The 121896-nt window shown below is 40.0% G+C and overlaps 2 protein-coding genes across 7 annotated transcripts; one reads left to right on the top strand and one right to left on the bottom strand.

The window, feature by feature from the left end:
• Positions 1 to 4634: 4634 nt before the first annotated feature.
• Positions 4635 to 40988, bottom strand: LOC136864256 (ribitol-5-phosphate xylosyltransferase 1). Of its 5 annotated transcripts, none has more exons than XM_067141006.2 (4): positions 40865 to 40986; positions 33795 to 34368; positions 33524 to 33694; positions 4635 to 5879 (listed from the first exon to the last, which is right to left on the bottom strand). In XM_067141006.2, the coding sequence occupies exons 2-4, from the start codon at positions 34307 to 34309 to the stop codon at positions 5480 to 5482; spliced, it is 1086 nt and encodes a 361-aa protein (XP_066997107.2). In that variant the 5' UTR covers positions 34310 to 34368; positions 40865 to 40986; the 3' UTR covers positions 4635 to 5479. The 5 variants fall into 5 exon arrangements, with proteins under 5 accessions (XP_066997107.2, XP_066997105.2, XP_066997101.2 ...); XM_067141004.2 differs by lacking the exon at positions 40865 to 40986 and adding an exon at positions 40705 to 40735; XM_067141000.2 differs by lacking the exon at positions 40865 to 40986 and adding an exon at positions 40485 to 40662.
• Positions 40989 to 41355: 367 nt separating this feature from the next.
• On the top strand, positions 41356 to 116422 carry LOC136862953 (intraflagellar transport protein 25 homolog). 2 transcript variants are annotated; one of them, XM_067139246.2, is made up of 4 exons: positions 41356 to 41500; positions 70203 to 70309; positions 78906 to 78974; positions 114801 to 116422. In XM_067139246.2, the coding sequence occupies exons 1-4, from the start codon at positions 41403 to 41405 to the stop codon at positions 115229 to 115231; spliced, it is 705 nt and encodes a 234-aa protein (XP_066995347.1). In that variant the 5' UTR covers positions 41356 to 41402; the 3' UTR covers positions 115232 to 116422. The 2 variants fall into 2 exon arrangements, with proteins under 2 accessions (XP_066995347.1, XP_066995348.1); XM_067139247.2 differs by lacking the exon at positions 70203 to 70309 and having other exon boundaries at positions 41368 to 41500.
• Positions 116423 to 121896: the final 5474 nt, after the last annotated feature.

Raw genomic sequence — 121896 nt, 5'->3', positions numbered from 1 at the left:
ACTGTAAAATTAGGCCATGTGTAATTAGGCTCCACCATGTGGTTAGGTGTGCTCGCTTATGCGAATTCCCATTGCCCTACTACTCAAGATGGTGTCGGCAAAATCCGCGAATCCCCATTGCCCTACTACACAAGATGGCGTCGGGAAGGGCATCTATCTATAAAAGTGAGTTAGGCCCATCCATGAGGTTAGGCTTGCTCTCTTATGCGAATCCACATTGCCCTACTACTCAAGATGGTGTCGGGAAGAGCATCTAGTCATAAGAGTGAGGTAGGGCTCCTCCATGAGACAACACAAGGCTCAGACACAACACACACTCTTGGATACTATTAACTATAGTTGCATCCATGTTACTACGTACTTCTAACGAAGTTGGGTAATGCTCAAAATAAAAGTTTGAGATTTTTATTTTTAAAAGTTAAAGACATATACTGTCATATGCACACAGAAGAATTCATGAAGCCTAGTATACCCAGATGTGAATATTTGAATCAAATCACCAAATTATAAACCGCTAAATATGCATGTCATTTGAATCTCTGCACTTAATGACCTGTCAGATCACTGATACTCTTTCCATATTGTGAGCATATAAATATTAAAAATAATGTTGATGGTTTTTACGTCACAATAACTACTCTTATGGTTTTAGGAGACAAAGGTGACAGAAGTTGGTACTGCAGGGGTTCTTTTACATGCTGGTTATTCTTCCAACATGAGGCTGATGTATTTCTGTAGCTTCAAATACTACCGTCCTGAGCCAGAATCGAATTACCAACTTGGGTTAGAGAGGCATCACCATCTGAGCCTCTCAGCCTAGCTACATTTTTTAAATTAAAACACTAGATGCATATTAAGATTTGATAGGAGTGAGATCAGTAGGGGGGGTAAACTGCATTAAATATTTTCCTAAAATGCACGACTTTGCCCAGCAATATAGATAGGGTTTCTATTCATCCCTCTTAATTTTTACAGGGACGGATAAAGCTTCACCTACTCTAATTCTCTGAGTTCTATTTTCTAGAAACAGAACCACCCGTTCAGTCACTCTTTTGTCAAGTCCAATTGCACATATTTTTGCCAGTAGTCTCCCATGATCCACCCTATCAAATCCTTTAGACAAGTCAATCGCAATACAGTCCAACTGACCTCCTGAATCCAGGATATCTGCTACATCTTGCTGGAATCCTACAAGTTGGGCTTCAGTGGAATAACCTTTCCTAAACCCAAACTGCCTTCTGTCAAACCAATTATTAATTTTGTAAACATGCCTTATATAATCAGAAAGAATGCTTTCCCAAAGCTTACATACAATGCATGTCAAACTGACTGGCCTGTAATTTTCAGCTTTATCTCTATCACCCTTTCCATTATACACAGGGGCTACTATAGCACTTCTCCATTCATTTGGTATAGCTCCTTCAACCAAACAATAATCAAATAAGTATTTCAGATATGGTACTATATCCTAACCCACTGCCTTTAGTGTATCCCCAGAAATCTTATCAATTCCAGCTGCTTTTCTAGTTTTCAAATTTTGTATCTTACTGTAAATGTCATTGTTATCATAGGTAAATTTTAATACTTCTTTAGTATTACTCACATCCCCTATCTGGACATTATCCTTGTAACAAAAAATCTCTACATACTGCTGACTGAATAATTCTGCCTTTTGAAGATCCTCGCATACACACTCCCCTTGTTCATTAATGATTCCTGGAATGCCCTTCTTTGAACCTGTTTCTGCCTTAAAATACCTATACATACTCTTCCATTTTTCACTAAAATTTGTATGACCACCAATTATGCTTGCCATCATGTTATCCTTAGCTCACTTCTTTGCTAGATTCAATTTCCTAGTAATAATAATAATAATAATATTATTTGTTTTACGTCCCACTAACTGCTCTTTTACGGTTTTCGGAGACGCCGAGGTGCCGGAATTTAGTCCCGCGGGAGTTCTTTTACGTGCCAGTAAATATACCGACACGAGGCTGACGTATTTGAGCACCTTCAAATACCACCGGACTGAGCCAGGATCGAACCTGCCAAGTTGGGGTCAGAAGGGCAGCGCCTTAACCGTCTGAGCCACTCAGCCCGGCAATTTCCTAGTAAGTTCCTTCAATTTCTCCTTACTTCCACAACCATTTCTAACTCTATTTCTTCTTAGTCTCTTTACTTCTCTGTTATAATATAGTGGATCCTTACCACCTTTAAAGGAACAAACCTATTTTCACATTCCTCAACAATTGCTTTAAACCAAATACAGTAGAGACAATACACGACACTTACGGATTTCGCCTTGCTAACATGGGAGACAATTCGACGGTGGCGCTCCTAGTGACTTGACCTGAACAAATCGCGCTAAATTCAAATATCAATGGAAGTGTATATACGGAAATGGATAAATAAATTACGTCTAGAAAGAAAGTGGTATTGAGATATTAACTTTGAAGTTGCTATAGCAATTCTGGATAAATTAATGAAGAATTATTTAAAAGGTTATTATTTAAAGACTGAAATTAGACATATAAACAAGGTGTGAAATGGACTGTTGTGAAATGGCTTGATCTTTCCTTTATGCATTACTTTTTTTAGCTTTATCATATCTGCCTGAAATCTTACGGTTGGATTTGTCTTTTTCCTCATTTAAAAACATTGTATCATCACTTTAAGACATTTGTCAATAAAAATATCGGCACATTCCTTACACATATTATGCAATGAATTAACATTTAATAGCTGGACAATTTTCCTCTTAACATGAAGCCTACTAACAGAAAGAAAATCTATAAAATCCCGACTTTAATCTGAGAAGAGGGATAAAAGAAAGAAAAGTTTGAAAATGTTGTCGATAGTGATGCTTTGAGGAATATTAACGTGCAATTAGAGTAAAAATATAACATATAGCTGTATAGTCGAGGATTTTTAAAGTCGCGGGCCTGGAAATGATCTGAACAGATCTTATAATTTTTATATAAACGTAACGTCCCTTCTTTCTTGTACACTTTATCCAAATCGCTTCTGTGACATTTCAAAACCCACAGATCACACCTACAACAACACATCGGTATTGAAGGTTAACTGCTGCACTATACAATAAAATATGCATATTATATTTTAAGCCCGTTAAAACATGGGTCGAGCAGGTCAGAAGATTATGAAGTACTATAAAAATCTCTGTCACTGGAAGAATATATATGCAAACACAATATTACTTACATGTTCTTGTCACGAGGGAACCTGAAGAACGACCGCGCATTTTTCTCTACTTCGTAATTACTGTAGCCAAACACAGCACATACCTTTCCCCTCATGTTGAGAGGAGATATGAAGGAATGATACACGCTACTATTTAATTATGTCAATTCACTGAGAACGCATAAATAACACCGAAAACTTCACACAAAAATGCACGTGCTCTTATGACAGAATCAGTACCGTACAGGTCTATCCGCTAGAGTGAGCTCCAATAGCTATCCCTCGATATCTCGCTCAGTGTCGTGTATTGTCTCTACTGTATTTGTTTAAACCCATCCCAGAGTCTGTTTACATTTTTATTTACCATTTTCCAGCGATCATAGTTACTTTTTAAAAACTGCCTCATGCCTGTTTTATCAGGCATATGGTACTGCCTAATAGTCCTAATTTTAATACCTTCCTTTCTTTCACACTTATTTTTAACTACGACAAAAGCAGCTTCGTGATCACTAATACCATCTATTACTTCGGTTTCTCTACAGAGCTCATCTGCTTTTATCAGCACCACATCCAAAATATTTTTCCCACTTGTTGGCTCCATCACTTTCTGAATCAGGTGCCCTTCCCATATTAACTTATTTGCCGTTTGTTGGTCATGCTTTGCATTATCTTCCTAATTGACATTTGGTGAATTGAGATCACCTGCTACTATCACATTCCTTTCCATATAATTTCCAACATAGCTGATTATCTTATCAAATAATTCTGAATCAGCGTCAGCGCTACCCTCTCCCGATCTGTACACTCCAAAGGCATCAAGTTGCCTATTATCTTTAGAGAAGAGCCTTACACCCAGAATTTCATGTTTTTTATCCTTAACTTTTTCGTAGCTTACAAATTATTCTTTCACCAGAATTAATACTCCCCCCTCCTACCATTCATATCCTATCTCTACAATACACACTCCAGTTCCGTGAGAATATCTCTGCATCCATTATATCATTTCTCAGCCATGATTCAACTCCTATTACAATATCTGGTAAGTATATATCTATTAAATTACTTAATTAGATTCCTTTGTTTACAATGCTTCTATAGTTGAGCACTAACATTTTTATGTCGTCCCTACTTGATTTCCACTTCCCTGTTCGCTTAACACAGCTCCCTAGGCCACCCCATTTCCCTGAATGTACCTGCCTATAAACCTTCTAAACAAGTTTCCTAACTTATATGTACCACTGCGATTTAAGTGAAGGCCATCTGGGCGCAGATCCCTGTCTCCTACCCTGCATTAAATATTTTCAAAATTTCATTATTATTATTATTATTATTATTATTATTATTTGGTAAAACTTTAAAGACTGAGGAAGAAAGTAATTAAATCTATAGAATACTGGATACACATTAGTTTCATTTACACATGTTTTTCTTTTAATTTTTTGTTTTACATGTCCCAGATTTTGACCATTTTAATAACACTAAATATATATGTAATACATGAGTTTAGAAATAAGAAAATGCATAAGCATCATCTAGAGATTTCCTTGAATATGCAAGAAAAAAGAAATTTCCCATCATTTATGATGGTTACAGAAAGGTGCCCCAGTTAATTTTTATGAGTAGGCTTATAGAGATGGCATAACAACATAGATTTAAGGTTGTTGCTTTGTGGATGTTGTAGTACAATGAGGTAAGATTATCCCAGAATTATAAGATAACGGGCAAAAGAACTTGCTAGAACAGATAAGGAGATGTACCCAGTATAAAAGAAGATGGGATATTAACTTATGGTTGTGGCCTGAATGTACCATATGCATGTTCAAGGATAGATTTCTCTAACATTCCCTGCCAAGAGATTGGAAATATAGTAGAACACAATGAATCCTTCTCCAAACTTGAATTCCAACAGAAATGAGAGAAAGGCTTCTTGTACAACAGCTTTAAGATTTATTTCAAGACTGCTGATTATTCTGATTATTATTTATTATGATTATGATTATGACTATTATTATTATTATTATTATTATTATTATTATTATTATTATTATTATTATAATATTTAAGTGAGATGTCACCTCTTTCCAACAGACAACTTATCTATGCATTTTCTCATGTTATTCATGAAGGATTTACAATCATGTCAGAACATAGCTCTATCAAAAGCAATACAATATACTTTTGGAATATGACGACATATAGTGAATTTAGATTGATTAGATGATAATCTTCAAGGAAATTAAATACATTAGGCCACACCACCATATGAATATTAAATTATTTATTTATTAAAAAATGTCTTCTGAATTACATTTAAAAATGTGCTGCGTAAATCTCTTTTAAACTTGCTATACCACTCGATCACAGCAATTCTTCTCTTCACTTTCTCTTCCCGTGTAAGGCGAGCCTCGCGTAGAAGTATCTGAGGTAAGTCATGCCAATCCTTTACATAAATCAATGGTGCATTATAATACTTTAATAGTCGCAGAGGAGATGTTGAAGACGCATCACAGTTTCCAGGAGTGATAACATCCTCAACCACTGGTACACTTCCCAATGACATGGCTTCATAGATTCTGTAGCACTCACTATTTTTTCCAACAGGACTCAAAGTAAGATCAGAATTCAATAACGACTTCATGTAAGTATTCAGAGATTCTGTAGTTTCTGCTGGAGGCCATCTACAACAAGAAATTGCAGATATAACCTGATTAAAACTAAAACTGCAGGCAGGACAATAACAAATTAGTATGCTGCATATACATATAATAAACATGTGTGTGAAAAAATGGTTAACAACTGGAAACCAAATGAAAACAGGCTGTGATGTGAAAAGAAATGTATAAGACAATATATGCCCAAATATTATCAACATAAAGTGTAAAGCACAAAAATGACTGTGCACAGGAAACAGTCAAATTAAGGGAATGTACAGTGTCTTATCTTCCCCAAGGTTAAATTTGTTTTTACAACTGGCTTTACGTCACACCGACACACATAGGTCTTTTGGCGACAATGGACAGGAAAGTGCCTGGTGTGAAAGTGGGAAACCCCAGAAAACATACTTAAGGGCTACCGACAATGGAATATGAGCCCACTATCTCTTGAATTCAAGCTCACAACTGTATGCCCCTAACCGCAGGGCCAACTCGCTCATAGCATATTACATAAGTGTGTCAATCACGCAATCAAACACCAATGACCTACAATTAGGGCAGTCACTTAGGTGGCAGATTTCCTATCTGTTGTTTACCTAGTCATTTCTTAAATAATTGCAAAGAATTTGGAAATTTATTGAACCCCTTGGTAAATTATTCCATCCCTAACTCCCCTCCTTATAAACAAATATTTGCCCCAATTTGACTTCTTGAATTCCCAACTTTATCTTCACATTGTAATCTTTCCTACTTTTAAAAACACAACTCAAACCTGTTCATCTATTGATGTAATTCCATGCCATCTCACCACTGACAGTTCAGGACACACCACTTAGACGGGTGGCTCGTTTCCTTTCTCCGAAGTCTTCCCTGCCCAAACTTTGCATCATTTTCGTAACGCTACTATTTTGTTGCAAATCACCCAATCCTGATCAGGGCCCCATACACTAGTTGGAGTCTTACCAGAGAATTATACAACCTGGGACAATAAAGTTCGGTGAATGAAGCCAGAACGTTCGATCCGGCAACAATGGTGAGAGACAATGCTGCATCTGCGTAGCAGCAGGTTTTAACCACCTGCTCCCAACGTTGTTCAATTGAGCATCGTGTGTGTGTGTGTGTGTGTGCGTGCGTGCGTGGAAGACCTGTTTGACACAATGCGTGTTTAGTGCGTTGGTTCTGAATTGCGAACTGGAACATAAACGAACAAAAGATCAATGTACAGTTTTGTTTTAAGCTTGGCAAGACACCGAAAGAAACATATGCGATGTTGGTACGCGTTTATGAAGACCAAGCACTGTCCTTGAAGTGTGTGTACGAGTGGTTCGCTCATTTTCGAGGAGGCCAGGAAAGCGTTTCTGACAACCCCCGTAGTGGAAGACCGGCAACCGCTGTCAGCGACGAAAACATTGAGAAGTTGAGGACATTAATCACGAACAACTGGCGATTAACTGTGTGCATGATCGTGGATGAACTGCAGATTAACCGTGAATCCGTGCAACAAATCGTTACCCAGAAGTTAGGGAAGAGGAAAACGTGTTCTCGTCTTGTGCCACATCACTTGACGGACGATCAGAAGCAGGCACGTTTAGAGGCTTCACAGGATTTCGTTGAAACGGAGGATGCGACACCAAATTTCTTGAACTGTACTGTCACTGAGGATGAAACCTGGTGTCTCAGGTACGACCCTGAAACGAAACGGCAAAGCATGGAATGGCGTTCTCAGGGATCCCCTCATCGGAAAAAGGTCAGAGCCGAAAAGTCACGCATCAAAACGATGCTCATCACCTTTGAAAGGAAAGAGATTTGACGATATTCCTGACATCCAACGAAACGTGACGAGGCTTTTGAACACCATCCCAACGGAAGCCTTCTTGCAAAATTTCCAGTACATGTATTGCCGATCTCAGCAGTGCATAGTTATGGGAGGGGACTATTTCAAAGGACAGTAAGGTAACTGTCGTGCATTGTTCATCTGTGTTGATAGTACAGGACTATTCACCAAACTTTATTGTCACAGGTTGTATATGCCCTCACCTTTATATCATTACAACAATGCCTAAATACCTCATTACCATGTGCAGAGATCTGTACCCTTTATTTACAATCCCATTTATGTGATTACCCCAATGAAGATCTTTCCTTATATTAACACCTAGGGACTTACAGTGATCTCCATTAGAAATGTTCTCCCATCAATGCAGTAATTATAACTTGGAGGACTTTTCCTATTAGTGAAACTCACAACCTGACTTTTAAACCCGTTTATCATCATACAATTTCATGCTGCCCATCTCACAACATTGTCAAGGTCTTTTTGCAGTTGCTCACAATCTTGTAACATATTTATTACTCTATCTATATATCAGGTTGATTCACCAGTTCCTTGTAGTTTAGTTTTATGCATCCTGTCATGTTTACTACAATTCTGAATTATATCAGTCCCTCTCCCCAAAACATTGGTAATATAACAAGATGTGTGGTTACGGGCTTAAAGCCAGAAGGAATCATGAGTGCCACAATTAACTCGTTGTGAGTAAACCAAATGAACATGTAAAGCGAGCACAGATGCGAAGAATACGTACCTTATAACAGGAGATGCACACACAGATCACGAACAGGTATAGTATATGCTGGAAACTGCGCACTACATGTCAAGCCTCGTAGTAGCTCACAAGGCAGAGACGCGGTGGGAGATGTGGTAGGGGACGGTGATCGAAGGTTTGAATCCCACACAAATTTTTTAAAATTATTTATTTTGCTGCCAATTGCCTGGGATGTGGTAAAGTTGCATACGTGATAACTTCCACAGACTGATTAGTATATTTATTATTTACTTAATCTGTTTACCTACAAGGGGTGGTTTTTCCCTTGGACTCGGTGACGGATTCCACCTCCTCCACCGCAAGGGCAGTGTCCTTGAGCGTGAGAAATTTGGTCGGGGATACAACTGGGGAGAAGGACCAGTATCTTGCCCAGGGTGCCTCATCTGCTACAGTAAGCACAGGCCTTGTAGGGGATGGGAAGTTTGGAAGGAACAGGCAAGAAAGTCTGAGGGAAGCAACATGACTATATCCCAGGCAATTGGGGGGAAAATAAAAAATACTTGCGTGTGATTTGAATCTTCAACCACCGTCCACTACCACAACTCCCATCGTGCTTCTGCCAAGTGAGCTATTGCAAGGGTTGACATGAAACACGCAGTTTTCAGCATATACAATATCTGTTCCTGGCCTGTGTGCCCACTTCCTGTTGTAATGATACATTTTTTTTTTTTTTTTTTTTTGCTATTTGCTTTACATCGCACCGACACAAATAGGTCTTATGGCGACAATGGGACAGGAAAGGCCTAGGAATGGGAAGGAAGCGGCCATGGCCTTAATTAAGGTACAGCCCCAGCATTTACTTGGTGTGAAAATAGGAAACCACGGAAAACCGATATGAGTATAGACGATATATCTTGCACCTTACATGCCCACTGTGCCAGCTCATGACACATGGTGTACTTCATAGCTGCAGACGTCAAATGTAGAATGTGGTCATAACAATGCAAGTTGACTGTGTAGATACAGAAGCGACAGAGATATGAATAATTTTTTGGGTATGTAAGGTGAACTCATTGTACACCAAGAATTTATGAAAGGAATATTTAGTAAACATGATGAATGTAAAAAAAGACAGGGTATTAGAATTCAGTGAGTTGGGAACAAAGATAGAACTGGAATCACAATAATCAAGCAATTGGACAGAACAGCAGATTCAATCTGGCTAGTAATTGTTAAACATAGCACCAGAGTAAAAGGTAAACCCTGAATGAAAATTAAAAGAAGCTGAAATCACAGCAAAATTCAAGTAAGGGTATAGGAAGGCTTTTTAAAACCATCAAGGATTACTACTTTGATTTGTATATGAATGTGTCTGGAGGCATCAGGGAGAGGAGACTGCAATCTCTGGTAGACAATAAAATTTAAAACAAGACATGTAATTTAAGATTTAAGACCACAAATGGGTAGCTAGGCTCAGATTTTCAATATGAACAAAACAATTAAGAAATGCTTCAAGAGGAGCAGACAGCTGTGTTTATATTTTATAGACCTAGAGAAGTCATATGAAAAGACTACCACTTGAGAAGATTTCTGCATAGAGGGATTATGATTTAAAAGCAGGTTAATACAGGCGATTAAAAAAAAAATCATACTGATAATCAGATTACAGAAAGATTCAATGGTAGAATGAGTTTTAGGTTCAGAGTATTAACAGGAGTAAGACAAGGCTATAAACATTCACCCATTTTGTTCATGCCTAGATAAATCACTGCTGGCCCCGTGGTGTAAGGGTAGTGTGCCTGCCTCTTACCCAGAGGCCCCGGGTTTGATTCCTGGCCAGGTCAGGGATTTTTACCTGGATCTGAGGGCTGGTTCGAGGTCCACTCAGCCCGCATGATTAGAACTGAGGAGCTATCTGATGGTGAAATAGCGACCCCAATCTAGAAAGCCACGAATAATGGATGAGTGGATTTATTTTACCAACCACACAACTGTAGGCCTTCGGGCTAAACAGCGGACGCTTGGTAGACCATGGCCCTTCAGGGCTGTTACGCCATGGGGTTTGGTTTGTTTCGTTTTGTTCAGATAAATCACTGAAAATCATAAAATGGTGGAGTGAGATTCAATTAGGATGAAATCTTGCTTCCAGTTTTGCTTCTACAGATGTAACAGCATACCTGTTGAAAACTTACTCTAATATAAAGAGAAGTCAACATGGAATGAAAATCCTCATTTTCAAGGGTGAAGTGATTATGTTAAGGAAGAGATTCAAACAGAATAAATGTCACACAGGAATCAAAGTTGGAGCAGGTGGACCAGAAAATGTTCCCATAAATAGTGAGAGAAATCAAATCAAGGAGTAGGAAAGCTATAATGTTACTGGTTTTACATCCCAATAACTACTTTAACAGTTTTTGGAGACACCAATGTGGCAGAATTTTGTCTCGCATGGGTTCTTTTTTGTGTATAAATCTACTGATATTCTTCAAATATCAGAATACTGAGCCAGGATTGAGCCTGCATACATAAGCTCAGAAAGAAAATACTGTACTGTCTGAGCTACTCAGCCTGGTGGGAAAGCTAATAGAGTTAAGTTCACAATTGCAATCAACGGTGCAAGTTTTGTGAGAAGGAAGAGAGTTCTTACATCAAATTATATGTACACAGTGTGAAATTCAAACTGGCCTTACTTAAAGGGACCAGGGGAATCATATATTATTCATAAGTAGGATATAACAGTGATGAAGGTAGCAACACCAGTTCCAATTGTAAATGGGGCCGATGACCTTAGACCCCTTTAAACAACAAGCATCATCATCATCATCATCTAATTGTATACTGTTGGGAGAAATAGCAAGAAGGTATTCACAATGAGAAGACAAAGGCTGAGAAGGGAATTTTAGGATGAAAGTGGTGTATACATGGTCTGACAGAAACAGATTTTAAAGTGAAAATATTTAATTACGAATATATAATTGAAGACTACAGTTCCTGGAATGTTTTAAATGCACTGTTGTATTTGGCTATGAAAGTTAGTCATTACTTGTCCTAATACCTTGCGCTGTATCATATCCATTTCCTCACTGATGTGTTTACTTCTATATTGCTGATTTGTCAGCTCTGGTTGTAAACGTTACTGTTCAGATAGCCCCAATGGCAAAAGACAGGGGCTGTAAGGTCTCATGAGAGTGGTGGCTCTGGAATATCTCTGACATGGCAGTCACTCAGGAATCTAATTCAGCAAAATTATCCTGCTAATTTTTGCCACTTTGTTGAATTCAGAGATTTTTATGTTCCTCAGTATCACACACATTTGACAAGAGAAATGTTACAAACATGTACCTGCAGCACTCAGAATTCATAGTAACAAATATTATTTTTTTGCTAGAGGCTTTACGTCGCACCAACACAGATAGGTCTTATGGCGACGATGGGATAGGAAAGGCCTAGGAGTTGGAAGGAAGCGGCCGTGGCCTTAATTAAGGTACGGCCCCAGCATTTGCCTGGTGTGAAAATGCCATCTTCAGGGCGGCCAATAGTGGGATTCGAACCTACTATCTCCCGGATGCAAGCTCACAGCCGCGCGCCTCTACGCGCACGGCCAACTTGCCCGGTAACAAATATTCTAGATTCATTCTCAAAGAGATACAGTCTGATTACTTTGATACCCAATACAACATACCCAGTGTTACTTGGGGATAATAAGGATGCTGATAAAGTTTGCAGAGATTCACAGCAGCCCAATAACTGAAATTCTACTGAAATGGAAGTGAGCTTTTTTTTTTATTTTTTTTATTTTTTACGTCGCACCGAGACAGATAGGTCTTATGGTGACGATGGGACAGGAAAAGCCTAGGAATGGGAAGAAAGCGGCCATGGACTTAATTAATGTACAGCCCCAGCATTTGCCTGGTGTGAAAATGGGAAACCACAGGAAACCATTTTCAGGGCTGCCGACAGTGGGGTTCAAACCCACTATCTCCCAAATGCGAGCTCACAGCTGCGCGCTCCTAACCTCACGGCCAACTAGCCCGGTGAAGTGAGCTTCATCACATATCAAAAGATTCTTCATCAGGCCTGATGGTCATTAATTAATTGCATTACCTGGTAACAGAATTTCAAGCATATTAACTTATCTTCACTGGTGGGAGATGTGTTGCATAAAGAGTGTTTTATGGGATAAAATTCAAGATATTCACGTATAATACTCAATACACTTCTGCCTAATATTTGCCATACAATACACATTTATTTGCCAATTATATGAACTCCACTGTACAAATCCCGCACCTGCAGTACATTTTCATGCATCAGGTCTACACTGAACATGGTCAGCCTGTGTTACAATACAATACTTTTCTCCCTTAAAACCAGGGTTGCAGTGGTAACAGAAATAGGTTTCAGACTCACTCGTGAAATGATAAAGATGAATGAGTGTGTAACAGCTTACTTAGGACGTAAAGCCCCCCCCCCCCCCCCCCAAATCCTCTTTCTTACTGTAACAAAATAAAGTCATAAAAACCCACCCACGAGGCACAATCCCCCCTCCTTCATTTTTCACATCCTTTTACTCATAAGTTTATAATTCCCAATTACGGACCATTTATATTGGAATTATAAATTTGCTCATTCATGACAAATATTTCAGGTTCACTATAGGCCGGTCAAAATCGACAAATTAACAAAATATGATGTATCTCTGATTTTTTTAGTATGTTGTTTGGACCCATTAGGGCTATGTACATCCAAGTTTGCAACTCTCAAAAAGTTGTGGAAAACATTTTACACACGAAAAACCGCAAAATTTTTGGACTTGTTTCAGATTCTGTTGTATATCTCCCAATCCACGCATTTTTCATTGAAGCTACTCCATATGTTTTTACGAGCATTAAATTTGTGACAAATTAAGCCCAACCGGAGCTCTGTAGGTCAATTGGTTACCGAATTACGGCACTTTGAAAATAGGCCAGTTTTTCAAAAAATTGAAAATTTTAGTTTTAGACCTTCTTTAGACCAAAATTGCGTCGAAACCATTGATCCTACGAGGAGAACTTGTAGAATATAATTTGTAGGCAATTTAATTAGCTTTAAATTAAGTGCAGAGCGGGGTCTGTAGGCCTCATAGTTCTCTCAAAATCTCAAAAAACCCATATAAGGTAAAATCGCATTTTCCTAGAAATGTTCCATAACCTTTTCTATCTTTTGTTTTTTGGTTTGGTAATGAAAAAGAAGGCATGTAATCATTTACAAAAACGGTGAAATGTATTTAATATAAACATAAGTAATCAAAAGTACAGTAAATCAATCAATCAATCAATCAATCAATCAATCAATCAATCAATCAATCAATCAATCAATCAATCGAATTAGACACATAGTCAAACTCGTTGCCTTGTTTTTGATGGCCCCGAGCCATCACTTTCGTTGCTCTCTTCAACAGGTAGGTCTTCGACCCCTATAGGTAGGTACTCCAGTATTGATGGATCGTCAGGGTTGTCTTGAGGCTCGTCATCGTCATCCTCTTCAGTGATATGGGCAGCATTCTGGCACGTTTCCCCAGAGCAGATAGCACACATCACAGAACATCTGAGCCCTGCTTTCAGGCAAGTGCAGCCACCTCTGCACCCCTTCTTGCATTTGCAAGAGAGGAGTTTTAGAGCTCTGAGGGGGCAGGAGCTTGCCGACTGGTAATGGGGATGAATCCAGCCGAGGTCAATTCCCAACCCCAGTCGGTGGCCTCTTTCTCCACTCCCAACCACTTTTGCACCTGGTGGTATGTGTGGTAGTGGTGATACGATGCAGCCACTATGGTTGGGGGCAAATGGGCCAGATTTGCTTTGGCGTTGGCTGCTGTCTTCACAAAAGTACGGAAGCATACATCGTTGAGGGTGTCTGTCCTTTCGTCTCCTCTATATGGGGCAATTACGCACTTGTCACTGGCTGCTATGACTTGTTGATGTATGGCATCTGTCTGGAGGAAAACTCTTGCTTGGTCCACTAAGGGCTTGATTTTGTCTGAAGTGGCCCCATATTTTCATCTTCCCCTGCCAGAAGAGGGCAGAGGTGGTGTCGCACCCAGTAAATGCGTGAATGAAAAGTTCAAATCCAGGTGGTAGCTCCACTTCCTCTTGGTTGAATCAGCTGGTGGAGAATTGGACGCAACCCGCCTCACCTCTGCCACTCCTCTGGAAGTATACGTTTGTTTTAGTGGATCATAGACTGCAGTGGAGCATGAGCAAATCAACATCCTCTCCAAAGATCATGACGTGGTCATTGGAGGTACTTTTTTGCAGAGCAGTCACGACGATATCGCGGTCTGAGTCTTCTTTTGATATTTTTGTCTCAATCCCCTCGAGAACAAAAGCAGAACAGAGATGCTTAATGAGACAAACCTTGTTTTTGTCATTCAAGAGCATGTTCTCTTGGGGGACTGTGATGATGGTCGATGCGTCAAACACAATTTCCGCTGATGCTGCAGAATACCGTCGTGATCGCTCTGCAAATTTGGTGCTCTTTTGGGCGCCATCCTCAGGATGGCCGTCAAAGGCTACACACATTTCTCCCAAAGTGGTTAAATATGTAGCTTGCTGTGATGGCCGTACCAAATCATTCCGATGCCCCACGACTGTATTGCCGAGGTATCCTCCATCGACGACAGCAAATGTTTTTGTCTGCACACTGATGTTCTCTGTGGCTTGGGGGAAGGCAGCGTCGAAAGCTGATTTTATGCCTTTATGCATCCCTTCGTTGGAAAATAGGGCCATTGGATATGGAGCGAGCTCGTATGTGAAGTGGGCCTTCAACTGTAGGTCTGACTGTTTCATGATAAACACACGCTGGGAGAGGTGGTAGGCGTTCCCAAAGAGAGGACTTTTTCTTTCCTAGAGAAGCTGACATTCCTAAAAGTTTTTCCAATAATTCGGTTCACCACTTTTAGTCCTTCTTCTCAGGCAGTGTGGCAATTTATGTGGGGGCTACCTACAGTGCCACTGCTGATGGATACGAGTTTATCTATTGATGGGAATGATGGATGCTTATTGGACCAGGCTTTCAGTTTTTTCACGTCAGAGGTATCTCGTGCAATTTGCGTAGGTCACATATCGACATAATGTTCACTTGTTGTGGAGGAAATATCCCAATACCCTTCTACCTCTTCACATATATTCAGCATATATACCATCCCGCCCGTCCAACAAGAGAGCACACTTGTAGAGATACCTCTGCCATGGCTTTGGCCACCCTGGCTCTTCACTGAAAGCATCAATACCTGTTCAATTGTCAAGTCAGTCCAAGGACCTGACCAAAATTTGTCGGATCTGTGGATGGTGAAGAATCCTTTCGTGAACAATTGATATTCTGTTGGGTCCATCCAGACTTGCAGAGTGCTCATATCTTGTAAATATAAACAAGCACCAAGGAACACCTGCCTACGCACAACAAAGAACCGCTACAATCCTCAAGGGCAAGGGCTCTTGTCACTCTACCATTTTTTGCACACATTAGCTTGTTGACTAATAATATTAGTACCTACCTACAATTTATGCTATCCCTACTACACGGGGCCGGCTACCAGTATGGTAGTAAAGCAAGTGAAATTGAATCAAGATGTTGAAAACTTAGTGAAATCAGTGGTGTTCTGTAAGAAGGAAGTGAACTCTCAGATGAGAATATCTTAACATTGGTCTGTTTTGAGACTGACTTTGCTGTGTGGGAGTGAAAGCTAGATGGACTCAGGATATCATATACTTAAGTTGGAAGTAGTAGGCAAGAAAGTACTGGGAATGATTACTGGTACAAACATGTGGGAAAAATGGCACGATGATACTTGGAATGAGGAGATAAAGCCCGAGTTATGAATGAACTCAACCGGATGAGGCTATGTGTATAAACCAGCTTCCGTGGTGGAGTCATGCGAGGCAAATAGTGGAGGATAGGTTATCTACGAAAATAACGGACTCAGCCAAGGAGGGTAAGAGAAGCAGAGGAAGACTAAGGCAATGAAATGATGGCTTTTAGTGCCAGGAGTGTCCGAGGACATGTTTGGCTCGCCAGGTGCAGGTCTTTTGATTTGACTCCCGTAGGCGACCTGTGCGTCATGATGAGGATGAAATGATGATGAAGACGACACAAACACCCAGCCCCCGTTCCAGAGAAATTAATCAATGATGGTTAAAATTCCTTACTCTGCTGGGAATCTAACCCGGGGCCCCTGTGACCAAAGGCTAACACGCTAACCATTTAGCCATGGAGCAGGACACTAAGGCAATGATGGCTAGACTCAGGTTTTAATGACCTAAGGATGGAACTAAAGGAGGTCTCAGAGCTAGCTGTAAATAAAATATTACAGAGGCATTTGGTTAATTCACAGAGGCTTTCAGACTGAAAGCTGAAAGACATAATAGTCTATAATGAAGATGTATGTAAATACTGCATTTGTCCTTAAACATTTTTATTTAAATTAGTTTTTGTAATTCTGGCTCTGGATAGGGATGATGCCATGTATGAAATGAGAAAGTTAGTGGATCCTTATAGACAATGGTGATTAGCGGTCAATATAGATAAAATATTATATCTTGTTATGGAAGGTGAGCAAGGAGAGGATTTGAATTTTAAGTTCGGCCAGGTGAAAAATGTGGATGTGTTTAAATACTTGAGTTCACTAATGGACATGACTGGCCAATGTGATGTGGATATATCTCACAGGTTGAGTCAAGCAAGGGTAGCCATTAGATCTTTAAATGGGATCTTTTGGAATCGGCACATTTACAGATGAACAAAGAAAGTGGTGCTGCGTGTTGTGGTTGAAATCGTCCTGAATATGGCTTGGAGTGTTGGACACTCAATGAGAGATAAAGTGGGAAGATTGAGGCTGTGGAAATGGATGTGTTTCGGTGGAGCATGAAAGTTACCCATATGGATCGGCTGAGAAATGAATATGTAAGAATAGCGATGGATAAGGAAGAACCAGTTATGGATAGGATTGATGCTAGAGCACTGAGATGGTATGGACATGTCCGACGGATGGAGGAACAACGATGGCACAGTGTTTGCTCAACTGTCTCCACCCGGAGATGATGTCAAGGGTGACCAACGGCAACTGGAGGGGAACAATAGGTAAAGTTATGGAAAGAGAGATCTCTCCGAAGGAGACTGGGAGGATAGGAATATGTGGCATCCGAGAACAGGCAACTGCTTTTAAAGTGGAAATGTTTGTAAAAAATAAATGTAAGTAATTTTTGTTTCTTTTCCTTCAGCATTTGTCCTGCACAGTGGCGGGTTCCTCTAAATAGATTTGATGTCTCCATTTAGTTCTGCCCTGGGCCATGTCTGTGTGGAGACTGGCATGCTTCAGATCTTTGTGAGAAGTACAGGCCAATTGTTGTTTAGGTCATCCCTTTAGTCCCCTGCTGATCACTTCTGAAGTACAACCCATCTTCCCAATACTATCTGCTCTTGTCCTTAGTGTTATGCCCTAACCACTGAAGACGGCTCTCAACATTTTATTCTGAATCAGTGCAGCACCAAATCTTTCCGTGATTATTTTACTGGAGATGTGATCCAGTCTAGTAATGCCTCTGCATTTGAGTCTCCATGATGTCTAGTTGACATTCTGCTGCAGTTGTAGTTGGCCAACATTCACAACCATACAGTGCAACAGTTTGGATAATAAATTTTGATTTGAGATGATCTTTCATCCTCTGGTTGTTGTTCGCCATTTCATCTAGACTGTGTTTCTCCTTGCTTTGACCTCTCCAACAAGTTGGCCATTGTCAGTGACAGTCAAAATAAAAAATCTAGAGACTGTTACATATAGGGGCCAGATTTTTGAAAATACATATTTCTTGGCTTTCTTGGATTTATTACATATTCTAAAGATAACATCATATTTCAGCATTTACATATGAAATGAAGTATAATTTAAAACATCCCAAACAAAATTGGTTTCGCCTGTGTGTTGGACATCCTTTGTACGCAACTTTCTGAGTAACAGGTAACAATATTTCATGCAAGCAGGCTGCCTGGCTATTTCAAGAAAGGGATGGGATGGGACATTCCTTCCACCATCTGGGCAGAGTGTAGCCAGGGGTTAGTTTTGTGAGGAGTTTCTTAAGTTAATGTGTTACTTTATACTTAGTATGCATATCCTTTACTCAAAATGCCCCAAGAGAAGAGCAGCATAAAGTAATAATTAAATCCGTGGGTGACAGGTAATAGTGATTATTCAACTCATGGTGTTGTCTTCTATTGTCAAGTATGCCCGAAGGAAATGAAATGTGAAAAGAAATTTCAACTTGTACGACATGCAAAAATGACTGCACATATTACAGCAAAGGAGGGAAAGAAGAACAATACACAACTACTACTTACGCATGTAGAAATGAAGCCTCCACTTAATACATTTTCAGCTCATATTTATAAGGCTTTAGTATACAGCAATATTCCTTAGAATAAATTAAACAATCCAGTTCTACAATCATTCCTGAAGAAATAACGTGTAAACCAAAATATCCGAGGACTAAAGCAGATTCAAATTATTAGTCAGTACCTGAGTGGAATCAAGGTGTCTTTGATAGATGAACGTTTAGAACCGTCGGTGCCAGTGTATAAATTTTGTCCCAGCACTGCAGTTGCTGTAGAAAGGTCATTCACAGCCTATAAACTTACCTTGACACACTATAGACATAATTTGTCCCCAGAAAAAATTGAGAAACCTGCACTTATCTATTGTAATGCATCTTTCTGCAGTGAATGATACAGGTATAAAGTGAATGAATAAAACTGGCCTACACTTAAGTGCATATTTTTCAATTTTTAATGCCAATTTTCTACATTTGTAGTGCATAACTGTACACATATTTTAATAGTTTTCAATGCATAAAGATCTTGTCCCTAATTCTCACACTAAGATTTTGTGAATCATGGTCTATTATGAAAATATGACCACCTGCTCGAATTAACTTCAATCAATCAATACTGATCTGCATTTAGGGCAGTCCCCAGGTGGCAGATTCCCTATCTGTTGCTTTCCTAGCCTTTTCCTAAATGATTTCAAAGAAATTGGAAATTTATTGAACATCTCCCTTGGTAAGTTATTCCAATCCCTAACTCCCCTTCCTATAAATGAATATTTGCCCCAGTTTGTCCTCTTGAATTCCAACTTTATCTTCATATTGTGATCTTTCCTACTTTTATAAACGCCATTTAAACTTATTCGTCTACTAATGTCATTCCACGCCATCTCTCCGCTGACAGCTCGGAACATACCACTTACATGTAATAAATATCATTTTTGGTCCGTATTGATGATATTTGATTGAAATAATAACAATAAGTTATTTATTAGACCACCTAATCAATACAAAATAACTTATTGTTATTATTTCAATCACATACCACTTAGTCGAGCAGCTCTTCTTCTTTCTCTCAGTTCTTCCCAACCCAAACATTGCAACATTTTTGTAACGCTACTTTTTTGTCGGAAATCACTCAGAACAAATCGAGCTGCTTTTCTTTGGATTTTTTCCAGTTCTTGAATCAGGTAATCCTGGTGAGGGTCCCATACACTGGAACCATACTCTAGTTGGGGTCTTACCAGAGACTTATATGCACTCTCCTTTACATCCTTACTACAACCCCTAAACACCCTCATAACCATGTGCAGAGATCGGTACCCTTTATTTACAATCCCACTTATGTGATTACCCCAATGAAGATCTTTCCTTATATTAACACCTAGATACTTACAATGATCCCCAAAAGGAACTTTCACCCCATTAACGCAGTAATTAAAACTGAGAGGACTTTTCCTATTTGTGAAACTCACAACAAGACTTTTAACCCCATTTATCAGAATGCCACTGTAGGCCTGTGTTATCAAAGTTGTAGTGACAAAGGCTCTATCATTCACTGACTGTGAAGTGGAGTCAGCGAGTACAGTAAGGGATGGTTGCTAAGTAGAGCTAGTGCCTAGAAGATCCAATTTTACATCAGTAATTGTAATTCACAGAGTGCACATAAGAACCAGTGGGTATTTCAGCCTATCCAAATAATTTTGGAAGGCTCTTATATCGTACAGGCAAGTAAGATATTTTAATTTTACTTTTTCATTTTTTTCTGTAGGAGGTTACTGTAGTCATAACCCAGTTCGTGAACCATGGGCAATGGCTGAGTGGCCTAGTAAGTGGTCCTGAGAGTTGGGATACCAGTTGCTATGGAATGGGAGTGGGCTTCTTGGACATATTCTGAGTCATGGCCCTCCTTGTGCTCAGGCGGCTAGGACTATAAAATCCACCGTGGTCCCTAACCTGTTGGAGGAGAGATCCTCACTTAGACTATGTGTAAGTAGGATAGCATCCTGCTTCATCAATTTACTGGGCTGAGAACATGTTAGCAAGCCTCGGACCTAAGGGAATAAAGGAGTCCCAATCTCATTTCACAGGCAAGGGACTCCTTGGAAACAAGTTGGCGAACGAAATAGAATTCAATGGGGAGTTATGAATATTAATGAGGCTTATGGAAGAAAGAAAGTAGAACTGGCTAAGTCAGCAAAGAGAATGCATCTGGATGTACTAGCAGTAAGTGATATTCGGGTAAGGGGGGATAACGAGGAAGAGAGAGGAGATTATAAAGTGTACTTGATGGGTGTTAAAAAGGGAAGGGCAGAGTATGGGGCAGGACTGTTTATCAGGAATACTATTGCACGCACCATAGTTTCTGTTAGGCACGTAAATGAGTGAATGCTGTGGGTAGATTTGGCAGTGGGAAGAATTAGGACGAGAATTGTCTCAGTGTATTCACCATGTGAGGGTGCAGATGAGGATGAAGTTGACAAGTTTTATGAAGCATTGAGCGACATTGTAGTCAGGGTCAACAGCAAGGATAGGATAAAGTTAATGGGCGATTTCAATGTGAGAGTTGGAAATAGAACTGATGGATACGAAAGGGTGATTGGTAAATGTGGGGATGATATAGAAGCTAATGGGAATGGGAAGCGTTTGTTGGACTTCTATGCTAGTATGGGTTTAGCAGTTACGAATACATTCTTCAAGCATAAGGCTATTCACCGCTACACATGGGATGCTAGGGGTACCAGATCCATAATACGCTACATCTTAACCAACTTCGAATTCAGGAAGTCTTAAGAATGTACAGGTTTTTTCTGGGGATTTTTCGATATCTGATCTGTAGTAAATTAAGTGTCTCTAGGTCTAAGATAAGGAAAGTGAAATATGTCCGCAAACGAATAAGGGTAGAAAATCTCCAGGACGAGGAAATTCGACAGAAGTACATGGATATGATTAGTGAGAAGTTTTGAAACAGTGGACAATAAGCAGGTTCAGGGTACAGAAAGAGAATGGGTGGCATACAGGGATGCTGTAGTAGGAACAGCAAGGAAATGCCTAGGAATGACTGTAGGTAAAGATGGGATAAAGCGAACATCTTGGTGGAATGATGAAGTGAGAGCAGCTTGTAACCATAAAAAGAAGGCTTATCAGAAATGGCTCAAAACAGGGGCCTATCCAGACAGGGTATTGGACGGAGATGAAAGAAACAGAGCGAAACAAATAGTTGTTGAATCCAAAAAGCTATTTTTTGCTATTTGTTTTACATCGCACCGACACAGATAGGTCTTATAGCAACGATGGGATAGGAAAGGCCTAGGAATAGGAAGGAAGCATCCGGGCCCTTAATTAAGGTACAGCCCCAGCATTTGCCTCGTGAGAAAATGGGGAAACCACGGAAAAGACCATCTTCAGGGCTGCCGACAGTGGGGTTCGAATCCACTATCCCCCGAATACTGGATACTGGCTGTACTTAAGCGACTGCAGCTAGCGAGCTCGGTTTGAATCCAAAAAGAAGTCGTAGGAAGATTTTGGTAATAACCTGGAAAGGCTAGGTCAAGCAGTAGGGAAACCCTTCTGGACAGTAATAAAAAAAATCTTGGAAGGGGGGGGTAAAAGGAAATGAACACTGTTTTGGGTAATTCAGGTGAACTCATAATAGATCCCAGGGAATCACTGTACAGGTGGAGGGAATATTTTGAAAATCTTTCCAATGTAAAAGGAAATGTCCTGGTGGTGTTGCAAACAACCAAGCTCATGGGGAAGAAGAAGACAATGTTTGTGAAATTACTCTTGAGAAAGTGCAAAGGATGGTAAATAAACTCCACTGTCATAAAGCTGCTAGAATAGATGAAATTAGACCTGAAATGGTGAAGTATATTGGGAAGCCGGAGGATGAAATGTCTTCCTAGAGTAGTAAGATTAGCATGGAGTGTTGGTAAGGTACCTTCAGATTGGACAATAGCAGTGATTGCACCTATCTATAAGCAAGGGAACAGGAAGGATTACATCAACTATCGAGGTATCTCATTGATTAGTATACCAGGCAAAGTATTCACTGGCATCTTGGGAGGGAGGGTGTGATCAGTGGTTGAGAGGAAATTGGATGAAAACCAATGTGGTTTCAGACCACAGAGGGGCTGTCACGATCAGATTTTCAGTATGCGCCAGGTAATTGAAAAATGTTACGAGAGGAATAGACAGTTGTGTTTATGGTTCGTAGATCTAGAGAAAGCATATGACAGGGTACTGAGGGAAAAGATGTTCTGTGCCGGGCTGAGTGGTTCAGACGGTTGAGGCGCTGGCCTTCTGACCCCACTTTGGGAGGTTTGATCCTGGCTCAGTCTGGTGGTATTTGAAGATGCTCAAATATGTCAGCCTCACATTGGTAATTTACTGGCACGTAAAAGAACTCCTGCGGGACTAAATTCTGGCACCTCGGAGTCTCCAAAAACCATAAGAGTAGTTAGTGGGACGTAAAGTAAATAACATTATTATTATTAAAGATGTTTGCCATACTGGGGGACTATGGAATTAAGGGTAGATTATTAAAATCAATCAAAGGCATTTATGTTGACAATTGGACTGCAGTGAGAATTGATGGTAGAATGAGTTCTTGGTTCAGGATACTTACAGGGGTTAGACAAAGCTGTAATGTTTCACCTTTTCTGTTCTTAGTTTCCATGGATCATCTTCTGAAAGGTATAAAGTGGCAGGCAGGGATTCAGTTAGGTGGAAATGTAGTAAGCAGTCTGGCCTATGCTGACGACTGTCTTAATGGCAGATTGCGCCAAAAGCCTGCAGTCTAATATCTTGGAACTTGAAAATAGGTGCAATGAGTACCTATGGTATGAAAATTAGCCTCTCGAAGACTTGAAGTATCCACAATGATGCACACAAAATGCTGTCAACTTGCATCCACGGATTTATATACAATTATTTTCAAATTAAATACACATAACCTACATCAATGCCTTTGCTGGCGAGATGTAGTGTTACAGTGCACTATGTCTTCTAGTATGGGCTATATCAAATTTGTTACTTTCATTGACCTGTCTCAGTCTCATCCTTGGCTTTGACAATATGAAAGTGACTGAGGTATGAGTGATGCTAGTGATGCTATTCAGCCAGTCCCTGCTATGAATGGTGTGAAAATATCGCTCATAGGGTTGGTTGGTGCATGCATTTCAGTGGGCTTGGCAGACTGATATGTAATAGCAAGGCTGGCTTGGTCAGGAAAGCAACGGGAGACTACCTCACTCCTCATTTCCTTAGTACGCCTCTTCAGTGACGCCTAGGCTATTTATGACAGCTGTTGGCGGAGCTTCAGATGATCAAACCAGCCTTCGGGCTGACTACCCAACATACACAACCTACATCACTGCCATCACAACAAAAGACTTCAATCCGAAAACATCAACAATCCACCATTTCGAACAAGGCCTATCACCAAGTAAATGGAGACTGCAACCACTGCATGTCAACTACCACCTTTAATAAACCAATTCACATACTTTAAACACTCGTTAGCATGAGACACGTTGATCAGAACAACTCCTGTTAAACCATGACTTTTACTAAACAATAACTCTCTCCACCATCAAGACCACCTCCTTATATATGTGCCTGGTCAGGCTTCTAGAAAGATATGTTATAAAATGCGTTCTCATAAATTCTGCTTAATACATAGATATAATGTACAGAACATTCTACCATCATCTAGTGTCAAATATACGTTATTCTGGATGTTACAGTGTGTTTAAAAATACTGTAGTGGATTACACATCATATGTACAGGCAATAATAAATTATATACATGTTCTTACATTAACTGAACTCATATAAATGTCTATATACAGTACGTTTCATGACATAACCTCACAAACAATGCAATCATCCGACTACGTAAATAATAATACTAAATGGATGTAAACACTTCATAGCCATACATTACAAGTCAATAATAATAATAATAATAATAATAATAAAATTTCGAGCTCGATACTTGCATTATTTACCCATGGGTGAGAGAATATTGTTTTCAAGTTATATCAGTCTATTACACCTGCGTCAATATCTCCCCTAAAACTTGAAACAATTCCCACAGTCTACCACAACCATCGACTTTGTCTTGGTCACAGATTGTATCTTCTTTCTTCCCCGACGTTGCTGGATATGGTCTCATCCTCTTGACCGGATTGTGCCGTGTCGGGGTTGCCTCGCTGTCAGCCTCTTCCTCGATAACAGTCGATGCGTTCGCCTCATGACCAGACTAAGCTGTGTCATCAGCAGCCTCCCCTCCAGGTGGATCCAAGGTAGTACAAGGCTTACTCTGTATGCGCAGCGGTTGGGTGACTCGCCGCAACTCCGATGCATGGACCTTGACAGGAGGGTTGGTCTTTGGTAAGTAGACCCCATGGCCCAGCTGCTTATCCACCTCGACAGGACCAAACCACTTAGGTGCGAGACCTATGTGAAACCCTCCAATCTTATTACTGACTGAGTGGTTACGTCACAGTACTTGTTGGCCTGGTAGGAAGATCTGGGTCTCTTCGACATCTTGAGCCTTGGCCTGGGTAAGGGATTTCTTCTCGACCAAAGCTTGCTTCTCCTTGATGTCCTGCTGCTGCTGCCACTCTGCCAGGAAAACAGCTGCATCATCATGACCAGAAGTGGGTGGTGGACGAATCTCCCAATACCCACTATCATATAGCTGTCGACCAAAGAACAGCTCCGCTGGGGAATAACCGGTGATATGGTTGATGTGTCGTCGCAGGGCAAAGAGTGACTGTGGTATCCGACGGTCCCACAGTCGATGTTCTTTGTCTATTAGGTGGACCCGTCGCATTATTTTCAGCTCCTGGTTCCAACGTTCCGCTGGATTGGCCCTTCGGTTGTAGATAGGGGTGGTCCAGTGCTCCAAATCCCATTTTGTCATGAATACCACATCTTGTAGAAGGCTGGTGATGCGTCCCGTCATGGCTTCTGGTATCAGAAAGGCCTCAATCCATCTTGTGAAGAGGTCGGTGATTACTAGGAGTCCTGTTTTACCCTGTGGTGTTCTGGGGTAAGGACCCATCAAGTCCAGGGCTATGACCTCCCAAGGGCATTGCGGCCGTCTTACTCGCTGACTGGAATCTGCCTTCCTGTCGCTCGCCTTGGTGCAGGCACAGATGTAGCACCTCTTCACATAGTCCAGGATGTCTTTCCGCATCTTGACCCAGAAGAAACTTCGTCGAATAGACTGTATGTCTCTTCGCCTCCTGGATGCCCGGCTTCAGTGCTGTCATGGAACTTCTCGAGGATGTCCGTCGTGTGCTGTTTTGGTATCACCACTACTGCAGGCATGTCAGAGAGGTGAGATCTGTACATTAAGAGTCCTCTGTCAACTCGGAAGTTCTTGTAGCACATTTTGAATTCCCTCGGGACGAGTCGACTATCAGTGTTCTGTCTCCTAATCCAATGTGTCATGGTCCTACAGGGCTTGTCTTGTTCCTGCCACTGTTTGATTACTCCCAGATCAAGCTCCTTCTTGATGTTCATAAGGAGAGGTTCCTTAGGCTCATTCTGATGTTTTCGTGGGAACTCCCCCTCGACAATGGTGCTCCTAGCTTCAGGTTCCATCGCTGGGTGCCTAGATAAGCTGCTTGGTCCTATGTTCGTCGGTCCTGGGACATAACACACATTGAAATCAAATTCTGTGATTAACAGCGCCCAACGCATCAGTTTAGATTTTGAGCCAGAGACCGAGTTCAACCATTTGAGAATGGTGTTATTGGTGTAGAGCTGGAATTTCCTTCCCTCCAAGTAGCCTCTGAATTTGCCCATGGCCCACACCACGGCTAAGGCTTCCTTCGCAGCAGTGCAGTAGCGTTGTTCACTGGGAGATAGCATTCTGCTGGCATACTCGGTGATGTCCCGTCCGTCGTTACTCCTCTTTTGGAATAACACTACTCCTAAGCCGGAGTCACTGGCGTCCGTATGCACGCATATTTTCCGTTGAGGGTCGGGATGGGCTAGACCCGGAACACTGCATAACGCAGCCTTAATGTCTTGGAATGCTGCTTCTTCCTTGCTGGTCCACTGAAATGGGCGGTTGTAATGGAGTAGATCAGTGAGTGGTATTGCCTTCTCTTCAAAGTATGGCATGAAGCTGCTGTACCATCCACAAAAGCCAAGGAACTGACATACTTGTCACTTGGTCCGTGGGTGTTTAGCTTCTTTGATAGCTTGATTCTTCTCCGGTTGCCTTTCTAAGCCTTCAGATGTTAGGACATGGCCAAGATATTCTATGCAGGACTGGGCGAAGTGGCACTTCTCAAGTTGGTAAGTCAGTCCATGAATCTTCAGTCATTCCAGTACTTTCCTCAGATGGACAAGGTGTTCTTGAAAATTCCTGCTGTGAATTAAAATGTCGAGATACACTTGACAAAAATCTCCAACATATCCTGATAATACCTTATCCATGAGTCGCACGAAGGTGGCAGGAGCATTCTTCAATCCAAAAGGCATTACTGTAAACTGGTACAATCCTTTTGGTGTAATAAAGGAGGTCAGTGGTCTAGAACTTTCCTCGACCTCCACTTGCCAGTATCCACGGTTGAGATCCAGTGTGCTGAAAATCCTAGACCCACTTACTTGTTTCAGTGAGTCTATCAGGTCAGGCACGGGGTAGCCATCACTAACAGTCTTCTCTTTCAACCTGCGGAAGTCCACACACAGTCGATACTCCCCATTCTTCTTTTTCGGTAGGACGATAGGTGAAGCCCAACAGGATATAGCGGGTTCGAGGAGACCTCACCCTTCCATCTCTTGAATCTTCTGAATGACGATGTTGCACTTATCCGGTTTGATTGGATATGGACATTGCTTGATGGCTGAGGAAGCGCTGCATTCAATGGTGTGCATTACCCTGGTAGTTCATCCTATTTTTTTTGTGAAGACTTTCGGAAAGTCCTTTCAGGTGCCTCTCAGCTCCTCTTCTTCACTGGGTCGAACATGCGTTACCAGACGTCTGTCTTTTCCCAAAAAGACTTCATGAGCTGCATAGTCTAGGATCACCTTGTATTCTACCAGAAAGTCATGACCTAATATGATGTCAGGTATCAGGTTCTGAATCACTGCAACATCAATTAAAACAGGCGGGTTCATGCATTTAACGGTTAGGTTAGTCTGTTCTCTAATGGAATAGGTTACCCCATCTGCTACTCCCACTACCCTTCCGAGATGGTGAGACTTCATAGGCGGTAGTAATCTGGTGTCAGTCCCGTTGAAAAACAAATGGCTTGCTTGGTTGTCGAGTATGGCTGAAAAATTCTCGTTGCCTATCTTTAAGATGATAGCCTGGCGGGGTTGGTCTGTTCTACTCGCAATCTGATCTATCCCTCTCCTACTTGACCAGGGTCACTTGTCTATCGTGTTTTGAGGCGCATTCCTGTTCCCGGTCCCATCCCCCCCTCAATCCAGAATGGGCCGCACCTAGTTTTCCGACGTCAAGGCTGGGCACTTGTTCTTTAGGTGTCCCGCTCTTCCACACTGGTTGCACTTCCTAACTGCACTGGTCTCTTCCGTAGCTTTGCTCTTGTGTTCGTCCTCCATCTGGGTGATGATTCTGCGTAGATCATCAAAGGATCTCTGTTGTGATACTTTCACTAGGGGTGGAATCTTATCGTGGAGTAGCTCTGTGATGTCTGGCAGGAGCCGATGACCTTCGATGTTAGGCCCCTTTAAACAACAAGCATCATCATCATCATCATCATCATCATCATCATCATCATCATGTGATGTCTGGTAAGATCTCATTTTCGCTTCCATCTGGGTGCAGACGTTTGAAGAGTTGGTACTTCTGTAGGACGAATGCGCTAGCTCTTGTGCCTCAGTCAATAGCTTCCTTTTCATGGAACTCTTCACCCCTTTGGAATTAAACATAGCGAGGAATTCCCTCTTGAAGTCCGTCCAGGTTAAATTCAAACCCTTCAAGTTATTCCACCAAGTAGCGGCTTGCCCCTTTAATCGCGGTGTGATGATTTGCACGAAGATGTCCTCTGGTAGATTAGTCCTTCCCAACAGACTGACCGATCCCTCGATGAAGCTAGTCGGGTTCTCTTCCAGTCGCCCGTGGAATTCCGGAAGGCTCTCTATAATCACCTTCGGGTCTAGGTGTGCTGTATTGCTGGTTAGGTTTGAGGGGGTTAGAGGTGTGGTGATGCGTCAATCTATCTTCTACTGCATGAAGGATACTCTCCCTTATACTCTGCACGTCTCCCTTGATGGTCGAAAACCGGTTTTCTAACCTTCCTTCAACAGCAGAAATATAGCTGCGAAAATTTCCCTCCACAGCACAGACACGGCTTTCAAAATTTCCCTCAATGGTAGAAATCCCCTCCTGAACCTGTTGCTTTATGCTGGAAACCTGGATTTCCACCTCCTCCTTGAGGTTCGAGATATCCCCGTCCAGCTGGCTTACTCTACTATCGACCTGGTCAACCTGTCCCAGTTCTGACCTGGTGTCCGATATCTGCTGCGTTAATCGATAGGTGACATCGCTAATTTGTGATGAAATTTTGTCATTTACGGTTGAATTTTCGATTCTAGGCCTTGTTCAACTTTGTAAACCTGCGTGTACACTTGTGATATTTGTCCGGTTAAAACAGAGTTAGCTTGAGCAATTTTGTCATTTACTTTCAAAATTTAGTCTGCAATCTGTTCTGTTAGGGCAGAATTAACGTCTGAAATTTTGTCTGAAAGTTTGTCATTTACTTTCAGAATGCTGTCTTAAGGTGGAATTGAGTGTCTGTATCATGTTCGTTAACTTAGAAGACATTTTTATTATATTTATCTCTTCTTCTGTCTCCGAGTACGATGAAAAACTTTTCGGGATCTTCTCCTTTTTTGACGAGATCTTCCCATAACCGTGTCTGCAGCAATTTCTTCTTCCCGTTCGTCAGGAGATTTCTCTTGGTAAGTTCATCTTTGAGTTGTTTCACCGACATATTTTCTAGTAACACTTGCATTTTGATCTATTTTGCACTACACTCTTATTCGCTCATAAATTCTTACGGCCTTATCACGGTCGCCAGTTGAAGTATCCACAATGACACATACAAAATGCTGTTGACTTGCATACATGGATTTATTCACAATTATTTACAAGTTAAATACACATAACCTAAATCACTGCCGTCACTGCAAAACACTCCACTCCGAAAACATCAACAAACCACCATTTCTAACAACAGCCTATCACAAAGTACATGGAGACTGCAACCACTGCATGTCAACTACCAACTTTACTAAACCAATTCACATACTTTAAACACTCGTCACCATGACGCAAGTCTGATCAGAACAACTCCTGTTAAACCATGACTCTTACTAAATAACTTTCTGCACCATCAAGACCACCTCCTTATGTATGTGCCTGGCCAGGATTCTAGAAATATATGCTACAAAATGCCTTCTCATAAATTCTAGAGTGCTTAATACATAGATATAGGCCTAATGTACAGAATATTCTACCATCATCTAGTGTCAAAGATACGTCATTCAGGATGTTACAGTGTGATTCACAATACTGTAGTGGACTACACATTATATATACAGGTAATAATAAATTATATACAGGTTCTTACATTAACTGAACTCATATAAATGTCTATATACAGTACATGTTTCTTGACATAACCTCACAAACAATGCGATCATCCGACTACGTATATACGAATACTAAATGGATGTAAACACTTCATAGCCATACATTACAAGTAGTAGTAGTAATAATAATAATAATAATAATAATAATAATAATAATAATAATAATAATAATAATAATAATTTGAGCTTGATACTTGCATTATTTACCCATGGGTCAGAGAATATTTTTTTTCAAGTTATATCAGTCTATTACACCTGCGCCAGAGTCCGCCTCCGTAGCGTAATGGTTAGTGTTATTAGCTGCCGTCCTCGGGGACCCGGGTTCGATTCCCGGTACTGCCAGGAATTTAAGAATGGCAGGAGGGCTGGTATGTGGTTGAAATGGTACATGCAGCTCACCTCCAATGGGGCTGTGCCTGAAAAGAGCTGCACCACCTCAGGATGAGGACACGAGTTTACTTTTACCTGCGCCGGACTAAATTGATGTCACATAGGTAAGAAATTCAACAGAACTGAATGTCAGATTGGTGATACAAAGCTGGAACAGGTAGATAATTTTAAGTATTTAGGTTGTGTGTTCTCCGAGGATGGTACCATAGTGAGATTGAATCAAGGTGTAGTAAAGCTAATTCAGTGAGCTTGCATTTGCCATCAACAGTGTTCTGTAAGAAGGAAGTCAGCTCCCAGACGAAACTATCTTTACATCGGTCTGTTTTCAGACCAACTTTGCTTACAGGAGCGAAAGCTGGGTGGACTCAGGATATCTTATTTATGTGTTAGAAGTAACAGACATGAAAGTAGTGACAATGACTGCTGGTACAAACAGGTTGGAACAATGGCAGGAGGGTACTCAGAATGAGGAGATTAGGGATAATTTAGGAATTAATTCGATGTATGAAGCTGTTTGCATAAACCGTCTTTGGTGGTGAGGGACATGTGAAGCAAATAGAGGAGTATAGGTCATCTAGGAGAATAATGAACTCTATTATTGATGGTAAGAGGAGTAGAAGTAGATGAAGACAATGATGGTTAGACTCAGTTTCTAATGATTTAAAGATAAGAGGTATAGAACTAAATGAAGCCACAGCACTAGTTGCAAACAGAGGATTGTGGCAACGTTCAGTAAATTCACAGAGGCTTGCAGACTGAACGCTGAAAGGCATAACAGTCTATAATGAAAATGGGATAGGGAAGGGCTAGATGTGGGATGGAAGCAACCGTGACTTTAAATAAGGTACAGCAGCAGGTAAGTCAAGGGAGAACCGTCAAAATGGGACAGAAGCAATATCAGACCCCACTATATCTCTTTCAGGCATTCAAAAGCAGTACTGGCAGCAACATCTTGTTTCGTTCTGCACCATTTGTAAGCTATCACAAGGGAAGCTGCAATCTCTCTCCTCCTATGTTGATTCTCATTAAAAGCATGTCATTAGTAGCTTTGTATGTAGTGGCTAAAAAGCTAGAATGCATCCACAATAGACCTAATATATTTAAGGACTAGCTCAACAGATCTCTAATCACAGATAAAAGTTGTGTACATATATGAGGCCTGCTGAGAAGATAACCAAACTTTAAAAATGTATATGGCACTGTATAGTGGTATCTTCTGTAAATACTGGAATTAGCCATTTGCCATGCATTTCTGAAACAATTAGTTATTGCTCAGCATCTTTTAGTTTGTGAATATGAGGAGTTTGTGTTGTGGCTGTCGAAATATCTGAATATTACGAGCTAAGTATCAACATTTGCTTCCACTTCAAACATTTATAGAGACACACAGTGGTGTAGAAATAATTTGCCAAGGGCGATGAAAACACAACAGGTCAGAATGAATGTGAAAGTGTTGATGATTGTCTTTTTTAACATCAATGATGTTGCACAACGAGAATTCCTACCTAGGGTCAAATGCTGAATTGCTCACATTATCTCCTAGTTTTGAGAAATTTGAGAGAAAATGTCAGAAGAAAAAGACAAGACTTATGGAGAAACAGCTCTTGGAGTCTCTAACATGACAATGTGCCACCTCGTGCATCGCTGCTGATTCATGAACTTTTGACAACCACAACGACAATTGTGCTTACCCTCCATTCTACTAATCTGACCTAGCCCTGGCAGATTTTTTCTATTCCCCAAACTGAAATTCACTCTGAAAGGGCAATGATTTCAGGCATATAAAGAGATCAAACTTTAAATTGCAGGCAGAAGAGGAAATTACTTCAAGGGAAACAACTAGGCTAGGCTGTAGGTAAACTCCTAAAGATATCTTTCTGAAGTTTGGCTAATTTTTTTTTTTTTTTTTTACAGGACTCATACAGTAGTGATCCTCAGTTCAGGAGCTTTCCACATTTTTGAAAGACAATGGATTCACTATTACAGTGTGGAGTACTATCTTTTTGACTTGTCACCACTGGTGGAACTATAGAGATAAATTACAACACACAAGTGCCTTACTGACAGCTTATGCTTTCCAGGAAGTGGCTCCCAAGGGCCATGGCTATAAGATAATGTGCTGTTCCTTTGTCACCAACTGAAAACATCTAGGTTTAGCTATAATGTCAGCTGTTAACCTGCAGAATTAGAGCACCATTTACAGTAGCTGTGGGGAGATCTGCAACAAGAGTAGTTATGACATCTATATGATCCATGTACTTAGCCTACTTACACTCTATCATTTAATTTTTGAAATCCATTTCATCTCCTTCTGTATACTTAACACATTGTTAAAGTTTTACAAGAACAACTAGTCATCTAATATTGTACATTATTGCAAGCATGCTAGAAATAGAGAAATTCTCTCGAACAGTTCACTTATTTCATCTTGCAGTTACCGGGCGAGTTGGCCGTGTGGTTAGATTTGTGCAGCTATGAGCTTGCAGCCGGAAGATAGTGGGTTTGATTCCCACTGTCGGCAGCCCTGAAGATGGTTTTCCATGGTTTCCTATTTTCACACCAAGCAAATGCTGGAGCTGTACCTTACTTAAGGCCACGGCCGCTTCCTTCCCACTCCTAGGCTTTCCCTATCCCATCGTCGCCATAAGACCTATCTGTGACAGTGCGACATAAAGCAAAAAAAAAAAAAGCACCTTGGAGTTAACACAATGACCACAAAGGTGTAATAAATACTTACACTTTGCGTCCGTTAATAATACATTTATCATGGTATGCTGAAGCCTTAACAATGTCTAGAAGTGTCAGTCGAGATGAGTTTACGTATATCGTTCCTAGAAAGTTGCACAGATATGAACGAGCTGATGTTACATCTACATGTTGTGGATTAATGACTGGAAATCCACGATATCTGAAAGAAAAAGAAAAGAGACAGAACTACTTGAAAACATATCCAGAGCAGCTGCAATGATCCTTATATATCAAATATGCAAAGTGTAACACAAACTTACACGGCAACTCCAAGAGGCCACTGAAAAAATTCTACATTGTCAACCAAGCGTGAGTCATAAACAACAAATACAACATCAATTCTTCCACCACGTGATTTCATATAAGTCAGGATCCAATCGTTATTACATTCTTCATTTCCAAGAAGAACTACAGCCAGTTTCTGCAGATATTTGTACGTAGGCAAATAATTTAACCACAGTGTTGCTGCATCTATCTTTTCTTGGGAACGTCCATTAAGCACTAAAACTAAATGCTTAACATCATTGGGAACAGTGGATGGGATAATCCCAGGTCCTGTTCGAAATGTGAACACAATGTTGTCAATAGTCAAATTACCATGCTGCACTAGTCCTCCTTGAACTTTTTCAAGTCTACCATTAATAATATGTGACCATAAGTACAATCCAATAGCAGCCTTTCCCCATATTTCAACTTGATGATAGGCACTGAAATATTTCATTCGTCCTCCACTCTCTTCATTAAGAGTTTCAGTTTGTAAAGAAGGTCCTTTCATTTTGTCTTTATTTGAAACTTCTGAATAACTGGAGGAGTGTATCTCCTTCTGAAAACAGGCTGCAAGGAGTTTGAGAAAAATAAAAATGTACATCAGAAAACAGATGGAAGTAAAATAAAGTAAATTAAATTAAACTAAACAGCTTGATGTGATTAAAAAATGAAACAAATTAACAATATGAGATATTGCAGACAGATAAATAGATAGACTATAAAGAAAATAATATAATGGTATACTGTTAATTCCTAGTATTTTGACTAGCCTACAAAGGTTATCTACAATCTCTATATCTGGTTATTTCTCTCTTAACTCTACCAGTCGTGGACTTCTTTCTATACAATAAAATTAAGCAAATGGACCTGCAATGGGGCTATGGAGTACTAAAATATGAAATGAGGAGGGGGAACGAATCATGGACCAGGAGCAATCATGATGCCATGTAGTACTATTCTTTCAATAATAATAAACTAATACTTTTAGCATTGGTAGCACGTAGGGACCCTCTTCAGAGGCAGCCCTACCCAGGGAGAGGCGCCCCTGCCTATGCGAGTCCCAGAGCACACTGATCCGGTGTGTAACATCTGGTAAGGGTCCCAGCTCAGGGTTATGAGTGAAGACCTCAACAGTATCTGCGGCGGAGAAGGTGGACTTCAGTACGGTGGAGATGGCGGAAGAGGCATCCCTGGACTCAGGGATAAATAAGAGTACAACCTAAAGAGGCCAATGGCTTTGGGCAGATGAGGCTCTTTAGGAGGCGCGATGGTCCCTCAGTATAGGAAATGCTACTGAAACACCATTACTCAACGGTTTACTCGGCGGAGAAGATGGGCTTCAGTACGGCGAGTGAAGCGGAAAATGCCAAGCGGACTGGCTATGAGGTGCCACTCGTTTTTTTTCGAGTCAGCGGCAGTCTGTTGCAGTTTCGGCGTTCGACACCACGTCTCATGCATACGTGCCATGGTGAACGATTCCGAAATCATAGTTTATGAGTCACTTCCTGGTAAGCTGTGATCCACCTGAAACAAATCCACGCCAGTGCGCCTTTCTTCAGCTGTCACTTTTCACTCCAAGTCCAACGGCAATGGGATAAGGACGGTGGAGGTAGGTTCTCGGGTGAAGCTGGAAGCCTTCAGTTTGGACCTGCACGTTGGCAGCAGGTGTGTGATGGTCGTCTTTCTAAGATTTTTTTTTTTTTGCTAGTGGCTTTACGTCGCACCAACACAGGTAGGTCTTATGGCGACGATTTTCTAAGAATTGTGACTACCTGGGAATTTGGTCCTGCACTTGTGTTTGGGCAGGCCTATTTAGGATCATCGCTGGGGGAAGGCCCTAGAAAATGTGGGCCAAACATCGGAAGTCACACTTTTGTAAGGCTGGGTGACTGCACCCAGTGGGTCACCCCATATGCGGTCGAAACAATCAAGGAAATCCATTTATAATTGCAACATGGAATGTCTGAACTCTGGTTGACACGAAAGAGAGTGACAGACCTGAAAGGAGAACAGCTCCTGTTGCCCACAAGCTTTCTACATTGAATATTGATGTAGCTGCCTTGACTGAAACAAGATTATCCAGTGAAGGCAAAGTTACTGAATCCCATTTAGGATATACCATCCTCTGGAAGGGCAAGGAGAATGGACAGCGTCGTATTCATGATGTTGGATTTGCCGTGAAGACAAATATAGTTGCTAATCACCAACTTGTCCCAACTGCAGTTAGTGAAAGACTTATTACTCTCCGTATACCACTCTCCGGAGACAGTTTTACATGACTCTCATCTCTGCTTATGCTCCAACATAGGATGCTGATGAAGATGCTAAACACCAGTTCTATAACTTGCTTTCCACAACCATCTCAAACATACCAACTAGAGATAAGCTCTTCCTACTAGGTGACTTCAATGCTTGAGTTGGGAAGGATAATCTGCTATGGGAAAATGTAATGGACAAACAATGACTTGGTAGTTTCAATGACAATGGATTGCTGCTTCTCAGTCTATGTACCGAACATGAACTTTATGTAACTAATATGCAGATTCGCCTACCCAATCGCTTCAAGACCACATGGATGCACCCTCGCTCTAAGCATTGGCACATCCTTGATTACATCATCACTCGACAGTGTGATAGGAAGGATGTCCTTATCACCAGGACAGCTAGAAATGTTGAAGATTGCTGGACGGATCATAAGTTGCTATTCTCTTGTGTTAGAATTCGTCTTCACCATAAACCAGGCAGAAGTTTGATACTTCTGAACTTTGAGATGGACCCACTGCCATGAATTTCCACAACATAATCGCCAACATGCTGGCAAGTGCTCCAGTCAACACAAAGAATGTTGAGCAGGAATGAGCTACACTGCAGAAAGTAATCACATAATCAGCTCAGAAAACCACTGGTTTTAAGAAAACTGTAAGACAAGTATGGTTTGATGACAACAACAAGGAGATTTTGTGTGTCAGCACTGCTATACGAGAAGCCCATCTATCCCTTCTTCAAGATCCATCTTCAGACACAAAGAAAGCGCACTTTCTTGAACTCAAGTAAATGTCAGGGGCAAATAACAGAGATAAAGAAGAACTAGTCACAGCAGAAAGCTCAGGAACTGCAAAGGTTGTCTGATGCCCGAGACCTGCATAACTTCTATGCAGGAATAAAGGAGTTATATGGCCCAACTCGCTCCACCTCCGGGACACTGAAAGCTGCTGATAATGCTACCACTATTACTGATAGTCAATAAATCCTAGAACTTTGGAACGAACATTTCTCCACTCTTCTCAATCGCAGCTCAAATGCTGCTGAAGACTTTCTTGATGATGTGCCTCTACATCCCCAACAACCATGGATGGCTCTTTCACCAACATTCAAGGAATTCAATGCTGCTCTCAGTAAACTGAAACCTGGCAAGGCTCCTGGCCTAGAAAACATTCCTCTGGAACTGATTCAAAGTGGAGATTACCTATTCGTAATCTTATCCTCGTAATATAGGAAATCTGCAAAGTACCTAGTGACGTTAAAAATGCCACTATCGTTACTCTTTTCAATAAAGGTGATCGTAGTTTTTGTGGCAACTATTGTGGTAGGCCTATACCATTGCTATCTATAGCAGATAAAATTCTTGCTGGAATTTTGCTCAATCACCTGCAGATTATTTCGGAGAGGATCCTACACGAGTCACAGTGTGGTTTTTGAACATCCAGAGGCACAACAGATATGATCTTCTGTGCAAGGCATCTCCAGGAAAATGCAGAGAGAAACAAACTCCTTTATACCTAGTGATCAATGATCTTGAAAAGGCTTTCGACTCAGTCCCGAGACCAGCCATGTGGACAGTACTGAAACACTTTGGCTGTCCACAGCATTTTGTTGATCTACTCAAGGCTCTTTATGATAACACGTCTGGGCAAGTCGTTCATGAAAATATTATCTCTGATCCATTTCCAATCACTCATGGATTGAAATAAGGATGTGAGCTTGCTCCAACACTCTTCGCTCTTTACCTAGCTGCCATACTAAATGGAACATCTACAGACACCCAAGGTGTAAAGGTCAGATATCGCTTCGATGGGGAACTGTTCATACTGACTAGCTTTCGCTCCCAAAAGCTTACTAAGATTTCCTCCATTATGGAATTGCAGTATGCAGATGATGCTGCCGCATCTGCTCTCACACCTGAGGAGCTGCAACAGTCTGTCAGTTGTTTCAAGAGGGCTTGCAATTGTTTTCGTCTCTCCATTAATATTCAGAGAATCAAAGTATTCTCACAGCTTGCAATATCTCCACTGTGGATACTCCACTGGAGCAGGTCGACCACTTTTTATATCTAGGAAGTATCCTCTCAACAAATGCTAACTGCTCACAAGATGTTGATAGGAGAATTGGTGCTGCCCACTCAGCATTTGGATGTTTACTCCGTCATGTCTTTATGAATAAGGACCTTACAATGTATACGGTACCAAGATCATGGTTTACCATGCTGTTGTCATATCAACACTGCTTTATGGTTGTGAAACGTGAACCCTCTACCGTCAGGATATCGAAAATCTAGAGCGCTTCCATCCGCAAAAACATGGATTCAACTTGAACATCAAGTCAAGGGTCAACAACCTTGAGAAAGCACATGCTATAAGCACTGAGGCTACCATCATTGGCCATCGTCTCAGATGGATAGGGCACGTTTATCGCACGAGTGAAACCATGCTTCCAGCACAAGACCTCACTGAGCCCCTTTGAGGCATTTCAAGGATCAGCTAAAGCATACTATGAAGAGGGCTGGAATTAACACTCAATCCTGGTATACACCTGCTAAGAATCGTACACTTTGGCGCCACACTGTTTCTACGTCCGTTTCGGTGTATGAAGAGGAACGACGGTGACGTGAAGAGGATAAATGACAAGCACGGAAGCTACGTCAAGTTCAGTTCCGCCCTCCCCCAACCATTTCATGTGATCTGTGTGGACATATGTTTCATGCCAAGATTGTGCTACTAAGTCATATGAAACATGTTCACAAAGCTTTGCGAGTGTGAAAATGTAAACTGCTGAAGAATATGTTTACTCGGATACTAGTAGCAGCCGCCGAATACTTTTAGTATCATTGCAAGGCAAGTAAAGTAAGCAAAGAGATGACAAATACATAGGGTGAGTGTACTAGTGAATGATCAGAACCAGTGAATGACCAGATATAACATTACACATTTTTAATAAATGCCACAAGGCTTCTATCTAACCACAGAGCATATGTGCAGTTAACTCATGTTTCATTTTCTTCTAGCTTAAAAATTGATGTATGGTAACTTAAAATATATGGTACTGATATTGCCAACTTATAAAATGTAATTTATACCTATGCTAGTACTGTCCCTCATATACATTCCAAATCCTGTAAAATATTTTTAAAATATGCAATTAAAAAATGAAGTCCTCATAACTTGATTTTACTACTGACCATTTACTGTTGCAATAGTAGTCTACAAATAGAAGGAAGTGGTTGTTTATTAATGTTCAAACAAACAGGAAGTGTGCTACTATATTTCTTGTATCTGCTATTGTATTTTGGGGTAAGTTACTAAACCAAGCAATTTAAGACCCCATTCTTCAGACATAAAATGAGGAAAATTTTGTATTCTTAGATCATTAAATTCAATGATTAATTGTAAACGTGAAATTTTAAGGTCATAAACAATCATTTAACCAGAGCACTTACCCTAAGTTGAAGAGGAATGAAGTGAGGGAAAGTTTCAAGGAATATGCTGCGCAAGGACTAACAAAACAGGGAGGAAGAATGTTAAAAGATAAACAGTGGATAGTCCTCAGACCACTAAGATTAATAACGAAAACTTACAGGGTTAAGGTAATATCACGTAGAAATCTATGGATAACTTAAAAGGTGTTCAACCTGACTGATGATCAGAGAAGTGCATGAAAGCAAAAAGTGAAGAAGGCATAAAGTACAGTCGACTAAAGAGCAAAGTAGACAAAAGGTGCAAGGCAGTAAAAGAATGGCTGAAAGAGAAAAGATGTTGAAGGAAAGATAGAAGCTACATAAAAGAAAATCAAAGATACTTCTAGAGAAAGGATATTATGCAGGTGAATGAATAGGTAAGATCCCAAATGGAAAACCACAAACAAGATAACGTAAAAGAAAGCAAAGTTGCTGTTTGATATGACTAGTCTATTGATACTGTGATCCTAGACATAAGACCTCAAGTTTTATGTTAAATCCAAACCTCGGGGACATAACACTCTTTTTAAAACCAAAACGTATAGGCCAGGATTCAAAAAGAAGTCACCCGTGCAAGAACCCAGTAACAATGTCACTCAGCTATAAATGTACCTCAAAATAATGTAGATGGCATATCACAAATAGAGTTACTGAACCAAGTTTGCAACATTTGAGAAGAAGAGGAGATTGACGGACAGAACAGAACTTGAGACATTCACTTGGTTATAGAGAAAAACTTGGCAAGTAAGTTAAGAATGGTAGGGGTTAGCTAAACCATAAATACGATAAATAGGTGTAGAGATGAAGAGCTCTGCATGGACAACTGCATCAAATCAGCCTGTAAACGAAGGAATAAAGTTAGAATATTATTATTATTATTATTATTATTATTATAAATGTAAATTCTTGAAACAAGCGTTCAACACCAAGAAAAAATTGTAATGTTGTGTACCCTGTTCGGAACAAATCGAACTTGGCGCGGCTCGGACGATGTCACAGATATCAGTCGGGCAACACAGTGAGGCATTTACGTTATAATAACACGAAGGGTATGATAGGCACGACAATAACATTAAAATGAACAACTGAGCGCAGAAGTGGCTGAGAATTTAAATATTAGGGCTTGACGACTAAAATCATTATTAATCAATATATTGAACATCACTACGCACAAACACATACACTCATATATGCACTCTTTTTCCCTTGAGGCGTAAAATCATACCATTTCCTTCATGACAATAGAGGTTATAAACCGCCAAAACTGTAAGACACACGTACACTACGCAGAAAGAGCAAAGTAACGTTTTACAAGACACTTTCATTTCATACCGAAGAAAGCTATTTACAGTCAGTTTACTACTCTATCTGATTAACACCCTCCGTAAATCCTTAATTTGGACTACATATTACCCCACACCGCCTGACACTGAACGTCATATACAATACACTTGTTTATATCGTGTCAGGAAGAAAAAAAAAAAAAAGTAAACAACATCGAGATTGCGATAAACTTAAACGAGAGAAAATATATAGGACAAAGAAGTCATACAAACGACCTCATTGAGTTGATGGTTACTGTCACATAATAAACCAAGACGATAATATTATGATCATGAGACTGTGGGTATTGGTACCCAAACATAACGTCAAATACTTGCTGAAACGTCTTTCTTTTGAAGCATAGGATTACTTGCGTCTGAACGATGGCTTTTTCTACGTTCATGTTGGTAATCTGTAATGCTGTTTTGTTAATAAAAAAAACTATTGCGTTTCCATGGAAACCAGAGGAAACAAACATGATTTACTGTGTGTGACAAGAAGATCGTGAACGTTATAAGGAAACGTTCTGTAATTTATTAATGCGAAAATGTCAAACGGGGAGACTGCTCTTTCGAAAAGCACAACTGTGGCGTTTAGCACATCCTCCTACTCTGGTTTCGATGAAGCAGACTATATTACTGATGGGTATGTTTTATGAAGCAATATTTTACTCAGAACTATCCAGATCAGTTCTTGTTATATCATCCTTACCTCTGTTACAACACGTACTTAGTAATTTTTTCATTTCCTGCATTTGTCAGAATTGAGCAAGCGTTTCCAAGATCTATCTAACAGGGGAAAGAAATATTCGCATGTATGCAGGGTAACCAGATGATGAAATCCCTTTAAAAGATACAATGATGGAAAAAGGAGGGCACTTCACAAAACTGTAAGATACACGTCCACGTGTCACATTATTGTTTGCTCGAAAATTTTGCTTTAAAAAGCCTTTTTCGATGCGGTTTATCTGACAAAATAAGTTCATATTAATTATACTCAGTATAAACACTACTAATGTACTCATTATGAGAATTGTATATGAAAAATTCATAGAATTATCTCAGTACTTGTATGTTAGTAAAAAAAAAAAAGCTTAGAATCATTAGAGGAATTTACCATGTCGTTGTCTGACTTTCAAACTGTAGGACAATGATTGTTCTTGTGTTTCAATTAATCATACATTTTGATTGATGACATTTGTTTACAGTTGTTATGTATCACATTTGTTCTAGCACACACCGAGCGGTTAGGGGCGCGCAGCTGTGAGCTTGCATTCGGGAGATAGTGGGTTCTAACTCCACTGTCGGCAGCTCTGAAGATGGTTTTCCGTGGTTTCCCATTTTCACACCATTTAAATGCTGGGGTTGCACTTCTCACTCCTAGCCCTTTCCTATCCCATCGTCACCATAAGACTTATGTCTCGCTATGACGTAAAGCCGATTATTGTAAAAATGTTCTAGCACAAGACACTATTTCTGCGATACCAGAATCATTGTTGTTGAGGTTAAAAGCACGATCACTTGATCGATGGATTTGATGATGGATCTAGGGCAGGGAGTACAAAATACCCGGGAGATGCCTTGGAGCTCTAAGATTGAAGCCCAATACATAGGGGACGTGGTCATATATAGCCGCCAGAATGCGTATTGTATTTTGACAGTTAAATCCATCACAACTCAGTGAAGTGAATGCGGTGAACGCAGATTGTACTTATGTGAATTTTCAGACGTGAATACTGTACGACACTAAAACATAAAATACATATTATTATTACGTTGGTGCTGTAGCTATTGCAATGTCGTCGTGCTTGCGTACCGTTGCACGAATCGGAAAACCAAAAATATTCCTGGAATAACATTTCACAGGAAAGATTTAAGCTATGTCATATAATAAAGTACCGTACAGTATATTACCTCCATTGTTATTGTGCTAGTATTTTGGGAGTCCCAAAAGCACCGTCCACATTTCGTAAGAATTTTTAAGTTAGACTTACCTAGGTACCGGTACTTATCACCTCTATAATATACGTTCCCCTGTAGGTAGGCGCGGTTTAAAAAGACCCACTGTATCCCCTGCCTGTCGTAAAAAAAGCGACTAAAAGGTACCCAAAGGGCTCTTAACTCGGGAGGGTGGGTTAGCGATCACGGGGCACTCAACCGAGTCCTGCATGGCTTCGACTTGTGTCACGCTCTTCACTTTAATCTGTCTTATTCAACTTCCCATCGTCAACTCTCGTTCCTTCCCAACGGTATTACGTGTGGAGGCCTAGGGAGTCTCATTTTCACGTACTTTATGGCCCTTGTCTTTCTTTGGCCAATATCTTCATTTTTCGTATTTTCCCCCTGATTCGTATAAATATCGGATGGTTTCCCAGTTGTCCTTCCTCTTAAAATAATGATCGCTACTACTACCCTACTCTAAAAATCAATCAATCAATGAACCAATCAATCAATACTGATATGCATTTAGGGCAGTCGCCCAGGAGGCAGATTCCCTATCTGTTGTTTTCCTAGCCTTTTCTTAAATAATTTCAATGCCATTGGAAATTTATTGAACATCTCTCTTGGTAAGTTACTCCAATCCCCCCCTTCCTGTAAATGAATATTTGCACCAATTTGTCCTCTCTTGTGTTCCAACTTTATCTTCATATTGTGATCTTCCCTACTTTTAAAGACGCCACTCAAACTTATTCGTCTACTAATGTCATTCCATGCCATTTCTCCACTGTCGGCTCGGAACATACCACTCAGTCGAGCAGCTCGTCTCCTTTCTCCCAGTTCTTCCCAGCCCAAACTTTGCAATATTTTTGTAACGCCACTCTTTTATCGGAAATCACCCAGAACAAATCAAGCTGTTTTTTTTTCTTTGGATCTTTTCCAGTTCTTGAATCAAGTAATCCTGACGAGGGTCCCATACACTGGAACCATACTCTAGTTGGGGTCTTACCAGAGACTTATAAGCCCTCTCCTTTATATCCTTACTACAACTCCTAAACACCCTCATAACCATGTTCAGAGTCCGACTCGTTGGCTGAACGGTCAGCGTACTGGCCTTCGGTTCAGAGGGCCCCGGGTTCGATTCCCGGACGGGTCGGTGGTTTTAACCTTAATTGGTGAATTCCAATGGCACGGGGGCTGGGTGTATGTGGTGTCTTCATCATCATTTCTTCCTCATCACGATGCGCAGGTCGCCTACTGTCGTCATATCCCGGCACTAAAAGCCATACGACATTTCATTTCACCATGTTCAGAGATCTGTATCCTTCATTTACAATCCCATTTATGTGATTACCCCAATGAAGATCTTTCCTTATATTAACACCCAGATACTTACAATGATCCCCAAAAGGAAATGCAGCAATTGAAACTCGGAGGACTTTTCCTATTTGTGAAATTCACAACCTGACTTTTAACCCCGTTTATCATCATACCATTGCCTACTGTCCATCTCACAACATTATCGAGGTCAATTTGCAGTTGCTCACAATCTTGTAACTTACTTATTACTCTACAGAGAATAACATCATCTGCAAAAAGCCTTACCTCTGATTCCACTCCTTTACTCATATAATTTATATATATAAGAGAACATAAAGGTCCAATAATACTGCCTTGAGGAATTCCCCTCTTAATTATTACAGGGTCAGATAAATCTTCGCCAACTCTAATTCTCTGAAATCTATTTTTTAGAAATATAGCAACCCATTCAGTCACTCTTTTGTCTAGTCCAATTGCACTCATTTTTGCCAGTAGTCTCCCATGATTCATCCTATCAAATGCTTTAGACAGGTCAATCGCGATACAGTCTATTTGACCTCCAGAATCCAAAATATCTGCTATATCTTGCTGGAATGCTACAAGTTGAGCTTCAGTGGAATAACCTTTCCTAAAACCGAATTGCCTTCTATCGAACCAGTTATTAATTTCGCAAACATATCTAATGTAATCAGGAAGAATGCCTTCCCAAAGCTTACATGCAACGCATGTCAAACTTACTAGCCTGTAATTTTCAGCTTTATGTTTATCACCCTTTCTTTTATATACAGGGGCTACTATAGCAAATCACTATTCATTTGGTATAGCTCCTTCTAGCAAACAATAATCAAATAAGTACCTCAGATATAGTACTATATCTCCACTCCTTGTCTTTAGTATTTCCCCAGAAATTTTATCAATTCCAGTCGCTTTTCTAGTTTTCAACTATATCTTATTGTAAATATTATTGTTATCGTATGTAAATTTTAATTCTTCTTTAGCATTAGTCACCTCCTCTATCTGGACATTTTCCTTGTAACCAACAATCTTTACATACTGCTGACTGAATACTTCTGCCTTTTGAAGATCCTCACATACACAATCTCCTTGTTCATTAATTATTCCTGGAATGTCCTTCTTTGAACCTGTTTCTGCCTTAAAATACATATACATACTCTTCCATTTTTCACTAAAATTTGTATGACCACCAATTATCCTTGCCATCATGTTATCCTTATTGCTAGATTCGATTTCCTAGTAAGTTCCTTCAATTTTTTCTTACTTCCACAACCATTTCTAACTCTATTTCTTCTTAGTCTCTTTACTTCTCCGTTATAATATAGTGTATCCTTAACATTCCTTACCACCTTTAAAGGAACAAACCTATTTTCACATTCCTCAACAATTGCTTTAAACCCATCCCAGAGTCTGTTTACATTTTTATTTACCATTTTCCAGCGATAATAGTTACTTTTTTTAAAACTGCCTCATACCTGTTTTATCAGCCATATGGTACTGCCTAATAGTCCTAATTTTAATACCTTCCTTTCTTTCACATTTATTTTTAACTACGACAAAAACAGCTTCGTGATCACTAATACCATCTATTACTTCGGTTTCTCTATAGAGCTCATCTGGTTTTATCAGCACCACATCCAAAATATGTTTCCCTCTTGTTGGCTCCATCACTTTCTGAATCAGGTGCCCTTCCCATATTAACTTATTTGCCATTTGTTGGTCATGATTTCTGTCGTTCGCATTTCCTTCCCAATTGACATTTGGTAAATTGAGATCACCCGCTACAATCACGTTCCTTTCCATGTCGTTTCCACATAGCTGATTATCTTACCAAATAATTCTGAATCCGTGTCAGCACTACACTTTCCCGGTCTGTATAATCCAAAGACATTAAGTTGCCTATTATCTTTAGAAATGAGCCTTACACATAGAATGTCATGTTTCTCATATTTAACTGTTTCGTAGCTTACAAATTCTTCTTTCACGAGGATGAATACTCCCCCTCCTACTATTCCTATCCTATCTCTACGATACACACTCCAGTTCCGTGAGAAAATTTCTGCATCCATTATATCATTTCTCAGCCATGATTCAACTCCTATTACAATATCTAGTAAATGTATATCATTTCAGTTACTTAATTCTATTCCTTTCTTTACAATACTTCTACAGTTCAACACTAACATTTTTATGTCATCCCTACTGGACTTCCAGATCTCTGTACCCTCATCACTGCTCCCTAGACAACACCGTTTCCCTGAATGTACCTTCCTATTACCCTTCTAAACGAATTTCCTAACTTATATGTACCACTGCGATTTAAGTGAAGGCCATCTGAGCGCAGATCCCTATCTCCTACCCACCCATTAGCATCTAGAAATTTCACTCCCAGTTTCCCACATACCCACTCCATAGTCTTATTTAAATATCCAATCACCCTGCAGTCAGTATCCTTCCTACACAGTATTCCACTGATAACAATCTCCGCTTTCTTAAACTTCGCCCATGCTGCATTAACCAGATCCCACACATCCCCAAATATGTTGGTACCAACGTGAAAAACTACCACCTTCTCCTTCCCCTCCTCCTTCTCTTCTACTTTCCTCAGCATCTGCCTCAACCTAATTCCTGGATAACGCTCTACCCCTGTTCCCTTTCCTCCACACACTTTCCCCACGTGTCTAACGATGTAATCCCCCATGACGAGAGCCTCAACTTTTTCCACCTCCTTTGATTCTCTCCCCTCCTGGTCAGCCCCATCTTTCCTGATAGCTGCAGAAGCTACTTCCTCCTCCCTTTTCTCCCTCCTATGACCCTGTTCCATCTGTCTGTTCCTATCCTCTACTCTACATTTTCCTTTCCTACCTTTTCCCTTCCTCCTACTTCCACACATCTCAGCAACAGTTCACTGTCCCTCATCTTCCCTCTTTTGTTTTACCTGGAGTGGCTCGTACCGATTTCTTACAGACACCTGTCCTGAGTTCTGAATCTCCTTCCCCTTAGAACATTAGCCCACCTGTCGTCTACAGTTTCCCACTTTCCTTCTCCTCTCTCTTGTACACCTACTGTAACATGTAGATTGTTTGAGGGAGTCCTACGTTCCTTCCTGTCTTCTGTGAGAATCCTAATTATCTCCCTCAAACTCTCTAACTCCTCCCTCATACCCCTCAATGCCTCGCCACACCCACAGTTCGTACACTTGCACTCTTTACCATTGTTTACGGAAAAAATGAAAAGAAAAGGAAAAATAAAATAACTTGATTTGTGCAAAAAAATATTGTCTAGGATAGTACTCAGAGATCACACGGCAATTAAGTAATTAATATAGTACTACACCACAATACCACTTAGTCATATTCTATGTTTATCCTACAACACCCTAACAGATAAAAACTACTGTTAGTTACTGAATGCCGAAAAGAATACACAAAAATTACACAATTCTATACTGCAGTTAAGCCTCTCCTAATTACAACAACAGAATTTTAGTAAGAGAGTTTCTACAGATACCTCTACTATACTACACAATAATTGTTACTATAATAAAATAAGCACGCCTATTTCTAATAAGATATTACTCGTATACTACTGTACGGTACACTACAATAATTTTAAACTACGTTCAGACGTATCCTAATTACAATACCGGTACCGTATGTCACTACTAAGCACAAACAGAAATTGAAACTGCAAGTTTGATATTTGCACGAACTACTGTTCTCTACCAACAAAGCTAAATGCTTAGGCAGATTATTATTAGTACTATGCTCTAATAGATGCACACACAAAGATACACACGAATATAGCAGGTAAAATAATGTACTATCTAAATATACCGTATCTGTACTACAATTCTAAACTGAAATGTGGTTATATGAATTTGACCGCTGGTGGATTATTATTATTTTCCCTACTATGCGGGACGGAGTATGTAAGTGTCCTTAAATGCCGAAAAATAATACAATAATTTCTGTCAAAACTAATCCGGTGGCTTGAACTGCAATATTATTACGATAGACCGTATAGGAATTTAATTATTAACTTTTAATCGATGTATGAACGAAGGTGCAGAGTACAGTACAACGTATGCCGGGACCTTAGGCTACAAATTATAGGTATAAAATAATCGGCTGATTTTGTATTTGTTTACACAACTATCATGTGCATGTAGCCCATACTCTTTGATCTCGTCGGAATGTACGTTATCAATAATCGTCAACAATCAAAAAAATGTTAAGTACCGTATTTATCCAGTGAAATTACCGTGTAATCTCTTTAACTTTTTTAAAATCGAAGTTTACAGGCGTATCGTGTTTTTTAATTTAGTAAATTATTTCCTTCGCGATAGTTTGAACGGATATCTACACGAAATACCGAAGAAGTAGCGGCGGAAGTTACGGTACTATTCCTTACGATAAGCTGCCTTTGTAAGTATTATACCAACTTGACTTGACTTACTTGACTTAATTCCTGTTGTTCCTTATGGAACATAGGGCATCAACAAAGCATCTCCATCTGATCCTGTTGCCAGCCAACCTCTTCACCTCTCTCCAGGTCTTGCCTTCTTCCATTGCCTCCATGTGTACAGATCTTCGCCACGATTGTTTGGGCCTTCCTCTCCTCTTTTTACCCTGCGGGTTCCAAACCAGTGTCTCTCTCTCAATAGCTTCATTCCCTTTCCTCAACGTATGCCCTATCCTTTTCCGCCTCTTTATCTGTTTGGCCATCTCGGTTTCACCCGTCCTTCTCCATAGTTCATGATTGGAGATTACTTCCGGCCAGTAGATGTTTAGAATTTTCGTTAAACAGCAGTTGACAAAGGTCTGCAACTTGGAGGTAATCACTTTAGTCACTTTCCAGGTCTCTGACCCATATTGTAGAACATCTATATCATCTGATGGCCAAGCAGGCATCAATCTTTGGTAATGAGACAAAGTCTGTCATAGTGCATTGGCACTGCTGGTGGCTACAATTAGCCTACGCAGTGGCCTCCACGGTATGCACTAGCCATGCGTCTTGGTGGGTGTGCTAGGTACCAACTGATGAGCCCAGCCTAGCACATGGGGGCGAAACGCTGGCAACCAGGAATGAGTTAGCTGGAAAATTTATAATGCCCAATAATGGACCATTTATATTGGTATTATAAATTTACTCATTCGGAACAATTGTTTCAGGTTCCCTATGGGAATCAACATCTATATCATCTGATGGCCAAGCAGGCATCAATCTTTGGTAATGAGACAAAGTCTGTCATAGTGCATTGGCACTTCCGGTGGCTACAATTAGCCTACGCAGTGGCCTCCACGGTATGCACTAGCCATGCGTCTTGGTGGGTGTGCTAGGTACCAACTGATGAGCCCAGCCTAGCACATGGGGCGAAACGCTGGCAACCAGGAATGAGTTAGCTGGAAAATTTATAATGCCCAATAATGGACCATTTATATTGGTATTATAAATTTACTCATTCGGAACAATTGTTTCAGGTTCCCTATGGGAATCAACATCTATATCATCTGATGGCCAAGCAGGCATCAATCTTTGGTAATGAGACAAAGTCTGTCATAGTGCATTGGCACTTCCGGTGGCTACAATTAACCTACGCAGTGGCCTCCACGGTATACACTAGCCATGCGTCTTGGTGGGTGTGCTAGGTACCAACTGATGAGCCCAGCCTAGCACATGGGGCGAAACGCTGGCAACCAGGAATGAGTTAGCTGGAAAATTTATAATGTCCACTAATGGACCATTTATATTGGTATTATAAATTTACTCATTCGGAACAATTGTTTCAGGTTCCCTTTGGGAATCAACATCTATATTGTAGAACAGCCTTGACATTACTTCGGAAAATGCGAAGTTTGGTCCTGATAGATATTTTGTTATTCTTCCATACCGGATAGAGCCGAACAAAGGCACTATTTGCTTTTTGTATACGTTGAGAAACATCCTGTACTGCTCCACCACCTTTGGTGACTACACTGCCCAATTAGGTGAAACTATCCACATCCTCTATAGGTTCAACACTGAAGACAAATGTGTCTAGTTTTTTGGTGTTCATCCTTAGGGCCTTGGTCTTCTTTGAGTTGATCGTTAGTCCCACCTTTTTTTCCTTTTACCAAGTTTTCAATCTTTGATTGCATTTCACCATGTGCCTCAGACAGGAGACACACATCATCAGCGAAGTCTAGGTCTTCTAACTTATTAGCCAATCCCTACTGCATACCAGGTTTCTCACTTCTCGTTACATTCCGCATTATCGCATCAATCACCACCAGGAACATGGTTGGCGAGAGGATACAACCTTGACGTACTCCTGAACGTACAGATATAGGCTCAGACACACGGCCCTCATGAATGAATCTGCGGCCCGGTTTCTTCAACGAATGTTAAGTGTTAACTCTGCTGTTAAGGAGACTTAACACATAATTCAACAAAATGGTCGTCTCATCAAGGATTGTTAACTCTAACAAATTGTTAATACTTGTGTTAAATTAACCTGGCAGCAGCCCTGTGTTAAACCTCTTAACAACTGCAAAAATTTCAAAATGGAGGCATGTAGAAGGCGTAAGTTTGAAGCTTTACTGCTGTATGAAGACTTTTATAAACTGAAGAAGGCAAAGTACGAGCCATACTAAGAAATAACTACTTTCTAGTGTTGTCAGAACATATATTTCTAATTACCAAAGCCATAATGAACAAATACTAGACGACATTGAAAATAGGTTGGTTTCCAACAGTGAGGACAAATATCATGGAGCAGGATCCGCTTCGGACCTCATGGAGGTGTTAAGAACACTAAAATGCAAACACATTTTACTCAAACTTGTCATGTCTGCAACCTATGAATTTATGAATCTCCCGATTGTAATGCAACACCTATATACTTGAAAAGATGCATGCTCGACAAGTGAGCCAGTGGTCGAGTGGTTATCGTGCTTGTCTGCGAGCAGCACGAGTTGAGTACGAGTCACGCCATAGACATACATTTTTATACATATTAAATTATTATTTCAGGGAATGTGAAGGTAAAATGCGAATAAATAGAATAATCAAATTGCACTGGAACTTTATTTTCTACCTCAAATTAATGTATATATATTGTACCGGGAACGCCGCTACGAGAGAAGTCTGAAGTATATTTGTTGAACTTCGCGCGAGGTGGAAGGTAGGCAGCCCGCCGAACGCAGTGACGTACCAGGCGAGTGACGTGACCGCCGTAAGCCAGCTATACGCGACCATATATGGTAATGTTCCAGCTTACCCTCAAAAGTACATTTTGCGCTACTTTATCGCTATTTCGACACTGCCATCTTAAGAACCATTACAATGGACGTAATCTGTCAAGATTTCAAGAAAATCCACCGAGTATTATAGGAGTTATAAGGGTAGATAATACCCGGGTTCTAGACACTTCCACGCGAACGGGTATAAAAGGAGGACCACCCGACCTACGAATTCAGTATCTGTCACTCCGCCGTCTCTGTGACACGGGTGACAGGAGGAGTATTGTGTGTGTCGAACTTCTAGTTGACATTCTTCGAAATCCAAGTATTGGAACTTCGGTATTTTCTGTAAGTGTTGTGTCGGGACTTTATCATATTCTTGAAGTGCCTGATTGGGACTTTGTTATTTTCTGCGAGCATCGTGTTGGAACTTTGTCATATTGACACATTGGAACTTTGTTATTTTTCGTGTGTCGTGATTGGACTTTGATATTTTCTTAAAGTGCCATATAGGAACTTCGTTATTTTTCCGATGCGTCTCACTGGAACTTAGTTATTTTCGCCAAGTGTCGCGGTAAGACTTTATTATTTTCTTAAGGTGACATACTGGAACATTGTCATCGGAGCTTTATTTTCTTCGAGTGTCGTGTTGGGACTTTAATATTTTGACACATCGGAACTTTATTTTCTTCGAGTGTCGTGACTTTAATATTTTGACACATCGGAACTTTATTTTCTTCGAGTGTCGTGTTGGGACTTGAATATATTTGACACATTGGGACTTAGTTATTCGACGACGATTGAAAGGACTTTGAATTTTCACGAGTGTTGTGTACCACATGGAACTTACGTTTCGAACTTATTCGAACTTTTATTTTGTGAATCAATTTCTGGAACATTGAAATTTTCTGAGCGTGTAGGATGAACTTGTGCCCTACCAACATAAACTTTCGTGTGAACGATGTGACTTGTTTTCCCAAGTGCCTCATTGAATTTACGTCTTGTAAAGACTGTGAAACTAGGGGACGTTCAACATTACGTTTAATTGTGAAATACGCAATACTTTCCAAGTGCTGCACTGGGACTTGTGTTTTGATTCTTATCCTCATTAAAGACTGTGACAATTCAGAATACGCATGTCGCGTTCCCAGAAAGCCTAGAACTTTCCAGTAGTTTGAGTGAATCCATAATTTATGAAGTCAGACTTTTTCTTTCAAATATCATTTTCTTTAATGGCTATTCACTTCGCCTATTGACAGAACAAGACAGTTTCCGAGTGCTATTTATTCAGTTCATTGCCAATGTGTTTTAAATCTTCAGAAACTATGCACTAAGAACTGTGGTGACTATAATCCTCTAGAACCTTCCAATTTACAGTAAGCTTGCATTATGAACTTGCATTTCTACCGGTACAAAGTCAAAATCATCTTGTCCTTCGAGTGATTATTCCAGAACGTTTTGATTTAATATCTAGAGTGCAGTAACCATAATTAAGAGGTCATATCTGTCCAGACAGTGCCATGAATGTGTGGAGTGCCGTGCAGAAAACTCAAGTGTGAATTACGTCTCAAATCGAACACAGGAACGTGTGTCAATCTTCGAGACATTCCAGAACGTCGAGACATTCCAGAACATCGAGACATTCCAGAACCTCGAGACATTCCAGAACTCCTCATCCGAGCAGGTGTGGTCCCTGCCCAGGCGATGTCCGGCGCCATCCCAGGACTCGGAGGTACCAACCAGCCACGACACTTCCATGCTGCTGTACGAAGGTGATATGAACTTGCTTTTGATGATCAATAAACTCAATTTATCAAAAGAATATCTAAAATTGATAACTATAACCCTCTTTGTACCAACTCCAATGATAAAGCCACTCCCTAGGATAAGATCCATGCTCGTTAATTTAATATCAAGCGCCTTAAAGATATGAACACTTGTTACGGGTACAATATAGATCCAGCAGTAACTGTGAGAACGTTTAGGCCTATATTAATTTCAGGTAGAAAATAAACTCTACTGCAATTTTTATCTTGACGTCTCTCACATATTCATTTAATCGTCTTCTTCTTCTTCTTTATCATCATCTGTTTTTCCTCCAGGGTCAGTTTTCCCTCGGACTCAGCGAGGGATACCACCTCTACGGCCTTAAGGGCAATGTCCTGGAACTTCAGACCCTGGGTCGGGGATACAACTGGGAGGATGACCAGTACCTCGTCCAGGCGGCCTCACCTGCTATGCTGAACAGGGGCCTTGCTGGGGTATGGGAAGATTGGAAGGGATAGACAAGGATGAGGAAAGGAAGCGGCCGTGGCCTTAAGTTAGGAGGAGAAGTGTGAAACCGCGGAAAACCACTTCCAGGATGGCTGAGGTGGGAATCTAACCCACCTCTAATCAGTTGACCTCCCGAGGCTGAGTGGACCCCGCGGACCTGACAAGTTTAAGTAAAATTTGTTCGCCTTTTAGTGTCCTACCACCTCCACTTTGTCCGAAGCGGATTCTGTGTAATGACACCTGACCTCTTTTATTCGAAAACGAAAGTGTGTTGACTTAAACCCTTATACACGAGTTGCCGTTGAGTGTCTCCCCACAGGTACATTGAAGTTCGGTGAAATCGGTTGACCGCAGGGTCTGGCCTCTGCTTGTTAGATATTATGCTTGAGACACTTTTCGTGTAATTGTAGGCTACTATGTTCACGAGTGCAAGAAAAAGTGTGTAGAATCCTGCAAAGAATCCCTGCTGCCACTGCAGCATTAACAAGGCATTACATTATTTTTCCCGCAATAAAATAATGCCAGAAAACCATGCAAAACACATCAATGATTACATTTTCCCGGTGATAAGAATATAAAAATAGGCTATATCGAATGATGTGATATAACAGTCCGTTCTTTCATTTTTTAAAGCACATTCGCATAATTTTAAATTAAAATTAAATGAAATAAAAACTCGCATTCATCATAACGCTTCTGTTCCCCTTACTTAACATGTTTACGTCTTACCGGTCTCCGCTAACCATAACCTATAATAATCTCAACCATGTGTCTGTGTGACAAAATACTATTTCAACACAGCACTATAGCTCTTTATATAAAGAAACAAAAGACGCTCACTGCCAAACACGTTCAGAAATCTCACTGAAATGTGCTAATTTGTCTTTAACAATTGTTTGTTAACAAATGTTGGAAATGTGTTCGTGATATAGGGCAGTTTAAAACAAAGTGTTAAATTAATAACAAATGTTAGTTAACATTTGTTATGTAAAATTTAACATACAGTTGAAGAAACCGGGCCTGCATGTATAATCACGGTATGTTTCCTGAATGAGGTTGGTAATTTGTGATGGCACTCCATACCGCTTCACTTCCTTCCACATAACTTCTCTGTTGATCGAATCAAAAACTTTTTCGAGGTCGATGAACACTGCATAGAGGCGAGGTGACCACTCAGCATACTGCTCCAAAAATTATCCTCAAGATGTTTATTTGGTCTACACACGAGCGATTCGATCGAAAGCCTGCCTGTTCCCGTCGGAACCTCAAGTTGATATACTCCTTAATTCTGTTCAACAGAACCCTGGTGAAGACTTTGCTATGGAGTGAATGAAGCGAAATGCCCCTCCAGTTGTTACAGTTTGACGTATCGCCCTTCTTTGGCAACTTCACCAGCAACCCACATTTCCAATCTGTCGGCATTTCTCCATTAACCCATATCTTCTCAAATAGCGGCTGCAACATATTGGCAGTGGTATCCATATCAACCTTCATGACCTCTGCTGGAATATTGTCAACACCTGCTGCCTTACCAATATGCAACTCTCTCAATGCCCGCTTGATTTCCTCCACTATTGGAATGCAGACTTTAATCCTTGGGTCAGGCTGGGTTTCTACCTATTCTTATTCTTCTTCACCTTCTCCTGCGTCTACGTGCTCCTCCAAGGTGTGGTTTAACACCGCTGAGAAATGTTCCTGCCATCGCTTCAGTTGATCCTCGGAGTTTGTTAGGAGGACGCCATCTTTGTTTCTGACTGGACGGTTTTTCTGCATCTGCATCCTTGCCAGAACTCTGGTGATGGTATAGAGTTCTCTAAGATTTCCCTTTCTGGCTGCCTCATCTGCTTGTTGAGATAGGTCATCTATTCATTTCCTTTGATTTCTCCTCACACTTCTCTTTACTTCACCGAGCTCGATAGCTGCAGTCGCTTAAGTGCGGCCAGTATCCAGTAATCGGGAGATAGTGGGTTCGAGCCCCACTGTCGGCAGCCCTGAAGATGGTTTTCCGTGGTTTCCCATTTTCACACCAGGCAAATGCCGGGGCTGTACCTTAATTAAGGCCACGGCCGCTTCCTTCCACTTCCTAGGCCTTTCCTCTCCCCTCGTCGCCATAAGACATATCTGTGTCGGTGCGACGTAAAGCAAATAGCAAACAAATCTCTTTACTTCCTTATCCTTCGCAGCAATGCTGCCTTCCTTGCTCGTGTCTAACATGCATTCATTACTTCCTTTATCTCTTCCCTTTGACTGATAATATCCCGTGTCTGGTGAGGCATCCAGTCTTTTTTCCTCCTGTCCTTAAAACCCAGGATATTTTCACTTACTTCCGTAAATACAGATCTAGTATTCACCCATTTTTCCTCAATAGTTTCATCCTCCACCTCAGTGAGTGCTTGGAATCGATTCTTTAGTTCTATCCTGAAGGCTTCTTTCACATTTCTGTCATCCCTTAGCTTCCCAATATCATATCGCTTCCTTATCTGCTCTATCCTTCTCTGTTGTGCCTGGATCTTCATTCTAAAGTTAGCCACAACAAGATGGTGATCACTACCAATGTCCGCACCTCTCTTGTTTTTCACATCCAACAATGAATTCCTCCACCTTCGTCCAATAGCCACATGATCTATCTGGTTTTCTGTAGTTATGATCCGGTGATACCCATATCACCTCTTGACAGTCTTTATGTGGAAATATAGTACCACCAATAACCAAATCGTGGCTTGCACAGAAGTCCACAAACAGCTGTCCATTCTCATTTCGTTCTTCTAAACCATGCCTTCCCATAAGATGTTCAAGTCCTTCGTTGTCCTGTCCCACTTTTGCATTCAAATCTCCTCCAACTAGGAAGATATCCTTCCTTTTCTGTTTCTTAACCGTTCTATTAAGATGTCCATAGAACGCCTGTTTGTCTTCCTCCTCCGCCGACTCCGTAGGTGCATAGCATATTATCAACACAGTGTTTCTAATAGTGGTCATAAAACGTGCCACTATTATCCTTTCCGTCACTGGGTACCATTCCATAAGGCTCCTCTTGGCCTCCTTATCCATTAATATACCCACACCTCCATAACTCGCTCCGTCACCCTCTGGTCTTCCAGAGTGTACAAGTGTAGCTCCATCGTGGGTTGCCAGTTCTCCAAACTCACTCCATCTTACCTCACTCAAATCTAGGATGTTCAGACCATAACTCCTCATACATGCCACTGCCTGTCGTAGCCTTCCACTTTCTCGCAGAGTCCGCACATTCCATAGCCCAATTTTCGTTAGCCTTTTCAAGCCAAAGGTCGTCATCCATGGATCAGTCCGGTTTCTCATTGTTGATGTTTCTGTAATAAGTCAATTTAAGGTTGAGAGAGTTAGTGGCCCACAGCACCCGAGCTTGGTGGGGGGGGGGGCTGCCACCTACGCCTCCAAGCCTGCTGTTTTCTGTTGGGGTAGTCTCCCTTAGCCTTTGAAGATCCCTCTTCACCACAAGGCAGTGGTTTTCTTCTTCATTTTACGCCAAGAGGAAGTGTTGCCTCCTCCGCCAACTTTGCCGTACCAAAGATCTCCTTCTCCGCCTCAGTTGCCGTTAAGGACTTCACCAGGGCCCCGTTAGCCGTTACTTTTCAGGGTTCCTGTAAGGCCTTCATAGCTACCGTAGCGGTCCTGGGGCACACAAGGTACCCGCTGTACTTCACCCTTACAGGCTATCCCCTACTTCGTACCGTTGCCCGTCCCCCACGACGAGGGCGAGGGGTTGGACTTATGGGGGACATTATACCAACGAACCTGAGGATATTTACAAATATTTTTAAAGTTTATTATTACCTAATGTATTTCCTAAACCTAAATTCGAAACAAGGCACACCTAGCTAGCCTACTTAACCTAGAAAACGTAATTTGCTGAAGACCAACTGAATTACTTGTTATAAAATTAAAATAAATATCACTACTCCCAATTTCTACCAACAAGCACTAAACACCACTATATAAATAGCATTAAATGAATCACAAACACACAAAATTAAGCTATTTCAATAGGTTTTAACTACTTTATCACTACAATAATGCAAGAGCTCTCTCAACAGCCAACTGTTCACAAGCGCATCCAACAATGGCATCTCTATTGTAGTAAATTGTAGTAAACAACGTTGTTAAGCCCAGTTTGGTGATTTATTGAGCTCTCAAGCATTCAGATTGCGTTGTGTCCTTATTAATAGCATATTCCTTGTCATTGCCGATATCTGGTGAATATTTACATCTCCTATTTTCAGGATACTCAACTTATTACCAGAAGCGCCGATTGCGCGACTTCCCCCCACACTTTTGGGAGAAAAAATACGCTTTTATCCGGTTTTAGCCAGCTGAAACTGGGAATTATAGGAATTATTTAAACAACAAATTTGTACAAGTCCTGTTATCTTATCAGCTAAATCTTTCATGTATTTTCTTTAATTATTAAAAAAAGTAATGAGGTAGCTGGAGTATTGATTGGTCGGTCGGTCGGTTGGCAAGTGGCGTTTGATGCAGAAAACAGTTTTATGGTGTAACCCAAAAACCCTCCAAAAATAAAAATATTTACAAACATATGCGGTTTTCAAGGGACCCTCCACTGAGTTTTCCATACTGAACAAACACGCAACCTACCTCAACACATATACACATTCTTCATACAAAAGTAAATAAACACACAATAACATCTGAAATTGCAAATCATGCACGAACTCAGAAACACTTGGTGTGAGCGCACAAAAACAGAACTTCTCAATGTTACCAAAGTTATTGAAATAAAACCAGCAACGTCTTAATGCAAAATTACATTTTATGTTGTTACGTTGAAATTTATAATCAAGACATTTTGTAATTAAAGGAAATCAAAGTATCATGTCCTTATTTTGACAACAAATTTTTTTTATAGTTCTTCGATTTACAAATGTGGCTATGGAATAGGCAAGTTATCAGTATTAAAAGACCCGGCGGAAACAGCTGATGGTTTCCTCTACTGTATTTTGTTTTCCCATTTGCTATGAGCGATCCCTTCTTAAATACTATTGTTGAGACAAGAGGGTTCCACCTGCCACGTTCTCATTTCGGTCGAAATCCAATTGTGACCGTGCTGCCCCTCTGTGGTCGAACGAATCACTGTGAAGACCATCTGCAATACTCAGACCTTAATGCTAGATAAAAATGGCCGCCGCATCGGTTTGACGTACTGTATTATCGCAGCATTTTGTTTAAGATCTGTAAGTGCTGTGTTTCCCAGAATGGTGTACAAATTTAATCAAAGCGTGTTTTCTACAATGACAATAATGAAATACTGAATACTTTCTGGAAATAAAACAAAATTTAACTAAATATGGAACTTCGACGTGCATAACCTAGAATACAAGTGCGATGTTTTTGCGCTAATTATGTTAACTGCATTATTATACTGCTTACATTTTTTGATAAATACACAGAGAATACTGGGTGGGCCTATTCATAAAATTAAAAAACAAGTAATTATATACACAAGGGGCCTATCTGATAGATGAACGAAAGAGGTGTTAGTTGCTGAGTTTCGACTGCTTACGCGTTCTCTCTTTCTCACCAAGTTCATGATCAGAGACACTGCCCTTTCTCTTCCCCGCAAGCTTTTTGGCTAATTCTAGTGAGGTGGTGTTCTCATTTATCGCTTTAGTGAAATTGTTAATGAAAATATTGCTTAAAACTTTCACAGTTTTTTTACAAGCACTTTCGCAGGCACACCACATCTGCACAGTTTATCCAGGTGTTTGATGTTCAGTTCAAAAATCTGAATCCCTAATGTTGTAACTGCATCTTGCCGATTACTTAATTTTGTAAATACAGGTTCATATGCACAGCTTATCAAAATTTGATATGTTGCATAGAAATTTGAACACAAGATAATCAAGAAAGGCGAGAGACCTTTCAGTTCCCCTCGACTTAGTTCTGAGAAGCATGAAAAAAGGTCCCTATCACATACCACCTGCATTTCATCATTGGACTGTAACATCACCCGACACTCATCACAATTTCCATGTTTATTTAATTTCTCAAAAACTATCTTGCTAGTGTAACTTGCAATACATATACGAATTTTCTGCGTTTCAGGAGAGATTTGAACATGCGATATTTCATTTATTGAAGGTTCCATATATTCTAGATTATCAGGTACACTTCCTTTACTACCTTTTTGAACTGTCTTAGTAAAATCGCTAAAGTTCAGTTCTCCATATTTAGCAGACTTGATCTTCAACGCACTTAACACTTTCAGTTTCTCTTCAGATTCCAGAACCTGTTCCATAGACACATCAAGGCTACAGCCTCTTAATCGTCTGTAGGCACCACACCTTGCTTCAAAATAGTCTGTTTGTAATTTAGCAGTCAGAATGTGGCCCAATTATATGTAACAAACAGATATTTGCATATTTCGACCAGTGAACTAAATGTATTGGTCATAGCAATGTGTGTGTGTGTCATTACTCAGTTTTCCTTGTATACCGGTACCAGTATCTGATAAGTGCCAGATATCTAAGTATGTCTTTAAATTTTGAAGAAACACAAGTTTTGAATCATTAGCCCCGCACATTTGAGTAGCGTCAACATTTTTAATGTAGTTCCCTTTCGCAGGGTGCTTTACATGGCAAATTGTCCACCACTTCGTGAATAGTGTAAAAAATAGGATAGTGCCATCATTAATGTCAACACCTTGTTTCTTCCCTGTTTCAAGGGCGACTATATTCTTAGAATTAAAAATATTGACAGCTAACGAGATATTTTGACGCTCTATAGAAGTAGGATATAAAGCTTTGCTTTACAACATAGGTGCAAGTTTCAACAACATACTCTTTTCTGGAGGAAATAAAACTTTCAGATCAGAAAATCTAGTTTGAACTGGTGTATATTCACACTTAGTGGTCTTGCCATCCTCAGTATTTGAAATACTATCGAATACAGGGAAAACTTTTCCACATTGGGCATAATAAATATTTCCTTACATTTGTTCAACTAATTGTTACGAATACATTTAAGAATGTGCACATTGTCGAACAGAAGAAAAATTGGCTTTGAAGGGCTAGCTGGATTTGGTATGCAGCCTTTGAGACTACCACCACACAAGAGTTCAAATATCTTTCTATTTACATTGTTGTTGTCAGAAATTAAACTAACAATATGAAAGCTAAGTTCATTCATTACATTCAGTACTTTTATTGTAAGGTTATATAATGTGTCAGCTTGCAGACCTTTTACAGGAAAAAGACCAATTACGTCATGTTTTGAGAATGCAAAGATGAAGACATGAAAAATTGCATATACACCTTTGTCTGCCAAACACAATACCATTCCTCGCTTATATGCTACTTTAGAATTAAGATACATTTCATGTAACACAACTGATACCACTTTATCATTATTCTTAAGAAATTTACATTTCTCTTTCAAAAGTGCTTATGTGAAGCTCCTACGCCTGGCCTAATGGGGCCAATTTTACCTAAGAATTGTATAAGGTAAACATGATGTGGCAAATTAAAAACATTTGTCTGACTTATGGACTGATATGCACCAGGAAATGAGTAGCACATTGTTGCAGCACTAATCAGGAGTTCTTGGGGGAATATCTGACATATTTCATTAGAGAGAGCTCCAACTGTTCGAGAGAGATTTTTATTTTAATACATTTTTCTGTATCAAAACTACTTAAATATATAGCCTGTTTAAGAAGTTTATTAGCAACATATCCTTTCATCAGTTTCAATTCGTTCATCATTAAAACTCTGAAGATGACTCACAAGATAGTCGAATTTTGACCATCTATTTCACTTTAGATCATCTTGGCCTTCTGACTCTAGTATCCACTGGAAGTTTTCTGGAGGCACTTACATAGTTTTGTAAAACGCTTTAACATTCAAACAACTGGTAGGTAACCTTAAAACTTGCTGTAAGTGATGGAATTTCGATAGATCGTTCATATTTTAATAAAAAGAACACAGTCTTCACTGACTTATGAAATGAACGGTTTTGTGTCTTTTTTTATAACTTCACTCCTAAAGTCATCAAAACTAGAAATCTTATCTTGTTCATACCAGTTGCTGAAATCTTGTTCATCTCTAATTAACAGGCGTTCTGAATGAGCCGCTTGGTCTTTCCTATCTTTAGGGGCCTTAACAGTGTGGTAGGAGAGTTGATTGGGAATAATATTGGGGTAGGCATCATCTCTGAGTTTCGGCTTCTTCCGGGAAACAATCAATAGTTCACCTCCAACTACAGGAAAAACGTCCTCTCTAATTATAAATGTATCTCCAAAATGTATAATACACACTAGTGAATTATCTGTCACTACAAAATTACCACGATGTATACATTTGATCCATGTCTCTCGTAGCACTTTATCCTTAGGGAATCTAAATGCTGAAGTGTCTGTAGCAGCGTAAATGGATTTGCATTCAGGCACACAGCACGAAGGACCCATTCTAATATGTCATACCACACTTGTTTTAAAACGTAGATAAACTAAATTTAAGCACAGAACTGTAATAACCAGACTTAATGCAGCTCGAGGCAAGAACTACACTAGTGTTTCGCACATGTTTACAACCAATCGTGGCGCCATTTTGACTAGTATCGATAGTTGTGTTAGGGTCTGTGTATTGTGGATGGTCTTGTCTTGATGGTTGTTTCCACAGCACATCGGAAAAATTGGGCACGCATGCGCAAAAGGCAGAGTTCCAGCTTTCTGACAAAAAGCTTAGACATTCTCGCTGAGCTGTGATCTGCACAGCACCTGGCGTGGAGCGCACGACTAGTTACCTGGTTGTGAGGGGAGCTGAATACTGTCTTATTCTTCGGCTGACGTCTTTTCCAATGCCCTGTATTTGATTGTAGATAATATTTTTAAAGTAATTTATTTTTCAAATAGACAATGTGCTGCAGCGCTTCAGCACATAAGGTACGGCCGCCCCTGCTTTTGACCTCAAATTGGCAGGTTCAATCCTAGCTCAGTCCGGTGGTATTTGAAGGTGCTCAAATACGTCAGCCTCCTGTCGATAGATTTAATTCTGTGGAACAATATTCCGGCACCTCGGCGTCTCTGAAAACCGTCAAGAATTAGTTAGTGGAATGTAAAGGCAATAACGTTATTATTATTATTATTATTATTATTATTATTATTATTATTATTATTATTATTATTATTATTATTATTATTATTATTATTATTATTATTATTTTACCAAGGTTATGAGCACTGATGTACGATTCATCCGCTTTCCACACGCATTCGTCAGTCTGGCAGTCTATTTAGTGTTTGTTAGTTTCTTAGTATGTAGTCAAATACTAAATTATTTTTAATTGTACCTATATTCACGTCGTACTTCTCTTTAATTCTAATACAGTGTGTTCCTTTGGTGAAAGTTTTATTGCATAGTACGGTATTCAGTCAAAATGTCTAAAAGCTGTTATTACGCACTTAAGTTGGTAAACTGTCAACTTTTACCTCTCTGCCGAAATTCGCTCAGAGGACATTAAAACTTACCATTTTATAGTTTTTTTTAAAGTTTTTACACCCGACCCGCTGACGGCTGTATCCCGCAAACCCGTGTAATTTTTGTTGTCTGTACATTTTTACGACCCACCCGCCACTTCTAATTCCCAATCGCCGCTACTGTATACTACCGATAGTCAACTAGCGAGAGAGTGGATTTGAGCCTGGGAAACGCTTCTGTAGAGCTTAGTAATAAATCGAAAATTGGTATGTTGGCCAGAATTTTTTTACAGTTAATCGCCATTTAATTTTATAAACAATTATACATAATTATGCGATTCGAAGTTTCCTTATCCCGAGAGATTGTACATATCAACAACGTAAGAACTGCCATGTTTTGCAAAAGTGTACATTGGGCGGGCGGGCAAGGCCGTTGGCTTCAAGCGATAGTCACAGAGAGAATTGTAGTGAGCAGCTCCCTTCGACATACATTGCTTACATTTAAGCACCTAGCAGTCAAGCTAATTTTCGCATAATCATGTAACATGAAATATCGGTTCTGAAACATATTATTTTAATATGCTGGCATAGGTTATAAGTTTGTAGCTTATGCAGGAGCGAAATTAAACAGAACACCTAGTGCCATAAGAAATACATTGGTTACATTTAAGCCTCTAGCAGTCGAACAAATTATCGGATACACATGTAACTTGAAATTTCGGTTCGGAAATATACTATTTGAATCTGTTGGCATGGGTTATAAGCATGTAGCTCATGCGGAAAGTGAAATAAACAGTTCGTGTAGCGCTATACGGAATACATTGCTTGCATTTAAGCCCCTAGCAGTCGAACAAATTATCGCATAAACATGTAACATGAAATGTCGGTTCGGAAACATATTATTTCAGTCTGATGGCATAGGTTGTAAGCTTGTAGCTCATGCAGGAGCCTTCTATCGCGGAGCTAAAATCTGTTACATTTGTACAACGTAGATTTTGGCATGGTATGGGCTCTTACCTACTGACGATGTTCCCATTTACATTACAATCAAGAAATGGGACGGGCGCCTTCGGGAATCTGAAAGCTTGCTATCAATGCAGGGCCACCACGCTAAGCATAGATTTCCAGAGGTTACTGTCGAATTAATCCGCGAGTTTTTCAAGCGGAGCCCCCGTAATTCAATGCGACAAGCAAGTAGGCAGTTACATTTACCTCGTTCGACAATACATGATGTCGTCCATAATGGGTTCCGCCTACGGGCGTAGAAAGTGCGGCTTCGTCGCAAAATCAAACCTCAGGTCCTGTCGCGACGGAAGGCATTCGCGGAGACTATTCTGACAAAAATGGATGTGAATGAGGCATTCTTCGATTCGGTTCTGTTTATCGCACGAGGCTACATTCCGTACTTCCAACACGGTAAACAAGCACAATTGCTGCATATTGGGAACTGACCACCCCCCCCCCTGCACGTGGTGATAGAGTACGAACGGGACTCTCCGAAAGTGAATGCGTAATGTGAATATTTTAAGGACAGGGTTGTAGGCCCATTCTTCTTCGCGGATCCTACAGTTAATGGAACACGTTACGTAGATATGTTGGAGCTGAATGTTGTGCCACAACTTCCTCGTGACGTGATCTTTCAGAAAGATGGTGTACTATTTCATTGTGCGGTACTTGTGAGGGACATCTTTAATCGTGAGTTCCCAGATCGCTGGATTGGGAGTGGTAATCCATCAATAGCTTATCCCTGGGCCTCTCAAAGGCCCAAAATCTCACGCGTGCAAACTGAGGCGCAGAGTTCCTGTGCACAGTGCGTCGGTCCCACTCGGCTTGGCTCGGACCAACGCTTCGCATCTGGGCTACTCGGCTAGGCTCGGCTCAACTCGGCTGGGACCAGCGCTTCTTCTCTGGCCTACTCGGCTAAGCTCGGCTCAACTCGACTCGGCTTTGGAGCGCTACGGAGCAAGTGAGGAAGAGGGAGGCAGGCGGAGCGAACGATACAGGCGTGGGGAAAGAGAGAGAGACTGCGCTACTGCTCCAAATCGCAGAGTGGGGGTCTAACTCTGGTCAACCAAGTGAAGTCATCTTTTGCACCGGCACAGTGCAATGCACTGTTGCATGCACCCTGAGAGGCCTGCCACTTAGCCCCCTAGAAGCCCCGACATTACGCCACTTTAATTTTTCTGTGGGGATTTGTCGAGAATCAATTGTACCAGACGCCAGTTCGTAATCATCAGATCTGCGCCATGGCATTCGTGCAGCATTCGCAAATGTTACGCCTTCAATACTGCAGGACACTTGGGGAGAAGTGGAATACAGGTTAGATGTCTGTCGCACTACTAATGGCGCGCATATCGAGGTGTATTAGGTGTATAAAACACATGTTGGGTTATCCTGTTTGTAGAAACAAACCGCCAATATATACCTCAACTAGTTCTCAAGTTATTAAATTTTATATTATTATACCTTTAACCCGGACACCCCGTACACTACACTTTTAATGTTCTGGGACGGAACAAGCAAGTTTTACAGCTTCCAGTGCATTCGAGTAACCTCGTGTCCATTCGGGCTGGTTGCCACCTGTAAGAATCTCAGTCCACGCCTCAAGCATTGCCAGACAGAAGCAAGAGAAAGAACCCAAAGCAAAAACATAATTCAATTTTGTATAGCGATGAGTACGCAAATTATACCTTATTTCGTTTTTGAAACATGCAAAATTAAATATATTGCCAGTTGGAAGCAACGTGTTCCGCCTGCGTCATGGAGGAACCGCCACTGTTTAACGTGCATTAGAATTTAGAATTTATCAGCTCTCGTATTCTCCGGCGGGTAGAAATCTGCAGCTTGCTGGCCAAGGCCTCAGAGTCACCTTAGCCGCGGTTAACTGGATGACCCTGTATTAGTGTTCATGACAGGCACTGCTCTAACCCATTGAAGTATTGTGAGCTCTTCCCCTGATTTACATTCCCTTTTGACTCTAAATAGACTTGTTCCATTTCTGATCGTGTACGGAAAATTGCCTTATATCCACTGCCACTTCCACTTTCCCAGTCGTAATATATTATTTCGAAGAATTGTTTAGTTACAGTATCAAACATTCGTACTTTAAGAATAATCCTGATAAGCAGTTTATATGAACGTTTCGCACTGTCAGCCACAACCTATCCATTTTTTTGTCGAATCATTGTTTTCGGAGAGTTTGCTGCTAGGGAATAATTTCGAATATTGACTAAGTATTCTTTATTTATTAATTTTCCTCCAGATCTACGGTATTTACTACCATTATTGACCCGTTAATGGAGAAAACTAATAATACCTAACCTAGACAAGCTCTTATACATACAAACACACACACAAATAAATTCTCATAAAATACTCGGCATCTGCTGACAAATGGCCCGCGGACACCTCCCTCCCGGAGAACCGATAGCCATGTTAGTACAGCAATTAAGTAAACAAATGACAAAAAGGCAAAATTAAAATGGCAAAATTAGATCAAATAAGGCAAACAAAAATGTAATGCGCAACTGATAAAGGTAACATTAAATTGGCAAAATTTAAATGGCAAATTTAAACTGAAATAAGGCAAACTAAAATCAAATGAGCAACTGAAGCTGATCTACTGAACAGCCAGTGATAATAGTGGTCTTCTCTCGCAGCGACCACCGCCCGGCAAGACCGGAGACCGCAAGGTTGCTCGCAGTAACAGGATGGGACCACCAGGCAATGCTCACCGCGTGCATGAATCTGGTGCTGTCCAGACTTACAGTGCTTGCCAGGACTCGCGAAGAAGTTCACGCGACTATGGGTATTATGGACTAATGGGATATTTGAAATAGCTCCTCCCTGCAGTGCAAACCGCTGATTGGAGGTTGGTGCTAACCAGTTAAGTTGGAAAAGTTACGCACCTCCTGGGGTTATGCAACAGAAACCATGTCCCAGATTTGTTTGCCTGAGTAAGCCAGTCTGGCAATACAGTGTCCCTCCTAGCGAACCCTGGCAAGATCAAGTTTACCGCTGAGTGCGCTGACTTTTCTTTTTACACAGGGCAGTCCTCTACCATTTAAATTACTTACTGTCTTCACTACACTTACTCAGTCTGAGCTGTCCTATCTATTTTACCATACATGCACTGTACTACTTAGGGCTCCAGCTTCATACTCAATTGCGCAATAAGAAAGCAATCCAACGTTTCCAAAACTTCAACTAAATACTCTGCGAAACAATATTACTCAAAATTAACCCCCACACTGAAGATTAAATTTACTATACAGACATATACCAACTTAACTATAAACATACCTCCGAGACCCACTTCACCATTACGTTCACTCTACAAACATCTACCACTATGTGCCATCAACACCATCTCATTCACCACCTCCCTCTAACCATAAACATACCACCATTGAATCCAATAAACAAACACATCCACCCTGTACCAACAACCCCACCTCATTCTCAACCTCTTTCTTTCCATTACCATGTAATATTTCGCAATCGTATATACACAGGACACTAGACATTTCACATTCACTTACCTCTACACTTTTCTCCACCCACATCTACCTAATACCACACTTACCGTAACAGTCCTATTACACCACCCCCAAACTCTACATTAAATTACAATTAAACGACTTCTTCACTCTTAGCTTACCGGTACTTACAAATAATGAACATTCAAGACACTGGACATTTCACATACAATTACCTCTTACCAGACATATACCCTTCAAAATCACGATCAAATCTCTATTCACTCTAATACCGTCCTCGTATATCCATTGTAACTGCTATAAAAATTGACCACTCATATTGCAACCAAATACAGCTTGCTGATTTCAACTTACTACAAATTAATTACACCTTACACAACTAACATAAAGACACCACTCTCACTCCTTTTGTTGCCACCCTGCCTTCTGCGACTATTATGTTACTTCCTTCTAAATTGATTAGCTTATTTGAGTTTTGTTACAATTCTCTTCATTTCTCCTTATTCCCCACATATCCCTTAAGATTCTACTCCTCCCTCCGTTCATATACAGCTCTAATCTCTTCATGGTTGCCTCTGACCATTCCTTTTTTCTTTGTGCCTCCGTTTCTTCACTGCATCCACTCTGCTGACTTTCCTTGTCTCTAGCTGTGTCCATATCTGTATCCCTAGACCTTCCTTTTCTCGCCCCATTATCCACTACTCCTTCCTTATCACTGTTTATGAACACGCTTTCACTTATCACCTCTCCTTGCCGTTCTTCGCTCAGCTTACTGCTTCTCTTGGTATTTTCCTTACTGCCTTCCTCGTCTTCTCCAATATTACTGTCTATAACTTGTCTATCTTCCCCACTAATCACTATACTCCTCTCCTTACTTCTTCTTTGTTTATCTTCTCTTCTAGGTCCGTCAATTTATTCACGGTCCAAATTCTACTCCAGCTGCAGTTTGTCACTACTAGTTCCTGTCACCTGATAATTGCTCTCAATCCTTGGTGTCTAGCTCCTATCATATGTTTCTTGAGAATTTTTGCATTCCTGATCTCTGCGCTCCCCACGTCCGTCTTAATCCATATTTTCTCTCTCTGGATGTTGCCCGCATTTCCAATCACAATATCGGCCATCAACGTGGAAAGCAGTTCAACTTTAATGGGCCTGTTACCTCTAACTGTCAGTATCTCTGCACATCGTCTATGTCAACTTCGCTAAAACTGATTTTCATTTTCCCCTGAATTAAGTCCACCACTTTATAAATTGTGAGCACCTTGTCCTCCCTCTTCTTCTCAGGCACACCATATATAAATAGGCAATTATTCCTGTGATTTTGAATACTGGCCTTTTCTCGCTTTTGCTTTGAGTTTCAGCGTTTCCTCTTCTAATCGTCCTATTTTCTCCCTTAATGCTGCAACTTCTTCGTCATTTTTCCTCACTTGGGATGTTGTGTCGTCTTCCCTTTCTCGGAACTATTTCTTTATTTTGTCGAACTCCCTCGTTTGCTCTTGTATCGTATTTTTGAGTTGCTCGAAGGGGCAGACTTCTTCAACCACCTGTTTTACTACCCTTGTGATTGCTTCCAAGTCTTTCCAACTCATGTTTCTACTGGAAGTCGTACCGGGGTTCAGTTCAACTCCCCCAATCCATAGCAATACTATAATCACCGCCGCTGTCAGTATCAACTCTCATTTCATTCCCATTTCCATCTACACCCTCATGGTTTCACTTCTTCTTTCTTCTTTCTTCCCTGCCATCTTCCTATGTTCGCCCTGTATTGCTCCACACCAATCATTATCTATAAATTCTTCACTTCTTTCCTGCACTTTACTCCTGCGCTTCCCTCTCGCTCTACTGGGACCCACCACTCAACACGTCCACGCTCGTCAGGGGCTTAGGCTTTACTGAGTATTGATTAAGTATCACGCACTATATTCCGAATTTTCGTTCTTAATTTATAACTGCCATAGCGTGCTACCGTAATGCATTCTCATGAAAGAGCTGGATATTGGTACTCGTAATAATGACCTGATTAATATTTGCACTGTATTACTGTTTTCAATTAATAATGAATCTTATTCTCTTGGAATTTAGCAAACGAAATCTTTCTTCCTAAATTATGCACGGTAGGACATATGCTATAACAAAATATTTCTGTGTATTGGTAAACTCAAACTGTGTTACATTTATTTTTTTACAATTTGCTTTACGTCGCAACGACACAGATAAGTCTTATGGAGACGATGGGATAGGAAAGGCCTAGGAGTGGGAAGGAAGCGAGCGTGGCCTTAATTAAAGTACAGACCCAGCATTTGCTTGGTGTGAAATTGGGAAACCAGGGAAAACCATCTCCAGGGCTGCTGACAGTGGGGTTCAAACCCACTATATCCCGGATACAAGCTCACAGCTACGTGGCCCTAACCGCATGGCCAACTCGCCCGGTGTGTTACATTTATCATTTCATGTAGAAAAATTATTTCATATTTCTTTGTCAGCTTCGATATTTCAGACGAAGTGAATTTTGAGTAGTAGAAGGCATATATTGAGAACTTTCCACAAAGTGTTACTAAAATACCGGCATCTACTGTATAGCAACAGTGACATGTTACAAATATCTTTTTTCAGATTACGGACCACGTTCTGGGCCACAAGTGGGCTATATCCACAACAGTTTATAATATCTTTCTCGAAAAATAGTTCTATAAGTTCCGTTGAGATACGAAGCTATTTTGGTGAGTATGCTTATATAGGTAAGCCTCACGAGATTGCTTTTAATTTTATCAGTCATATATTTTTCTTGTAACATATTTCTCATCAATATGGGGAGGGTTGTGGGGTGTTACGACAGTGGAACATGTGTATTTTTTATATTTCTGTGTGCATGTTTGTTTGCTATTCTGCTATTGTTCTTTAATATAGACGACGGAATTGTCGTTGATTTTATTCTACTCTTCATGTTGTTCAGATGTAATACTACATCTTAATGCAGCTGGGTCAGCTTGTCTCTGTTGAATCCCATTTCCAGTAGCGGCGATTAGGAATTAGAAGTGGGGTGCGGGGACAAACATTGATAGACGACAAAATGTACCCAGGTTTGAGGTACATAGTGGCGGGGAGGGGGATAAAACAAACATGAGAAAAATAAAGCTACAAAATGGTATTTTTATTGCTCTCTGAGGGAATTTTGAGGTGTAAAGGTTCACAGTCTAACAACTTAAGTGCGCTAATATTTCGTAATAGTTTCTTGAGATTTTTATTCAATGCTATACAATAAATCTTTCAATTTTTTGCAATTTGCTGTACGTCGCACCGACACAGATAGGTGTTATGGTGACGATGGAATAGGAAAGGCCTAGAAGTGGGAAGGAAGCGGCCGTGGCCTTAATTAAGGTACAGCCCCAGCATTTGCCTGTAGTATAAATGGGATACCATGGAAAATCATCTTCAGGCCTGCCGACAGTGGGGCTCGAACCCACTATCTCCTGGATGCAAGATCACAGCTGTGAGCCCCTAACCGCACGGCCAACTCGCCCGGTATAATTCTTTTGCCTAAGGAACAAATATTACACATGTATTACAATTAAATAGAAGTACGGCTTGATAATACAATTTAGAATAATTTAGTATTTGACTATGCAATAACAAAGAAACAGACACTAGGTACAATTGCACTGACATATTAAGTAAGTGAGGCTACCAAACTGATGAATGTGCACGGTAAGCGGATGTCCTGTGTCCTAGACCTTGGCGAAAACATACCCCTGTTACCTTTCCTCACAGCACATGCTACTCGCCTCGGCGCGAGTCCCTACTACTTGCTGTTGCGCTCTACGAATCAGTTAGTCGCGACGAACGACATTTTGTGCACTTTTCCGCTAAGTATCTTTACTAATAATTTAATAAGGAAAAATTACCTGATAAAACATCAGGGCTTGTAAAAAATGCCTTTTAAAAACCATTCTTGTCCGCCTCTGTGGTGGAGTGGTTAATGTGATTAGCTGCCACCCCCGGAGGGTTACTCATAGTCATAGATGTTACTCATAGTCTTAAAAAGTGGAAGTATAGGCAATGCACATCTCTTCTCCGTAGGAATCTCTCGGAAACCTCTTAGGATTTGTCTGTCACGGGGCTTAAAACGTTTACACAAGTGTCTTATTTCTGTTTTCCCGTAAGTTTTCTGGCCAATTGTACACTCTCACATTTGTAGAAGTTCACAGCATCAATATGAGTCCCTTTATATCTTACTCCGTTTTAGAGAGCTATATGGTTGCTAATCTTACTACCTGCATTTCATTTAGCTTACTACTGAGCATAGAAGCCACAACGCACTCCTTTTACATATCACAGCCCTCTTCTTCTTCTTTTCTCTCTTCCTGTTCTAGCTGGAGCTATTACAATACTACTCACAATAACTGTGCTTTCGCTTCCGAGTCTTTGCTGTAGTATGGTCCACGCTTTTGCATTTCTTTTCAAAATAAATTGTAGAATAAATTGCGACGTCATGTGTTTGCAAGTCAACACTAACTTCTACTAACTTATGAACTGCATCCCACATGAATGCCAAGTATAATACAAAGTTAACATTAATAATGCATTTAAGGGGTCCTCTATGCATGATTTGTTAGGTTTTGTCTCTTTCGGGATGATCTTTGAAACGATAGAAATGGGCCATTAAAACTTCAAAATTTTTCGAGACAGCTCTGAACCGGGAAACAAGCCACCGTGTATCCAAAATCGTCCCAAACTTTAACATTACAGTTTCAAGTTCTTCTGCATGAGCTTTTAATTCCCTGGCATTTGTTGATGACTGATGGTAAACTGTGTACAGCTTGTCATGGAAAGATTTGAAGTGGTTTACATTTGAGGGGAAATATTTACACACCATCAGCCATGGAAAGCTCTAGCCTGTGACTGGCACAGTGCCAGAAAAATACATTTGGAATATGTTGCTTAATGTAATTACACCCTTCTTTTCTCGTAGCATTACTACAGCCACATCAATTGCCACTGCAAGACGATTCTGTTTCAAAAACTCATCATTGCATCCCAGCGTTCTCAAGTATGTCATCACTGAATTAAATATGCCTTCACCAGTGAAATCTTGTTATTCAATAATGCCCAAAAATGTTTGGCTCATTCATATTTCCAAGAGCTGTTCTCAGGTATTTTATCAGTGATGAAAGCTGACTCACTGTGGTACTTATTTTATAAGGACGGCGATTTTACTTTCCCCACTCACTATCACTTTTTCTATCTTTTTCCCATATCTATTACAATATGGGAAGCAGTATTTATACATGCGTTAGTTAAATGAAGAATGCGCCTCATATCTATACCATTCAACTCCTGCAAGTCTATTTCAGTTTCAAAATAGTGGAAGGCTTCATTCTTTTTAAATAATTTATATGTTGTTTTCAAAACGTTGGCAGTTGCTCCCTTTTCTTTTTCAAAAGCCTTAGTGCATGCAGTTTCCAAAGTGTTCAGTTTTGCGGGTTTTTTTTCATATTTTAACTACAGCCTGATGAGCTGATCTTTCTGTATGTACAAAGACACTGCCGGAAAAAAGATAGTACACCTGAAAAGATGACATCAATTTTGATCCGCTGACGGCAGATGCCACCTGGGTGTAGTAGATGTACTGATGATGGTTTCAACGTCGTCCACCAACAGATAGTGTAGTGACATAGCTACCAGGAGGCCATCTTCGTGTACCCTTTAATAGGGAATGTTTACAGCCATAAGGCTCAGTGTGCTGTAAATGTGTGAAGCAAACAGGCGCCATGCCACGGAGACGCACTCGTGCTTCCTACAGCCAACTGAGCGAGCTTGACAGGGGTCAAATTGTGGCCTTCCGAGTGGCGGGATGGTCCTTTCGGAGAATTGCCACACAAGTTGGGCGTGCTACGTCAGCTGTGCAACGCTGCTGGATTCAATGGTCACGTGAACATTCTCACACCCTCAGACGAGGTTCTGGACGTCCATGCAGCACAGACGTCCGCCATGATCGTCGTATTGTAAGGGCAGCAGTGGCGGATCGTACAGCTACCACAGCACAGATAAGAGGATCTGTGAGCCCAGAAGTATCAACACGAATTGTTTCCTACCGGTTACTAGCAGTGGGACTACGGGCACGCACACCTCTAGCCCGTCTTCCACTCACGTCACAGCATCGACGTGCACGGCTCGACTGGTGCCGTCAGAGGATCCCTTAGAATATGGAATGGCGGGCCGTGGTCTTCAGCAATGAAAGCAGATTCTGCCTGCACGCAAGTGATGGTCGTTCGCGCGTATGACGTAGACCTGGTTAACGCTGTCCCGTACAGTGCATTCGTCCAAGACACACTGGCCCCACCCCAGGCCTTATGGCCTGGGGTGCGATAAGCTACAACTCTCGTTCACCTTTGGTGTTTGTGGAGGGAACACTGACTAGCGCTCGGTACGTGCAAAATGTTGTATGACCCGTTGTTTTGCCATTCTTGCAACAGGAAGGTTGTGTTGTTCTAACAGGATAATGCTCGCCCATGCACTGCGCGTGAAACTCAACGTGCTCTGCAAGATGTGCAGCAACTTCCCTGGTTAGCTTGATCTCCGGGCTTGTCTCCCATCGAGCACGTGTGGGATATGATGGGACGGCAACTGACACGTGTGACTCGTCAACCCACAACTCTTGCAGAACTACGTGAATAGGTCGATCAGGCGTGGAATAATGTATCCCAAGAAAGTATTCGCCACCTGTATGATCGAATGGATGCCAGAATCAGCGCCTGCATTGCCGCCCGTGGAGGATACACCACGTACTAATATGGATGTTTCAGCATGGATCGACATCTGGTACCTCAGTACATCTTGAGCTATTAATCTCCAAATGTAATCATTTCATGTAATCCATATGCACTGTTTCAACAATAAACCTTCAGTGAATTGGAAAACTCTTAAGATGGTGTACTGATTTTTCCGGCAGTGTATTTTGCTACGGAGAGAAAGCATTTGCTGAGATTTATTTTCAGTTTGACCAGTTGCACAAATAGAAACTGAAACGCACTACTGTGAGATGTTAATCCCTCGTGACGTGCTATCAGTTCTTAAATCACCCTAGTTTTTCGCTACCAGCCACTCATACTTATTGCATAATTCCTGCTTTATGTCCAAATCCCAAAATTTTTAAATTTCCTTAGTCCCACCGTAAAACGCGGTTGTTAATCCATTGTTGTGATTTCCTACTTTATCACTACACGACACTGTTGGCGTTTCCTTGTCATTGTCTTCACTTGTGCCATTCCCTTTTACCCTTCACCTTTTAGAGTACCTGAGGAGATGTAAAATAACACATTATATTCTTCTTCTTGAAAACTAACCACACACCCAAGCATAAAATAATATCACTGGCTACCAAACACCACGTGCGTATAGAAGTACTATTAAGGAATGCAGGAATTCTTTTTCAACTATTGTTCTACATAATTGCTTCGACCATCATATCGCTTCTGTTCAGGAATTCAGCTTCCCAACACTACTTAACGCCGTCTTTAAAGCTACGTCGTTATCAAATTTAAATTCTACTCACGAAAGGCACAGTGCTTTTCAACACCAACGCCAAACACAGAACAACAAACTCCACAGCCAGAGCCCAATTAGACTACAGCCAGCGATCGTAATTGTATTGACTGTACAGCCAACACACAGCACTAGAATCACTATTTTATATAGGCTTAATAGCGTACAACTACTTAGACTAATAACTTGGTAGTTATTGCAAAATACAGAAATGTACCTATGATTTCTCATATCCAGTCTCCAAATGTTTAAGGGATATGTGCACCCCCGCGATCTCCCTGAGAAAAGCCCTGCACTTCTATAACGCCTCCATTTGAAAATCTGACCTATAATAACTTGTCCGATACGATCTGAAACTCTCTTCTTAATATAAAGTTGCAGTTACATAAATGCACTAGGCATTTTGATTGACAAAGTAATTTCCTTTGCCCCTCAGTTTGGTTTATTAATGCCATTTGAATCTAATTGGTTGCAAAAATTATTCTTCCCGTGTTGGAAATTCCCTATTATAAACGGTAATTTCATACTGCAGAAGTATAAAATGCAGAACTTTTACTGCTATTAGCAGGAAATTGTACTGCATAGCAGCAGAATCGATTGGATGCACAACACCCGTTAAATTTCTCGTTGGGTGCTTTAGCCCCTGGGTACCCAGGTGGTCGGCGCCTATGCTTCAGCCCACCAAGAGTTATATTCCAATAGCTACATAATCTGGCTCATCCTGGCATTAACATCTCAGTGGAACTGGTTCGATGACGCTTCCTTAGGCCTTCTCTAAACAAGATATGAAGTAGTGGACTGAATCTTTATTCCTCATCAACGAACCAAAGGCTGAAGGCACACAGCTAGTTCTGTTGTCAGCGATGGTTAAATAGACAGATGGCTGCTTCTCCCACAGCCATATGGACATCATCGGACCACTACCTTCCTCTCAAGGCTACACATATCTTTTGACAAAATTGGACAGTCTTTTACGCTGGCCAGAAGCTGTGGCACTCGCAGACATCACTGCAGAAACATTTGCTAGCACACTTATTTTTTCGTAGATTTCACATTTTGGAATAACAAACGACCTGTTGGCTCATCTTATCAACATATTGGACATACAATACATCAAAACTACTGCATACCTCTCTGTATCGAAATGTAAGGATTGAGCGATGTCATCACCACCTCAAAGAAGCCTTCAAAACTGGACACACAGAGGACTGGGTAAATGAGTTGCCTACGGTTTTAACAGGCCTTCATTCTTATGGTACCCCGAATTGCAGTGCAACAGCTGGAAAAATGAGTTATGATACTTCCGTTAGGTTGCTAGCCGATTTCCTCGACACTACACTATTGGAATGTGGCATACCATCTTTCATCTTTAGTCTCGTCCAGCTCCATGGCTAAATGGTTGGCGTGCTGGCCTTTGGTCACAGGGGTCACGAGTTCAATTCCCGGCAGGTTAGGGAATTTTAACCATAATTGTTTAATTCCTCCCGCACAAGGCTAGGTGCATATGTCATCTTTATCATCATTCCATCCTCATCACCACGCGCAGGTCCCCTAAGGGCGTCAAATCAAAAGACCTGCACCTGGTGAGCCGATCACATCCTCGAATACTCCAGGCATTAAAAACCATACGCCATTTCATTTTTTCGATCTCAAAGAGCGTATGACATTCCTTCAACCAGTGCATGCTCAGCACAACTCTGAAAAGTTAGTCTTCATTTACCCAGTACTTATTACCGCACATGTCGTCTATCGACAAGATAGTGCTACGAAGCTTTTCCATCCAGTATACAATGGATCATACCTGGTACTATGCCGTTCCGACAGGAAATTCACCATCTCCATCGACAGAGTCAAGTCGGCTTTCTTACCGAGTGATATGGGCAATGACAAGGCAACTCACCTGAGGTCCTACCACCAACTCCTTCAGTCACGCCTTCCTCACAGTGTAATATAGCAGTTCCAAAAACTACAAGCTCTGGGCGTGCAGTGCACTTTCGTAAAATAAATTCTATTGATGTTGATGTTGTCACTGGAGAAGGAGAATGTGGGCGTAATGTGTACTGCCACAGGGACATTCATACGTCTATAAATTCTTCACCAAATCAACAGTGCAGATCACTTTATTTTGAAACATTTTCTTTTCAGAATAAAAGTTTCCGTTACTAGATGCCGTCGCTTGCTTGATTCTATGACGAATTTGTGTATATTATGTGTGTACCCCTTTTACGTTTTTTAGAATTTGCTTTAAGTCGCACCGACACAGTTAGGTTTTATGGTTATAATCCCTTTTGCTACGTTCAATTAAATCGTTACTTCTTTGTTATGTACTAGAAAAATCAGCTCTAATGCCCTACCCATGAAAATAGAAATTTTATGCACCCATTATAGGCTGTAAACTTTGCATACAAATTTTCAGGAGACCATGTCCATGTGTCAAATCGGCAGAGTGCTTGGGGGAACTCAGTATGCCTAACATTTTACGGTAACGGCAATCTAAGCTGCGAATCTCGAAAGGAAACGATGTTAGAGTGTGGACAATGGTGTTCCCTTGTATTGAAGACCAAGCCAGACGGCGTCCTGTTCAGTCACAGTGAACGTATTTGCCAGAGAGGATGATTATTTTTGAAACCCTTATAAGTAGCACGAGCGGTGCGTGGGATGGCAGAGTCCTGTTGGAATAGCGCACTTGCCTGTTATGTGAATAGCAGAAGAATGGATTTGATGATGTTTTGCTTGTACCACGCGCTGTTCAGTATTCCCTAAACAAACACTCACTGGAGGGGAATGGACAATGTAGAATATGGCTCACAATCTGACGATTCCAGGTGTTATCCCTGTGTGTCACTGCCTTAAACCCTGCAGAAATTATCACACAAGTGCCGATACTGAACTACCTTAATAAGTACCGAATTCTTGTATCATAGAATACAGTTATTTGCCATTCGTCTGCCCAGATTTGCGACACTAGCAGGGTTGGTCAGCAAGGCGGTGAGCCGTGGGTATTCATAGCAACATCCATTATATTTGACTTTCTTCAAGAAAGTAATGCTAGATAGTCGAAACATAAATCCAGGTGTAACACTACTTTTTGTCTTACGGTCTCCAAACGGTCCACTATGGCCGCTGACAACTGATGACTGCCTTATCTGCTGAATTACGTTGTCACTTCAGCTAGAGTTAGAATACTTTAACAACGAATATAAGATGCAGACTGCCAAATCGACGGCTCCAAGTACTGACATTGTAAATCCAAGGATACCCAAAATAAGTTACGATTATCACCAAAACCTTTACTTCAGTATTTTTCACCTGAATAATATTCGCATCTACTGTGTCCAAAAACTTCAGGAATAACAGGTCTTAACGTCATCTCCTAGGAGAATGATAGCACAAATAACATTTTATCTGTAGTAGTGATGTTTGAACAGGGGAAAAGTTATTTGTAGTCGGCGAAATATAACTTTAGCGCCTTCCAAGCTTTCATCCAAGGGCTTTTATGCTATCACACTCTTATCGTCCTTAGCGATTAATTAATTAATTAATTAATTAATTAATTTATTTATTTATTTATTCATTCATTCATTCATTCATTCATTCATTCATTCATTCATTCATTCATTCATTCATTCATCCATTCATTCATTCTTGATCAAAATCCACAAATATTAACTCCCAACCTGTATGAAATTGGTTAAGAATATCATGAAAGAGCGAATTTAATGCACAAAATAAGACAAAATTCCATTAATGGTGTTATTTTCCATATTCTTACAGTGAAGCTGATATCCTTGGAAAGAAGCATTTCTGAAGAACCGGAAGCTTTCCTATTTGTTGGAGAAAAGGGTGAGATTTGTCTTCTCTTATTGATTTATTCCAGTAACTTCAACAATTCAACCAGTGGTCGAATGAATTGGGTAATTAGAAATAGGCCTAATAACTTTTGGGGTGCTACAATTTTAACTGCTCGGTTGTATGTATCTGATATGAATATTCATATGACACAGGTAACTTACAGTAGCAAAAATAATTGTTTCTCTTACTTGAGAGAGGCTGTGGGGTTATAACATCCAGATTACCTATTGAGAAGACAATGGTACACATAGTTTATTGTTTTGCTTTTATAAATCTGATAGTTAAAGGGAATCATCACTGTCAGTATACAGGTGAGTTCTTTATGAAGGATAACTTCATTACTAATAGCAGGATATATTATCTCAGTATCTTTTCTCGGACATGAATGACGTTTCCATACTAGTAAACAGCCTATCTGCTGGGTCGAGTGCCTCAAATGGCAGAAGCTGTCTTTTTGAACCTACAGTGGTTGATTCGATTCCGGCTTAATCTGGTGGCATCTGGAGGTGCATAAATACCCCAGTATCACGTCGTTAGGCTTACTGCGTAAGAAAATTTATGTGTCCGCCTCAGAAAACTTAACACCAATAATATTATTATTATCACCGTACTCAATATTACGACGTCTCTTAACGCGTCTATCGTCATGACTTAAACATCACCGTGCATAGTTGAACTTCTGCCAGAAACACGCAGTACGGCAGTTTACGGATTGACGACCAGTGGTGTTTAGCCGCTAATCACTCCCACTCACAACTTGTGGTGGTGATTAAAGTAACCACCATGGTGCGGCATTACGTCCATATATTTCTGCGACCGTGTGAGCTTCCATTTCCGGTGCAGCTCGACAGCCCCATTTTCCATACTGATAATGCCCGGTCTCTGACAGTACATGCATCTTCGTGACGTTTGAATGCTTAGGCTGTTATGGATGTTAAGTTCGATTCCCAGTCTGGTCAGGGATTTTAACTCTTAATTTTCTCCAGTTCGAAGGTCCAGTGTTTTGAAATAAACGCACGCTTTTAATGCACAGTCATTTAGTAAGTATGATAATCAGCAGTCCAAAAGGAAGAGCCCCGGGTTTAATTCCCAGTGAGGTGTAGGGCGAATGTTCTTCGACTCTGAACACAAAGTTTTAATCTCTAAGTTATGTAATCGTTACTATAGGCAACTAAACGTCCCTAGGGTTCAAGAATAAAAGCTCGAAAATTTAAAATAAAAATTGAGTTTCCAGTCACTGCTGATGACCGTGCAGTTTTTCTAAACGCCTGCCCCTTAGCTAGGCCGTTTTCAAACTCAAAAAATGGATCGATGTTTGTACCGTATTCAGAATGAGATAACGTCTTCACTAAGAGCTCAGGGCTAAATGCGAAATAATCAACTTTGTATTTCCTGTCTAAGCAAATACGGTACTTCCAAAGTTAAGGGGCGTGCTCGTAGGGTTAATTATTTTGCTGAGAAGACAATATCGCACCTATCGTGCTTCACTCAGCCTTACCGCCTGTAAATGGTTTTATAAAGTGTACCATGTTAATATCTCTTATGAGATTCACTTGCATGTATACTGTGTAGCTAGTAGCTTAAGATAGTTCATGAGTCAAACATCCATAGCCCTCATAAACTTGTAGTGTGGACATTTTTTTCTGTTCTGAAAACAAAGTTTTAATTTCTTGAGAAATATAAAGAATAGCGTAAGCTACTATAAGTCTATAGAATTCAAATCTATAAGCTCGGAAAAAATTAAAAATAGAAATTTTTGACAGCTGTCGTCTTGACGGACCCTAACCTCACTTTGAAGGACAATAGAGCGTCGCTAACCTCACTGCTGCCATCTTGACGGCGGTAAACCTCAAGGCTGCCACCTTATGCATGTTATAGTGCGGAATTTAAAATCCAACAACAGAACATTGCTAACCTCACTCTTGCCATCTTGATGAGCTTAAACCTTACTGTTGCTACCTTGGTAATACGCTTTTGTGTTAGTTTACTGTTAATCGCTAAGCTGTTCATATCATCGAAGTAGAGAGTAACAAATGTTAAGCAGACTTAATGAAGAATCTGTTGGCAGAAGATGAAAGTCCGTCATGGAAAAACCTATTTTTAAGTATATTTGCGAAGAGTGTGGAAAAGCATTTTCCCGAAGCTATCACAAGAGACGTCATGAGATATCATGTAGGACAATTTTTCAATGCAAACATTGTAGAAGAGAGTTCAAGAACGCATACAGCGCTCAACGTCATGAAGCCGCGTGTAATGTAGCTTCATCGGGAACAAAATACAAAGAGCTGACCCATATTCAAGCGAACACTGATTTATGTTTAAAAAGTACACCTCTGCGAGAGATTTTTAATTCTCCCTTGTTGTCTAGGCCTGCTACAAGTTCTGTTACTAAGCACAAACTTCAAGATAAAGAGAGGTAAGATCATGATTATGATAATAAGGATAATGATGTTGATCAAAACAGTAGTAAAGGGAAAGTAGGAGAAGAAGAAAATCTTAATGTTTCATTGCCATTACAGCTTGATGATTTTACTTCATTTCCTAAGCTTACTACACGTTCTGTCGCAGTGCAAACATCTCAAGAAGAGATGCAATGTAAAGAAGACGGAAATTTCAACGCTTCATCGCAATCGAAACAATTTAAGTTTGTACCTAGTAACGCTAGTGCTGAAGCACGTATTACATCCAAACAAGTCCATACACATCAACTGTCTGCATATAGACTCAAAGTTCACAACAAGCCTCTGTTACCCTATGTAGATATAAGATACTGTAAAGACCCCAACGTACTCGTAAAACGTTTAAAACTGCTAAGAGCCTATCATGATGCTGGTTACACACAGTACAAAGAAGATATTTTTGAAATAGGGCATGAATTACGTCGTGCAGGTATTATTAAGTAAGCGCTTGCACTCACCTAAGTCATCCACCTGTAGTATATAGTCGATCGAGTAGCTATATTCGTATAGATTATTTCCCAACATTCTCCCTTCCTTAGGGTGTTAACTCCGCCTCTAGTTGTAGAGCCGGTCTCAAACCCGGATAAAGAGAGGAGAGGCACCCTAGCCCTTTAGCCCATTAGCCCTTTTGCCCATTAGCCCTTTAGCCTATTAGCCCTACAAGGAATGTGCGGTAATCTAATCTTCTTAGAACAAAGCTATCCCCTGGCATGTTCTAAACACATGTTTATCGAGTACAGTGTTCTATTTTAGTCTTGATCAGTTATTTAGTGTTCTAAACACTTCAATCAATGTTCCGATCACATGATAAAGTTAACGGCATAGAGTGCAGTGTTCGATTCTAGTCTTGTTATGTTTCTTTTGTGATTTGCAAGTCTAAACATGCATAATGACGTCATCACTGCAGCACGTGCTTACTCTAGCTATCCCGATGCAGGTTTAAACTTGTTCGATAGAGATATGCCTTGACATAAGAGGAGGCCTTAACAGCTTATGTTAGCCGCTATTTTTAAATACAGCTGCAGTTAAGAAAAAGCACGTAGAATTTTTCAAATTACCCGCCACCACATTTCAAAGGTATGAGGTTTAGTGCTGTAAAGATACCTGCACGATGCAAAGCTAGCTTTCTTCATCAGAGCAGCCACCATCTTGCGTGAGCACCTCTAGGCCGTATCATAAGGAGCTGTGTATAGTCACCGTCTTATCACTGCTACCTTGCGCAAGCACCCCTAGGGAGTCTCATAAGAGCAGCAGCCATCTTGTGCAAGCGCTCTTAAGCTGTCTCATAAGAAGCTATGTATAGCCGGCATCTTGTAGAATTAGATAGCTGCCAATGCCAAAGGGCCTAAGTAGGAATCGAACCGTCGATCTCATCATTAGACTATGTATTTCTTATGCTATCATGTTCCTGACACTGCAAACCTAGGTATTAGGTAGAAAAATTTTGTCCGTTTTGCTCTACGATGCACCGTTTTCGAGATATTTAACATTTTGCATTTAAGCCCCAAATTTAATGAATCGAACCTGCACGGCACGTTATACTCTCTACCATAGCTAGACCTGATCATGTTACGAAGACTTGCTTCAATGCAAGCTAAAACAGAGCGAATGCCAAAGGGCCTAAGTAGGAACCGAACCGTTGATCTCATCATTAGACTATGTTTTTCTTATGCTATCATGTTCCTCATACTGCGAACCGAGGTATTGGGCAGAAAAATGTTGTCCGTTTTGCTCGACGATGCACCGTTTTCGAGATATTTAACATTTTGCATTTAAGCCCCAAATTTAATGAATCGAACTAGCATGACATGTTAGCCTCTAAGCTAGCTTTCTTCATAAGAGCAGCAGCCATCGTGCGCAAGCACCCTTAAGGCGTCTCATAAGGAGTCGTGTATAGCCGCTATCTTGCGTCCGCCATCTTGCGCAAGCATCCTTAAGTGGTCTCTAGCAATCTTGTGCAAGGACCCTTAAGCCGCCTCATAAGAGCAACCGCCACATTGCGCAAGCATCCCTAGGGCGTCTCATAAGGAGCCTTGTATAACCGCCATCTTGCGCAAGCATCCCAAAGCGTCTCATAAGAACCTATGTATAGCGGCCATCTTGCATAAGCACCTTTAAGGAGTCATGTATAGCCACCATCTTGTGCAATTAGCGTCGAGAGATGGCTGCTGTAGAATTTTTCTTTTTAAATTATCCGCCACCATATTTCAAAGGTATGTACCTAAAGAGTGTAGCACTGATGTTTGCGATGTCAGATGGCGGATGACAGCTGACAAAAAGCGCGTGAGTTTGTTTACTAAACAAGAGCACGTGGAATTTTTCAATTTGCAGCCACCACATTTCAAAGGTATCTAGCTAAAGATAGCAGCACGGTGCTATCTTGATTAAAGATGGCGGATGACAGCTAACAGAACTTTTCAAATTTCCCGCTGCTACATGTCATAAAGAGGGCAGCACCGTGCTCTGTGGATTAAAGATGGCGGATGACAGCTGACGAAATTGCCCGCATGATAGCAGCACAGTGCTCTATTGATTAAAGATGGCGGATGACAGCTGTAAAAAAAAGCACGTGGCTTTGTTTCCAAACAAGTGCACATAGAATTCGCCGCCACCACATTTCAAAGGTATCTAGCTAAAGAGTGCAGCACTGAGGTTTGTGATGCAAGATGGCGGATGACAGCTGTCAGAAAAAAAGCACGTGAATTTGTAAAGCACTTGGAATTTGCCACCGCCACAAAGAGGGCAGCATGGTGCTCTCTTGATTAATGATGGCTGCTGTCACGTGGAATTGCCTGCCACCACATTTCAAAGGTATCTAGCTAAATAGGGCGGCACGGTGCTCTCTGGATTAAAGATGGCTGCTGTCAAAAAGCATTTTTCAAATTATCCGCCACCACATTTTAGCTAAAGAGGGCAGCACTGTGCTCTATGGATTAAAGATGGCGGATGACAGCTGTCAAAAAAGCACGTGGATTTGTTTACCGATTCAAATCTCGCGCTAGTGAGGTTAAGTTGGTAGCACTAAGGTTTAGGCCCGTTAAGATAACAGTACTGCGGATGACAGATGACAAATTTGCAGCTACTGCGATAAAGAGGGCAGCACGGTGCTCTATGGTTTAAAGATGGCGGATGACAGCTGTTGAAAAGCACGTGGATTTGTTTACCGATTCAAATCTCACGCTAGTGACGTTAAGTTGGTAGCACTAAGGTTAGACCCGTCAAGATGGCAGTACTGAGGTTAGCGATACGTTGGTGTCTGTCAAAAAGCACGTGGCTGTCAATAAAAGCACGTGGATTTGTTTACCGATTCAGATCTCGCGCTAGTGAGGTTAAGTTGGTAGCACTAAGGTATAGGCCCGCCAAGATGGCAGCACTGCGGATGACAGGTGACGAATTTGCAGCTACTGCGATAAAGAGGGCAGCACGGTGCTCTGTAGTTTAAAGATGGCGGATGACAGCTGTCAAAAAGCGCGTGGATTTGTTTACAAATTCAAATTTCGCGCTAGTTAGGTTAAGTTGGCAGCACTAAGGTTTAGGCCCGTCAAGATGGCAGCACTGAGGTTAGCGATTCGTTGCCTGTCAAAAAGCATGTGGCTGTCAAAAAGCACGTGGCTTTGTTTACCGATTCAAATCCCGCGCTAGTTAGGTTAAGTTGGTACCACTGAGGTTTAGGCCTGCCAAGATGGCAGCACTGCGGATGACAGGTGACGAATTTGCAGCTACTGCGATAAAGAGGGCAGCACGGTGCTCTGTAGTTTAAAGATGACGGATGACAGCTGTCAAAAAGCACGTGGATTTGTTTACAAATTCAAATCTCGCGCTAGTTAGGTTAAGTTGGTACCACTGAGGTTTAGGCCCGTCAAGATGGCAGTACTGACGTTAGCGATGCGTTGTTGTCTGTCAAAAAGCACGTGGCTGTCAAAAAGCACGTGGCTTTGTTTACCGACTCAAATCCCGCGCTAGTTAGGTTAAGTTGGTACCACTGAGGTTTAGGCCCATCAAGATGGCAGCAGTGAGGTTAGCGATGCGTTGTCGTCGATGGCAGCTGTCAAAAAGCACGTGGCTTTGTTTACAAATTAAAATCTCGCGCCAAAATTCAAATTTCCCGCGGGAGGTGGAGGCTTCTCCCGAGAGCGAGAGGTGGAGGTGGCGGCCGAACTGTCCTATTTACACTACTGTGAAAGAAATAGATATATGAGAATTAGGATTACATATTTACATATTTAATAAATTTATTTCTTTCTTCTCAGTTCTCTGGTAAACGAACTTGTCACGCCGTTCATCTTTTCGTATTTCTGTTACGTCAGTAGTCATATTGTAGTAGATCTTTAAAAACAAGACAATAACTGTTTTATAGAATATTCGTTAATTTTTCCCACATTTTAGCTGTTGGAACAGAGTGAAATTGTGCATTTTGGAAATATTCTCTCGAGTTTTCTAGTAATTTTAAATAACCTTATATTGGATTAAAATCCTTTTCCTGTTGGATATTTTCGTTCGTATACTTATAAATTATTGCTTCCAACCTAGTTATTCCATTCTCTTTAGCTAATTTAGAAGAAAATGTTTGTTTTAATATTTTATCTGGGCAACTTATAAAATCTATATATGGTTTCCTAGTTGTTTATTAACTCTAGGACTTGTTAAATTGCAAATCTATTTATTGTAGATTTTAACTCTAGAAAAAAATTTATCCAAATTAAACAAGAGAATAAAATGTAATGTTATATACTTCTTTATATTTTCCTTACATACGAAAATTAAAATTATTTGTTAAATATTCGCACATTTCTTCTTGTTAAAATACCTGCGAAATTTTGTGTTATACAAAGTCTAAGAGATAATAGCTTTCTTTTTAAAGTTCTTCTAATATATTTGGCAATTCTGTTAAAATTGTATTTATTTTTACATCGGCCAATTCTACTTTAAATGGAAAAGCGACATGATTCTTGTATGTTTTATTTATAATATCTGTATCTCTTTTAAAATCTGTTTAACGCCATTAATTGTTTGTGTATTGGAATTTAATAAATGTGGTATTTTTGCTTTAACGCTATGTCTTGCTAAATTGAAGTTAGAGAACTTACTTCTTAGATAACTAATAAAGGAACCACATGCCTCTATTCTTACGAGAAGTTTTCCGTGTTTTAATTCTCCTTGGTTGTTACTTTCGCGATGTGTAGAATCTGTAATTTTAACAACCATAATAATATAGCAAAAACGTTATGTAATTGTTTAAATTCTTGTAATTTTTGTTCTCCGCTTGTGTAATTAAGATCTCCAATATTTGTAATAAGATTCGAGTTATTTAAATTTTCTGTAAGTAGCCTTAATCCAAATCTTTCGTTGGTTAGTTTTGTTTTATTGCATAATATCTCTGTAATAGAGTATTTATTTGTTGCAGTAGAATTCTGTTTTCAACTTCCATTTATTACGGGGAAAATGTAGTTGCAATACTGTTAGAAATTTTCATTAACTTATATTTGTTAGAACATTTTAAGAAACCTGCAAGAATAGAGGTAGCTGAAATTGCGCAGTTGAAAGTAAACTAAGGTGCTTTATTAACTATATGAAAAGCAAGTGCATAAAATTGATTTTATTAATGACTAGCAAGTTGCCCGTACTTCGCTACGGTATTATACTGAAATTTAGAATTGAATGCTTATCTTTTTGTATATAACCCGCCGATATTTGCTATCTGACTCGTTTTCTGAGAGATTCCGCCAAAATTCGCGATCGTTTTCTGAGATTATGACGGCAACGTTCCTCCCATTTTCAATCTTTTTTTCCAGCAATCGATTTCGTACTTCCCGACCTCGGTCCAGGTATTCCACCCGGTTAGTTGGGTCTTCAAATCTTTGCCATCTTTTCCTATAAGCATTTTTAATGTGGATCAAATCCTTGAGGACATCTGGGGTGGTATCGTCCTGGGTGCCTTGGCGGTACTGAACCCGCGGCTGGACTGCATTCGTAGTCATTACCCCTCCAGGACCCGTTTCCAGCGCGGTCCGCACATTTTGACGACGGTCCAGAACATTATTATTATTATTATTATTATTATTATTATTATTATTATTATTATTATTATTATTATTAATATTATTATTATTATTCTGGACCCCACAGCAAGTTACATGACCGCTACTTGGCGGTAAATTGCATCTGCTGCAATTGTCATTGATGACAGTATGACCAGCATCATTGTAGCACGTAGGCATGTGCTCAGGATTTCTGGCGATACGAATGACATACTTCCGTGCATTATTGACCATATTATAGAGGTTAGCAATTGCACGGTCAATCTGATTCCTATCGTTTATTTCATATGTGTTTAAATTTTTATTTATATGCCAGGAGAATCTACTGCAGTCTAAGAAGTTTCTCCAAAGAAAAAGATGGCTCTTGAAAACGAACCAAGGAAAGATTAAAAATGATCGGTTTATGATCAGAATAAGTACATTGAAAATCCACAGCCTGTTTACAGTCATTCAGCCGGATCAGGAATGGAATGAATAAGCCCCCAGCTAGCGGTGAGGATAGGAATTGTGCCGGCTGCCGAAGCCTGTCGCACTCCTCTGGGGCAATGATTGATGAATGGCAAATGAAATGATATTGGAGAGTGTTACTGAAATGAATGATGACGGGGAAACCCGGAGTATCCGGAGAAAAACCTGTCCCGCCTCCGCTTTGTACTGCACAAATATCACATGGAGTGACCGGGATTTGAACCACGGAACCCGGCGGTGAGACGCCGGCGCGCTGCTGCCCGAGCCACGGAGGCTCCTTATAAGTACATTATGAACAGTAAAATCAATTGTTCTCACTTCCTTTACACTCCACCTAGGTTAAGTTGATTTCGAACACCCCCCCGCCCCAAAAAACAAGGCGTGTTTCTTTATGTTTAAAGGAGATTCCAAATACCAATGTTCACGTGTGTTACCTTCAGTTTTGAGATATAAGTATTCCCATAAAAATTATTCACTTTTTCACTTACTTCAGTTTTTGAGATATGTGTCCTCATTAAACGAATTCAACTCCTTTTCACACCCGCCCCCAAAGATGATTCCCCCCACAAAACGCGTCGTTTTATTTTTAAAGAAAATATAAATACCAATTTTCACGTCTGTAACAACTTTAGTATTAGATGTAAGTATCCTCATACAATTAATTCAATTAATTTTTCAATTTTTTCACCTCTCGCCTCCCTTCATTGGATTCTCGGAGAATACCTGTTTCTTTCCTTTAACAGCAGATTCCAAATACCAGTTTTTACATCTGAAACATTTTACGTTTCTGAGATATACTGTAGATATAGTGTTTCTAAAAATTCACCCCAGTTTGTCACTCCTGTTTAACCCCCATTAATTAGATTTTCCAAAAACAAAAAAAAAATGTTTCTGTATTTTTAAAGGAGATCCCATATACTAATTACTAGGTCTGTAATATCTTCAGTTATAGAAATATAAGTATTCTCATTAAAGACATTCAACACCTTATTCAGAGTTTTCACCCCTCAAATTGCGATTTACAGAAAACAAAAAAATACGTGTTCTCTTATTTTTAAAGGAGATTCTAAATATCAACTTTTACATCTGCAAACTTTTAAAATTTTGAAATATAGATGCACATTTTTTTTAAATACACCCCTCTTTCACCCCCACTATTTGTATTTTCCAAAAACAAAAAATACATGTTTCTTTATTTTTAAAGGAGATCCCTAATACCGATTTTCAGGTCTGTAACATCATCAGTTTCTGAGATATAAGGATCCTTATTAAATGCATTCAACACTTTTCACCCCTTTTCAACCCTCCTATTGGGATTTTCCGGGGAAAAATACGTGTTTCTTTATTTTTAAAGGCGATTCTAAGTACCAATTTTTACATCTGTGAACTTTTAAAGTTTTGAGATATAGACAAACTCATTTTAAAAATTCACCCCCCTTTCAACCCTCCACTATTTGGATTTTCCAAAAACAAAAAGTACATGTTTCTTTATGTTTAAAGGAGATCCCAAATACCTTTTTGAGGTCTGTATATATTCAGTTTCTGAGATATAAGTAGCCTCATTAAAAGTTTTCAACCGATTTCTCACTCCTTTTCACCCTTCCTTTCGAGATTTTCCGAAAACAAAAAATACGTTTTCTCTCTTTTAAAGGAGATTGTAAATACCAATTTCTACGTCTGTAAACTTTTAAAGTTTCGAGATATAGATACAATCATTTTAAAATTTACCACCCCTTTACACCCCCTATTATTTGGATTTACCAAATCAAAAAATATGTATTTCTTTATTTTTTAAGGAGGCCCCAAATTTAAATTTTCATGGCTGTAACATCTTCAGTTTTTGAGATATAAGTCTCCTCATAAAAGGTGTTCATACCCTACCACCCCCATTTCACCCCCCTCCCTGATGGGATTATCCGAAGAAAAAAATACGCGTTTCTTTATTTTTAGAGGGGATTCCAAATACCATTTTTTATTACTCTAAACGTTTAAGTTTTTGAGATATAGATATTCTCATTTTAAAAATTAACCCCCCTTTTCACCCCCTTAGCGACGGAATATCCAAAAATCCTCCCTTAGCGAGCACCTACATGTTAATATGAATGTATTCCCGAAATATGATTTCTTTATGTCCAGTAGTTTCGGCTAGGCGATGATGAATCAGTCAGTCAGTCAGTCAGTCAGTCAGTCAGTCAGTCAGTCAGTCAGTCAGTCAGTCAGTCAGTCAGTCAGTCAGTCAGTCAGTCAGTCAGGACAAGTTATTTTATATATTGTACCAGGAAACGATCAGGGATCTGGGCATGAGAATCTTCACGTAGGGGTGGACGGCTCTAATTGAGTAGGTACAGAGAGGCATATGCAGAGCAAAATAATAGCTGGGCTTTAAACTCAATTTATTCACCACCATGTATTTATGGGCAATGTTTCCTACTGTATTATTCCTGCTCCTTTTCACGAAATATTTTTTTCGTTGGCAAATTATTTAAACATTAAATCAAGTTATTTTACGAAATTTTCGTAATGCAAAAATGATATCTGCAAAAGATTGCCTTTATCTTGATGTTTTGAAAATAATTTGTTTTTACGTAGGTCACCATAAATTAATTGAAATGAATGTCTTTCGCCAGAAGATCAAGTTCAAAATTCCAAATACTGAATTGTTTCCCTACAGTCCTTTTAAATAATAAATTTCACTTGTTTCCTACAGTCTTTTTAAATAATAATATCTATTCCTTCACTTTAAAATAAATACTCTTTCACTTTCAAAGTTTGTGATGTTCTCCCTAAAAGTTTTTATACGTACGAAAAATTTAACTCTTCGAAAATAACGCAAAGTAGAATTTAGTAAGAGTCTAGTTTCCAATTAGCGTTGTAATAATTGTTCGTAAAGCTGCTAAACGAAGTCCGTGATTTTACTATTCCACTTAGCAAGAAGAAAGTTAGTTTTTGTGGAATTTTATGCACTTGTTTTAAAAGTGGTTTAAAATGCACTTCATATCACCTGTTTTTACTGGAACTCAGGACTGTAATGTAGACAGCTGCTGGTCAGCGAACAGCAAGTTGTTAACATAGGCAGCCGATGTCGTGAAGTCATCACCATAGCATCACACTTCATATCCCATGTTGATACCGCAGTTCCATTCCCTCGTTGACACGTCCCACGTCGATTCGAGACTCAGCTTGTGTAGCGGCAGGCATATCATGATTGCGAGAAATAGGCACCTGTCACGATTTCACGCGTCACTGTGTAGTGTTAGCGAACACGTGAAAGTTCAACTGACTATGACTGCTTAGTAGTGTCCTATTCAAATAACTCGTATTTGCACTTCATAAACGTATGCACGGTATTTTATAATGCGCACTTGTTCACTGTTCTTAACACTGGCAGTAAATTTATGAAAGCTCCTTTATCGGAAGAACTGTTCAGAGGATAAACGCAGTTCCAATATAATCATTGGTATGACACAAGAAGGAAAGTTCTATATACAACAGTAGAAGTGTTTTAAACTCATGAATGTTTGTACGTTCAAATAGTTGGATTGTTACGAAGAAGAGATCGTCTAATGCGGCACTGTCTTGTTCACCCGCGACGAATGTTTTGATGCTGTTTAGAGTTAATCACACTTTAATTAAATACCAGCCTTTAAGCACTTTTATGGCGTTATTGGTTTTAACAGACTAAGTATTTAAGTATTTCACTGGACAATTGCGTTAATATGCACACGCTTTTAAATTACAAATGCTTCATGTTAAAACTAAATCTGGTGCGAGTACACGTTCTGCACAATCGCTTTCAACTGAGTTGAAGTTCAAAGGCATTATTCCACAGCTTAAGTTATTGTCACATATTCTCGAAATAGTCCTAGTATTTCGTGAAAACTAAGTCCTTATTTTAAATTTTCGAAAATTTGTAGGTCCAAATGTAGCACTTTGAATACAAGTCTTTTGACGACAATTACGGCAGAGTTCTTACCGACGAACCTCACTCGTGGGGGCTATGTTCGTACCTCGGCGTAGTCACTTGCGTACAACATCGTGTTGTTCCTTCGGCTGCGAGTTATGAACTGACTTTTGCTAGGCGAATCCCTGTCCTTTTATACCATTCTGCCGAGGCAGGATTGATCTCTTATGAGGTGGAAATACTCGTAGATCCGTGGGACGATTCACTTGAAATTTGGTTGTGTTTGCTTCCAAATGATGGGCTACAAAATTACATATTCCATTATTTGATAGCTTATCCGGGTCAAGATATCATAAAAAAGTTCCATTCCTTTCCATGCAATCACGCGCTCTACACGTGATCGGTGCGTCACAGCAATGTCACTTCCTTGCGTGAAGCTCGTGACGTAGTTACTCGCTCTCTCATCGACAGTTCCAGCTGTGACTTTGTTTACTTCGCAGTACCTCACGCTGAAATAAATTATGTTCCAGAACGCTGGCGGTTCCTGGTACAATATATAGGTAAAGTTGACAGCGATAGGAATGGTGATAGCAACTAATCTTCTTTTTAAGTAAATTTCGGGGCTTGTTAGTCCTATTTTGCTGTAAATGTGTACGTTTGGTTTATTTTCCACTTTTCTATAAAATCACTTATGGTAATATTTCAAAAAAGGCAATTTTTTGAGACTGCCGAGAGTGTAATTTCGGAAACTGGAAAAATGCCTCAACGTACCCACTTACTACTGGCGCCTGTCCTGAATTTTGATCGTAAATAGAGACTTTAGCCTGCAATGTCCTTCCCCGTAAAACATTAGGCAACCTGTCTTCTACAATTCCCACTTCCCTTCTCATCCCTATTTCTGGCCCTGGAGTACCCTGGTGGAAATACCATATTTCAACAGGACAATGTGCCCTATCACCGCTGTATGGTGGCACGGAGGTGTTTGGAGCATTGCGCCAGTGGATTTACGAATATGAGTTTGCCCTCCAAATCCCTCGATCTTAATTCAGTCGAGCATTTATGGATGTTGTCAATGCTGGTGTACGCTCCATGATAACCGCACCAACTACACAAGACAAATTGTGGGTAGCAGTGCAAGATGCGTGGGTCCAGATCCCTCCAGAACGATCTCAAAGCCTTCTAGAGTCGATGCTTCGCCATATTGCTGCCAATTTGAGGGCTCGCGGAGGAGCAAATCGTTAATAACATCTTATTCAGTGTCTTCCCATAAAACATGAAATGGCGTATGGCTTTTAGTGCCGGGAGTGTCCGAGGACAAGTTCGGCTCGCCAGTTGTAGGTCTTTTGAATTGACACCCGTAGGCGACCTGCGCGCGTGATGAGGATGAATTGATGATGAAAACAACACATACACCCAGCCCCCGTGTCAGTGAAATTAACCAATGATGGTTAAAATTCCCGACCCTGGCGGGAATCGAACCCGGGACCCCTGTGACCAAAGGCCAGCACCCATTTAGCCATGGAGCCGGGCTGTTCTCACCAATTTTGGCCACGGAGTGTAAAGGAGCTTCGTGTTCATTGTGTATCATTATTATAAGTGCGAGCTATACGGTCAAGCCGTGCCGTTCCTTAAAGAACTTCTTGCTCTGCGAGGGTCATTACAAGTGGGACCTGTACTACCGCACCGAGGACCGAGCTAGAATTTCTAGACATGCATATTTCTAAGAGAACGTCTGGCTTTGCGTGGGTGTCACTATACTATTTTAATACCGAGAGCGTTCGCAATTAGAACAACGGTGATTGATCAAAACTTAAATAACAAATTCTAAGGAATAGAGTCACAAGAATTATAGTCCTCTGTAATACACAACGTGGGGTCGAAGGGGTAGTATGTGGCCCTGTAGGTTCATTTCTTGCTGGTGGAATTGTACTAATAAAACAAAGGAAATGCATTTTATTCCTAGCTAGTCCGATACATGCACTTCCACGCCGTGTCCATGGGCAACGAGTACACTGCGTGTACATGGCTAAGTCAAGTAAGGGCGAAAAAACGAGTTCCCGACGCGACAAAATGGGGACCCACCAGCTAAGGGAAACAACCCTGATGTAAAACATTGGCCCTCCAGGATTGGTGGGGGTTAGCGTTCGGCTGAAAACCCAATCTGTAAAACTCTCGTTACAAAATTTGAAAAAGAAATAGACTGCCTAACCTTTTTACGATGACCTCGCAAACGTGTAAAGGACTCGAGAACTGGTTTGTGGAATGTTTTAACTCTTTACTAAGCTGGAAACCTACGAAAGTTGCTCGGTCAGCTGGATGACTATCGGCTAGATTTTACTGCTATTCAAGAAGTGAGATGGATTGGTGAAGGAGTGATACAGAGACAGGATTCCATGGTATTCTATAGTTGCCGCACAAAGGACCACGTGCTTGGTGCTGGTTTTATTGTCAATAAGTAGATTAAACATGTTATCATGGATTTTCGGGCAAAATCACATAGATTGTGCAGGCTAAGAATTACAGGGAAGTTCTTCAATTACAGACTTAACTGTGCACTTGCTCCAACTGAAGAGAAGAGCGACGAAGATAAAGATTCATTTTACGATGTATTAGATGACATTTTTAATGAGTGCCCAAGAGCAGACTGTAAAATAATCTTTGGGGATTTGAATGCGAAGATACGAAAGGAAGACGAATACAGAACTTGTATTGGAAAATACAGCTTGCACGATATTTCTAATGATAATGGAATCAGGCCTGTACATTTTGCATCCTCGAGAAATATGGTAGTGGGAAGTACAACTTTTAATCACAAGGACGTACATAAAATAGCATGGAAGTCTCCAGATAGAAGTACTTTTAACCAAACCGACCACCTCCTAATAGATGCAAGGCACTTCTCTAACTTGATAGATGTTGAAGTTATAGGGGGGCCAATGCAAGAAAGTTCAACAATGCTCGGCTGAAGGAGCCCGAAAATGCTTTGAGATACGCTAACTTGCTTAACGAGGCCCTTTATTTATACAACTTTTTATTGATAAAATATTTTCTTACAAGTTTTATAGTTGGTAGGTTTAATTAGTCCATGTCTCCTGGTCTACAGTAAGTCCTGTCCACTCCCACTACCTTGGTGGTTCTTGTTAGTCAGTTCTTAAACATTCTTACATTGCTATGACAATAATTGATTACCATTAACGACCTGGTCTTGAGTAAAAATAATGAATAGTTCTTGTGCCTAATCCTTCGGCACTGTGGTACCATTGGTACACGTACAGAATACAACACCAGTAATAACATAGATGATATTAATAAAAACTTTCAAATAATGTCTTAGTAAAAATATGCAGATTGAAAAATTAAAAGGTCTCTTTATGCCTTGGTAACTTGGCACTATTGAAATTTTGTTAGGAAGCATTACTATATAACCGTTAGGATGAAAATAATGAAAATAAAATAAATACAAATAGTGAAAATAAAAATAAATAAAAATAGCAGCACACTCTTTTTGGCTTTACCGAGCTGGAACGGTAACATAAGCTTCGGAGAATTACAAAGGACAGATTAAAAACAAACATGTTTCTTAATTATTCATATTGTTTTCGGTATAGAAGTCTTCCAGTACTGAGTACAATGACGGACTATAATCCCCAATATGTTTAGCTTTTGGTGACGATAAAACTTGACCAATACCATTTTGAATATCTGAACACAAACTATGGTGTCGAGAGTTCCAAGTTCCATGAGTTTTTAACACTGCATGCACGTACACTGCAATCGCTAACACGAGCACAAATGTAAAATGAGCTGAAGTTGTCCCAAAGGTGGGGCGAACAATCCATTCCGGTGGTACTTCAAAATGTCGGGATCGAGCAGCCCGATTCATGATGTACGTCACATATCGCCAAGTTTGCGTAACACGGGTACAATCATGCAGACGGTGGAGGATAGTGTCTTCTCCTCTGCGACACACGGTATATAGTGAACTTTCTGCCATAGGAATGTTATACAGTTTACTATTTGTCGGCACAATGTCATGAACAACTATATACCACTTTGCTTGACGTTCAAGAGGAAGAACCCGATGCGTAATATTCCTCCAGATGCGATTCCAGTTGCAGACCGGAATAGACTGCTGAATCCTGGGAGATACATATTGGCTACGCTGCAGAAACATATAGATGATTTTCAAGGTCATGTTATTGTTCATAAAAGTTTGTGGTAGATAGCTCATTTCATATTTCAAATATCGTGCATGAGGGGCGAATTTATCCACATAATGGAAAGGGGGAGGTTTAGGCATCTGCTGTAAACTGCACCACTATTGGAGAAAATTTTGAGAATACGGATGACCTTCACAAATAAGGAATTTTATGTATCGATTGAGGAATAAGGCTCTCACATGATTCTGGATATTTTTTATTCCTAATCCACCAGTAGATCTTGACAGAGTTAAAGTATCACAATTCACTCTGAGGATTGAACCTTGCCGTATGTACCATCCTACAGCAGACATTATCTTAATACCGGATACCCTGGGCAGAGGTAGGATTTGACCCATGTATCCCAGTTTACTGATTATGTATGTATTGATATACCGAATTCTCTGCATTAATGATAGATTCCTGTATTTTTCTCGCTGTAACAGTCCGCGTATCACATTCACAGCTTTGCCCGAGTTATATTGCATCATTTGGTGAATACTGTTAAAACAACTAAGTGCTAAGATTTTTACCTCTTTCTGAACCGTTGGCCAGTTTAACAAAGGTTTATCGCGTATATGGCTTTCTCCTAATTTTAACAAACACAATTTATTAACGTTTAGCTTTGCACCAGATATGTTGCAGTAGTCACTGATAGTTTTTTCGAAGATCTTGTGGGTTTGTTCTGCGGTCCGCAATGTTGGTGATATCATCAGCAAAGGCAAGGATTTCCATCATATCTCTGTCGCGTAAACATGGTAAATTACTCAATAGTGGCTCAAGAGAGCACAAATAATAATATCGATAACGGATATCCGTGTTGTACTCCTGTTTTTATGTTAATTGCCTTAGTAAAAAACATTAAATTGGACTTTCGTAGATCCTCCCTGAAGAGCATGTTGTAGGATATCAATAAAGCGGCTGTCTAGTCCCATTGCACGTAGAATAGCAATTAAATAGGTATGATTCACTCTGTCAAACGCGTGATCGAAATCTAATGATATTAGTTGTTTACACTGCCTTCTTACCCTACGATCACTGATAATGTCTCTCATTGCACATACTGAGTGTATAATGCGCCTACCGGGAGCTCCACACGATTGGTGTGCACCTGAAGCATCGGACATAAGGAAGGTCATTCGCTGTTTAAGACATCGAATGTGTAACTTATAATCAAAGTTCAGCAGAGTAATTGGTCTGTAATCATTTATACTTTTAGGATTAGGATTTTTGGTACCAGTACAATCAATCCCTCTTTTAGGCGACTTATATTTGTTCTTGAATATAACACATCAGTTAAGTCTATCGTAAGGTCTTCCTTGATAACTGGCCAAAATGTCAGGTAGAATTCTCGTCCAAGGCCATCTAATCCAGAGGATTTGTTAGGCAGACTGCGCTGAATGGCTTCATAAATGTCTTTCTCCCGCAATTCTTCAATAAGATAGTCTTGTTGCACATCTGTCAGTCTTCAACGAACAGAATCAAAAAAGGCGCTTTTGCTGTCAAGAAGAACAACATTCGTTTGTTCATACAATTGTGTAAAGTAATATTCAATTGTGTTCTTAATGATATTTACATCCCCTGAAGTCTACTCACTTGACGATGCCAGTTTCGAAATATATTTTTGTTTGCCTCGTTTACTCTCACGAATGAGATGGTTCAATGATGACATTTCGTCAGTATTATTTCGATGATCTCGTGCTCGTGTTTTAAGTCCCTCATTCATTTCTCTGTATGTTCTGAGGAGAAGTGCTCTTGTTTTTTTGTACGGAGATATGTTGATGGGTTCGTGGGATCTTCCCTATACAGCTGACGTAATCCTTGTAAAAGAATTCGGAATTTTTATTTATCTGTCGAGTATACTGAGCACTAAACCGTTTCATGTATTTGATTACATTGGGCTTTGCATAAGACAACCACCACTCAAGTCCTGTTGTATAACGTGAAGTATGTTTCCTCCATAGTTGCCACAGCGCAGAGAACTGTTCCTTCAATTCTTCACTGTTGAGAATATTCGTATTGAGTTTCCATACACCCCTTCCCCGAGCCACACCCAGCTCTGATTGCTTTATTTTACTTGTATATGCTGCATGGTCCGAAAATTCGACGGGGCACACATCAGCATTCCCAGCGTGCTCTTGCAGACTTTGACTGACATATATTCGGTCTAATTTCGATGCTCCTGTAGCGCAAAATATGTATAGCCTGGGTCGGATGATGCTTATAATTCCGAGGTGTCTATCACTTTGAGCCCTTTCACTAGAGTTGCTAAGGCTATACAGTTCTAAAAACTCCCGCTCTGATCTCTGGCATTGATAACTGCATTAAAATCTCCGCCAATAAACATGCGATCTCTGTGATTTTTAATTAGATGTATGATATCACTGGTATAGGAGTCATTTCGTTCGGCTCTCGCCTGAGAACCAGAAGGTGCATAAATATTTACAATTAGAAGTCCTTTTATGGTGAAACTGATACCACGGGAACTGGGAAGAAAAACGGGAGTTGTATGGGGAATTGTATCTTTTATATATATAGCTGTACCTCGTTTGGTCTCGTTGATATTTACTATTCTTCCATACCCAAATATATTAATTAAATCATCTGTAGCAATCTCCTGTAAAAATGCTATATCAACATCTTGGTCACGAATTATTTTCATAAGAAACTGCTGCTTGCTGGCTATCTGTATACAGTTAATGTTTAAGGTCATTATAGTGTACGTCAATAGCACGACGAATGGAACATTCATCATGATACCAAACTGAACTGTCTACCCCTTGGACTTGATAGACATTGCCATACTACCGTCTCTCACCTATCCTCCCTCCTTGTCTTCGAGGATCCTTTGGGCTGATATAAGGTTGTACTGACTTATGGACGCCATCTTTGGTGGACTGGGTAGTTTTTAGCTTTTTAACGTTTTTCTCTGCCAGAACAATCTGACTGAAGGGAATTTCGCTAATGTCGTTAAGCAGTGTATGAGGCGAGGTTTCAAGGTCATCTGACCACAGCTGTTTAGGAGTCTCACTATGACTTGTCAAATTTTTGGTGGTGTTAATATCATCAGTATCTAGTTCCATATCTTCCTTCGGAGGACTGCTAGTGTTGGGGTAACTAGAACTATTTAACTTGTCAGCAAACAAAATAGTTACGTTAAAGTCTGTATTTGCGAAATCTGAATTAATAAGTTCGTTTCCTGTCGTAAGTTCAGTGACATTTGTTTTATGGTGGGATGAGAGTTCTTCAACTTGAATGTGATCCGTAGATTGTTCCATTCCTACAGTTCCGACGTGTGCTGGTTGTGGATCTATTTCTGGTACGTTCACATCGACTGAGTTGCCTTGGCCATGTGTTACAAGGTTATTCGAAAGGGGATGTATCTCCGCTTGCGTTGTGATAACCTGAACTTCGTTTAGTGTATCTTGTTTATGACCCGGGCTGGTCTGTTCTTGTGACTCATGACCGATAACCTGTTGTGATTCCAGCTTGTCGCTCCTGCCTGTATTTACAACTGTGTCGCTCGCTAGAGATGGGACATTAGAGTTCCCTGCAACTACTTGACTCATAAGCCTAGGTCCTGTTTCACCTGTCGAAGTTGATCCTCGCTTTGCCGGGCATTCTTGTCGGAGATGGTCACTACCACTACAATAATAGCATGTTTTTGGTTGTCCTTCATAAATTATCTCAGCTCTATATCCGTCATTTGTCACTGTTGTCGGGATGGCACTTTGTAATTCGATACGCATAGCTCTAATCCCACCAAATACATTAAATATGTATGTAGAAGGCCATTTTTCATTACGTATTTCCCTAACTTTCCCATATTTACTCAAATAAGTTGCTACACGTTCATTGGCCATTTCAATAGGAAGATTCATTATCTGTACTAGTTTCGTTTCCACATCAGCACATATTATAATTACTTCCGAAAATGAACCATTGAATTTCTTTACGTGAGATTTTCCTGCTGTTGAAGTCAGAATGCGTTCCATCAGAAGTTTGCTGGTTAATTTTATGTACACTGCTGTTTCCAAATTGTTCAATTGTATTGCTTCCACTTGATCAACATTTAATTTTAAAACTGTTTCAATCCACTCATAAATCTCTGCCGGTCCGGGTTTGTTTAGTTTATCAGGAAATGCACATTTTACCGTATTTTTCCTAATACTGAAACTTGCCATTTTCTTTCACTTTGTACTAATACCACTCAAAACACTCTACTTCACAACACACAACAGAACAGCGCGTTCGATGTTTACGCTTGCGCGTCTCATAGCGAACTGGCCCTGGCCGATTTGCCAAATAGTGAGAGTATTGATGAAATCTGGAAGAATCTTAAAGACGCACTATTAAAAACTGCAACTGAAGTTTTAGGAAGGGAATAGAAAGTTTGGCACAACAGTTGGTTTGATGAAGATTTTGCACGAAGAATACAAGGGATGAAACAGAGGAACCACACCCAAAAATGTGTGGAAGAGCATAGAACTTCCAGAAGAAGAGAAAGGCGATTGCACAAGAAGAAAAAGAGAAAGTATGAGAGGAAAGAATTGGGAAGAAATGGAACGGTTGAAAGGGATGAATGATGTAAGAGCTTTCTCTTAGAAGTCAAATAAAGTCGTAAGGATTTCCAGTCTAGAACAGTTTGTGTAACGATATATATGGCATAATATTGGGGAAGTGAGGAAGCATTACTAGAAAGATGGACCCAATATTTTGATGAATTGTTGAATGAAAGTCCAGCTGATGACCAAGAAACCTCACCTCCTGCAAATACAAAACACCTGAAATAGTAGTACCGATACCTACTATTGAGGAAGTTGAGCTTGCCATTAAGAAGTTAAAGAATAACAAAGCCCCTGGAATGGATTGAATACAATCAAAGCTTGTGAAAAATATTAAAAAAGAATTTGTTAAATACTTTCACAAAATACCGGCCAAGATATGGGTAGCTGAAACAATCCCTGATGAATGGAATGTAGGTATCATCGGCCCGTTACATGGAAAGGTGATATCATGATGTGTTCGAACTATAGAGGTATCTGCCTATTATCCATTTCATATAAAATACTCTCCAATATTCTCTTTAGCAGATTGGTGCCTTACGGTTGGTGACTATCAATGCTGAATTCGCCCAGGAAGATCTACTATTGATCAGACCTTCACAACCCGCACGATACTTGAAAAATATAAATAATTTAGAATTGGTACACGCCATCTCTTTCTCGACTTCATAGAAGTAATCTCTATGTAGCAATGGGAGAGTTTGAGATCCCTAAGAAATTGATCGCCTACTCGCATTCAAATTAATATCCAAAATAAATTAACAAGTGCTGTAAGGACCAAGAACGGAGTTAGGCAATGAGATTCATTATCATGCCTTTTGTTCAATATAGTTTTGTGAAAGTTGTTAGAGATGTGAGTATGAACGCAAGTGGAGCCATCTTACATAAATGAAATAAAATTTTGGCAAATGCAGATGATATTGATTTAATCGCAAGAACACCAAGAACATTGAGAGAAGCTTTCACAAGCCTAGAAAAAGCAGCAAGAAAGATGAATTTACAGATTAATGAATAAAAAACTAACCAAGGAGGACTACCCAAATATATTTACATTCATAGAAACTGGCTCGTATTAGTTTGATGTTGTGCGTAGCTTACCTACCTTGGATCAGAAGTTAATTCCAAGAACAATGTTCGTCCTGAAATCCAAAAACGTATACTGTCTGCTAACAAGTGCTACCATGGCTTCAAAAAATATCTGACGTCTAAGCTGATGTTCAGGAAAACTAAAGTCCTAATGTATTAAGTTTTAGTAAAGCCTGTATTAGCATATGGTGCTGAGATCTGAACACTTTCAAAATCCGCTGAAAGACAGCTCGGTATATTGAACGATTTCGAGGCTAATTTTTGGGCCACTGGAAGAAAACCGTGTCTAGAGAAGGAAGTATAATCGTAAATTGTGTAATTTGTATAACGAACCAGACATTGTTAACTGCATAAAAATCAGAAGGTTGGAGTGGACAGGACATGTGCTGCATGGTAATGACAGAATGATAAATAAGATATTTAATGCAGTGCCAGAAGGGATCAGGAAGTTTGGAAGACCAAAGTTAAGGCGGGGAGAAGGGGTGAGAGAGGGTGTAAAAATAATTGGAACGAAGAAATTGAGGAGCTCTGTACTTAACAGGAAGGAATGGGGAAACCTTCTTCAGAAGGCCAAGGCCCACAAAGGGCTGCTGCGCCAGTGATGATGATGATGATGATGATGATGAATAGACAACGGGACTCAGAGCTTCGTCGTACACCATACGTCATACGCGTCATACACTTCGAAATTTGCAAGGCATATGAGCCCTTACCTTGTCAGAATAAGCTACCAGGCAGAATGTGCGCCCGATTTGGTAAAGCATTTTGACACTCATTGCCCTATATTCCCCAAGGAAGCCAACAAATTATATAGGATGGGAAGGATCCAAAAGATACAGGAGCCAACGCTCATCCTACAAAATTGGCCAAAAGAAGTTAACTGCAAAGAACAGAAAATAGGCCAAGCACAAGTAGGAAGGGATGCTAACAACCTCGAGCTATCCCATGCCATTAGCATACCAACACCTTATGGGGCAGAAGGCCCAATGTCACAGAAGATAAGCCATCGAATGCTGTGACTAAGCTTGGAGGAATTAACGGCAGAAGCTGCAAGAATATCTTACATTTTTGGAAACTTAGTCTCAAGAATCAATGTGAAAAAAGGAAACGACGGTCCACACTTGTACTTCCTTTTGTAAATTTCACTCATTTGGGTGGCTTCATTCGCAGATTGAAAACCTGGACAACCTACATTATGGAATATTCCTACATTAAAACACGGTAGGTATGGCACGACCCTAAAGTTTGCTTGCTACGGAGAACGCTATTATCTTTCCGTCGAAGCTAGATGACTACATTTCATATGATTAAAATTAAGAAGCCACATACCTTAAGTGTTGCTCCAGTACGCCGGTTACCTTAGAAAGGTGTGACCCTCATTTGACGATGCATCAATCAACATAGTCCCTGGGAGTCGATGGCTGCCTATTTATAATGGCGAACTGGGCAATGATTGGTTGATTCAAATTCATAAGTTCAGTAGGGGCAACTTTTGAACTAAAGAATGAAAAAGGGAGTGCCAACCCCTCACCATCATAATTCTCATTAAAAATGACAGTAAATATAAAGTTCAAGTAGCAGGTACTTGGTGGCACCCATAACCAAAGAGGTGTATCTACTGGCAGGTTTCAGAACAACATAATAACAAAACGTTCAGCCTGTCTCTACAATACTTCATAATATCTAGATGTTTAGTGTGTTGCCTAAATGTGGGGAGAGGCCCCCTTCCTGAAGAACCTATTATTATTATTATTATTATTATTATTATTATTATTATTATTATTATTATTATTATTATTATTATTATTATTATTATTATTATTATTATTATTATTATTATTATCCCTCGCTGGTCACACTACCTTAAATGAAACTCAAAGGTCACACTGCGGTCTGATGAACCCCAATATTTTAATGAATTCTAAATAAAAAATTACAACATATTGCAAAATAGAACGCATGGATAGATTCAGAGACTAATTAAGAATGTTCTTAGCGATTTGTGTCATTGTTTTATAATATGAAATCGATACTACAATAAAAATAATTGTAACACTGAAATAATCTTATGTCTAACGAAGAATACTGAAAACATTCTAATTTTTTGCAGTTTTCCTCAGTAATAAACAATTTATTTGTATGCACTTTGCTAACAATCACCACTGGTCTAGTAAAAGTAGCAGTGTGCGTACTTAGGTTATTACATAATGTTACAGGGGTGTTCCAACTTGAGCGTTTATTCACTACAATCAATGCACAACACTGCCCGATGATCATCGCATATCTCTCGTCGGCAAGACGAGCACATGAATTTTGTTTTCCGATCTTTTACCCGTGGTAAGAAGGAGCGCCTCTGCTTACGAGCTACTTCGTCACGTGGTGGAATTTTGGGATTCATCTTCAAAATATCACTGATTGACAACCGAAGTGACCTGCTGAGTGTGGGTACATCGAGACGTCCTTTTAGGAAAGATTAAATCAGTCCCGAAGCCAGATTCTTAATTCGTAATCATCTATCAAAAGTTCCCGTGCTTGTTAGGGTGTTTTTACATGTCTTGGAGGTCTCCTGCTCCTAGGAAAATGAGTGACAATGTGTCTTGCAACAACTCTTCTTTGTCTACCTGGTTCATCTGCACTTCACAAATAGCCATTCTTGCCCTTCCAGACAGAGGTACTTCTTATTCTCGCTAGTACTTCTTCATCCTCTACCACACTCATTTCACTCTCCGAACTCAATTGCACAACTGCAAAATCATCATGAGCATCAGAATAGTCTGTTCCAAAATCACTCACATTTTCATCGTTATCTTCTAAAAGCACCTTACTGATATCTGCATCTGACCAAAGAGCCACACCTTGAAACGAAGACGCCACCTTCAATATTCAGTTTTACTAATCTTGAACAACACTCGTTAGAAATACACTGACTGACAGAGCAAATGCAACACCAAGAAGGAGTGGTTCGAAAGGGATGAAAGTTGGGGAAAAAACAGAGACGGCACGGACGAATAATTGATGTTTATTTCAAACCGATATGCAGGTTACACAATGCGCATGGCATCGACTCAGTAGGATGTAGGACCACCGCGAGCGGCGATGCACGCAGAATCACATCGAGGTACAGAGTCAATAAGAGTGCGGATGGTGTCCTGAGGGATGGTTCTCCATTCTCTGTCAACCATTTGCCACAGTTGGTCGTCCGTACGAGGCTGGGGCAGAGTTTGCAAACGGCGTCCAATGAGATCCCACACGTGTTCGATTGGTGAGAGATCCGGAGAGTACGCTGGCCACGGAAGCATCTGTACACCTCGTAGAGCCTGTTGGGAGATGCGAGCAGTGTGTGGGCGGGCATTATCCTGCTGAAACAGAGCATTGGGCAGCCCCTGAAGGTACGGGAGTGCCACCGGCCGCAGCACATGCTGCACGTAGCGGTGGGCATTTAACGTGCCTTGAATACGCACTAAAGGTGACGTGGAATCATACGCAATAGCGCCTCTAACCATGATGCCGCGTTGTCTAGCGGTAGGGCGCTCCACAGTTACTGCCGGATTTGACCTTTCTCCACGCCGACGCCACACTCGTCTGCGCTGACTATCACTGACAGAACAGAAGCGTGACTCATCGGAGAACACGACGTTCCGCCATTCCCTCATCCAAGTCGCTCTAGCCCGGCACCATGCCAGGCGTGCACGTCTATGCTGTGGAGTCAATGGTAGTCTTCTGATCGGGCGCCGGGAGTGCAGGCCTCCTTCAACCAATCGACGGGAAGTTGTTCTGGTCGATATTGGAACAGCCAGGGTGTCTTGCACATGCTGAAGAATGGCGGTCGACGTGGCGTGCGGGGCTGCCACCGCTTGGCGGCGGATGCGCCGATCCTCGCGTGCTGACGTCACTCGGGCTGCGCCTGGACCCCTCGCACGTGCCACATGTCCCTGCGCCAACCATCTTCGCCACAGGCGCTGCACCGTGGACACATCCCTATGGGTATCGGCTGCGATTTGACGAAGCGACCAACCTGCCCTTCTCAGCCCGATCACCATACCCCTCGTAAAGTCGTCTGTCTGCTGGAAATGCCTCCGTTGACGGCGGCCTGGCATTCTTAGCTATACGCGTGTCCTGTGGCACACGACAACACGTTCTACAATGACTGTCGGCTGAGAAATCACGGTACGAAGTGGGCCATTCGCCAACCCCGTGTCCCATTTATCGTTCGCTACGTGCGCAGCACAGCGGCGCATTTCACATCATGAGCATACCTCAGTGACGTCAGTCTACCCTGCAATTGGCATAAAGTTCTGACCACTCCTTCTTGGTGTTGCATTTGCTCTGTCAGTCAGTGTATTTCGCTCCATTCTAGTAACGAAAACAGACAGCAAAACAGGAATAAATCGAGTAAATTTCCAACTCGCATAATATATAAACTCAACCACAAAAGTCACACTGGGGTCCGACCAACCCCACGCTTGATTCAACCACCTACTAACCGGAACGCAGTTAAACAATGAAGCTGCTGGTTTGGCCTCGGCTCCACAGTGGTGCCAACTTAATTTACGTAGAATGGCAAGGCCATAATTCCCGTGCTATCCAATTCGTTATGAAAACAAAGATCGCCAGGGTCTGAGGGATCCCTGTGTGTTATTATTATTATTATTATTATTATTATTATTATTATTATTATTATTATTATTATTATTATTATTATAAGACGTTACATAGATAGACCAAAGCTATTTCTGTGGATCAGTGGAAAATACTAGCTGACCAGGTTCATACACAGTACATTTCCAACTTCAGCTCTTACAGTTTTACACCCATATATCCTCGCCTGATTCAATAAATCATGCTGAATATTTCGTAGACTTCTCAGCTTCGATTCTTACAGTTTTACATCCAGATGCCCTCCCCAGCTTCGATAAATAATGCTGAACAGTAGGTAGCCTTTCTGGCTTCGATTCTTACAATGTTACTCTCAGATATCCTTTCCAGCTTCGATTTTTGCAGTTTTTCTCCTGTGAAGGCCGTTATGGCAGTTAGTCCATTATTAAGGTAATACAATACACAAGAACCTCGTTTATCTGGCTCCGGTTAATCCGGATCTCCAGTTTATCCGGATCGAAAAATATAAAAATTTATTTTTACTTGTACAGTATTTTTTTAAGGCGTCGACTCTTCTTGAATGTCTTTTCCGTCAAGGATCTTTAAGGACAGGAATTCGAACTAATTCAGCCACGGTCTATCAAAGGCACCGTCCAGGCATTCCCCTGGAATTGAGAGTGGGAAACCGTGGAAAACCATTCCCAGGACGGCCGAGGGGGATTAAAACCCACGCTCTTCTGAATGCAACCCACTATTAATATACTGATGGTGAATTTGAAAATGAAACCGGCGCTCCATCAGAAGAAACAAAGACTGATGGAGAGGCAACAATGCAGCTGGACAAACTGATGGCCTATTTAGAATCCTTGACTGAAACCACACCGGCAGAACAGTTGTTAGTAGAAACGTTTCGTTATCGTGCTGCAAGCAAACGCTATGCAAACGTTAAACAGAAAAACCTACAGAATATTTTAGTGCATAAAGCAGAGTCTTAAATGTACGAAAAGTGTTCTTATATTTGTTTGTGCAATTAGAAAAAGGTATTACTGTACAACTTGTGTTAATAGATTATAATATAATATGTACTGCATTTATATTTTAGTTTTTCGTATTATCCGGATTTTCGATATTCCGGATCAGTTCCGGTCCCACTTAATCCGGATAAACGAGGTTCTTGTGTTTTTTTAAAATAAATGCAGTATCATTAAAGTATGCCCTCTTTTTTACACGTGTAAACTGAACACATACATGCATTAATACATACATACATACATACATACATACATTACAAAATATTTCCACCTACCACAATAAATTACAATCAATGTCATGTTATGTTAAACTTCCAACCTTTTACACACCACATGAAAGTCCGCTAGATGGAGCCATCTAATATTCCACCTATATACCATGCATGTATAGGGAGGGTTGTCATGATTAACATGTCAAAGATACAGTAACTTCAGTGTTTTTAATCTTAAGAACCATTCTTGTAAAGTAGACGAAAAACACTGAGTGAGAACAAGTAAGCCATACGGGAATATTTTCAATGTTTTTTGATGTGACTGTTATTACATTGCAATAAAATTGAGGGTGTCTACATGACATTGTATCGCTGGTTTACATGTGTAGGCTGTGGGGAAACGTTCATCTCACAACAATTTAACCCGCTTTTCTTTTCAATCAAAGCAACAAATATAACATTCGCAAACTTGTCAGCATATAGAGCACTGTTTATAATATGTGTTTCAGTGCGAGTTCTATTATTTTAAATCCTGTTAGAAATAAACACAGAATGCTTCTGAAAAAAATGTTCATAATTTATATTTACAGTAGTCTTGTATAATGTGTGTGTGTGTGTGTGCAGGAGAGATAAATTATTGCGAATTGCTCCCATAGGAATGGATGACGTCCCCCGCACCCACTGTCCTTTCACTGGAATTGTCAATTTCAATGTGTTCCTGTTCATTTAGAAAAAATATCTTTATCGTACACGTAGGTACTTTTGAACATGCAACCTACCAGGGGCCTTGAGTTGAAGAGGACTATTATTCTACAGTGTTAATGTGACGAGATCCTCATGCAGTTGCTTCGGTTTCCTGCCTCTCATATGAGACAGCTCCTCAGTTGGTCTCGCGAGACTGACTGAATCACATTCCACCCCTCAGCCTCGGAATGGCCGGTAATCGAACCCCTGATCTTGGGTAAAACGCAGGCGTGCTACCTGATCACTATGGGGAGGCCTATGACAGATACAACCACTGTTTTCTCTTGGTCATGCGTAATCAAGATCATGTACAACTATTAAATAAACTAGCTTAATGAAAGAAGGATAGATTGTTTTCTTATTTCACGCTGTTAATCCTACATTTTTTCATATGATAGATAGCTTCAACACGTTGCTTCATCCGACATGAACTCATTCTTACAACTCGCCCTCAGTTCTCCTTGGTGTCTTATCCGTATTATAGCATAGAATGAACGAATTTTTCTTCCTTTAAAGCCCCCTGATATTTGTTCTCATTTAGTAATGAAGATTCGATACCCGATTATATTATATTAGTTAATGTTTGTATAATTTCTGATAGTTCGACCATTCTATGTGTCTGCATAATATTCTGCAGCGTATGATGGTATATTTTCTATATAAGGGCGAATAAAATATTAGTGTACTGTTATCCGCTTAACTTAAAGTAGCGTTTGACATGAAACATTTCTTACTCATTCCCATTACCTTATTCTATCCTTACAAATTTCTTAAAAATATTGAAAACCGGATATTAATTCTGAGATAATTCAGTGATGTTTCGTCACAGTTGTGTCTGAGTAAGCAAGAAGTGCGGATTAGCTGAGTTGAGCGCGGAGGAATGTGCAAAACTTTGGCACAATACAGGGCAGCGATAGGGAGCTGGCACTGTGGAGTGGAAAGTAGAAAGCAGAGAAGAGTGGAGATAAATGGTGAGAAAGAGGGGATGTTGGCAGCTCTACTGGTGGCTGCGGTGATGGTTGTGGTGTTGATAATAGGGGGAGTTGAAATTAATCCGAGTCCCGGTCCAGTGGGTTCCATTGGATGGGATGAATTTGAAGCGTTAAAAGAGATTATAAGAGAGGAGTGTCAGACGGAGAAAATAAGATAAATGTTTTGAGAGCTATCTAAGGAGTTTATGGACCTAGAGCTGTGGATTAAGGAAGACTTGAGGAAAATAAATGAGATGGGGCGCAATAAAGATGAGCTGAAAATATTGAAGCATAAGGTAAGAAGTTAAGAGCAAGATCTGAGGGAGGCGAAGTGATTAGTAGTGAGGGGTGATCAAGAAATTATGAGGAAAAATATTCTCATTTATGGTGTGCAACAAGAGGAAAAAGGGAATAAAGAGGAACTAGTGTACAAAGCGGTGGATGTGGTGCAGAATATAATGAAGATTAAGTTCAGTGAAGTTGTTATAGACGATGTGCATCGGGTCGGGAATGGAAGGAGGTCCATTTGAATGAAATTACTATCAACATTGATGGCGGATTTGTGATAAGGAATGCTAGTAATTTAAAATGAGAGAAAGTGTGGATAAGAAGTGAGATGGACAGTGAAGACATTGAGGAGAACAAAATCCTTAGCATGCATTTAAGGGAGGCAAGGAAACAAGGCCTTAAAGCATATATTAGAGGGCAACAGTTGGTGGTCGGTGATGGACGATGGTCGCGTACATCTACTGTGTGTCGTTTAAAGGAAATGGATAAAGAACATCAACATCAGCAGAATGCGACCCTGATGGCAAGGGGAGAAGTGAGGAAGGTCACGAAAAGAAGAAGTAGCGATGACGTAGAGGAGAGTGATATTACGGAAGTGAGCGAAGTCCACCGCACACCAAGATCGGGAAGTGGAGAACTGATGAATATGGAGCACGTGGAGCCAGGGATCGCAAGATCGGAGGGCAGCTAGTGGACGACGCAGACAAGAGGAGTTGAGGAGAGAGGAGGAAGAAGGCGTGAATCAATGGAGAGGGGAAGAAGCTTAAATTTAAAGGACCTTTGGAGTAAGGAAAATAAGGGGCTAGGGAAGGAAGAGGGCAAAGAGAGTGTGGAATTGGTAAAGAAGGTGGTGAACGCAGGTGAAATTGGGGAAGTGAGAGTAATTAGAGGTAAGACCACAAATACAATAGCGGGTAGTAAAAATATAAGAGGAAGCAGAGAAGAGGAAGAGAAGGGTAAGAGATAACTCTTCTGGGAAGTGGGTTTTGTAAATATTGAAGAAGTGTCTAGTAAGCTGGGCAATGATGAAAAGGCAGAGTTGGTAGAGGGTTTTGAAAATGTTGCTTTTTGGGAACATGTCTAGCAGCAGGGAGAACCTTAGTATGGAATGGTTTTGTAGCAAGCAATACAGCTAAAATAAAATAGGGGATGACGGAAACAAGTCCAGAAGGAAGAGCGATATGAGTTAAGGAAGAGTTAAACAAGTTAATAGAAGAAATTTCAAATGAGATGGGTGACGTTGTGTGGATAAGGTTTAAAAATAAGAGTGGGTTAGGTTAAAAATGTGTGTCTGACGTTTCTGTATATTCATCCAGTAGGATCGCCATATGCAAATCGTAACTTATTTGAGGAGTTAATAGAAGATATAAGTATGATTAGAGAAATATATGAAGAAGATGGAATGATTTTAATGGGGGACTGGAATTCGAGGATAGTTACTTTCAGCCCGTCATATAATAAGGAGGGGAGGGATGGAGCGACGATAAAGAGAGGGATTGTTACGGTAATAAACGGTTGGGTTTCTGTGTGGCAGAAAATTTGTATATTTTGAATGGATGGTGAAGAGGGGATGAAAAGGGGAAGGTGACGTACATATCGACCTTAGGAGAGAGGGTAATTGACTTGGTGATTAGTTCGGGAGACATGAGGGATAGAATATATAAGATATAGTAGTAGATTGGGCAGATTTATACTACGCGCCAGTGTATATTACTTTGAGGAGGATGGAGAGGAGAAGAAGAGCACGGAGGGAGGGAAGAGGGAGGGGCGCGAGTCAAGTTAAATTTAAAAGGTCGGACGGGACAAAAGAAAAATTAAGTAATCATTAGACGAAAACTTCCAAAACATAAGGAGTGGGATTGAAGTAGCGTTGGGGGTAATAATGTGGATATGGCCTTAGAATTATTAGGAAAACCGATCAAGAGTGTAGCAGGTGTGGTAAGAGGTAGAGCAAGAAAGGAGGGAAGGATTGGTTCAATAAGGAAGGGAGATGAGAAGCAAGGCGATGAAGGATTTAGAGGTGTATAGAAATGTGGGGATGGAGAAGGGCGAGGAGTTTTGTAGGCTACGAAAGAAGTACAAGGACATGTTAGTAGAAAGGAAGATGTTATGGCGGAAGGAACATGCGGATGAAATAAATAGGGACTGTAAAAGTAATCAAAGTGATAAGGTGTGGGAGAAAATAAACAGAATATAAAGAGGTTTGAGGAGGCAGGGAGAGGGCAATATTAATTATGAAAGATGGTTCCAATATTTCCGGAGATTATTAGGGGGTGGGACATATTGAATAGGGTGTGGCTGAGGAGAGATATGGGGTGGGAGACAGAGCTGTATAGTGCGGAATTCAATGAAAAGATAACGGAAGTTGAGTTTTAAGTAGTGGTTGGAAAATTGAAAGTTGGGTCTGTATGGGGATTAAATGGCGTTTTATCGGTGTTTTGGAGAGAGGAAGTAAAAAATAAGAATGTTTGGGGGAGTTTGGTGAAGCTATGCAAGAAAATATTTGATTGTGCTAAATTCCCGCATGAATGGCGAAAGGAATAATATACCCCATATATAAACATAAAAGAGATAGGAATAATCCAAGTAACTACAGGGGTATAACATTATTATTCGCTGACTAAGGTACATACTGGCGCTTTAGCGATGAGGTTGAAAAATTTTGTGGAGGAGTTTTCCATACTCTCGATGTACTAGGGTGGATTCAGGAAAGGAAGAAGGACTATGGAAAATGTCATGATGGTGAGTACGATATTAGATAAATTTGTAAATTCAAAAGGAGGTGCAGTGTATCTAGCTGCGGTAGACTTTGAGAAGTCCGTCGACACAGTGAGCAGGGGGGGCATTGTTCGAGAAATTAGGCCGGATAGACGTTTCCAAAAAGATGAGAAAAGGTGCTTCAGGCAATATATGAGCAGGTGTACTGTAGTGTTAGAATTGAAGAAGGGTTAGTAAATAAATTCACTGAGTAAAAAATAGGGTTGAAACAAGGTTGCAAACTATCTCCCATATTATATTTGTTATTCATTAACGATACATCAAAATGACATGGCGGGAGAAAATAGGCTTGTCCTGAGTTATGGGATCAAGAGATTCCGCGCCTGATTTTTGCGGATGATGTCCTCTAGTTGGTACTGACAGCCGGAGACCTGCAGAAAATTGTCAATGAGATGGTGGAGTATGCCAGTAATTGGTCGATGAAAATCAATAGTATTTGTAGTAAGAGAAAGATGATGGCGTGTACAAATATAGGAGAAGAAAGGCTAAGAGGGAATGGGCAATAAAATATGAAATAATTGAGCCATCGGACACCTTAGAGTATCTGAAGTAGGAAATGGAAATGGTCCGACCAAATTAAAAAATCTCAGTGGAAAGGATTAGCTACACATTCGGTAACAAGGACAATAAAAAATAAGTTCCCGAACATTGAGTACATGATACAGAGAATTGTTTTCCGAACGGTAGTTAAAAGCGGAGTTTTATATGTGGTAGAGATATGGGGCTAGAGTGGGAGAGTGAAGTATTGAATCAGGAAGTTAGTAAATTTAGTAAAATTTTAATTGGTCTCCCATACTGTGTGACCAGTGCGGTAGCATGATTAATGTGCAATGAATGCATACATGTAGATATCTTAAAGAGTGTGATAAGTAATTGGTTCAGATTGAAAATAGAGGAGGGAGGTCAACTCCTGCAGATAGCATACCAGCATCAGATTAAAAGCAGGGATGGAGAATATTGGGTAGATAAGGTGAACGGTAATTTGGAGGAGCTGGGTTTGGGACATTACTGGGAGAGAGACTGAGTAACGAATAAAGGAGCAAACTGGAAGAATATTGTAAGAAGAGTGAAAGATATTCAAAAGAAAGACCTGGAGGCTGAATACACGAGTAGAGCGTCCCGCAGGATATTTACTAGAATAAGCCAAGAGATTAATATGCAGATAGGGAACGTTAACGGAACGGCAAGAAGAGGTCGGATATGGTAGTTTTGGTGTATGTACATGAATAAAGGGTGGTCACTGAAGAAGGACAATACGATATGTACGTTGTGTGGTGACAAACGAGACGATTTTCACTGTAAGCTTTTAAGGGAACTCTAGTTATTAGAAGAAAATTCATGTATGAGAGTCAGTTTGCTACCTTAAAGCAGGAAGGTAATGATCATAAAATCATTGGGTGGGTTTTTTAAAGGATGGAAGAACACGACTAATATAAGTACATTTTTAGATGTAGTGTGGAAGACCTGTGTAAAGCGAGTAAAATGAACGTTGAGATAAGAGTTGTGAGTAGGTAGAAAAAAGCAGCTTCATCTGTGTATACTGTAGTGTGTTAAAGTAAAGACATAATAATAATAATTCACGAGTGAGTGTCAATAATGTGTTAGAAAACTCCACTTACTAAAAATAAAGTGCTGAAGTGTCTAAGGAACTGTAAAGTATTAGAATACTACAGTTACTATGAGTGAGTGTCGAGAAGATTTGTTAAATGATAAGAAGTAGATTTTAGATGTAGTGAGAAAGGACTATGTGTGTTAACTGGCTGCCTTAACAGAAAGACAATGCGTTAAATGTAAATGTTAGGTGTGATTTAACTCAGTGAAAGAAAAGACGTTTGGAGTGTGCTCCCCTAGCTAACGGAATCCAAGCTGGGGAACTCAGAGGGTGTGTCTTCATGGGTGATAATAGACAGCTGAGTTACCTATCTGAAAGATTTTAGAAGGATTGTAGATACAAAAGGACGAAGGCTGGGTTCGACGTAAACCGGCTCGTAGTGGATATCCGTAAGCCTGGAGAGGGCCAAGTTAGCTGGGAGTGTTGCGATAGGAGCTCACCTCAAATAATAATTTTTTATGATAGCCTCCTTTGATACTGGATACCGCAGAGAGGAAATAAGAGGAGAGACAAGAGTGATTGTTGCATGGGAGAATGGCGGCTTATAAGATACCTTCTTTGCTTTTTCTCTGTTTTTTAATATTTTCTCCAGCGAAATGATCTAACTGGGAGAATTCTGTATGGATCAGGAGAAAATAAAGATACTATACTACAGTGATGTTTCGTAATTTAATGCAAGAGTTTTCTCTTCTCCGTCACGGATGTCTGATCTTTTCCTGGAGACATTGTAAACACATAACAGTAGTTGTAACACACGGTGATGAGTTCCACCGGCAAATGTATCATCAGTGAGTTTTTGTTAATGCAAGTTCTGCTCTGTGATTTCCATGTCATGATTTGTATTAACATTATTTTTCCTTACTTCACAGAGCTGGAACTGACGGACAACCAACATCAAAGGGAATCCCTCCACGATGGCACTATGGAAGCTCGACACTTGAAATTTACTATAAAGTCTGGTTATGACCACATATGTGCTGTTTACAAAATAGAAATTAAGAACGATGAAAATACTGTGTACTCAGCTGCCAGTGTCACCGAGTATGATGCTCCAAGTAGAGATGAACGAAGTTTCTCTGTCCCTTCGAAAATCCTGGAGGATCAATCCGCTTCACTGACGAGGGCAGACGTTGCACCACCATTACAAGGGCATACGCCATTTATGCGCTCTAATGTGGGCAAGGTTGTATCGAAACTTTCTCCGCCCCAAGAAGAACTACAACTACAATCAAACATGAAGTCTCAGTCAGGAAAATTTATGGATCTAAAGGAAATAACTTCCTCCGATGAAGAATTTTAATGAGACACCGGTATCGCATGATTATGCTGGTATTTGAATTTTATTAATTCTATTGTAGCTTGAAACTATTAGCATTAAATTACCGTGCAATGCTGCAATTGTTTCCGATTTACGCCCGTTGAATCCGAGCACATCTGCTTATTCATTTTTATTGCGATTTACTTCATATTTTGCACACTCTTGTACTATCGTGATTGTCTGGACGCTTTCTATGGTAAAATATATGGCCATGATTAGAAAGGGCGATAGTCGAAATATATTTTACCTTTGTCGATACTAAAGTGCTTTACAGGAGAATCGTTAACATTTTCATGAAAAAGTGTATCGTAACGTATACGAGGGCTAAAGTATACGAATAAGAAAACTTCCTTGAAGCATATGCTAGTAATAATATTATAGTTATATGGCAGGCCACTGGCCGTCTGTGCTGCATTTTCTACAGTGTATAGTTTTCACGCACGAAGAGCGATGCACATTTCAATCTTATTAAAATTTCAGTAAACTTTTATATGACAAATGGATATAAAGGAAGCTGAAAATGTACATGTTCAAATTCTTTTAATTCAGAAAGTCATTTAAGACCTTATTTTTATCTGCTTCATAAGAAAGAAATACGGAATTTAATCGTATCCTCTTGCTTTTCAAATGTAACTCCCTTCAAATACTAATATTAATTAATTGGTGTTAATTTCATTCCAAGTGGACCTTGAAATGTCAAATGCTCACTATTAAAGTCCCCGTAGTGTATATTTATGAGTGTGAACTATCATATATAATATCTATATCTCGTAAAATAATCTTATGTGCACTATTTTATTTCTCACTGTCGGGTTTTATATTTCACATTTCCAAAAATATAATAAATACTCAGAAGTAATGAAGATATGCTTTTATAGACACATTGTGTATAATTTTACATTTTGCTGGGTACATTCGTTAAACTAGAGAGCTGAAGTTAGTATAAATCAGCTAAATCTCTTTCTCTCCTTTATAACCTGTTTTTGAGAGTTGTTTGAAATCGCTACAGGTACTGACTTCGTTTACAATTTTCCTTCTCTTTGTACGTTAGTGTGTAGAATCGTGCCCATAGTCATAAACGCCAAATATATTTTGAAATGATGTTTGAAGTGACGGTAAAGAATGTGCACAAATCCCATAAATTGTATATTTTTCAATAAATGCTGATGTTACAAAAGACTAGTTACTTAATCGTGAACATTTATTTATTCAGGACATATTTCACATTGTTGTGTTTTGTGCCTTGTTGATGAATAATATCCTTTCCCTGTTATGTTCTATAATCTGTGCCGCGTTCGTTCCACATGATGCATGCTTCAAATTATTGCAGTTGTTCTTGTTGTGTATATGGTAATATGTCCGTGCGGTTACTGCAAGTACCTCCACCTATCCGCTGCTCTCTTATGTAAACTCTGTAGATTATTATGGAACCCTGAATATTACCACGAATTACGAAATTTGTTAATTCGCCTTCATAAGAGGAAGACTCCCAAAATATATTTTAACGGACCTTTTGTTAGCACGTTGCCGCAAACAGGACACCATAGCAATACTTCTAGATGGTCAAGGAGCGTACGACAATGTCGATATCAACATTCTACTGCGTAAACTACAGACAATAAATATCCCAATACCCTTCATTTATATAATAAAAAACCTACTAACCAATCGTAAATTAAATTTGAAAATTTATCGAGTTAAATCCAACACACGTTATGCGAATGTTGGACTGCCACAAGGGGATACACTAGGTGGAATATTATTCACAAAATGTACATGTCAATTGGAGAAAAATAGAAAATACTTATATACTAATATTACAATTTACAGATGACATGCTTATGTACTCAACAAAAAATAATGTTGATCTTTGTCGTCAGTCAATAAATCAAGCTTTCACACATATAAATATATGATGAGAAAACGTGGAGTATACATAAAACCCTCTAGAAGCGCAGACATAATCTTCACAAAAAGAAAATATGACAAATCCCCAATCGCTTTTGAGAATGAACACATTGCCATTCAATTCAATACCATATATATCGGAATCCATATAGACAATCTGTAACCATTAAGCTGATTACGTAAAGAAATGTTAATAATAATAATAACAATAATAATAATAATAAGAGTAATAATAATAATAAGAATAAATTAATGAACGCAGTAAAATAAACCTAAGGTTCTACCGAAGCGGTGTACTATAAAACGTAAACAACAAGTTGGGAAACATGACAACTGCAAAATGGATGTGGAAAGCGGTATGGACCCTACGAGGTAAATAGATCGTATCAGTTGTGAAGGAAAAAGGTAGAGGGTAATTACCCTTAATTTCATTTATTTTAAGTAAACAAAACAAATCTCATCATAGAAAGAACTAAACCAACTCATTTATAAGATAAATGTAAATGGTAACTGGGCCTGCAGATATGCGCAATATATCAAGAAAAATTTGAAACTCCACTTAAGTGTACAATAATACATGATTTAAATGAGGGCTAATGCCAATCTACATAATGTAGGAAAAAATAAAATAAAATAAAATAAAATCCTAGCACAGAGGCACAGAAAACTTGCACCAGTACCTAAAACGCTTCCAGTAATGAGCATAGATTTTTGGTGTATGCGTTAGGAGTTGCAGAACTACGGGATGCATACCCGGGGAAAAGTTAAATTACATTATAGTTAGATTAAGATTTAGATAGATATTTATTTCAATAATTAATTCCAACGAGCCAAAGGCTCATACAGAGGAATTGTACAACGAACAGTATATTCAATGGCGGATCTACAAACTCTGATACTTAAAGAGGTGACTTAAACAGTAAAAGTAGAGGCATCAATACAGAAAGAAAAATAAAATACCATGCTATAGTTCCTTAATTATACTAAGATACTAAACTATTTAGTACTACAAGTGAGTAACAATGCATCAGGATGATTGATAAAGCGGGGTGGGTGGTTGTTTTAAACACTAACAATTTATAATTGATCTATTATGTATTTATTCCATAGATTTCCTTTGCCTATCCGTTGAAAGTTATTAAAGTAGGGGAAATTTTTACATCAGCAGGAAGTTTGTTGTATGTTTGAATTGCTGACAATTTACAACAGTTCTTCCCATATTTTTAAGAGTGGATGTGATACAAGGCTAAATCATCTGCATGTCTAGGTTGATACCTGTGGTTGCCTGAATTGGTTGTTAAAGCAATGTTGTGAAATATTATGTTTCTTTTTATTCTATACATTAGTATGACAGAATTAAGCACTGTAATTATGCTGAGAGGTACAATTTTTGTCTGAGTGTACAGGTATTTCACTGGGGTGTATAATGGAAATTCTAATAGGTCCCTTAATGCCCTGTTTTGTATTACCATTAGTTCATTCAAGGAAGACTATACAATGTGACCAAATTACACATAAGTACTACAAGTAGCTATGTACTAGTGAATAATAAATTTGTAGGAGGATGTGTTCAGGTAATAAATATCAAAGTCTTTTTAGTAACCCAGCAACTGGGGCGATTTTCTTAGTTATATATTCAACATGACCATTCCAGGTCAGGTCCTCATCAATAATTAATCCAAGATATTTCAATATATTTACTTTTCTATTTCCGTATCTTTATGAGTAATTTTTCACTGTTTGAGTGAAGGATTTTCTGTTTTGAAATAATTATGTTTTTAGTTTTCTGCAGATTCATTGTCAATTTGTTACACTGGTACCAGTGTAAGAGTGTGAGAATGTCCTGCTGCATGTTTTCTAAAACTTTTGCCCGTATAGAAGACATTGGTGTCATCAGCGTATGTGATATAGCCATTTATATTGCCTGAAGAAATATCATTTATATAAATGAGAAATCAAATAGGACCTAGTATGGAACCTTGTGGGAGACCATGGGTTACATAACTGGCAGAGCTCGAGTAATTATTCACGGTAACAAGTTGCTTTCGTCCTGTTAAGTAATTTCGAAACAATTCAGGGCATGGCCACGAATTCCATGCTTTTCCAATTTTCTTAAAAGAATACTATGATCAGCAGTATCAAAAGCTTTGGTAAGATCAATAAACAAGCCTGCTTCAATGTTGTTGTTGTTGTTGTCTACGGTGGATTTAACATCATAATGAGACCTCTCCCTGAAATCATGTTGCCCCTTATAGAAGAAATTATTTTTGTTTAGAAAAGCCAAAAGTCTTTTCTTCACAACTGTTTCCATAATTTTGGAAACAATTTATAAAATTGAGATTGCCCTATAATCATTTGGATTTAGTCTATTCCCTCCCTTAAACACAGGGATCACTTTAGCTATCTTTAGTTTATTGGGTATTATAACGGTAGTCAGGGACTCATTAATGGTGTATACGAGTAATCCGATTATAGGGTCCTTTCTTTTCTATAGTGAGGTAGTAATGTCATCTATTCCGCAGCTATTCGTACTTTTAAGGTTAGATATGATGTACTTTACTTCTGCTGCATCGGTTGGGTACAGGTAAAGGGACTTAAGACTAGTAAACGCACTGAAAGACACAGGAATACTTAGATCTAGGTTTTGGCAATGTTTATAAAAAGGAGTTGAATGAGTTACACAGAACCTGTTTATCAGTTATTACTTTGCCTTCATTTTCAAGCGTGGTACACGATACATTCGTTACTTTTTATTATGAATAATTTCGTACATTAATTTCTGTTTTGGATTGTTATTATGAGATTTGAAAAGGTTTGAGTAGTAGTCATGTTTGAGTCTTCTTTTCAAATTAGTTACTGTATTTCTACATCTGCAGTATTCTTGTCTCAGAAGCGTGTTATTCTTGTGAATAGGATGTTTCAGTTTTGCATGCAAGCAGTCTCGTCTCTTTATAAGTGTAAGAATATCATTAGTAACCAAAGGAATTTTCATAGGTTTATTTATGCCCTTTAATATTGTATTGTGTTTGTTAGGACAGTTCGTATAATTGTCCTTTTGTTGTATTTGGTTAATGAATGAATCATACAATATATATGTGGCAACTGTTCGCATAATATGTATCTGTATTGTGTACACCGGTGTTCATATAGGTATTGCTCGATTAATTCTCCTTTCACCTACTAGGTATTGCGGAAATATTAGAGTGAGGAGATGTTAGGTGGTTGTTTTGGTTTGGCCACAGCATGTCGAAAACTATAATATTATGGTCACTTAAGTCATTATTCATATTTGATACTGTAGAATATAATTCAGAATTATTCACTGATATGAAGTCAAGTAAGGTGCTAGCAGAGTCGCTTATTCGAGTTGGATATGTTCTATTGCACTGCGCAAAACCATACCAAGATAGAAGATTGAGAACCTTACCTTTTAATTGGTCACTGGACGAAACAGCAATATTGACATCACCTAGGAACAAACACAGCTTGTTGGGCCTATTAGGCTGACTGAGAAATTGTTCAAGAGAACTCAGGAAAAGAGCGGCAGTATTCCGGTTAGAATTGTATCCGGCAATAATGTTAATGTGATTGCAACCGTTCCTTTCGAAATGATATCTGTAAATCTTAATCCACAATAAGTTATGATTAAACTCACATTTTGATATAAAGTTTGCTTTCCAACTATGCGATACGTAAATACCCACTCCACCTCTCCTTCTACCATCTCTGTAAGCAAATACACAATCTTAATTCTTTACAATATAGACTTTAGCTTCATTGCTACTTATCCAAACTTCAGACCCAACCATAATATCCACTTCACCAATGAGGAATAACAACAACTCAATATCGTCAAGCTTAATTCTGATACTTCTGGTGTTAAGATACAAAATCCTAACCTCACTAAGTAAATTAACTGAATTTGAACTATGACACGAGTTCACGGTAATATCCAAGGGTTTCTGCTGAATGAAATAGTCCAAACAGTGGAATTTGACTTCATAGCAACCTAGAGGAAGTTTTGGGTATCCTGTTATAAGATTATTTACAGTAGGCCTATCACTAGACATTTCGAGGTTGAGCAATGTGCCTGGGCAGCATAGACTTGGTAATATCTTCCCCTTGAAGGCATTTAATATCCTCGGTGTTCTGAATGCGGATTGATCGGTGATTCTCCGATTTCCTTACGTATATTTTGCAGTCTTGAGTCCACACAAATTTATAACCATGTCCCTTCAGGTCCCTCGCCAGTTTATGTAGGTATTTATTGGTAGGTGTCAGGTGCTCATTTATGTAGACATTTCCAGGGGCAGCCTGAATGCCTACCTCACTCGACTTGACGTTTTTCATCTTCTTGCACGAAATAAATTCTTCTTTCTTGAGACGGGTATAAAATTTCACAAGGAGAGGTAGTGGGAATTCAGGCTTTCTGGAGGATAGTCTATGACATGCATCAATATCACAATCGAGTGGTTTACCAAGGCATTTCACTATTGAAAGTGGATTTTTATTCTGTACTTGAGGCAGGCCGTGGATTTCCAGATTATTTCTTCGAACCTATTGTTGCAATTCTTGGTTTTCTGTCTTTAGTTTTACCACCTCTGCTTGTGTTATTTCACGTTCTTTCTAAAGATCATTTACCTTGCATTTTAACATTGCGATTTCAGACATCGCCATCTTGAAGTCTTCTGTAATGTACGAAGAGTGTCTTTTACCTCGTCGAACGAGTCCGCATAAAA

Source organism: Anabrus simplex, chromosome 2 (genome assembly GCF_040414725.1).
Source record: "Anabrus simplex isolate iqAnaSimp1 chromosome 2, ASM4041472v1, whole genome shotgun sequence".
NCBI lineage: Eukaryota > Metazoa > Arthropoda > Insecta > Orthoptera > Tettigoniidae > Anabrus > Anabrus simplex.
Note: the sequence above shows the minus strand (reverse complement) of the source record. Positions and strands in the feature narration are given on the sequence as shown.

Bases quoted from the DNA above. Each gene is read 5' to 3' on its own strand.
- LOC136864256 (XM_067141000.2), bottom strand. From the start codon at position 40,605: ATGTTATTGTCGTGCCTATCATACCCTTCGTGTTATTATAACGTAAAT. The intron at 34,369-40,484 runs GTACACAACATT...AACTCCTTGCAG, and splicing joins TTCGATTTGTTCCGAACAGG to CCTGTTTTCAGAAGGAGATA. The intron at 5,880-33,523 runs GTAAGTATTTAT...TTCTTGTTGTAG, and splicing joins ATTATTAACGGACGCAAAGT to ATGGCCTCCAGCAGAAACTA.
- LOC136862953 (XM_067139246.2), top strand. From the start codon at position 41,403: ATGTCAAACGGGGAGACTGCTCTTTCGAAAAGCACAACTGTGGCGTTT. The intron at 41,501-70,202 runs GTATGTTTTATG...ATCTTTTTTCAG, and splicing joins GCAGACTATATTACTGATGG to ATTACGGACCACGTTCTGGG. The intron at 70,310-78,905 runs GTGAGTATGCTT...ATATTCTTACAG, and splicing joins TGAGATACGAAGCTATTTTG to TGAAGCTGATATCCTTGGAA.